The sequence below is a fragment of the Rhinolophus sinicus genome, chromosome 1 (genome assembly GCF_057876585.1).
Source record: "Rhinolophus sinicus isolate RSI-liver-muscle chromosome 1, RSI-T2T, whole genome shotgun sequence".
Classification (NCBI taxonomy): domain Eukaryota; kingdom Metazoa; phylum Chordata; class Mammalia; order Chiroptera; family Rhinolophidae; genus Rhinolophus; species Rhinolophus sinicus.
In genome coordinates, this window is record NC_142501.1 from 122,736,660 (window position 1) to 122,880,838 (window position 144,179).

General features: G+C 38.7%; 3 protein-coding genes and 2 pseudogenes across 9 annotated transcripts; 4 read left to right on the plus strand and 1 right to left on the minus strand.

Annotated features, from left to right (window-relative positions):
* Nucleotides 1–5,881: 5,881 nt before the first annotated feature.
* On the plus strand, nt 5,882–10,110 carry COMMD3 (COMM domain containing 3). 4 transcript variants are annotated; one of them, XM_019756007.3, is made up of 8 exons: nt 5,918–6,380; nt 7,707–7,818; nt 7,923–7,986; nt 8,079–8,113; nt 8,461–8,521; nt 8,611–8,685; nt 8,794–8,853; nt 9,780–10,110. In XM_019756007.3, exons 1-8 carry the CDS (start codon nt 6,242–6,244, stop codon nt 9,837–9,839), a joined length of 606 nt encoding a protein of 201 aa, XP_019611566.1. In that variant the 5' UTR covers nt 5,918–6,241; the 3' UTR covers nt 9,840–10,110. The 4 variants fall into 4 exon arrangements, with proteins under 4 accessions (XP_074180981.1, XP_019611566.1, XP_074180982.1 ...); XM_019756008.3 differs by having other exon boundaries at nt 5,959–6,380; nt 8,611–8,667; XM_074324880.2 differs by lacking the exons at nt 7,923–7,986; nt 8,079–8,113 and having other exon boundaries at nt 5,882–6,380.
* A 1,388-nt stretch (nt 10,111–11,498) lies between these two features.
* On the plus strand, nt 11,499–21,476 carry BMI1 (BMI1 proto-oncogene, polycomb ring finger). 4 transcript variants are annotated; one of them, XM_019756000.3, is made up of 10 exons: nt 11,499–11,637; nt 16,448–16,578; nt 16,895–16,991; nt 17,573–17,628; nt 17,722–17,772; nt 17,939–18,047; nt 18,130–18,175; nt 18,586–18,684; nt 19,047–19,127; nt 19,217–21,476. In XM_019756000.3, the coding sequence occupies exons 2-10, from the start codon at nt 16,467–16,469 to the stop codon at nt 19,544–19,546; spliced, it is 981 nt and encodes a 326-aa protein (XP_019611559.1). In that variant the 5' UTR covers nt 11,499–11,637; nt 16,448–16,466; the 3' UTR covers nt 19,547–21,476. The 4 variants fall into 4 exon arrangements, with proteins under 4 accessions (XP_019611559.1, XP_019611565.1, XP_019611560.1 ...); XM_019756006.3 differs by lacking the exon at nt 11,499–11,637 and adding an exon at nt 11,914–12,123; XM_019756001.3 differs by lacking the exon at nt 11,499–11,637 and adding an exon at nt 12,152–15,702.
* Nucleotides 21,477–34,936: 13,460 nt separating this feature from the next.
* LOC109439355 (sperm-associated antigen 6-like) lies at nt 34,937–95,349 on the plus strand. The gene is given in 13 exon segments (XM_088793870.1): nt 34,937–35,699; nt 35,785–35,880; nt 51,234–51,400; nt 53,348–53,525; nt 55,329–55,478; nt 69,967–70,172; nt 71,041–71,214; nt 72,618–72,770; nt 75,594–75,660; nt 75,663–75,790; nt 81,459–81,575; nt 85,856–86,001; nt 95,280–95,349. Coding segments are annotated over 13 exon segments (1,677 nt in total). The 5' UTR covers nt 34,937–35,674.
* LOC148759248 (large ribosomal subunit protein uL1 pseudogene) lies at nt 54,769–55,447 on the minus strand (annotated as a pseudogene).
* Nucleotides 82,012–84,073, plus strand: LOC148759249 (myosin regulatory light polypeptide 9 pseudogene; annotated as a pseudogene).
* Nucleotides 95,350–144,179: the final 48,830 nt, after the last annotated feature.

Below are 144,179 nucleotides of genomic sequence, written 5' to 3' on the forward strand. Positions count from 1 at the left end.
ACTTACATTAGCCTACAGTTGGGCAAAACTTATCTAACATAAAGCCTATCTTATAATGCCTAGCATCACAAGAGAGTATGGTACTGCATGCATATTGTTAGCCCGGGAAAAGATAGAAATTCAAATTTTGAAATTTGGTATCTATTGAATGCATATCATTTTCACACTATTGTAAAGTCAAAAAATTGTAAGTCAAACCATCGAAAGTCAGAAATTGTCTGTATTTTCTTGGTATTTTATGACATTAAAAAGATTTTTAAAAATTTGCACCCAATCCCTTCCCATAAAATATAGATTAAAATGCTTACACAAAGGAATGTAATTTTGAAAATAATGTTTGAGTTAGGACAACTGTATTTATGTTTTAACCTTAATAAAACAATCAAACAAAAGCTTAGGGAGAAAAAAACTGAGTCTATGGGGGAGAAATAGAAAAGTTTCATCTATTTCATAAGTGTTAGTTTTCACAAGTCTATAAAATTAATTTCTGAGCACTTATCATGGTGTAAAACTCAGTTATATATAAACTAAAGTATGTTCCAAATAGTTATTTCTATGCAAAAAATACAAGTGAGATAGTTAAGCACAATTATTCTACTAAAGTTTTTAAACAGTATTTTTAGACTGAATTTTGCATAAAATTTTTCAAGTCTGTTTTATTTGACAAGGGAGATACAATATGTATCCTTTTCAAAATAACAGATTCAAAACAGCCATAATTAATGTCAAATTGTTAACTAGTATTACTTAAAATATCATACATATTTCAAAATATTAAAACACTCTTACATAGGCCTTTCTTTGCCAGATAAGCTCTTTTAAAATATTAATTTTAGTCAGATAAAATAAACAGTAAATAAGCTTTCTGTGATATTTTCCTCATAAAGGGAAAAACTATCCTTCCTCCCTACTTCTGTTTTAAAAAATATTCTCTCTCTCTCTCTCTCTCTCTCTCTCTCTCTCTCTCTCTCTCTCTCTCTCTCTCAAAATATGCTAACAATTTAAAGGACAGTCTGTATACAAATGAAAGAATTAATTGGATATATTCATCAAAGTAAACTTGTTTCAATGTGTCCATGCTTCACTTTCACTCTCTTATAGCTAAGGCATGGGTCATTCTGGCTAATACCAGATCATGAGGTGGGAAAGGGAAATGGCAATCTTTATAGTTTACGCAGAGAAAAAACATCAACCTGCTGTTGAGGGGAAAATGTGCTTAGTATCTAAATTGTCTATTTGACAGAATTTATTGGATGATTGGTCAGCTCTTAATTTTCATATCACTTAACAGGTGAAGTAAATATAAATTATGTGTTTAAAGAGTAAACTTGCTTTTTATAATCCATACAAAAAAGAAAATTGTAATTATTTAAATCACTTATTGAATTGAAAGATAAATTGCTAGTTTTTATTTGTCTACATAGAGAAATTCTAAGATACATAATTCAACCTGTTTTATTCTCATTAAATGTAATATGGAGTATGTTTTCTTTATTCTAATTTCCTAGCCTTTAAATTAACATTTTCCTTCATTCCTTGTCAAATTGCATTTATTTTAATTTCCTTTAAAAAATCAATTCCTCATTTCTTCCTATCTGAAGACTTAAGAATTTTAGTCTGTAAGTCTCAGATATTCCCATGTGATATTAGTTGCCTTGCTTCAAAATAAGGCATCAAACTTCCTAAAGGAAGCCCTATAGAGCAGACGTGACCTTTCTAATATGCACAAAATCTTTTCAAAACTCTAGACTGGTTAGATACAAAGATTTTATATTAAAAATTATAATTTGATTCTTATGTACATATCTTTAATAATAGAGTCATCTTTTTAAATTAAATTTACTGGGTGGCATTGGTTAATAAGATTATATAGGTTTCAAGTATACAATTCTATAACACATCATCTGTATGTTGCATTGTGTGTTCACCACCCAAAGTCGCATGTCCTCTGTCACCATGTATTTGACCCCATTTACCCTATTATACCTCCCACCCCATGGCCCTTTCCCTTTGGTAACCACTATACTGTTGTCTGTGTCTATGAGTTTTTGTTAATAGAGTCATCTTATTCTGACCCAAGCAGCTAACAGAATCATAGCATGACACTTGATGATAGCTCCCAAATTTCAATTAAAAAATTTAAGCTTTTTTCCTTTTTTGACAATATCTTGAGTATAGAATTTCCTATTTGTCAAATTTAACAAAATTAAAGTTTCCTAACTTCAGGAAATGTTTTGAGATTTTTTTTAAGAAACTCAATTTCTTAGTGGTGTGATAATTTAACCTGTTAAAACTTAGATTCAAAATATTTAATTTTGCTTATTGTTGTATCACATTTTGAAGTTTTTTATTTGATGTTTCCCTGATACAACTTTCTAAAAAATGAAAATTTTAAATGATACTAAATTATGAAAATATTATTTAAATAGAAATTGTACTATATAATCTAACTGTTTTGAATAAAAGTTCTTGGACGAAAATCCAAAACACTCGTGCAAAACCATAGCATAAATTTTCTAAGTGTTTTAGAAAACATCACATCATTGATTTTTCATTCCTGTGGTTTCAATTTCTTTAATGTAACCAGTATTTCACTTTAAGGCACTAATTCCACGGAAATAAACTTCATCTAAAAGTCCATGTGTACAAGATGGGACATACTATGTGAGGGGGAAAAAGGCTATATTTGCCTATATTAATTATTGTATCACTGACTATTTAGAAATTATCAGGGATTGGATTATAAATTTAATTTGAAAATAAATGCTTTGTTGCCCCTCTGAATACTCAGTGTGGTCTGTTCAACAACATACGTGATACAAGACTCAATTTGAAACCACTGAACTCTGTAATTCCAATTCCATTCAAATTCCAAGTCCCAACCTTTGCCTTACCAATTTAAGATATTTAATAAAAGAATGTACATAGATTTTATGAACATCACTGAAATAATTCTAGCTTATACTCTCAAATGTCATGTATAACTCAGTTAAGTATTCCTCCCAACTGTCTGTGGTTAAAACAGCTTTCAAACGGTAAATTCATTTTCATTAATATTCATCTGAAAATAAGAATCAGTGTTAGGGGCAGAGAGAACATGGTTTCTTGTGTATAGGTAATTTTAAAAAGGTTTTTAACTTTCTTTTCTCTAGAAAATTAGCAGGTATTCCATGGGCAGTGATAAAATAGAACCCCAGTAGAACACATACCGTGCTTCCTCGAAACTAAGACCTAACCAGAAAATAAATCCCAGCATGACTCTTTCAAGAGGACATTCCCTGAACATAAGCCCTAATGTGTCTTTTGGAGCAAAACTTAATATAAGACCCAGTCTTATTTTCAGGGAAACACAATAGATTATATGCCAGTTAAAACTTCTGGATATCTCATGGGCACTTAAGCATATTGGCTTTTCTTTCTCCCCATGGATGTTCAACAAACTCTTCAATCTAAAGGAATACTTTCCTTCAGTTTTCTTTGCACAAAAGCAAAATTACATATACAAATTAAAAAAAGAATACTAGAAAATATTTTACTTCATAAAATTAAAAAACCCAATGAGGCCTTTGGTAAAAGCTGACCTCATAGATCCTATAAATTCCCTAGTACATTTTAATAGTAGTCACAATACAGAAGCCAATATTAATGGGTTTCTAAAAAAATTAACTAACCAGTTTAAAGGATACAATGTATTTTTAAAATACTCTAAAATGTTTAAAATGATACTTTCTAGTGTTTGAATAATTTCTAGATTCTCAAAAACAAATTTATCAACATTGTCTACCTTAATATTTGAAGGTTAGAAGGAAAAATATATTATTAACAGGAAGATTTTTAAATATTTTGTTATTTTCAGTGGCACATAATTATTTTTAAAAGTTCTGTGAAGCCAAATTTAGTCTATTGGCTTTAGCCTGCAGAAATTTGTAAATTCTAGTGAGAGCTCCAATACTGTTTTCAGTGATCAAAGCAAACATTTTAAATAGTTTTTTTTCACACTTTCAAATGTGTTCATACATGGTTTTTCTACTAATATAAAATACATAGATTTTGTTGCTGCAACCAAGAGTCTACATCTGGATAATCATGCCATTTTAATGATCATATTTCAATGTATTTCAATGGCTTACTTGTCAAAGACCCACATATTCTATCTGCACTGAAACAAGTATTTAATCCTGTGCCTACTTCAAGGGGAATTGAAATAAATGTACCCACAGTAGAAAAATTCAGTTTTTCTAGCATCAGAAAACATTATGGTTAAAATTTTGTGTGAGATGGAAATGTACCCATCACTTGGGCCTAACACATAAATATATTTAGGCAGAAGAGGACAAATGCCCTATAAGAAAAAGTAATTATATATGTACAAGAGAGGAACATAACCACTGTTATGGAAGCAATCCTTGTTAATTTTTTAACTTTCATGCCCACAAACTCACAACCATTTAATTGCATCTACTTTTCTCTTTAAAAATAACATTTTAAAATCTATGCTCAAGCATTAATGCTTTCTTTTTCAACACCAGATTGAGTATGACTACAATTATCAACTCAAATTCTGTTGAGTATTAACAATCAATGTTATATATTTATAAGGTCATAAAATATGTGTGTAATAAACATAATGAGCTTGGGTGTTAGTATTGTTTAACTTTTACATAACTCTGCCCTGTAAAATATCCCCCTTTTTAAATCAGATATGTGGAAATTTGTCCACTGGCATTTTACTACTGATGAGAAATAAGTTTAGAAAGAAAATGAGATGGGAAGAAAAGATGAACATGATGAATAGGTGTTTGTTTCATAAACACTCTAGAGAGACTCTTAAATCCCACTGCTCCTATCCTACACGCTCACGGAAGTGAGGAGCTAATTCACATGCCTTTCAAAGCCTTCAAAGAAGAACTGAGTAGTTACTAAGTCTGTGCCTGATGCTAAATTATTCCCCTTGCGTCCTGTTGTGGTATCAGATATGATACCATATGTATTGGTGCAAAGTTAAATATTGAGTGTATTCATTAGGAACAATTTCTTTCAAATAAGCACCTAAATTATGCCCGAGAGTCTTTCACGTTGAGTCTGTTTCAAATAAACTCTCCTGAAGACTAAAACACCTTTCTTGTTCCTAATCCCTCCCATCCACCCGTAAAGAACTTGCATTTTGACTTTTCCTTTTAATTTTTATCAAAAATGCATAATCCACTTTGCTTTGAGGTTTTTTCTTTTTAAAGAACCTTGTTCTCCAACTCCGTAGAACTAACTATAAAGGGGAAGTTAAACTTTATACATTATTTAAATCTTTTAAGTTATGGGTATCCAAAACAGTAATTTACTTCTAATAAAATTCTGCCATTCCTATTTTACTAAGATAACTGTCTGATATATGAGGATTCTTTAAGTAATTAAAACTGGACCCATACATGTACTGAGAACATTAGAACAAAATTTGTATCAGTTTGCTTTTGAAAGGTATTTGCAGCGACATACCCAAATTTTAACAATTCTGTGAAATATCTTCGTGTATAATTTATTACTCCGTCAACTGCTGAAGTACACTACGTACACAAGCGCGCTATATGAATATTATATGTGTACACACACCACACACACACACACACACACACACACGCAGGAAGGAATCAATTGCCGTATCCCAGAAATGACAACAAAAAAGGAAAATTAACCAGAATTATACAACTGGATGTCTACAGTCTCACTCACAAAAGGGCAGTGCTGGGCGGTTAAGCTGTTCAATAAAAGAAACGCCACAGACTGAAAAACAACCAGTTGCCTTAAGTTGGAGCTTCCCGCAGGCTGCCGCGCTGAGCGGTGGGCGGGGAAGGCGTATTTTCGCGGGAAGTGGGACCGTGATCCCGACACCATCCACCACCTTCTAAGGGGGTTTTTCAGGGGACGCGGCTGCGGAACCCCCACAGCCGGTGACAGTCCTAGGTGAGCACCGAGGGGAAGAGAAAGCTCCGAGCGCGTCCACAAGGCGCCCCTCTCACTCGGGCTTGGCCGCTCCTGCGGCCGACGCAAAAGGAATCGGCGTCGGGCGGCGGCGGGCAGCTGGGGGCACGGGCGACGGCGCGGACAGGACAGTCGGCGGCAGAGGCCCGGGGCGGGGAGGCCGGCAGCCCGCGTTGCTGCTCCGAGCCGCGTGCGCGCGCGGCCGCATCAGCTGAGCGCGCGGTGCGTATCACGTGGTGCGCGTGTCGAAGGTCACAGCGCGCTCACAATGGAGCTCTCGGAGTTTGTGCAGAAAGGCTTCCAGTTACTAGCGGATCCCGGTTCCTTCGACTCCAACGCCTTCACGCTTCTCCTCCGGGCGGCTTTCCAGAGCCTGCTGGACGCCCAGGCGGACGAGGCCGTGTTAGGTAAGCCGCTCGGCTCTGAGGTGGATCGGCCTGGGTGGAGGGGCGCTCGGAGGAGAGCAGTGAGACCCAGCGAGAGGGGAAAGCCCCGGGAAGAGGAAGTCTCCGGGCTTTGCCCTTCGCTCCGGACGGAGTGTGGGGATGTGGCTGCCAGAACCCAGAGCGGACCCTGAGCATTGTTTTGTCCCCACATAGCCAGCTACAGGTTCCTAGCCTGATATCCCCAACCAGGCTCTTTGTTCCTTTGTAAAGCCCGTGTTTAAGTCTTGTTTGTGGCCTAAACATCTAAGGTTGCCAGCCTCGTTTGAGGCAAAGGCTGTTTGACACTTGCACTTGGGGAAAGCACCCTGGCAATTCAAGTTTTCAGTGCTAGGCTAGCAAAGGTTTTAAAGACTCTGCTTCCAAAGTAATTACTAGGTTAAATAGTGTTGACATTTTCCAATTTAGAGACTACCTGAAGTTCCTATGACCACTCCAACACTCTAGTTCCATGTGTTTTGCATAGGTTTCACGCCTACAACGTTAAAATACGGTACATTATGTTTTGTTCCGCACCAGTTATCAGGGGGCGAGTCTCTTTTAAGTGATGCGGTCAGTGATTGCGGAGTGCAGTGTTTGCATGGATTGAAGGCATATTTTAAGACAGATCGCTTTTAGATAAATTTCTTAAGTATAAATACCCTAACAATTGAAATTCTTGTGTGATTTTTCTGTAGTGTCATGAACTAAACACTTGTACAAAAGGTATGAAAGTGGAAGTTCTTTCAACGAAAATAGTAACCACCACCTGGGTTAATCTCAAAAAAACAAAAGGAGGGTGTCAAAACCTGAAAATATTTTGAAAATTATATTTAATATTCTGAACTCATGCCCACCCCTCCCTTGATGTAGTCATGTCCATGGAGCTGTTTACCCTGAAATTAATCAATCTTTAAGGAATGTTTTTTCATTCTTAAATTTATGCCCTGGAAAATATTTATTTTCTTATTTTCCTCTGAATTTACTCTATCCAGTGTTAGAAACCTCTGTATAGTTAGTAATTTTTTCTTTGGGACTATAATTTTTAAAAAACAGTAAAAATATTAAGGCAAAATAAAGGAAGATAATTGAGACCAGAAAACGGCAGAATTATTGATGTGTGCTCTTTATTATTTTGCCATTGACCTTGTTGCTCATCTCATTTACTTTTAATTGCCAGTCCTTATAGTGGAATTCTTGTTATCTTGTTAAAGGGGTTTTTTTACCCAAATTAAAATACCCTTTTTAAAAAGAAACCTGACTATAAAGAATTTATTATCACAGGCATCCCTGGCAATTGATTTATTTTAGATCACCCAGACTTGAAACATATCGACCCTGTGGTGTTAAAACATTGTCATGCAGCAGCTGCAACTTACATACTGGAAGCAGGAAAGCAAAGAGCTGACAAGTCAACTCTAAGGTACAGGATTTATTTAAATTCCATTTATTATCAAATAGTACTTTTTTGATTCCAATTTCAGTTTTTTTAATGGGAACTAAACGTTGGCTTCTTTTTTCCTTTAGCACTTATCTAGAAGACTGTAAATTTGATAGAGAGCGAATAGAACTGTTTTGCACGGAATATCAGGTTACTTCAAATTTTTTAAATTAACAATTACTATTATTCTTCTACTGTGTTTGCAAAGATGTGTTTTCTTTCTTTCTTTTTTCATCCCCCAGAATAATAAGAATTCTCTAGAAATCCTACTGGGAAGGTAGGTACTATTACAAGGTGTCAAGTTGAGCCACTTTTCACTTGCAGGTATGAATGGAGAGTGTTAGTGTGAAACAAAACGGCAAAAAATAGGGATCTTGACCAAAAGAAAGGGGCCAAAGGGCAAGTGAAACAATTGAAGTTAAGCTAATGTTTTTAAAGATAAAGTTTATTGAGATGATTTTTAAAACGCTCTTTTATTATTCAGAACTTGAAAATAAAGTTTAACAGTGTTTTAGATTCAGAATGGATTAAAATTTTGTGGGGGGTAGGCACCATTTTTAGTAAAGAAAAATACTGAAAGTTTTCTGTACATATTAAGTACAAAATTATCATTGTATCTTTCAGTATAGGAAGATCTCTCCCTCATATAATTGATGTTTCTTGGCGTTTGGAATATCAAATAAAGGTAAAGTTTAACTGTTCTCTAAGGGTATTTAGGAAACTTAAAATAAATAAAGAGTTAAAGACTGAAATGTATGTGTTGTGTTGTTTTAGACCAGTCAACTTCATAAGATGTACAGACCTGCGTATTTGGTGACCTTAAATATAGAGGTATTTATACATGTACAGGTATTTATACATGTACAGGTATTTAAGATTTAAGCCCTGTCTAAAAATTAAATGTGAAATGGACTTTAAATCTCCCTGATTTAAGTAAACAATTTTTTTCTTCCCTAGAACACTGATTCCCAATCCCACCCAGAGATTAGCTTTAGTTGCAACATGGAACAATTGCAGGTACAGTATTAGGGTCTGTGAATATGCCTATCTTTTAATAGATGTTTAATTGAGAATTATGCTTTTGGAAAGTTCAAAAGAAAAATGATTTAACCATCTGTCAGTAGATAATGAAGGCTGGTTAAGGATTTAATGGGCAGGGGACTTCAAAAGCAATATTTTAATGTAGGCTTCACTTTTGAAATTAAGATGTTACTAATAGAGAATTGATCTACATTTGCTGTCCTCTCCAATTAAAATAAACTTCTGAAGTGTAGGGTTGAATGTAAATACCTTCTATTTGTGATGAGTTTGATTCAAAAGGACAAAGCAAAATTAAGAGCGTGGCTTTCAGAAATCTTCTTTGCTTTCAGACATTGAATTAAACTTTCAAAACAGGATTTTTAAACAGTGGTTTTAAATGACTTTTGATAAAGGGGGAAGTATACATAAAATTCTAAAACTGTTTATATTGCCAATGTAAGACTGGGGAAATTCAAAACTATATTGATTAGTGGACATGAGAACGAATTTATTTCTTACCACTTAAAAAAATGAAGATTATTGCTTGAAATGTTGATTAAATTGAATTTTCCAAAAGGAATCTCCTGCAGAGTTGTTTTAATGTAACCATTAAGCTAACTTTAAACTTTCAGAAAATGTGCATACAGCATAATCTTTGTTAGATAACTAGATACTCCTTCTTGTTAAAAAGAGTTGGTTAGAAATCATATTTCAAGTCTGAGGGCAAGTAGCCAACTTGAAGATGAGCTATTTTAAAGGAAAACCTTCTTTTGAAGGATACTGGTTTGTCAAAGGTTAATATCCTTGTGTATTTTAAATTTGTTTAGAAAGTGTCTCCCGACTTTTTTCTTGCATCTTTCTCAAAGTTGGATATTTCTTTCCTGTTTTATCCTAAAAAACGTGGCATTATATATGTCTTCTAGGACTTAGTGGGGAAACTTAAAGATGCTTCAAAAAGCCTAGAAAGAGCAACTCAGTTGTAACTCGGGGAAGTTAGCGATCTGCCCGGGTCTAGAAGACCAGGAACGCCTTGCCGTCGGCCGAACCATCATTTGAGCGAGCTTGGATGTCCTCCTTTTCAACTCATCAATTTTGACACTCATTTTTTTTACACTTGTGAGAGTTCAGAGGGAAATTCTGCCTAAGTATTTGAATCGTTAGTATGAACTGTACATTGATACCATTGTGATCTTTTTTCAAGTCTTACAAAAGAAAATAGTATTTACACTCCGAATAAATAAGATTCCACCAAAAGTGGTGAGCGTTTGTTTGGATTTGAGTTTGTGTGTCAATTATTACTCTGAAGACAGAACGATTAGCGTTAACTTTCAACGATCTCTTTTTCTCTGGATGAAAGTTAAGCACAGTGGGAAAGGATGCGATCTCCGGGGTTTATTGAAGACCCCAGTTTCGGGATTTGGGGAGCTGGCGCGGTCTCTCCGTGGCGGGAAGCCCGCCCGTCCCGTTACCTGCGCGGGAGGGCTCGCCTGCAGGCGGACCCTCGCCCGCGGGGTTCCCGAAGCCAGGCCCGGCCAGCCCTCGCGGGGAGCCCTTGCCCGGAGCTACCGGCTGCCCGCGCGCGCCCTGCCTCGGCTGTGGCGGGCGGGGTAGGGGGCCGGCGCGGCCGCGGGAAGGCAGGGGCGGGCGCTGTTGTTTCCGCGAGCCCAACTCGGGCGCAGGTTCTGCGCCGCGGCGCCAGAGTCTGGGCCACAGCCCATGGGGACAGCAGGGCCGAGCGGGGGGGCAGTGACCGGTGGCCCGCTCTCCTTGGCGGGAGCCCGTGGACGTGTGCGCCGCAGGCGGAGGCGGACGGCAGAAAGAAAGAAATAACGGGGGGTGGGGTGGGCTGAGCTGCGTGCGGGGCCGAAGCGACGCCCTCGCCGAGAGCAGGGTGGCGCGTGTGGCATTGTGGAGAAATGTCTCTGCAGCCGCGCCAGCGCCGCTGCACCCGCGCAGAGCGAGGGGGAGGGGGCCGTGTCGCGCTCCTCGGATGGGAGGGGGCGGCCGCGGGCCCGACTACACCGACACTAATTCCCAGGCCGCCCTTAAGGAATGAGGGGAGCACGTGACCCGGTGGGGGGGCTGCGGGGGGAGGGGGCGGGCAGACTGAGCCATTTTGGAGCCGGTGTCAGTTTCCACTCTGCCTTCAGCGGTGCATTTTTTTCCACCCTCCCCTCCCCCCTCTCATCCTTCCTCCCCTCCCCCAGCCTCTCGCACGCACACACACGGCGCCCCCCACCCTCCCTCCTCCCCCCCTAGCAACTATGAAATAATCGTAGTATTAAAGGCAGAGATCGGGGCGAGACAATGGGGATGTTGGCGAGGGAGCCCCGATCCGGATTAGAAACACCTCCCAGCCCCGCAGAATAATACTGATCGCGCCCCCTCCGCGCGCTCCCTCCCCCGAGTGCGGAGCGGGAGGAGGCGGCGGCGGCCGAGGAGGAGGAGGAGGAGGAGGAGGAGGAGGAGGAGGAGGAGGAGGAGGAGGAGGAGGAGGAGGCCCAGGAGGAGGAGGTGTTGGAGGCCGAGGAGGAGGAGGAGGCCGAGGCGGAGAAGGAGGCCGAGGCGAAGGAGGAGGAGGAGGCCGGGCTGGGGAGGCAGCATGAGCCGAGCGCAGCGGCCGCGGCTCCTCTCGGCTGCGCTCGTTGCCCATTGACAGCGGCGTCTGCAGCTCGCTTCAAGATGGCCGCTTGGCTCACATTCATTTTCTGCTGAACGACTTTTAACTTTCATTGTCTTTTCCGCCCGCTTCGATCGCCTCTCGCCAGCTGCTTTTTCTGGGTACGTAGGAGGCGAGGCGCACCCGGGCCGGGGCCGGGGGCCGGCGGGGGCCGTGCGGGGCTCGGGCCGGCCGCGGGTGGACGGGGAACGGCCCCCCCGCGCCTCGCCCCGCCGGCCGGGAGGGCGCTGACAGCGTGGGCGCCGAGCCCCGCGCCGCCGCCCGCCGCCGCCACCCGCCGGCCCCGCGCGCCGCCCGGCCCCGCGCGCCACCCGCGCCCGCGAGCGCGCGCCCGCGCCGCCCGCCGACTCCCGCGGCGCCGAGACCGACCCGCAGCCCGCGCCGCGCCGCCGCCGCCGCCAGCCCGGCTCGGCGCGGCTCCAGCCGCCGCCCGCTCAGCTCCGGACGCGCCGCGCGCGGCCCCACGTTTTAGTTCCTTTCTCCCCCCAGCGCCCCTCTACACCCTTGCGACGCACATGGCCCCCGAGAAGAACACTTGTGTTTGCAGCCTCTGCAGCTCTCGCGGCCACGGCGCCCTTTGTTGAGAGGTAGATTTTGATGAAACGGGGACGGGTTCCTGAAATCGGGAGCTGCTTGGGTCAAGTGGCTTCCCTCCTCTCCCGAAGAAAGGGCTTTGGAGGGGTTTAAACAGCCAGAGAACTCCCCCATTTTATAGGGACGGGTTACGTGGGGGGTAGCGGTCCCGCCAAGGTGGATGTTAGACTGGAGAGAGACGAAACAAAAATGTTATTAACTTAAGTTGGAGGGACACTTGTGTGAAATTGGATGGCTTGTAAGATGGCGGTTCCCAGTTGTTTCCAAGGTCTCCTGCATTTGTGTTTAAAATGGTAAAGTTTAAAGGTGTTATTTGTTGGTAGCCTTGAATAAGTTATCTAAACATCACTTGGGACGTGCTCACTGGGAAGTGGGCATTTCAAATTTGGAGCTTTTTTTGGAGTGATGATGGTGACTGGATGTTAGTCTTGCAGGAGGTTTCCTTTCTTTCGAGCTTCTTTTTCCTCTTTTTCTTTTTTTCTTTTTTTTTTTTTTTTCCCCCTTTTGGACACTACAGTTTTTCTCTCAACCTCTACTATGGGAACCATGACTGAAGTCCACTACGTTTTATAGATTTTGCTAAATGTCAGGATAGGTCATGTGGTAAAGAGATGCTTGGAAAAGAGGCACTGAAAACTTACTTGAATGTGTTTACGCAGTCTTTTGGGTTTGACAGCGATATAGCATGATCTTTTCCCCAGAGATTTACAGTTAATAATTGGAAGTAAACAAGTAGAGAAACTTTGATCATTCCCAATTGCAATGAAAGGATTTAGTGGGCTTAGTGGTCACGGTTCAATATTTGAAAGAGAAGCATGCATTAACCCCTCCCCTTAAAGTAGGCAAAATTCTGGGCATATTTATCCAAATCCAAGTGTAGGTTTGTGTTACCTGAAATGTTATGAGTAGTTCAACCTATATTTCATAGGAACCTTAACCTCCAAGTTTTGGAAACACATTATAAGCTACATTAAACACTTGAAACTTAAGGACGCAAATTGTTAACAGTATATACTAATTTATGATATTGTATTAACATTTTAGTTTTAAGTAGATTGATCAGAATCCTTAGAGGTTGATTTTATGGGCAAATGTATATATTAATACTTGAGTTTATTCCCATACTTCTGCCCCAGCGTGCAAAGGTGTTTGAAATAGTCTACCTGTTCAAGTTATACACCTAGTAACAATCTTTAAAGCCATTATTAAAGTAACTGTGTGTGCACGTGTATACACACACATTTTTGTAAGAAAATTGAGCATTTCATTATACTTGATAAATCCATTAATACTCTACCACCAAGTTCTTGGATGTGCATTAAATGCCCAAATAGGCAAAATTCCCCCTAGGACCCAAGGTAACTCCTACTTCACCCATACTTGTATTAGGCTGTGAGCTCCAAGTGGGGTTATGGAGTTCATTTGCATTTCTTAGATTGTAATAGTCAAGCTGATTGTTAACATAAGAAACTTGTTTCTGTTTTCCTTCATTTTGACATTGCTGGTGTTAGGCCTCCAACCAAACTGACAGACCCAACTGAGTATGCTGTAATGGCAAGTTTTAACTATTATTTTTACTATTAAATATTTGGTGCATTTTTGCTTGCCTAACTGGCAGTTACTGTGTTGGAACCTAGAAGGTTTCCATTTCTGAGGTGCAGATGTTTCTTTAACCTTATCAGCATGTCAAACACTTTCAAAGTCTTCATTAAGCTGCCAGTACTTTCAAGTGGCATAAAAAGACAAAGAACTGATTTTTATATAAGTAACAAAGTAGTACTTACTAGCATTGTAAATGATAATAGGGTTGTGGCCAAATTCTTCTGAACTGAGGTAGAGGAGTTCAGGAATTGTGTGAATTAAGACTTAAGATGAATTTTGAAAGGATTTTGGTGAAGTATATGTAACTTAAATATTCAAAGCCAACCAGTAGATAATCCCCCACTAAATCTTGATTGTTCTCTGTGCTCATATTTGTGTTTGTCTGCTGGTGTTGGTTTCCTGTAAGGTAGAGAAGTAAAGGCAGCAATTTTTATTGAAGCTCTTAACCTAAGTTCATGATCTGTGGAGTTAATATGATATGATTTCACAGGCAGATAGAAGTATCACCTTGTTAACGATCTTTCTAGGAAAGATCCTGCGGTGTCACAAGGAGACTTTTAAGAATCAAGAACGCTTGTCTTTAATCATCAAGTACAGTGGATTTAAATACTGCTACTCTTCAGGGACACTGCGCCACCCACAACTCCTCTGCAACCCCACTTAGATTTATATCGACAATATGTTGACAATAGTCTTCTAAACAAATAACCCAGAGATAACAGGAGTCACACATGAAGTTTTCTGGTTGAAGTCTCTGGTTGCCACTGTAGGCACTTTCATGAAAGAGATTTTGTTTTGTTTTCACCGTTTTTTAGACTTTAAAGCTTTTAGTTTCAGTCATGGAGGTATGTTGATTGGTATTTCCCTCTTGTGCATTAAAATTGCCTAAGAATTAAAACCTCAGATACATCTTCAAGTTTCACAAGCTCCTAGATTTCTACTCAAGCTTTGAAAATGTACTTCAGACAGATCTAGCAGCTTAGTCGTATTTCAGGTTCTGAAATGAATGAAGTGGGGGTAAGAATTGTATTTTTCAAGAATACTACCTGAAGTAATTGACTTCCCTGATTGTCCGCTGGTTTGTTGTTGCTGACAGTTCCCCACCATGAGTCTTTATAACATATGATGTCTGTTGGGAATATCATTTCATCGTGTGAGGGTTTGTATGGAGGTTAGGCTGAGAAAATGACATTTGTTTTTCTCTCCTATCGTTGCTCTGGGTTGACAAGGTGTTGATTTAGTGTTGGGAATGAGCTGGTCACATGGTTCTTTACATACTGTCACTATCTTACCGATTAAAGTAGTTTTTCTTGCCTCCAGCATAGCTCAAACAAAACACAGGGTTTTGCTCCCTCCTTGTCTTCTTGTAAAACAGATTTCAGTTTTCAGCCTTTCCAAAACTTTGTATCGCTTATCTAATCTACAGGAGAAGTTCATATTAGAGAAGAAAGCTTTAAAGAGGTTCAGTTCAATAAACATCTCTGCAATTTGAGCCTTGACGGTTTCGGGCTAAGTGCACAGTTGGCAATTCTCAAAAGATCCCTTCGTGAAAATTTTGACCTAGTGATTGCTAACAGGGGAGACCAAAAGAGTCAAGATCTGAAAGCTCTTCGCACGGAGTCAACGTGGAGAGAGGCCCCCAACAGTGTCCGTAATGGCCGGGAGTGCGGATTGCATTTTCATTTACCACTCGCCAGCTCCCGGGTCCCTCAGGCTGCCGGCCGGACTGCCACGGGCAGGGATCCAGCTCCCCAGCGCCGTGGGCCTCGTGGGGTTGCCCCACCCCCGCGCTGCATCGCCCGCACCCCACCCCGCCCCCGCGCCGGCCCCGCCCCCCGCGCCGTGCCGGCCCCTCCCCCGCGCCCTCCTCTGCTGCTACCTCCGCCGGGCTGCCCCGCACACCCGCCGAAGCTCCGGGCTCGGCCAGCTCCGCGCAGAGTTGTAGCGGTGGCCGGATGCCAAGTGTAAGTGTAAGTTGCTATGGAAACCCCGACAGAGGCGAGTTCCGAATCCGGAGCGAGACGGAGCCCCGGGCGCTGCCGCTGCCGGATCCGCCCCTCGCATCCCGGTCCTGGGCGTCCGTGCACTCAGGCCCCAGCCCGAGGCCGACTTGAGGTGTTTCTCCTGCGGCCCCAACACCCAGCTCCGGAAATGCCAGGGATGCAGATAGAGCAGAATTTTTTTCCCCTTTGTATTGCGTAAAAACGTGCCAGGTTCTGGTTGCTGGAAGCGCCTAAAACAACAGGAACCCCTGGAAAATCAGGGCAAGCTCCGGGATTTTCAATTGAAGATCGATAGGAAAGTTTTACAATAAATTTGGAGACCCTGAACACGCTCTAGCGATTGGTAAATATCTGCGGGGACTCTGTGGCGTCTGCAGAAGCCGTGGGGCTGTAAGGCTGGAGGACAAATGGGAGAAAGAGACACGAATACTCTTAGCTCCCAGCCCCCACCTCAGACCTTTTCTTCACCCTGCTAGAATGACCTGAAGGACCGCAAGTTACTTTAGTTGGAACCTTTTTCACCATTTCAGTAGAATTGATTCAAGTCTGATTAGTAAGTTTCTTCTGTAGAAAACGTTTGGACAGTTTAGCTGCTAACAATGTTAAATGAGTTTTATGAGCTCCTCAGCATTTCAGAGTGTATAGTTACTAGGAATGGGAGATAATGTTGATTCTCTTTCCGTGAATTATAGTCAATATTTCTGTCTTGCAGAATCTTTTCTCAAGCAGAAATGCATCGAACAACCAGAATCAAGATTACTGAGCTAAATCCCCACCTAATGTGTGTGCTTTGTGGAGGGTACTTCATTGATGCCACAACCATAATAGAATGTCTACATTCCTGTAAGTACAAGTTTTAGACCTTTTTGTGTCACGTATATTTAATATTTCATCCTGAAATAGGAAAACTTAACAGTTTGCAATCCTTAAGAATGCTAGTACATAGTGATGGAATCGTTTTCTTCTTATGCATTTAGTGACTTTTAATCGTATTTAGTAAAATATAAGTATGCAATGTATAAGTGTTCTCAGGATATTTAGTTTATTTAATAGGAAATGTCTTTTGGCATTTATCATTTTGCTATTCTCCTTTTCTGAGACTAATTTTAATGTTTAGCATATAATTTCTGAATTTAACAAAATGTGTTTCTACTTCTAGTCTGTAAAACGTGTATTGTACGTTACCTGGAGACCAGCAAGTATTGTCCTATCTGTGATGTCCAAGTTCACAAAACCAGACCACTACTGAATATAAGGTAGAAAAATGTTTAAAATCATTGTTTGAAATTATTAGAATTGCATCATTTAGTGAAGGTTACCCTGTTTATTTCTTACAAAAATTTACCAAATCCCCACCTAATGTATGAGCTTTGTGATGGGTAACCTTTAATTTCTTGCCACATTAATACTAACTAGTTTTTAAACAATGTTCAGTGTTATTCAAGTGATTCTAAAATTTTTAAAAACCATCTTTTAAAAACTGAATCAGTTCTCCATTTTTTGCATTGTTTTATTGACTTCATGACAGGCAAATAAATGTGTTTAAAGTGCTTCCATTTTCTTTATTCTCTTTCATGTTAGCTAATTTAGTAACGACTCAGTGAAATGTGAAGAATTTATTAGTGAATATAAAAGTAAAGTATTTTTCTACTGATTTAAAAGAATGCTACTACATAAAGAACTTTTATTTTCATAATTGTTATTGACTTAGTTGTAGACAGTGTCACAATCAAATAACATTTTATAGCAACAAGAAAACAGATTCTATAATTTATGGATATTTTTAGTTTTTGTCATCTTAATTGATAGTTTACTTTTCTAATTTATTATTTTTCAGGTCAGATAAAACTCTTCAAGATATTGTATACAAATTAGTTCCAGGACTTTTCAAAAGTGAGTAACTTGCTTAAAAAAATGAATTTTTAAAAAGTATTTATAGGTTTTAGCCACTATACCAAATATTTAAGTCTTTTTTACTCCCTTTAGATGAAATGAAGAGAAGAAGAGATTTTTATGCAGCTCATCCTTCAGCTGATGGTAAACTCTTTGAAGGGGGGAGGACATTTTATTTGGAGGGAATACTTATTCAGTAACTTACTAAAATTGAATGTAATCTCAAGTACCACTTCTATTTTCCTACATGTATATAATATTTAATTAAGTATTTAATTTTTAAAAATTGAATTTCAACATGTCTTTATAGCTGCCAATGGTTCTAATGAAGACAGAGGAGAAGTTGCAGATGAAGATAAGAGAATTATAACCGATGATGAGATAATAAGTTTATCTATTGAATTCTTTGACCAGAACAGGTAAATTCTTTAAGAAATGTGTTTATTATGTTTATATGTTTATTAGATACATTGTTCCACTAATAAATTATCTGTTTCTTAGATTGGATCGGAAAGTAAACAAAGACAAGGAGAAATCTAAGGAGGAGGTATGTTCCATGTCACAAAAACATGAAACATAGTTTAGATTCTAAATTTTATGAGTGTGTGTTACTCTTTAGAATATTCCAGGGTCAAATGATGCTGTCAGAAGAAAATTGTCATGTTTGGTGTTTAAGAATGATCTATATCTGATAGTTAACATACAGAATTTATTTTATATATTATTGCTATTCTTATAAAATACTTTACATAATTAATGTTTAATACGCTGATATACTTAAAGTTTTTTTTATTATACCAGGAATCTGTTCATTTAGTATTTATAAAAATAGTATAGTTGAGAATTTAGTCACATCCCAGTTTGGGGGATGCCTTTTATCTATTCAGGCAATCTAATTTAAACTTTTTTTAATCTGAAAGTTAAGAATAAAAAAGTTACTTTTCTAAATGTACTTAGGTGAATGATAAAAGATATTTACGATGCCCAGCAGCAATGACTGTGATGCACCTAAGAAAGTTTCTCAGAAGTAAAATGGACATACCTAATACTTTCCAGGTATCTACTTTATAGTCTTCATACATTTTACATAGATTTTTAAAAAATTTAGTCACTTTTTTCTCTTTGGATTCTGAACCCAAAATGCAACAGAAATTTTTAAAATTTAATTTCGCACTTACCTTGAAATATCTCAAAATGTTTAGTATAAATTCTGTTTTATGCTATGAAAATAAATCCCTTAATAACTTCAGGAAATATTTCACCTTATTTGAGGTTTTAAGAGGGATTCTTTCTTTGTCCAAATGTTTGGAGAAGATGTTTTTTAAAGCATTTTTGGATTATGTTTAGATGACCAAAAAAATCTAGATTTACCTTTGTTCTTTGTTATACTTAATAATTGAAATACTGTTTTTCAATAGATTGATGTTATGTATGAAGAGGAACCTTTAAAGGATTATTATACACTAATGGATATTGCCTACATTTATACCTGGAGAAGAGTAAGTAACATGTCTAATACTTGCAGATTATTGTGGTGAACTGCATTTAAAGAATTAAGGCTGATTTTTTTTTCCTTTTAACTTTGTAGAATGGTCCGCTTCCTTTGAAATACAGAGTTCGACCTACTTGTAAAAGAATGAAGATCAGTCACCAGAGAGATGGACTGACAAATACTGGAGAACTGGAAAGTGACTCTGGGAGTGACAAGGCCAACAGCCCAGCAGGAGGTATTCCCTCCACCTCTTCTTGTTTGCCTAGCCCCAGTACTCCAGTTCAGTCTCCTCATCCTCAGTTTCCTCACATTTCCAGTACTATGAATGGAACCAGCAACAGCCCCAGCGGTAACCACCAATCTTCCTTTGCCAATAGACCTCGAAAATCGTCAGTAAATGGGTCATCAGCAACTTCATCTGGTTGATACCTGAGACTGTTAAGGAAAAAAATTTTAAACCCCTGATTTATATAGCTATCTTCATGCCATTACAGCTTTATAGATGCTAATACATGTGACTGTCGTCCAATTTGCTTTCTTTTGTAGTGACATTAAATTTGGCTATAAAAGATGGACTAGATGTGATACTCATATGGACGTTAATTGAAAAGAAAGATTGTTCCTATAAAGAATTGGTTTCTGCAAAGGCAGGCAAGATTTTTTTTTTTCTGTGTGTTAGGAAAGGTATGAAATGGTTTCTGTAACCGCTGTTTGGATTTGAAAATATTCTGCAGTGGATATAAACATTGGGCCATAGTTTGTTAATCTCAACTAACGCCTACATTACATTCTCCTTGATTGTTCTTGTTATTAAGCTGTTTTGTGAACCTGTAGAAAACAAGTGCTTTTTATCTGGAAATTCAACAAACAGAAAGAATATGCATAGAATAATGCATTCTATGTAGCCATGTCACTGTGAATAACGATTTCTTGCATATTTAGCCATTTTGATTCCTATTTGATTTTTACTTCTCTGTTGCTACGCAAAACCGATCAAAGGAAAGTAAACTTCAGTTTTACAATCTGTATGTCTAAAAGCGGGTACTACCGTTTATTTTACTGACTTGTTTAAATGATTCGCTTTTGTAAGAATCAGATGGCATTATGCTTGTTGTACAATGCCATATTGGTATATGACATAACAGGAAACAGTATTGTATGATATATTTATAAATACTATAAAGAAAATATTGTGTTTCATGCATTCAGAAATGGTTGTTAAAATTCTCCCAACTGGTTCGACCTTTGCAGATACCCTACGTTTGAGCCTCATGGGCATAGAATATTTTTAATATGGATATCTAATTCTAAAATCTTTTTCCATTGGAAGCAATTGGCAAATCATAATACTGACTTTCTCTAGTGATACATGTTTACTTTTAAAATATATTGTTGCAGTAAAGAAAAACTTCTAATTTGGAAATAGTGTCTTTATTTCCTGATGCTTATGAGGAAATTAATGTGTTTTTAAAATGCATATTCATCACTATAATCCTAAAACAAATTTTTAAGTAAACCAGCAAATTGCTGGAAGAAGGCATTTTATCTAAAATTATTTTAATATGTGGTATAGCAGTAATATCAAATTTAAGATTTTGCTTTTACAGTTATAAACAATGGCATATGCTGTCTCCCTAATGTCTGGAAATAGAAGCAATTTATTATGAGCTTCTATAGGTATTAATTTTTAAATAGAGTGAGCATGTCGAATTTAAAATACGAATAACCCCAATAACTTTCAGTTTGTATTTTGCTTTGGTCGAACTTGGTGTGTGTTCATCACCCATCAGTTATTTGTGAGGGTGTTTATTCTATATGAATATTGTTTCATGTTTGTATGGGAAAATTGTAGCTAAACATTTCATTGTCCCCAGTCTGCAAAAGAAGCACAATTCTATTGCTTTGTCTTGCTTATAGTCATTAAATCATTACTTTTACATATATTGCTGTTACTTCTGCTTTCTTTAAAAATACAGTAAATGAAGTTTTATGAAACCACAAAATACATATATTTTTATTTTGACCTAAATTTGTACAGTCCCACTGTAAGTGTTTCTAATTATAGATGTAAAATTTCATTTGTATTTGGGGGAAAAAATCCAATGAAAAGGATATTCATTTAGAAAATAGCTGAGATTTTAATAAAAATTTGATATGAAAAGCACAATGTGCAGAAGTTTTAGAAACCCTATTGTGGATAACAACAGGTAAAAGCTAAAGAGAATCCATTGCTGTCTTAAGTAGTGATGTTGCTAAGAAGTATATGATTTGTTGTATAATTGCTTGAAAGCCCAACTGAAAGATGTATGTTTATTTACTCTCTAATCTTTGAAGTAAAAATTCCCCATGTTTGCCAGTTTTGGTGAATTTAACTCATTTTTCTAGGCCTCAAGTTTTTCATGATGTTATCTAAGACAAGAGTTTGTTAATGGAAGTTTCAAGTGGTATTCTTACTTTGGATGGTCATGTGTATAAAAAATGAAAAAATATTTTTCAAAGGCTAAAAACTTCAAATGTTAGTGGACTGTCATTTGACTTAACACAAAGCCAAGTTGTAAGATCAACATGGAACTTAGACTTTACATCTCAACCTTTTTATGATGGACCTTTGCATTTATGGCTTAATACTTAACATACTTGAAAACATGTCCATTTATTTTATTTGAAAGAGGATGTTTTTCCCTACTCAATTTGAAAATTGCTTAAGTATTAAAGGATATTTCAGCTAAAATTTGTCTTAATAAAACAGAAGAAAGATTACAATGTGTCGCATTCTCGCAGAACCAGCCATCACAGTTGTGACAATTAAGATTTAAAACTTTTGCTAAACTACCACTTTAAAAAATTCCAACCAAAAATCCATATCAAAGCTGCTAACTTTGTAACTCTTAGCAGTAAAAGTCGGGTACATGAAAAGTTGGCTTTAAGTTTGGCTTTTGCTTCTCAAAAGTATTCTAGAATTCTATAACGCAAAGTTAGTGCTAACAAAATACTCCACAGAAAATGCCTAAATTGGTTTCACAGATTTTAGCTTAAATGCAGAAAGAATGAGGCTGGTTGCTGTTGTGTAAATAGTGATCCGTCTTGGCTTTACACTTGCATACTACTTTACAAGTACTTTGTGCTTTTAAAATTGCCGGCCGTTAATTGGACTAAGTTGAAAAAAAAAAGTTGCCTACAGTTAGTTGACTTAACCTACCAACCGTTTTGCTTGTTGCCACGTCCGATCGTGTGTGCAAATGTTGGGATCTCTGGAGGTATGCAACAGGCAGAGTAAACTGGTACGGGATTTTCTTCATTTTTTCCTCTTACTCTTTTCCCAATATTTGGAGTTTCAGTTCATTTGTGAAAGTCTTTTTGTTACACTCCTATAGGCCTACCAAGATAAAATTTTGATACGAAATATTAATAGGAATTTAATAGGAACCCATGTAACATACTACTTGCACTGGCCAACAAGATATGAATATGTTTGGTTTTTAAAAAATAGCTTATGGTAATTTTTTGAGGGGATCGGATTTTACTTTTAGAAACAATTTATATAGGTAACCTAGTCTCAGAATCCTGGGGTGATGGAAGTTTTATTTTTCTCATTTTTCTTTATATTTTAAAGGTTTGATAAATATATATATATTTTTCTTTTCATTACTGCTGGAATGACAGTTGGAAATTCTGATTTAGTTTAGTGCTTCCCCCATACAGTCTAACTCACATTTTATCCAAAACCAAAGGTCTAAATTACACTTAAAATGAACATTTAAAAAAAACATATACTTTTAAAGACATTTAATGGTGCAAAAAGCACAGAACGCAGTTCCAGAATAAGACTCTTGGGTTAGATAATGTCATTTCATTTGAGGATGTTTCTTCAAGTATAAAATTAACAGTACAACAGGTGATTCACTCTAAAAAAAAATTCTAACTCCTCCAAGATAAAACCTTCAACTAAACTGGTACCACAGAATTCATATGGACGGGTCCTTTACAAGGAAGAGAAAGTCGCCTATTGGAGCCTCCCAGTAAATCAGACTTGGGAAATACCACGCGAAGACCTTGAGCCTGTAGATTTTCAAGATCGTCCAGTTGTGATTATGAAAGTCTCCGAAAATGTTTACACAGTAGAGTGTTTCCTGTTTCCGTAGTTAATTTTTTTAACGTCTTTTCTTCTTTTGGTTCTTGAAACGGATTTCCTTTATTTGCACCAGTTTCTTTTTCTTAGTGTGCAATTTCTAGAGGTCTCATAAAGACTTCACTATCAACTTTTGTCTTCATCAAGTCGTCGGCATCAAAAGGTATTTATCCCTGGAAGGGCTACTCTAAGATCCTGTGGGTTTTCTGAAGAAGTTCAAGTGCACGTAGAAAACTCATCCCGAAGTCTCTTTTAACCCTTCAAATAAATAGTAGACACTCAATAAAAACTTTCAGTGAACGAGTTAAATTACTCCCATTCTTTTAACTCTTGTCTTAAAATATTCTTCCTTCCAGAGACTATCAAAGGAACTCCCCAAAATAGTAGGTGTTGTTCCCTCAGAATCACCATTTCAGCACAAATACTACTTCTTGTTCTGATTGTTGGATGTCATCACAATATCCAAACTTCACAGAGAACGTAATTTCTAAGTATCGATTCGGCACTCTCCAACGCTCTGTCGTAACTTAGCTAGAACCCAAGTTAAGAGAAGGACTTGTAAGGACCAGGGTACTCGAGAAACACGTCGAAATTGGGATGGAAGGAATGAAAACATTACAGCGATGGATAAAGAGGTCACTGGAGATAAAGAAGTCTGTCCACGGACTAGTCTTAAGTCTCAATACCTCCAAGAGTGAAAGACAAAGCCGAAGACAGGTGCTCACTGCGCGGCTAGGAAGATAAAGCCGGAGTTGGGGGGAGTGGGGGCGTGGAGAGAGGTGGGGGGGCTGGGGCCGAGGCTAACCAGACCAACGGCTTTCAAAAAAAAAAAAAAAAAAAAAAAAGGAGGCTTTTTATGTTCTGGTGCCTGGTGGAAAAAGCACAGGATGCCCGCCTGGAGAAAGTGACCTTCCTTTCCAGAAAGCACTGGCTTCCAAAAGGACACGTTAGGAGGAAAGGACCTTTTCCCCGTCCTTATTTTTAACTAGCAGCTCTCCGGCGAGTGCAAAGAGCCACAGCTCAGACCTCGGTGATCCGATCCTTCACGCCGCGGGGGTTCGGCCTGGCCCTGCGCGAGCCTGGGCAGCCGAGCATCAGGAGGCCATTTTGCGCCTGCGCCGCTCGCCTCGCGCGGCGCTCGGCTCGGTGGATTCGCATCCCGCCAAATTTGAAAGCAAGATTCTCAGACCCTGCGAGGCTTGTCTGGCAGGGAAACGAAATCGTTTCTCCAAAGTCGGAGCCTGTGGCGATCGGCGGCAACAGCGAGGTGCGCGTGGCCTCATAAGGTGGCCCTCCTCTGGCTGAAGGCTTTTCCACCCGGCGAGACACCAGCGGGTCCGCCCTGCTGCCGAGGCGGGGGCGACCGGCCCCCGGGCCTTGTGCTCGACGCCCTCAGAAAACCGACCCCTGCCGGGCAGGCAGCGGCTTCACCTGCAAAGCCCAGAGAACCTCATTCTTGATGGGCCATTCCAGATAATCGCCTCGCTCAAATCCTCTGCCCTTTCCCCTTCAATAACGAAGTGTCCTTGGAGTTGGGGGTTTTGGTGGATAGACTAAACTAAATAACAAAATATAAAACTGCCATGTTGAGGGTTCCCGATGGCTGCACTTCGTGGGCAGTGACTGGAAAGGCCCATGGGAGAAGGTCCTCCAGTTGAGCTTGTTTGAGGGATAGAACAGGCTGTAATCCCCTGCGGAGAAAACTTGACCGGGTGACAGTGTGCAGGAGGGGGTGGCTGAGCGACAGGACCCAAAGGCGGCGCCTAAATGGGTCTCAGGGCAGAGCGAACCTGGGAGGTCCGGCACTCTCACAACCCCGGCGCCCTCACGACCCTGGCGGGGCAGAGGAACGGGAGGTCCAGGGTTGGGATGTCGCTTCCGAAAGCCGCGGGGACACAGCTGGCTTCCTGTAGAGCCCGCGCTTGCCTGATCCCCATGGTATAAACGCCTCTCTGACCCAGGAGTCCCACGTGCACCCAAAAACCAGGAGAGGGAGGAACGACTTGGGGAGGAGGGTCGGGGTAACGGCGGAGAAGTGAAAACGGCCTAAAATGGGCGACGCCGGGCGAGTCCTCTTTATCAGTGCAGCCGACTGCAGGAGCCGCCATTTGGTGGCGGATTTCGGTATTTCAGTAGCACGTTGTGCTGAACGTCACAACTGGCTCGTCTACGTGGCACGATCCTTTTTAAACCGCCGTTTTTAAAACTGTAAATTTCCCCTTAGGTCCCCCCTACCCCCAACGGTGAACCCCTCCCACAATCCCGTAGAAGGCTCCGCGGCTCGGCTCGCCCCTCGACTCGGGTGGGGAGACCTTTCCTCGGGGCGACACCAGCCTCGCGCGGTAGAGCCCAGCACAGACCTAACGGGGTATTTTTCCCCCGTTTCTCCGAGGCTAGGGCGATTCCGAGTCCGCAGATTTCCCCAGTGAGGAGAATCTCATTTCCTTGGGGTCGTGATGGGCATTGTCTCTTCGCCCGCCCGCGTCTCCGCCCGGGTCTCCCGCCTCACACCTCTCAGCTGGGAGGCGGGGAAACCGCGACCTGGGCCTTGCGGGCTGGAGGCACCCCGACGAGAGGCGGCTCCTCTGGGAGCGGCGGGTGGGGATCCCTCACTCGCGCTCCCAGCTTTGCCCGGAGCCCTCCTGAGACTAGGAACGCTAGACAACTCTGTGCAGTGCTAGGTGTCCTACCCCGATCGCTGAGTCTTCGAGGGTATTCATGAAAAGCCCCGGAGGAGTGAGGTGCCTACTGAATGCAGAACAAAGGGCTGAGGGGTGAGGGTGAGGCGGGTTCACGCAAGCGGCTGCCGGGCTCCCAGTCGGGGGTGGGGGGGAGCAGGGCGGACTCTTGGTCTGGAAAGGAGCCGGCGGGCGCTCTGCGGGGTCCACGGCCCTTGCTTCCTCCGCAGACTGAATGAACTCAGTCTTCGAGCCCCAGCTGCCATGTTGCATTCATGGAGGGCTCCAGTAATTTGGCGCTCCGGAGGCAGCGACACCCCCAACCCGGGAGCCCTTTGGCCCTTCGTGTGGCACAACTGCGGTCAAGGCTGGAAGGGACCACAGGGCACGGGCGTGAGTGAGAGCCCCGCGGGCGGCGGAGCCCGCGCGGCCACGGCGCCTCAGCCGCTTTCCCTTGCCACCTTCCTTCCAGGGGCTGCGGGGCTGCGGGGCTGCGCGCTCGGCGGAGGCTCGGTTGCTAGTAGCAACCACACGACGGCGATTTGCAGCCCGGGTCGCCGCCGCCGCCGCAGCTGCCGCCGCCGCCGCCGCCGCCGCCGCCGCCGGTACCAGGATCGAGCATTTACAACTCTGAGGGTGGCCCTTGCTGACATCTCTCGCCCCCGCCCTGGGTGCTCGTCTTCCAGGACCCGACCCTTAGCTCTGCTCAAAAGCCAGCTACTCGGCTTGGCCCTGCCCCCACGCAAACAATAGGGGAGCTGGGAGCGCACACTGCTGCGCGCGCCGCACTGATCAGGCACCTGAGCCCCCGAGAGAGGGGACCTTTCCTTAGTCCCAGCCCCAGGTACCCTCGTCTCCACCTTGAACCGAAATTCTTTGTCAATGGCCAGTCCACTAGAAAGCTTTTCTTGACATCAGAAACAAGGATGGTGGCAAAGAAAGAAGCCAAGCCCCGATGCCCACTCCCTTTCTGATAACATCCACACAAAGAAGAGCTTAAGGTTGTGTCTGCTGTTGGTAATAGTGGCTTTCCTCTGGGTTAGAGCCACAGGCAAACGCTATCTTCCCTCTTCTTTGTCTACCACGAATATTTTGCACAGAGTCCATAACATACCTTTCGTGTTAGCTCAAATATTGCATACAGATACTTATTCTTTTTATACATAAGTGTACGGAGCACTTGCCCCACCCCTTCATTTTATTTGATGAACCACATCACCCCTTGGCAGTGTGGACTGAGTGGTTTGATACACAAAGAAAATGATTGACGTTAACCCTTACGAGTCTCTTTGCCTTTTCTATTCTTTGTGGTTCTAGGACACTGATTTAATTTTTGAGAGAACTCTTGTTAGTGTTTTAAACAGGTTTTTATTTAAGAGAACTCTTCAAGGTACACAGCAAAGTCTTTTATTTAGCGAGTAGGATAACTCCGGAAATATGTGCACTGCCAAATTTATTTGCTCTTAATAATTGTCCATAATTGTCCTGGCTTTGAACAGTTATTTAGTTGAGTGTTCTTCATGGATGGAAATTTCATGTAAGTTACAGATGTGCTGAAATTCCTAAGTTTAAAGCTCCTTGAGGACAAGCACCTGTTTTATTTATCTTTGTATGCTCCGGAGTCCTTTTAACATAGCTCAACAAATATTTGTTGAATTTCCAGAAGATTTCAAAAGTTCAACAACCCTAATTAGAAAAAAAACTTACTACTATCGAGCTTGGATATCTTTAATGAACTCAGTGGAAAGCTAAAGCTTTCCAGGCTAGTGGCAATAATCAGATATCCTTGTTCATGCTTATTTTTACCTCATTTTATTTCAAATGTGGTAGATTATACTAAAAAATATCTGACAGATGTTTCCAGAATTCTAAGAATGATAAATTGTATAAAAGAATTTGTAACTTTGTCATTTTCCCACCAAAAGTGTTTGAAAACTGGTTAATAGCCATAAGTAAGTTGAGATTTAATGTGACTTTCATACTTTCATAGACCACAGACATGGTCTATCTATATACAGTTCAACAGGAATGCTTAAGGGGCTAGTATTGAATATTGCAAATCTAATAAGATGATGCATCTTGAAATATCCCATTTAATTGAAATAAACTTTAAAACATATTGAAAGTAGTTAATATGTCTTAATCATATCTGATGGTAAATTCAAATCAACTGCCTCCTAAAATGACTCTTAAGTATGATGTTTTAAAACGGGTTCAACTTTAAGATTCACAAAAATGTCAAGTTACTACATAAGACAGTTTATTTCAAAGAAGAAAGTTAGCACAACTTGGTTCCTGGAGGCAACATAATGACCTGTAGCTTGCCCCCACACCCCCACCACCACCTTAAAAATAGGAAAGCAAGGCTTTAGTGAAAAGTTCCTTTCTATGGTCTTTCAAGAAAGAAAAGCTCCAACAACTTGCTTTGGACCAAGTTAAAGAGATTATCTTCCTTTTTTCATTACTACTGTCTTTCAATGAATTGAAGGATAAGATCAAAGTGCATTCATATTCATGTGAATTATCGCTATTGACTTGAATAATGATGGATTTCATTGTTTTATTTAAACTGAAACCAGAAATGCTACTGCTTTTGAGTCTACACCCCTAAGGCTGTAGAATTTCTTCTGAGTACTCAAAAGCCAAGCAATTAGGTCTGACAACCACGTCATTTCTATAATGTACTTCCATACAGAGGACTTTTTATTGGAATTGGTTACATTTCTATAGAATCTTACCATGCAATTTTTGACTCCTTTCCAACTTCCTCAACAAAACTCCTGAGTTCAATAAACACACTTCCAAAACACTGAAGTATAAACTGTACTGGCAAGAGAGTAATGTTTAGAAAGCATCTAGCTGTTCATGAATCAGAAAATTAATGTTATCAGTAATTAACTCAGGAGAATGTTTTTGCTTTGAACATGATTCATTAGTTTGTTTTCTAGTGTAACTGAAGAACTCAGAGCTTGCTTGGGAAAATGTGTTTACCAGCTGTTTCTTTCTAAATATGCCTCATGACAATTTTCTTAAAATATTTTAACTTGGGTTCTCTTCAAACTATCCCCTTATTTTCTAAAGAAAAAGAGGTAATGAGATCCGATGGACCCCACTCAATTTTAGCAAATGATCATTCTGCTTAAGTTATTCACCTATTAAAATTTTTGTCCCTTTGGAGAACACTTTTAAGGAAATTCATTACAATAAAGTAAATTTACAATAGAATGATATAAGCAACCTTTAAAAAAAGATTTAAGAAAATGCATTTTCATGAACTTTAATATACACAATTCATATAGGCTCTCTAAACATAAAAAGAGACTCTAGTGCATCACAAGTCTACTATATTATCATGGTCTGCAATGGGTTCTGGGAATACCCTTTCCCAGAAAGATAACTGATACCAGTTACTTGTATCACTTAAATATTTGCCATACATATAGAGTACTGTGCTTAAGCATCACATTAATAAAAATCAATTTTTTAGAATCCAACTGCTACAAGAAGTCTCTATCTTCACTGTCCCCATTTGGTGTACTTGGTATTGCAAGGCACTCTTTAAACCAAAAGTCTGTAAGTTTGCTTTTCTTTAGGATTTGACTATAAACATACCGGCATTATTTGTAAACTTCCAAGACCTTTACCCTTGAGTTATAATTAAAATGATAAGCGATTAGGTATTATTTCACCAGGAAAAAAGCATTCCTAGAAAAGCACTTCTTTATAATTCATTTCCTGTTTTACTAATGGGGAAAGGTATTTCTTCTAACAGGTGGTCATTAATCTTTTTTTTATGTTTTTCATATAAGGAAAAAATTTATTCTTTCATATAAAGTACCTTTATTTTCCACTTTAAAAAATAAATATGGGTTAACGCTGGAGTAGGAGGCAAATTAAAGTAATCCAGCTTTAGCAGTATTCAGTCAGATGTTTCCTCTGAAATATCAAAAAATGACAGGAGTTGGAGTTGCAAACTGTAGTGCAAGTATCTCCTCTTAAAGAAGGAGATGCTGTGCTACCGCGTATTACAGTCTACTCTGCACGTTAGCAGAACTCACTCTCTGCTTTAATCTCTGTGGGGACACGCAGAATGGATAGTTTTGTAAAAGCAGAAATCTTGACAACCTTCTCTCTCTACTTTCGCAGTATTTTCTAGGAGTCAGAGCATACAGTCGATTATTCTTCAGAGTAATCAATAAGCAAGAACTTTTGGCTTGGGACTTGATAAAGCGAAATGACGTAAAAAAATGAAACTCGCACATGCGCAATGAGGTGCAGCTTTTTTTCTTTTTTTTAAATCAGCTTTTGGCTGCTCACCCAGCGTTTGGGATCCGGCCTGTGCTGCTGGGTACAGGGAACTGGCTGATGAGGTGGTGCAGGGTTCCCACACCCCACTCGGGGCAAAGAGCGTCTGGAGTGTGTCTACGCCCCCGTTCCTTCTCACTCAACGGAGCTCTCGCTTTATAAGTCCCGAGAGGAGCAAGTCAGGGGAACCAGGGCCGAACGGAGCGGCCGTGGCTGCTTTTTCTGGCTGCGCCAGCGCTTCGGGGCCTCAGCTCCCGGGTTCCGGTCTCCGCCCGCTCCAGGCGCGCCCCTGCGGGTCAGCCGCACGGCTCCCTGGCCCACGGGTCAGCGGCACCGCGGCCAGGCTCGGGCCAGGACCTCTCCGCGGCGGCCCGCGCGGGGCGAGGTTCCTGCACAGGCCTGGCCGCGAAACCAAAGCGAAAGGACAGAGGCCTCCTTCACCTCGCCCCCGCCCCCACCCCGGCAGACGCCGGCGCTGCGGGAGCCGCGGCCCCGGGCAGCTGCGCGGTAGCCGCAGAGGGACCGCCCCCGCTCGCCCGCACCTCGGGCGCCGCGCCCCCCGCCCGCCCCTGGAGGCCGCCCCCGCGGGAGGGAGGCCGCCGGCCGAGCCTGCGCCGCGCTTCCGCACTCGGGCCCTCGGGCCGCGCGCCCCCGCTCCTCCCTCCCTCCCTCCCTCCCGCGCCGCCGGCCCTGCCTCCCCCGCGCCCTCTTTTCGGCCTGGCCCAGCGACTGGCGGCGGGGGCCTCGTGGGCTTTTAACCCAAACCACAGCCTGACCCCAGGCCCAGCCTATATCCGGCGCCCCTCTCCCGCTAGAAAGTGCGCGGAGAGCGCGGAGGTGCTCCTTGAAGTTCTAGAAACTTCGGGATAAAGGAAAAGCCGTGGACGTCCGGGAGGACGACACCCTTCCCTTCCTCTCGGACCCCAGCCCCTCCCGTGAATGCAGTCGTCTGCCAGGGCCAGCGCCGTGGACCCGGGAATCCCGCGCCCACGACACGCGGGGACCCTCCCTTGTGTCACTTGCGGCGTCGGCGTAGAACCTTCCGTTCGGGGATGGCAGGACTCGCACCTGTGCGGGCCTCGTCCTCCGCGGTCGTGGCCCGGGTGCGGGCTTGGTGGGCTCTAGAGGTCGAAAGTTTCCTCTGTGGCACCTCCCATCTTTGTCTCGTGTCCTGTACTGATGAAAAAGGGAGGAAGGAATAGTACCCACCATCTCGGAGACAAGTCCAACAACGCCAAGATTCTAAAGGGGTGGTGGGTCTGGGCGGTGCTGAGGAGTGACTGACGGACTTCCGTGGCAGGGCGCTTAGAGGTTTCTATCTGGTGATCGGAGAGTTTGGGTACAATTTTTAAGGAATACCCACGTAAGTCTTTAGAAAGAAGATATTCAACACACACACACACACACACACACTCCAAGTAGAAATAATATTTTTTATTAGTGCCCCATTGTCTTAGAAAATGTTATGCTGTATTTCAGACTTCTACTTTAGAAGCATCAATTTTTAGTATCATTCACTTTATGTTGTATGGTTCCTTTGGAGGTGAAATTATTCGTATGCAGAATCCCCCTAATGACAGTTTACTTTGGGAGTGGGAAAGATGCGTTCAATCTCTGCATCCACTGAATTAGTGGAAAAGGAAGCCATGTACAGGTTTACCTTCAGAACTGTGGGGCCAGCTAAATCACTGCCATGTTAACATTTTATTAGCCTTAACACTAAAAGAAACGTAAAAACTTTAAATTGTAAAGAGTTGAACTTAAAAAGGCTTAAAAAGCAAAGAATTGGAAATAAGATACAAACACAACTCAAGCATAGAAATGTTAATCGTTCCTTCCTAGATGGAAGTGTCCGAGTATCTCCTGACCTGTTAATAAACTTCATGAAACAATTTGTATGGTCTGCTCAGACGTTTTTCCCAAAAGAGGGACAATGCAACATTTAAGATGTCATATGTTTGCTTTCCTCATTATAGATACTATTTTGAGTCCAATAACTTGATTATAGGGTATGTAATGCCTTTGTTTTTAATTCAAGTATGTAAATATGGAGTTATTTCAGTAATTTTAGATTTGGTGTTGGCAAAATTTTAGATTGTGTTCTCATAACTTGAACAATTACAAGCAATTGCCAAATGAACGCCTATTTAAATGCTAACACTATGTTTTACTTCTTTGGGGGAGGATGGAAGGAGATTTCACATCTACAAAAAAACTCAGCTAATTTTTCTTAAAACCAAGATTATTTAAGTGATGTTCTAGGTAGTCTCATCTCTTCATATAGGTTACCCTAAGTCCCTCGTCTTTGCTCCCAAAGCACTTTCCGTTCTTAGAGCAATCAAAGCCTTTAAAACAGGGCAGGCTGCAGTATACGCTGGTTGAATGAATACTTTATTTACATGTCTATTTCCCATTAGCTATCATGTGCTAGAAGACAGGCATATTCTGTTATTAGCAAAGTGTCTGGCACATACTGATAATTTAATATGTGTTTCACTTGGAGGAACATGTACACACACACACATTTCACTTTGATTTACATCAAGAACAGATTTTAAAATGTGGATGTTAATATCTCATCACCACATATAAAGCCTTAATTTTTAAAATTCAGCTAGGAGCAAAGGAAAAATCATATGTATGTTAAAATTAACAAAGTTTTTTTTAGGCATGTGTAAAATATATACCCATAATAATGAGATTTTCTGAATTTCCAAAGCTGATTTTTAAAGAGAAACAGAACAGGATTTTAAAATTGGCTTTATACTGACATCATCTTGAGTCTCATTTTCATACATAAAAGGATTGAAGGCAAAGATGATTTTGAAGTTACACATGATTAGCTATTTACAAAAGAGTCAAAGTCTTCCAAACAAATCTTTCCTGGAAACATTTTTACAAGTTGTTCAGATATGTTTCATTCTCAATCAAATGTATAATATGTCAAGTACATTGTATATCTATATTTAAATTCAGCTGGTACTTTAAGAACTTTAAGTATTCTTAAATAGCACTAACAAAACCCTGACATATCCCTTTATATAGTTTTCTTTCTTACTGCTTAACTGTTAGGAGTATAAATGTGATAACTCTGTAAAACATAATGGCATTTTATTTTAAAGTTAGGAAATTGAAAGGTGTGTCAGAAAATATAGATTGGATTTCTTGTCAGTAAAAGTAATCTGTTGCCATATTTTATATTAGAATTACTAACAATTCATTTATATGTATATTATGATCATTCTGTTACATTTATCCATTTAATTTTAAATACTTCTAAAAAGGAAATACAGAATAAAGAGCAAGGATCTAGTTTCTTTAACATGTCCAATTCCAGATATAAATTAGGAATCCTATATTGTGTTTTATCAAGAACAATACAATTTAACCCATAGATGTTGTTAATGATCCTCAGACTCTATAGTTAAAAGTAATTTAGGTAGCATTCAATTTTAAGTTTTCAAACTTTGTAGCATTCCATAAATAGACTTACATTTATAGGTTTAGACCTTTTCCCCCACCAATGAGCTCTTACCTCAACACTTTTAAAGTAGAAAATACATAGTAAAACAATTACTAAAAATGGAAGCTGTTGTAGCTTGGGAGTTTGAATTGTTTAAGGACTGAAACCAATTAGGGAACATTTTAGTTTTAAGGGGATTTTTTTTTCATAATGCAACAAGGAACTGAAAACAAAATTACAATGAAGGTTTATTTGCAATTTTAATTATTTGCTCAATCTGTTTTCCCCCACATCTCTAAAGAAATGGGAACACACAAAAACTTTAATTTTAAAGGACCTGTTACCTTAGGGAAACATGGAGATCATTGAGAAACTTATGCCTTAGAGTTAAGTAAAGGGACTGTAGGTATCACTGGCTTCTGAACTGGATGGAGCAAAAGACAGGCACCTGCTCTCAGGGTAGCAGGGATCCGCCTGAACACACTTACTGCTCTCTCTGATTGCGGGTCCATTCTCCTACTATTTGGGGCTCCACAAAATATCAGGACTTTATTAGAGAGCTCAAGTCAGAGTGAGATCTCCAAGATTATTTCATAGGACTCACCCAGATATGAGAACCAGCTAAGTTTGCATGTTCCCTTCTATTGAAGATGAGATAATCAAGAGGTTTCCTGTCTCGGCACTACTCAGCAGCAGATGTGGCTACTTACACCACACCTGGTGAACTTGTAGTTTCTGATGGAGAAACATTTAACATTGACACCTGTCATTGAAACGTTTGGTATACTGTTTTTAGGGAAGCTAGAAACCAGCGATAGACTGAGTAGTTAATTTTTGTTAAATGAGACTGGGTAGAGTTAAAGGTATATACGCTAGGGAAGTCCGCTTAAGATAATTTGAATTAAGACTTTCCAGGTAAAGATTCTCTCTCCCTTTCTTTTAAAAATGTCATTCAGCAACAAAATGAAGCCTAAATTTAGAAGACAAATATACCCATTGGAGGAATATGTATACACACACACACACACACACACACACACACACATTTCACTTTGATTTACATCAAGAACAGATTTTAAAATGTGGATGTTAATATCTCATTACCACATATAAAGCTTTAATTTTTAAAATTCAGCTAGGAGCAAATTCAGCTAGGAGCAAAATGTTTGAAAATCACATAAAAGTGAGTACACAGCAAACCTAGTAGTAACAGGAGAAAGTCGGTAAAGATAGGACATTAATCATATTGTTTCCTCGTCTGCTTCTCTTGCTGAAGCTCTAGGAGTGCTTATTAAATGCTTTCGATACAATATAACTAAGTGTATGAACATGGTTGTCGTGACGCTCCAGGACTCCCGAAACCCGAAATGCCAGGTCTATAAAAGCTGGACCACAGGGGAAAACATGTGACTCGAAGGTTTCATTGACGGTAATGTATGAGATTGCACAAGGCCACACACAAGATCTCTCCTGACCGTCGAAGCCAACACGACTTCATTGCGCAGTTTCCTTGTCTCGCCGCACTTCCACCGGGTTCTCCCAGCGCGTGGGGCGCCGCGGCCCGGACGGCTTGCGCGCAGTCAGGCAGCTACAAGGGTCTGGGGTCCCTTTGTAAAGAACCTGTCCTGCGGGCGGACGTCCGAACCAGCAGGATAGTGACACCCGACGGTGCAGAACTCGTGCACCGGCTGGGCGCGTTTGGCACGTCGGCGGCGCCCCTGCAGGCGGAGTCCCCCCGGGGCGGTCATCCTAGCGGGCGCGGGGCCCTGAGACCGTGACGTCACGCCCGGACTCACCGTTGCAGCGAGACCGCCGCGTGGCGGTTCCCGTCGGTTGCCTGGGAGACGCAGGTACACAGAGGACAGTTTGCCATTGGAGGCCGAGTGGCCTCCGCAGTCGCCCCTTCCGCGACTCGCTGGCCGGGCGCACAAGAACAGCGTCGCCACGGAGGTCGTGGCCGGCGGAGAGCTGCGGGCGCCATGAGTCAGAGGCAGGTGGTGCAAGGTAGGGCCCGGGGCGGGCGCCCCGACGGCTGGCGGCGGGAGCTGGGGACCGCCGGGCGGCCTCTCCACCGTGTCTCTCCCTGCAGTGTTCGAGCAGTACCAGAAAGCCCGGACCCAGTTCGTGCAGATGGTGGCAGAGCTGGCGACCAGACCCCAAAACATCGAGACCCTGCAGAACGTGGGTGAGCCCTCACCCCGAACTCGCGTCGCCTCTCACACCCGGCACCGTGTGACCTGGTGCCTTCGCCTCGCCCTGCATTTCGAGTCCCTGGTCGCCCCGGGTCCTTGGCCCTGCCTCGCCCCTCACCGGTACCCCTGCCGCCTCATCGCCCAGCGTCCCGGTCCGCCCCTCCACGCTCTCCTTACCCCGCCTCCCTTCCCCGTCTGCGCTCCTCTGTCTGCTGAGCTTTTGGGGAGGAGGAGGATGGGGACTGGAGGACCGCGTCCCTAAATTCTTCCAGTCCTCGGTGAGGGCAGTAGAAGCATTCAGCCTCTTTAGCGGGACTTTAGGGGTGAGGCCGAGAGGGTTAAACTTCCACATGGGTCCCTATTTCCATGTTTATGGCAACCAGAAAAGTGTCGGTTGAAAGTCAAAGCCAAACGAATTGCCTGGAAGTCATTTTACGTGAATGGGAATCTACCCTAATCAGACCTATTTTATCCGGGTGCCTTTGCATGTCATCCTGCCTTTGATCACCTTCGACTTCTTCACACCAAAGGAATTCCAGAGCGGTTGCCACATAATTTCTCGTTTTGCAGTAGTGAAAGAGCAATGATATGCTTGAATATTTTCCAAGAGATTCAGCGTAGGTAAAGACCTAGTTTTGAGATACCCTTCTGGTGTTCTCATTTTACCCTTCAGTCCGAACTCAGCAGACTCTATAGAGAGAGGAAGAGAGTGTGTGTGATTCACTTCTTATCTGTTAACATAAAGAGAGATGATAAGGTCTCTCTCTCTCTCTCTCTCTCTCTCTCTCTCTCTCTCTCTCTCTCTCTCTCAATTCCTCCACCATCTGAACTTAAAGTAAGATAGCATTTTAACACTACTGTGTCTTGAGAAACCTTTAATGATAGGATATGATCTTTAAAACGCATTTGAATTTACATGAAATTAAAAGAAAATTAAGAACATATGGACAGGGCAAGAAGACATAATGGTTACTCTAGTTTTTTGTTTTTTCATTTTTGGAGGGTAATTACTACTGCACCGACATGGTAATATTTTTGTGTGTTTTTATTTGGGGTCAGGGATATTTTCATTTTTGGAGGGTAATTACTACTGCACCGACATGGTAATATTTTTGTGTGGTTTTATTTGGGGTCAGGGTTTTTATTTGGGGTATTTAGAATTGAGAAAGTGTATTTTACAATCATTTTTCAAATCTTTTTATTTTGAGATAACTGTAGATTGACATATATTTGTAAGAAACAATGCAGGACCCCGTGTACTTCCAAACTGTAGTGTGACGTCACAACCAGGGTGTCAGCACTGATAAAATCCATTGATTTAATGTAGGTTTCCCCAGTTTTATTTGTACTTATGTGTGCGTGTGCATGCGTGCTATACAGTTTTATTCTGTGTGTATGTATCACCACCCTAACAAGATACAGAACTCATCACCATGAGCATGCCGTATGTTGCTCTTTCATAACCACACCCACCTCCCTCTAGTCCCTAACACTGGGCAACCACTAATCTGTTCTTTATTTCAAAAATTTTGTTATTTCAAAGTTGATAATATTTTGTTCTGCAATTATTTCACGTGGATTAATTTTCTTCTGTATGTGTGTATGTGCGTGTATGCAGGCAAAGTGTAGTCCTCAAAGTACTCAGAACAGTGTTGGACACACTGTTAGTATATATACTGATTAAAGTTTATTAGAGCAGTGTTACATTTTTAGAATGCACTTAGTGTTTGGATTTTTTTCCCCTCTGAGTTCTACCCAATGGTTTTTGTGAATGGACACTCGCTATTTGCAAATATTTAATTTTTGGAGAATATATAACTAAACTAAAACATTTTTAAAAGGGAAAATGACATTTATTACAAATTTGATACTATAAATAACACTTAAGATACAGAATATCACGTTTTAGTATAATAGTGGCAGGTTTCTCTTCTCATATGTGTACAATGTAGAATATGTTATGGAATTTAATCAATTCAAACTGTTAAGCTAAGTGATCACTAAAGTATTAAATGGCTTAGATATGACATTTTAAATAGCTACCTACTTCCACTTCTGGTCTGTCTTGTGAAGGGACAGAATACAAAAGGAATATAAATTAATGTTTTGAAGTTATCTGCACTTGACTAATAATATCTTGATGGAATACTAAGGTTTTGCTCTTCCTGAGAAATTTACTTTAACATACTTCATGTTATCTAGATTCAGTTTAAGCACTCCTTTAGTTATTTTAAATAGATACATATAATGAATATTCCAATATATTTATTATTTTAAAAATAATAAAAAATATTAAAAAATAACCTGAAGACTTTGTTATGAAAACTTCTTTTAATAGTCAATTAACTATTCAAATTAGTTTATTCTTTTCTAAAACAATCACCATGGGTTTAAAAATGCGTGTGAACGAGCCACCATATGTGTGCATCAATTATATTTCTGATCAAGGTTTTTTTCTTTGTTTTTTTTTTTAGCCAAATGACTTCATTTTGCTAGCTAAGACACCAGTGCATTTTGTTCCTGACTGACATAATCTCTGCATATCTGGGAGGGTTTTGCATCCAAGATAAAGTGAAAAAAATTTCCATATAGGCATCATGATAAGTCAATAGTTCACTGACATAAGAATTTTTGAATTGATTAACTGCAAAAGGAACATTAAAGGTGACAATGATCAATGGAGTTTTATTTTATTTTAAATCTCTGCTCTTTTTCATTGTGTTTTTGATTATGCTAATGAGACAATTTGCCCTATTAAATAAGTTTAAAGTAATTACTAAAGCAAAGTTTTGCAAGATATCTTCTTTAGAGTATTTGGACAAAAATAAGTTTGATTTCTAATGAAAATTATTACTAGAAAGAACTGCACAATGTGTGTATAACCTAGAGTTATTTTTTTTCTCATTGAGATTTTATTCTTCTAAATCAAAAGAGCATACATAAAAACATTAAAAAGTTTAATGTTTGTTATAAAGTCTCTTTATGCACCCTCAAACCTTGTATGTTTGAACCATATCTTGCAGAGATTTAAAAATGAATTTTGATACTTCCCCTCTTTGAATAATTAGTAACACATGACTGTAATAGTAGAAATAATATTTTGTTGCTACCAATTGTAGAATTTCAGTAATTAAAGGTGGTTGTTTAATTATAAAATATAAGAAACATGTTTTATGGCATATTGGAATACCAGGCCCGTGTTGGGTTGTTTGGGAGTTCTTTTGAAATAAGTTAATGAAAGCTCCAAGAAAATTATTTTTAAACTGCTTAGCTAAATAAAATAAGCTTATGAAGCAGCTATTTTTATAAGAAAAGTGGGGATAAAATATAAAATAATCCTTTGTAATATGTTCCGTATAACCTATAGTAAAACAGTAAACATGGCAAACCAGTAGGTATGCACATTTTCAGAAGAGTAGAAATAGAAAAGTTTGCATGACATTTTAAATGTGCATCTATATAAAGCTAACTTGCAAGTTGAGTCAATTTAATGGGTTCAGAATTCAAGAAAATAGTAACGTGTTTACAAAAATGATTTTAAATTACATGTTTCTGGGGCAGTGTAAAAATCTTCAGCTTAATGTTCTGCTACCTCAATTTACTGTGACAAGGAAAAGCCTGTGGTGTTTATAATGTATTTAAAATATATCCTGGTAGGTAAAGGTACCATGATTCTCTTATAAAAACTACTGTTCCATAGGATAAAGAGAATTAGTAGAGCAACTTGAAAAAACTTAGCCAATCATGCTATTCAAATTAATGCACTTTGTTAATATAAAAGGAGTCTTCTATTTGTAAATGTGATAATCAACTTGAAGCACTAATTACTTTTAAAGATGGTTTTTTTTTTAACATATGCTTAAGTGGAAAATATTCTAGGGAACTATGAAAATTCTGAACTTGTAGCACCTAACAGTGTGTCCTAAAACAAGATTATTTAGAATTTTATTCTGTGTTCTAACCCATAGTCCCTACCTGGCTATTATCTGTTTTGTTATCTAAGCTTTGATGCATAAATAGAAAATAATATAATGAGAGCTAGGTTCTCATTGTTTTCTTAGGACAAACTGGACAATTAAAAAAAAAATCCAACCTGTAGATGAGCCTATGAGAGGGGTGCTTAGAAATGGCAAATTGTGTGGGTTAAATTTAAATGTTACACATTAAATATGTTTGAAAAGTTAAATATTTCCTAATTCCACTTTACTTTTGAATGTTTTTTCATGGCCTTTGCTCCTCTGACAAGAACTTCCCTACACTTCTTTGTCTAATTAATTTCTACTCATTCTTTGTAGCTCTTTAGATGTTGATTCCTCAGGGACACCTTCCTTGAGCCTCATAGTAAGTCAAGTCTCCTGATTTATGCTTTTCTTATTCCTAATATTTCTCTTTCATAATACTTATCACAACTGTAATGATTTAGTTTCTGCTTTCTCCACTAACTGTAAATTCCATGCCTAGCATGATGAGAGCAGATGTTCAACATATTTAAATAGAATACAGGAAGGAGTAATTATTTTTCTAAGTGTTTTTACATCTCTTCCAAAATTAGATTCTTATAACAGCTCAGGCAGGTAGAGTAGGTATGTTCTTCAGTGTGGATGCTTAAGCCCATAAAGGTCAGGTAATTGCCCTCGTCACAAAGTGAGTTAGTGGCCAAACTGGGACTGAGACCGGTTTCTTAATTGCTGCAGCCTGACCTTGTGCTCTTTCTGCTTGTAGATATTAGTAAATTATTTCTAAATGGTTCTAGGAGTTCCTAATAAACCTCAATGTTAACTGTTAAAACAAATTGTCTGTTTAGCCCTTTGGGTACCAATGGCTGTCCAGTAATTGTGCATAATTGGTTTTGGGGTCTCCTTGAGGACCATTACGGGAGCTTCAGATGCAGAGGACTAACTTTGATAAATACCTGAAGGTTTGATAGAGTAGGAGTGTATTTAGGGCTTAAACTGGCCTGGGAGCTCTAGAGAACCTTTCAGCTTCCTCTGGTTTCTAAGGAAAAGGCTTATCAAACCTGAAGCTTGTTAAGAGCATCTTGGGAAAAGTGTGTAATCCACTGGAGGTTGTAATCCACAGAGAGTTGTTGGACTGAGACCTTGCCAGGATCAGGGAAAGTGCAGAGGAGACTTCATCAGAGCCCAGGGTGGTCAGCTGGCATGGGATTGACTGCCTGATGTCCTGGGAATTTTGAGAACACACAAGGTAGAGCACAGGGAAGGGGAAGCACTTGATATTTATTGGTTGATTGATGTGAGTGTGTACTTAACACTTCTGTTTGTTTTGCATTTAGTCATACTTTATGTGAAGGACTTTTCTTCCATGTTTTTTGGGGACAGGACTTCGGGATTTCTGTTGAGTAGATGTACTGGCTCTTGGTAAATGTCTGAAGATAGACATATGGAGCACATATGAAGGGTACTTAACTCAAGCTCTGGGAGTGAGGGGCTCTGTTCATGGCAGTCTTTTAGGAGGATTTCCTAGGAGTTAGCCAGATGAAGAAGGGGGAGGGGAAAACTGCATTCAGGAACATTATGTGTAAAGGCACAGAGGCAAGAGAAAACGTGGTGTGTACCTGATAGAAAATGCAAATGTTTAAGTATGGCTGGAGCTTCTTGGGGTAATCTGGCAAGGCAGAGGGAAGCCCGTGGCTAGAGGATGCCAGCCTTAATTATGAAGGACCTCATCTGAAGTTGGGACTCATCCTGAAATTGTCTGAAAGCCATTGAAGAGTTTTAATTAGAGGAATGATGATATCTATTTTGTTTTAGAGAGATGATTTTCATAGTAGTTTGGAGAATAGATCGGAGGACATTAAAACAGGATCAGGAAGCCCAGGCATTCATTTTTGCTCTAGCAATCACACTGGGTAAGAGATCTGCCGGACTTGTGACTTAATAGAAGGGGGTAGGAGCAGGTGAGGAGAGAGTTCCAGATGACCCCAGGCTTCTGGTTGCTTAGGTGCATTAGAGCCATTCATTCGTGCAGAAAGAGGATACTGACGACCTCACTAACAGTGTTGACTGCGGTTATAGTGTGTGGGGACATCTGTGTGCCAGTGACTACATAAGCAGTTTGGGTATGTAGGGCTCTGGAGCGCAGGAGACAGGTCTCAGCTGGTAATAAAGGCTTGGATATGTGGGACTTACATGTTCATTTGAAAAGTATAGTAAAAGCCCATTTATATTTCCTCATGTAATTATAAACATGTAAGTTCCAATTGCTTTATCTAAAGTGAAATGTAAATTGAACTTGCTATAACTTGTATGCTTTACATACTCAGTTCGAATCTCACATATAGGTGGTGATGGCTGTGACCTAGTGGAGAGACAGACAGTTGCCCTGGAAGAGTGAATGGAATTTTGGTTTAGTATAGTAATCACAGAAGACAGCTACAGTAATGTTAATGGTAGAATAATGTGAATTCAGCAGATTGTGCCCTTTGCATTCTAAACCTGGCAATAGGCCAGTTTGCATTGGGAAATGGTAAATGCTATACAGTGCATATTAAATACATACACACATACAGTGTTTCCTTGCCCTCTTAGAAGAGTTGCTACTTTCTCTGAGTCAGTGGTCTCAGTCCCATCTTCCTCTCATCCCTTTCCACTCAAAAATGACGTCAGGGGTGGTAGCCCTTCACTGATAAACAACCGTGTTAACAATGAATCACCAAACAAAATTCAGAAGATATTATAGTTAATGAGAATAAATTTAAAATTTATTCTTGATTATTCTTGATCATAAGAGTTTCTTGAATTATTTACCATTATAATGGAATTCTATGTAAAAACACTCTACATTTTTTGTGATTCATTCTGACTCTTTTAATAAATTGTAAGACTCTTTGTTGTAAATGATATAACATCTAAAATCATAACTGACTTGATAGTTATGACAGTGAAAATGTATTTCATAGAAAACAAAACAGATATGCGGTACCAAAATTTATGGTATCTTAATCAAATGCAGAAATAGTGGCCAGAGGTGTGTAATCATAAAGGCTGCAAGAAAACAAAACAAGGCCTGTAAATTCTTGTTCTGAAAAAAAGGAACAAAAAGGAACACTTACATACTTTCAAGTAAAAAACGACTAGTGAAGGAAAATGAGAACATGTTGTAAAATTTAGTCATGAGACTTGCTTCAGAAAGTTTGTAGTCATGTAAATGTAATATTATAGAAATAAAACTTTTTAAATCTATTAAAATTGTTAAGTGTAATTGGAGCTACTTTGTGATGAGAGAAAATGTAGTGCTGAGAGTAGTAAAAGCTAAGTGAATGGTGGTGTCTAGAGTCAAGACCACAAGTTTTTCAGTAAGAGCCAGTTGTGTATTCAGAAGTATGCTAGATAATTTGAGAAATAGAAAATAAACATAAAACAGAAACTCTGCTCTAGAGATGCTTATTATTTTACTAGAGAGATAAGACATTTGTTCACATAAAACAGAAACTCTGCTCTAGAGATGCTTATTATTTTACTAGAGAGATAAGACATTTGTTCACATAAAACAAAGTAGAAAACCTCATAACATGCTATATCAAGGAAGGCTGCTGTGCTTTGCATAACTTCAGGAGTGCCATTTATATCGTGATCTCTGTGAGTGGCATCCCCTGGATTTGTGCAGTACACAGCCTACCCAGCCATACAGGGTGGACCTGGGATTATTCAGAATCTTCATTTTCATTTACTTCCCTGAGAGTAAGTGGTGTAAACAATAAAGCTCCCCATGGCTTCCCATTTCACTTAGAATAACATCACAAAATCTTAAGTTGACCTATAGCCAAATTTGATCTGGCCCCAGCCAACCTCTCCAGCTTTATCTTTTGTCACTTCTCTGACTTTATGTTTCTGGCCAGTGTGAATTTATCATGGCTTCTTCAACTGTCTGCAACAATCCTGCATCCCTTATCCAAGCCAGAAACCTGGAAGTATGACTGATTCTTCCATCTTCTTCACACTAATCAGTTTGTCTCCTAAACGCCTCCCTGGACCTTTCACTTTTCTCTTTCCCTCTTGCCATTGCTATTCTCCAGGCTAGCTTCACATCTAGTGTAGGTTCCTGTAATAACTTCCTAAGTGGTCTTCCTGCTTCCCGTCTTGTCTCTTTTCATGCTTTCTTCCCAGTGTAATCAGAGTGATCCTTCTTTACAAAGTGAACATTTGAGGGTCACTGCACCAACATTAATGTTAAGATACAATTCAAAGTCCTTAAAATAAGTTATTGGACCCTTCAGGACTTTTTCGCTTTCTTTCTCTAATCTCCTTCCTCCCCTGTTGTACAGTAGTCATACTGTGTTCTCAGTTTTGTCAATATATCAAACTTTGTTTTTGATTCTGAACTTCATTTCTAGAGTTCCTTCTGGTTGGAATACTCTCTGATCCTTCTCTCTGGAGACTCCCTCCATTTTTTCAGCAGGCAATCTACCTGGAAGTCTTCAGATCTCAACTTAGATGTCACTTCCCCTGGTTTGCCTTTCCTGTGTCCTTCAGAATCTGGGTTAGATGCTGTACTGTATGTTTGCAGAGCACACTGTACTTCTCCTTTAGTTGCATGCATCACAGTGTTTTGCGTTTGTTTATCTCTCAGAACCCCTTTATAAGTTCCTTGAGGTCAAGGACAATTGTGTTTTCAACACCTTGTATATTCTTAATAGATATTTCTTGAATGAATGGTGAGTGGATTATTCATTCCGTAGTAATTCTAAAATATATGGTTGAAAAGGCTCAATCTATGGGACCATAGAATCTTAAATATTTCTTCAAAGGAGTGGAAGGTATTGATTAATGAATGAGTCATATACACTAATAATAATAAAATGTTGATGAAAAACATGGACAATATAGGGAATTGATTCCTTTAATTAACACTTTTATTTATCATGTACTTAATGGTGTTCATTTCGTCCCAACTCATCTTCCTAGCACTTTAGAAATTTTAACTCATTGTAACTCTTACAAGAGTTTTATGAGGTAGTCCTAGAATTTGCCACCATTTCACATATGAGGAAACTGAGACACAGAAATGTTAACTAATCTTACTGAGTCCCACCGCTGGGAAGTGGCAGAACCCAAATTTGAAACTAATCATTCTCCTGACAGATACATGCTTTTAATTACCTCATTCTGTTGTCTTTTACAATAGCCAGTCATGTAACAAGCAGGGCAAGTGATTCCTTCTATTTCTAAAGCATGAAGTTTCTTTTATAGTCTCCTTGGACCCCAAACAGAATGCCTGAGTCAGATGATAACACTGACAATCGAAGGTGAATTCTTTGCTGTGTATTGGTTAATTGTATGCAGAAATCACTTCTTCCAAAACTTGAATAAACTATAGTGGCAATTTCATAGTAAATAGTCAGAGAAAGTAGTTTTAGATGAAAATGAAACATATTATTGGAATTTAAATTTTTAAAGCTTTGCAAATTTACAATAATAAATCATCATCATATAAGTCTATGATGATTTTGGATAATTTTGAATAAAATTGGAATGTAAAAAAATATATATGGTAGAAATCACTTCATTTTAAGTCTAAAAAGACAACCAAGGGCATCAAAGGACACTATGAAGAGAGTAAAAAGACAGCTTACAGAACTGCAGAATATATTTGCAAAGCATATATCTCATAAGAGATTAATATCCAGAATGTATAGAGAACTCCTGAAATTCAACCAGCAACAAAAACCAAACGACCTGTTTCAAAAATGGGCAAGTAATTTGAATAGACATTTCTCCAAAGAAGATATACAAGTGTCCAATAAGCACATGGAAAGATGCTCTATATTACAAGTCATTAGGGAAATGCAAATCAAACCACAGTGAGATACCACTTCACACCCATTAGGATGGCAATTATAAAAAACAACAACAAAAAATAAGTGTTGGTAAGAATGAGGAGAAATTGGAACTCTTGTGCTTTGCTAGTGGGGATGTAAAATGTTGTAGCCACTGTGGAAAACAGTTTGGTGGTTCCTGAAAAAGTTAAACATAGAATTACCACTTGATGCAGCAATTCTACTCCTAGGTATATACTCAAAAGAATTTAAAACAGGGACTCAAATTGATACTTGTACACCAGTGTTCACAGCAGCATTATTCATAATAACTGAAACATGGAAACAACCTAAGTGCCTGTCAACAGATGAATGAGCAAACAAAATGTGATATACATGCAATGGAATATAATTCATTTTAAAAAGAAATGAAATTCTGATGCATGCTGCAATAGATGAACGTTGAAAACATGCTAAGTGAAATAAGCCAGGCAAAACAGGACAAATACTATACGATTCCATTTATATGAGGTATCTAGGTTGAAAAAGTAAGAGAGAGAAAAAGTAGAATAGAGGTTACCAGAGGCTGGGGGTAGGGAGAAATGGGAAGTTATTGTTTAATGTGTATAGAGTGTCTTCTAGCAATGAGGAAAAAATTCTGGACTTGATAGTGAGTGATAGTTACACAACATTGGGACTATACTTAATGCCACTGAATTGTACACCTAAAAATGGTTAAAATGATAAGTTATATGTAATATGTGTTTTGTCACAGTAAAAATAAATAAAATGTTTAAAAAATTGAAAAACAAAACAAAGAAGACAAATAACCAGAGAAACCAGAAATATTTACCATGACTTAAATGGGCCCAACGGTCCAGTTTGTAGATATTCATTTTATTTTTTAATTTTATTTATTTTATTATTTTTTTTAACTTACCCACCTAGATACCTTGTTTTTAAAGAAACAAAGTTGAGATGTTAACTATCTTTATAAACAGAAGACTGAGGTAATGTGTATATAAACTATATACATGTAAAATGAGACTTAATGAGTAATATTTTTGTCTTTGGAAATGTTTGCCATTTCCTTCCTGACTTATATATGCAGTTGGCATGCAAAATCAAAGTATTAGGAATACGTTGCATTAAAAGGAATTAAATCAAAGAGTGGTGATTATTTTGTGGCTATTTTATAATCTTCTTTACTAGATTATTAGTTTCTTGAGAGGAGGAGCTGCCTTAATTCATGTGTAGTCCTATTCCTTGCTCCTTGGTAAACCCTGATCTGTGTTTTTGAATGAATGGCTGTGGACAGAATCAGCGAGGTGGTTTCTGTTTGGGGCATAACTGGACTGCAGTGTAGGTATTAGCAGCAATGTCACCAGTATGGCACAGGAACAAGAAAAATAAAAAAGGAACTCAAAATTATAAAGTTGGGGGAGGAAGAGAATTGTAAAGATTCATCCTAGAATTTAAATTTCAGAAATAGTTACACACCATTTTATCAGTTTGTATAGAGTAGACAGAATTGTTTTATAGATATTAAAGTACAATATATGAATTATTATTTTAACATGAGATATTAGTACTTGTTGGCTCCTTCAGTGGAGACTCTAGTGAGGTCATTAGCTGCTCCCTCGAGACCTGGTGTATCAGATACTATCCAGGCTGCTGCAATTTATAGATTCTAAATTTTCATGCATTCGCTCACCAAGGATCATTCACTATGGATTCCTAATGGACAGGCAGGTAAGGAAAATTTTCTTTTTATGTTATATACACTTCTTTTCTCTTCCCTTCCTTCTTTCCTTCTCTCTCTCTCTCTCTCTCTCTCTCTCTCTCTCTCTCTCTCTCTCTCTCTCTCTCATCATTATCTGTATTTTTAGGACAACCCTAAATTAGACCCTAAAATGTAATTAGAATAACAAAATCTCCATGCTTAATCTGTGTAAGAGACAAAAAAAATATGTCCCTGGGGACTAACGATTATGAAGCACTAAGAGGCAATTCAAGGACTAGAAATTAAGGGCAATATTTTCTCTAATAAGATTGATGTTATTCAAACAAAGATATTTTAAATGGAAACTTCAGCTTTTACTTTTATAGGTTCAGAGATTTAATATTTTTCAAAATTCTCATTGTGTTACTGTCTGCACTAAGGAATATAAGAAAAGTACGTAGAGCAGAAGCATCCATGTAGAAACCTAACTTGGATATAGAAGGAAACTGAAGGAAAGGAATTGTGTGTCAATTTATTGGTACTATTTTTCCTGGGCCAGATGCAATAGAAAAATGGAGAAGAAAATATATAAAGCAGAAAATTCCTTTGAGTATATGGACAAATGAAGTACCTTTTTGTGTGTAAAGTATTTTACTACTGAAATTTTCCAAAATCGGGAGTATTTTGGTATATTAGCTAAATACTGTAACTAATAATAAACACTTATAATTTAATTAAATATTATAGACCTAGACAGATGAATTCATTCTTCAAATTCTTAACAAAAAAGTTCAAAGTTCTTGAGATTTTAATTCGAAATATCTACGTTGAATACCTCAGTATGGATTGATTTTGCCAATTACATTTCAAAGGCAATAAGTCACTACCTTCACATAAATTTATCAAGTGAGGGAAAAAACACACAACAGAATCATCAGGAAAAAATAATATGAAATATAATTATGATTCTCTTAAAACTATTCTAAGCATACTTATACTTTATCTTTTGGCTTCATTCTTGTATTTGTTATGAAACTTAAATGGAACTATGTTAACAAATTTAGCTTTTCTTTTAAAAAATGTTAGCTTTAATTAAAATGGTGCATATTGCTTATCAATTATGTCAAGTTATATTCAATAACAGCAGCAAATAACCCAATTTGAAAATGGTCAAAGGACTTGAATAGACACTTCAACAAAGAAGATGTACAAGTGGCCAATAAGCACATAAAAAGACATTCACCACCATTAGTGCTAGGAGAAATGAAAATCAAAACCATAATGAGATACCACTTTACACCTATTATTATTTTTTTTTAAAAAGAAAATAACAAGTGTTGGTTGAAGATGTGGAGAAATTTGAATACTTCTACTTTGCTGGTGGGAATGTAAAATGGTGCAGCCTTTGTAGAAAACAGTCTAACAGTTCTTAGTGGTGATGATTATACATCATTGTAAATGTACTTAATTGAACACTAAAAAATGGTTAAAGTGGTAACTATTATGTGTATTTTGTTGACAACTAAAATCTTTAAAAAAAATCAAGTAATAAAGCAAACTACAAAGAAGAGATTGGCAAATTGTTTTAAATTCAACTTTCTAGAAGGAACCCATGTTAATATTTGGTAATAATTCTAATACCTTATTCTGTGCTTTAAACTTTTTGTTGTGAGATATATCAGAAATTATCTCTATAAAAAGTACAGAAAACAGTATAAGCTACACTTATGAGCAAACACTGGGATTTGTTTCACAGTAGCTATTGCATGGACATGAGTAGGAGGGCTTTGTGGCTGCAAAGTTAGCCAGCTTGAGTGGGATTCAAACTTGCAGCTGTGGCCTAATGTAAGATGATCTAACTAGGTCAAATTAGACATAAAAATAATCAATAAATGAAATTGGAAGTTATGAAAAGCCACAGGTCACATTATTAAATGTATCTGTGATAAGCACCATTATTCTGCTTAGGTTATTTGGTAGTACTATTTATCTTATTTTTGTCTAATCCTAAATGTTACTGTAAATGTTTTCCTTTTATTCTAGTTAATGTTTATGGATATAACATTATGAAAGAATATTAGTAATATTTGCTTTTATAGATCACTGGGGTGTGTTTTTATACAAAAGATGTATAATAACTCAAGTTGAAAAGCCTGATGTAAATGGTATAAAATTTAGAAAGTGAAGCAGCACTTTGTTTGGACTCTGCCATTACCTTTCTTGCAACCTTAGACTAAAACACCATCATTCAAGCACAAATAGCAGTCGACTATTTCACATATTTTATTGTAAGGCAAAATTAATATAAAGAGTGGGAATATCCAGTAAAATGACCAAAATGCAATTATGATGTCTCCCTTTCTCCACATCCTCAATTTTTTTCCCCCCACAGGACTTTATTGGGGAACAGTGTGTACTTCCAGGACTTTTTTCCAAGTCAAGTTGTTGTCCTTTCGATCTTAGTTGTGGAGGGTGCTGTTCAGCTTCAAGTTGTTGTCCTTTCAGTCTCAGTTGTGCAGGGCGCAGCTCAGCTCCAGGTCCAGTTGCGGTTGTTAGTTATAGGGGGCACAGCCCACTATTCCTTACGGGAGTCAAACCCGCAACCTTGTAGTTGAGAGGACGCGCTCCAACCAACTGAGCCTTCCAGGAGCTCAGCGGCAGCTCAGCTCAAGGTGCTATGTTCAATCTTAGTTGCAGGGAGCGCTGCCCACCATCCGTTGCGCGACTCGAGGAATTGTGGTTGAGAGCTCACTGGCCCATGTGGGAATCGAACTGACAGCCTTAGGAGTTAGGAACATGGAGCTCTAACCGCTTGTGCCACCGGGCCGGCCCCACACATCCTCAATTTGTAATACATATTATTTATTTAGCGATTATCAATAAAGAATGTCAGAATTTCTAACCTTGCTCCACCATTTATTAGTGGTATGATGATTTTGTTAACCTCTCTCAGCCTCCATTTCCTCATCTGTAAAATAGGCGTAATAATAGGGCCTACTTCATAGGTTTGTTAGGAGAGTTCGATGAATTAGTATGGAAAACAAGTCCTTAAAACAATGTGTGCATGTAAGTGCTCCATAAATATAAGCTTCTTTTATTACTGTTGTTGTGATGATATACCTACTATGTATTCAAACCTAAAATGAATATTATGAGAGCTAGTAATACGATATACTTCCTTATCTCAAAGAATGTATTTATTTGGAGATAGTGTCAGAAATCTGATTTGCAGCCCTTCATGAATGTGAGGTCCTAGCCAAATGTCCACCTAGCCCCCTGGCTCTGAGATAGATCCTGATACGATTTCTGTAATAAACTCTAAGTTCATTTGGAATGAGAGAAAAGACCCAACAGTTGGTATCAGAGAAAAAAACAAAACAAGCAGAAGACTTCATTGAGAGGAAAGGATCTGAACTGAGCCCTGAAAGATAGGATTTGCAAAGGCTGGGAGTGGGGTGGGGGTGGGAATCTACCACGTCCCGCTCCCCCATGTTGTAGGCTTTATACTCTGTGCTTCACAGCCTTTCTCTGCATTGCTCATGACAGCCCTGTCAGGTCACATAGCCAGTGTTTGCCAAATCAGGGATTTAAACTCTTATCTAATCCCCAAGCCTTTCTTACTTCCATGTTATGCTGCTGCTTTGATAATTACAGGTTGTATTGTTCTTGTCTTGGTCAGCCATATACTTCTAAATATCCCATTAGTTTTTAGTGGATAATTTTTTTTGTTTTTGCTGATTTTCCCCTTAATTTTCTTATCTGCATATATACTGAATTGTATGTTTGTTTTCTAATTTAAATTTTAACTTAAATTTTGCTGATTTCTGTTCTTTCATAATGTAACTCAGGTGTAATATCTTTGCTGAGATCTCTTCTTCTGGATGTGGTCCCAACAATTCAACAGACTGCAGCTTTGGCTCTTGGGAGACTGGCTAATTATAATGATGACCTAGCGGAAGCAGTTGTGAAAGGAGACATTCTTCCACAGCTTGTTTATTTGTTGGCAGAACAGAATGTAAGATTAAAAATAATAAGTTATATGTTTTTGTTGTTACTACCTTTGACTTTTAAAAATTTGAAGTTTGGGTACAGTTGCAAGCTTGTAGGCATTAGAATTATTAAGATGTTAATACACCTTCAATTCTTTGAACTGCACATAATAATATCTTTAGGGTATTTTACTTTGGGTTGATATGAAGCTTTTCTCAATTACTGTTACTATGAGGAGAAAACAGACTAAAAATTTTAATGAAATTATACATAAAGCAGTATTTCTGTGTATTGGGAGAGTAAAGTTATAAGATCAGCCTTAGATTGGTATACACTTGTATGAAGCCCTAGGCAAACAAAAGTTGTTCTCAACAATACTTATGTCACAAGCTTCTATCTTGTTCACCTACTAGTCCTTTGACTCATTTCTCACAGAAGATTTAATCTCTCTTTATGAGGTACAAAGTCCTCTGGGTTTGCTTTGCTTTTTTTTTTAAGGAAATTATTTTGGTGAGGAGTGGGAGACAAGGGAGTAATTTGGGAAAGTGGGAATTAGGTGAAAAGGGGAATGAGATCAGAAAGTGTGAATTATAGGTACTGTAATTAGTAGTGACTATTGATGCCCAATAAATTGTCTGTGAATTTGAAAATTCTGCAATATAAAAAGTCAAATTAGCTTACGTTAATGACAAGAAATGTATCACCATTATTTTTCCACAAATTATTCCAAGAAAATAATTTGGAAAGCTACTTTAAAACTCTATTCTAATTTTTACAATAAATTAATAGATATTTGTTTACTGACATAAAATTAGACTTTACAACAAATATTTTAATATCTATATATGTTATATTTAAGAAGCTAAGGAAATACACAAAATCATAACATTATTACTAACATAACATATTTCTTATATCTTCAATATATACCAGGTTTTGAGATATAATATGTTAAAAATATACTTGATGTATTTTCTCTCTCCTACAATTTTTACTGTACCTTAACATGTTAGACTAAGTAAACAGAATGCTTTCAAAATGAGTGCTGTAGTCACCCAGGGACTTTTAAGTAGTCACTGTAAAGAAATAGATACTTAGAATCTAAAATAGGGGATTAACTGGGTTCTATTAATGAAAAGAGGCAGGAGACCATTACTGTGTTATTATGTGAACCATAAAACCACAGTGGGTGTTATAGCTAAATACTTCCTAAATAATTTTTTTAGTTATATGAAGAAAATTGTTTTAGTTTTCTTAGTCTGATAAATTTATATATACGAAATACTATAAATATGAAGCATTACTTAAAATTCACAAAATGGTAAGTCATTTGTATTTATCTCTTTAAAAAAGCATTTCTAAAAAGGGATAAATAACATATCCCATTGTTTGGACAGTTTATTTGCCAGGTTACATTTTAAAATGTATCAAGAATGTTTATCCAATGATTGGTAAGTGCATCTCAAAACATGGTTGTTATTTCAGGATAATTTAGGACACCAGAAAGATTAGTTGAGGTCATGAAAGGCCTATCATGCTTAGAGACTGAGGGGAAGTAAAAGAAACAAATTTGTCAGTTGACAGTTTAGTTGTATGTGTTAAGAGTCTAAGAGCTTCCATAGGTCAAACAAATACCTTTCAGTGTAATGCAGATACATAAAATCTCATTATTTTATGAATTTGTAGGAAATATAATAAGTAGGCAATATAATATTTTATAAATGCATGTTTTAGAATAAAACAGTTGAAATGTAATATAAGACTTACATTGTTTTAGTTTAGTTACTGAACAAAAGCTATGGGAAACATGAAAAATCAAAATGATTTTGCAGGATGTGTTTCATCCTTTATATTTAAATGCTGTTGAGCTTTATTACAATAATGTCATTCTTACATTGGTTTTGGTCTATGTTAACTTTTGGTTATATAAGTGCTCAACTCACTTTGAGTTTTATCTATTTTATCCTAGTAGTGTTTTTACAAGAAAACAGCTACCATTGTGTTACGAACAGTTGCTAAACATTCTCCTCAACTAGCTCAGGCAATAGTTGATTGCGGAGCACTGGATACGCTGGTGATATGCTTGGAAGATTTTGACCCTGAAGTCCTAAAAACAGCACAGAAGAAAATTCATAAGAAAAAGAAACTGTGTGAAAAAGCAAAAATTGTCACCCCAAATTTTCATGTTATAATATTCAAAGAACTGCATGCACAGAAGCCTCATACACATTGTTAGAAAGAACCATGGGAAAACAGAGGCGGAGAGAAGTGTGATGGGATGACCCCGCCACCACCCCTGTCACAGTCCCACGGAGCAGGCTGCCTCAGTTCCTTCACTCAGTAATGAGCTATTCGTGAGGCCCCAAAAAACTAGGTATTCCTTTACTGAAAACAGCTGACCATCAAATCTGAGGGCTGTGTATTCAATTGTACATATTTGTACAATAGATGGCTTTTGTTATTTATGAATAAGGAAGGTGCTATTAGTTTATTCTCTCTGACAATTTGCAATCTAAGAAATTGTTTAAAAATATAGCCAGTACCATTTAAAAAATGTAATATTTTACCTTAAATGTAAAAAAGGGCATGGATTAAGGCAAGAGGGAAAGTGTTAAAAACTAAATGGATATTTCTAGTGTATATTAGTAATTCTTTAAAGAATAATTATAAACCGTATCCTAATATTTTCTTTAAAGGAGACATACAGTCCCACCATCATGAACACCCTGAGGAAAGGCCCAGAAGTGGGGAGGAATTGAAACCTTCTTCTAACATTGCCATGAGTGTGCTTGGAAGCAGATGCTCTAGACCCATGAAGCCTCAGATACCTACAGCCTCATCCTGCTTGCAGCCTAGTGAGAGGTCACAGCCTGAACCACCCAGCTAAGCTGCTCCCAGATTCCTGACCTACAGAAACTATGAAATAATAAATGTTTCCTGTTTTAAGCAGCTAAGTGTGGTATGATTTATTACACAGCAGTAGATAACTAAACCAATTGTAGACAGCTGGGTTAGACGAAACACTAGACAAATTTGTTCTACTTTGGAAAAGAAGTTCCTAAAATAACACTAGAGTATGGTCAGTGTATAACCAGTTTTGGCAATTGTAACACCATATTTGTTTTGACTATAATTTTACCAAATCATAAAAAATAGGGTTGAATGGGGTGACTGATTATTATAACATAAGATTAACCTAAGTGGTAGCTAAATTTTAAGTATATTTTTAACCTGCTTTAAAAGTTTTGAAGTGATAGCAGCTATGTATTTTACAGCCAGATGCAAAAACCAGAATATCTTTAAACTGATAAATAGGTACACCTGAGTGCAGAGAAATGATGATTCATGACTTTACTTTTCTTTTGGTAGCACTGTGGTTTATTAAGCTCTGCCTTAGTATAGGCGCTGGGGCTTTCCCATGGTGCTCTTGATATATAAAGCCCAGATGTTCTGCCAGTTCTTTGACACCAGCAATGATACCAGGAAATTGACAGCTAAGTTCATGTTGTACACACACGCTCATCATCTGTCATTTTCACGTGGCCAACAGCCACTGCCAGACAAAGCACCTTCTTCATCTGGAACTTGATAGTGGATTTCACTTCATCGACTTTGTCCACCATGTTCTCATTGTGGGTCAGCAAGGAAGGGAACTCGCTGGCCTTATTCAGGCCTGGGCCCAGGATTCATGGGATCTGCTTGATCAGAGACTCTGAAACCAAAAAGGCATCATACTTGTTGACCAGCTTTTTGACCAGTTTCTCATTCTTGTTGAGTTTCTTCAGCACCTCAATATCTATGTGGGGGATATCCACAGCCTGGGCCTCATCACTATCCACTTATCCTTGGGGGCAGTGCTGCTGCTCCCCCAGAACACATACGGAGAACTAGGGGCAGAGAGAGGATTTAAGCCTGACGTGCCCAAGAAGCATTTGTCTTTCTGATGGTCATAGTTCTGCAAGCTGATCTGCAGCTCCACCGCGTCCATAAACTTCCAGTGCTTGTGCTGGTTTTTGTGCAGGACTTCCTACACCACCTCGTACAGGGTGTCGTGGGAGACTTTGCTGCTCATGTTGTCTCACACTGCAAAAGCCGGAAAAGAGGTTTCCTTTCCTTTTTTTAAAAAGATTTTATTGGGGAAGAGAACAGGACTTTATTGGGGAACAGTGTGTACTTCCAGGACTTGTTTTTTTTCTCCAAGTCAAGTTCTTTCAATCTTAGCTGTGGAGGGTGCCTTCAAGTTGTTGTCCTTTCAGTCTTAGTTGTGGAGGGCGCAGCTCAGCTCCAGGTCTAGTTGCCGTTGCTAGTTGCAGGGGGCGCAGCCCACTATCCCTTGTGGGAGTTGAAACCAGCAACCTTTGTGGTTGAGAGGACGCACTCCAACCAACTGAGCCATCCGGGAGCTCAGCGGCAGCTCAGCTCAAGGTGCTGTGTTAAATCTTAGTTGCAGGGGCAGAGCCCACCATCCCTTGCGGAACTCAAGGAATTGAACTGGCAACCTTGTGGTTGAGAGCCCACTGGCTCATGTGGGAATCGAACCGGCAGCCTTCGGAGTTAGGAGCATGGAGCTCTAACCGCCTAAGCCACTGGGCCGACCTCCTTTCCTTTTTAATGGAACAAATAAAATATAACTTTTTGTAGGGCTTAGGAACAGTGAATTAAAGGCAATGTTTGAAAAATAAAGAGCAATAAAGTTAAAAGATATTAGAGCTCCTGAGGTGTTTGATTTGCCTAATTATTTTTGAATTAGTGTGCTAAACACACACACACACACACACACACACACACACGCACGCACATTTTTTTCTTTTATTTCTTTTGGATAGCCTCTTCACTTTGAGTACTTTTTATGAGTTCTCATGATGGATCAGTTAATTTTGCTCAAATTCTCTCCCACATCTCTGCTGTGAGCAGAAAAGTTGAGTATTATATGTTTAGATTAATCCTTTTTTTTGCAGGCCAATGATTAGGTTTTCATTAATTTCTTGGAATTCTACTCTGAATTTTCTTAAATAACTACTAGAGTGGTTCTTCTTTTATGACTCAAAAACATGACTGCAAGAATCAAAGTTAGGAAGAACATCACCTTTCCACATCCAGAAAGCCCCCCATAGGCTGTGTTAGAAGGTGTGAGGTTTAAGCCTATGCTGTAAAATGGCAGTTGTAGGCTGTAGCTGACCCACAGATGGATGTATTTTATTTGGCCTGCACTACGTTGCCTCTCACAGTCTTCTTAATAAAAAAAGAAGAAGAAAATGAAAGAAAGTTGTCAACACTTAAAAACTGAGCAATTTCACATTAAAACTCATTTCTGGCTTCTCTTGAAAAATCAAAAGATCTGATAACATAGGCCTGTATTCCTACATGGCCACACGGCTGAAGCTGAGTAACTGCTGTTCCTTGTAGCTGGTGCCTTACTTTTCCATTTCACTGCTGCTACCGCACTGGGTATTTTTCTGACACCCTCTGGCTTTACTTATTCTAGTTTCTTGCGTGGGCCTCGTGGACGTTTCAGCTTACCACTCCTGATCTAAACAAGCAACTAGCCATAAATAATAGTTAAGAGGAAGGGTGGAGGCGATCATGAGCACTATTGAAGCAAAATTGCTTTCGCCTGATTTGCGTCGTTTTACCTGTTACAGTCATGCCTATTATATGCTGGTGGGCATGCTTGTCTGCTGTCTTCCTTTCTAGTCAGCATGAAGTCATTTCTAATATTCCATTCATCAGTTTTAGATAGTACTAGTTTTATAAATAATGTTGAGCTTAAAAGTCAGCCCTTTTATCTGTGTGTTTTTTTATTTTAAAATTAAATCTGAAGCTACACTGATCTTTTTTTGATTATGCTAAGTTGAAGATTTGCATCCATTTAAATGGTGACACTTCACACCTGTTACTTAGAGAGCACTTCAAGTTCAGTCTTTATTTTGTTATAAAAGAAAACCCCAAAACCAAAAATCCAGGTCCTAAAAACAGCATAGAAGAAAATTCATAAAAAAAGGCAACTGTGTGAAAAACCAAAGATTATCACCCAAAATTTTCATGTTATAATATTCAAAGAACTGCATGCACATAAGCCTCATACATATTATTAGAAAGAACCGTGGAAAAACAGAGGCGGAGAGAACTGTGATGGGATGACCCCGCCACCACCCCTGTCACAGTCCCGCGGAGGAGGCTGCCTCAGTTCCTTCACTCAGTAATGAGCTATTCGTGAGGCCCAAAAAAACTAGGTATTCCTTTACTGAAAACAGTTGACCATCAAATCTGAGGGCTGTGTATTCAATTGTACATAATTGTACAATAGATGGTTTTTGTTATTTATGAATAAGGAAGGTGCTATTGGATAATTCATTCTCTCTGAAAATTTGTATCTAAAAATTGTTTAAAATAAATATAATCCTTAACATTTAAAAAATGTAATATTTTAACTTAACTGTAAAAAAGGTGTGGATTAAGGCAAGAGGGAAAGTGTGAAAAAGTAAATGGATATTTCTAGTGTATAGTAGTAATTCTTTACAGAATAATTATAAACCTTATCCTAATGTTTTCTTTAACACGTTGCCTACCGCAGGGTTTAAATCCCTCGTGAAGATTCTCGTGATCCGTACGCTACGTGTTAAAGGAGACATACAGTCCCGACCTTTTTTTTTTTTTTTTTTTTTTTTACTTCTATTAGCATTTATTTGATGCTGAATTTACTCCTAGGCCATAAGTTTTTGTTCTTCAGTTTCTTCTGGGATAGTTTTTTCTTCTGTGTAACCTCCTCTTCTGGTTTAAAACAATCTACTCTTTCTCACTCAGGAACATTTCAGTGTGGCAGGGAGAGCTCATATATGGGGTTATCCACCCATGAAAGTCTACATCTAAACCCTTAAGTTCAGCATTACTCTCTGCATTTTTAAGCATGTGCTGCAAAAATTCTGCACTCTTTTTGGGCCACCGACCCTGTGTCCCGCCCCACTGTTTGGCCTGGGCACAGTTACCGACTCCACCATTGTAACGACAGAACAGCACACATTGCTTCTGTAACGTGCCATCTTTTAGATACTTGGTGGCTTTTCGGATATGCATGCCCTTGATGGCCTGGGCAGTTTCACGAGTGTTCTTAAAGTGAATATGAAGATTTGAACCTCTTGATTTGCATGATTTTGTGGGGTTCTCTGGGTCAAATAAATAGCAAATCATTTTTAGAGGTCACCTCAGGCCACTTACGGGGAGAGCATTCCCACTACTTTTTTTAAAAAACTTTTATTTATTTAGATGTATTTTTCCAGGACCCAACAGTCCAAGTCAAGCAGTTGTTTCAATGTAGTTGTGGAGGGCGCAGCTCACAGTGGCCCATGTGGGGATCAACCCGGCAACCTTGTTAAGAGCACCGAACTCTAACCAACTGAACTAACCGGCCCCCCCTTCCCCCGTCCCCACTACTTTTTAAAATAAGAAACTTTCTGCCCTATTGAGAAACTAAAATGTTTGTATTTATTTTTCCTTTATAATAGTAATGTTAATATAGTTAGCCCCAGCAGTAGCTATAAGTATGGACAGAAGTCATTTTCATATTTCTTTTGTTTTAAAAAGTATATACAACCACATTGAAGACAATTTGGCAAATAGAGAAGAAAACTATATCGACAATAGTACCATCAACCTAGTACAAATCCTGTTAGTATGTTGGTATAGGATACTATTAGGTTGGTGCAAAAGTAATTGCGGTTTAAAATGTTGAAAATAATTATTAAAACCGCAATTACTTTTGCACCAACCTAATAAGATTTTTTCTCTGCATTTTCTTTGCATAACTACTTCTAATCTTGCTTGTTATTAACAGTATATGATTATGTCATTTGTTATTACACAATAAAAGGTGTGCTTTAAAAAAATTTTTTTTTGAAGATTCACTTAAAATTTAAAACAATGCTAAAACATTTTCAAAGATATGGGGAGATAAATTTCTTGGCTCCCTGATTTTTCTGAGGGGAATCAAACATTTTACGAGCCTCTAAGTCTGTACATGTCAATCTTTGATTTCATAAGCATGATAAAATTAATTGAACCAAAACTCATTTCCAAATTAGAGTTTAAAAATGAGCTCTGTGAAATGTCTCCTATGGGTAGATATTTTTACATGTATCAGAATTTTGTATGTTTTGGTTACTACTGCTTTTTTTTAGAGAAAGTATAGGGAAAAAAGAAAACAGCAAAAAGAAGTAAGGTGGGAAGCACTGCCTGAAATGCACCCCAATACACATTTTCACCAAACACTCCACAGACTTGACTCCTAGCTCTGCTCTATACTTGCAGTGTTGTATTTGTATATTCATCCTGAGCAAAGGCTTCTAGAACAAAACAATGTTTTACTCTATTCTGCTGCCCCAATGTCTAGCCAAATTTCTAGCACATGGTAAGCATTTAATGAACACTCAATGACTGAAGGAAGAGAGGAAAATACACACATACATTGAGCACAAGTGAAGACAGAATTACCTCAGAATGTATTTTGGCTATAAGGTACAGAAAATCAACTACAAGTGGTTTAAACAATAAAGACATTTTATTTCACATGACACAAAATTCAGATCAGAGCATCTCCAAGCTTGGTTATGCAGCTGAACAGTGTCATGGAGGACACAGATGTTTTTCATTTTTGTACTCAGCCATCCTCAGCATATTGGTGATTTTTTCCGTTATAATTGCAAGATGGATGCAGGAGTCCAGATGTCATTGGCAGACACGACCATGCCCAGCAAAGAAGAGGCAGTGTTTCCTCCTGTATATCTCTGTTTATGTCAGAGGAAAACCTCTCACATATGCTTTTAGCTGACTTCTACTCAGGTCCCATTGGTCAGGATTGGTCCACAAGTCCATGCCCTGGCTGAGAAAGGCTATTGGGTAGACACCAACAGTCACTGGCATAGAAATGCCAGAGGAAGCAATAGTAGGGAACAGGAGCAAGATATGCCATAGGAGAAAGAGTAGCGATAGAGGCAGGCTAACGAAAGAGGTAGCTATAGCATGTGTAATATGGTATATTGTGCATTATTTAGGCTTATTGTATTCTTGCCTGTATGTACTACACCATCTTATACCTAATATATGTATGAAGGTAGTAGAACAATGTCATTTTAGGTAACAATGTGTGCCAACAAGGAGCAGATGCCAGTTTTTTCAGTATAGTGTAAATTTGGAGATGTAACCACTACTATGTACACCTGAAATTAACATAAAATAATACTTAATGTCAACTGTAATTGCAAAAGAAAAAAATTGGGTGTAAAGGTGAGGGGGAATAAGAGGTTCAAATTTCCAGATATAAGATAAGTCATGGGGATATACATGCATAGGGAATATAGTCAATAATATTGTTATAGCACAGTATAGTGTCAGCTAGTTGCTGGAATTATCATAGTGATCACTTCTTTAGGTATATAAATGTTGAATAACTGTGGTGTACACCTGAAAATAATATAATATAGCATGTTAACTATATTTTAATACAAATCTTTTTTAAAAATTGGAGATGTAAAGTATATGCAATCTCAAGTACAAAGTTGCTAGGCCCAATCCAAGTCCTTGGAAGCTTCATTACCTTCATGGCGAATCTTCCTCCAGTGCCATTCCCAGCCTTTCCCGCATTTAACATCAGAACTCTAGAGAGAACCAAAAACAGCTTGGGATGGGATTGGGTCTCAAGTCAGAAGAGCAGCAGAGTTTGCTTCATTATTGACATTACATGGTTCAGGGAAAAGAGGATATGGCACTCTGTTATTCAAGGAAAGGATAAAATGTGTGGGGATAACAATGATAATAGGTTTGTTTAAAAAAATGAACCTTAAGTTTTTATTAATAGTACTTTGAAACAGTTGTAGTTTACTGCATATTCTTCACTCTTAGAAACTGTATAAAAATGATAATACCTAGAGGAACTAATCCTTATACTCTCTTGAAACAAAATTTTCAGCCCATTATATATATTCTAGGTACCCTGAAATATGTACATAGAAAGTTGATATTACCATACGAACATCTGTGTACTTTGGACTGGATTGAATAACATGCTCATTAACATAAAATATGAAAATTATATCTAGAAATTTCGTATAATATCACACTTTATCTTTCTTTCCATTTTTCTTGGATGAATGGGGGAGGGGTAAGAGAGATAGTGATCACTTGTTTTACCTGCTGTCTTGATGGTTTTCAGGCAGTTGAGATAGAATCACAGAGATGCTTCTGAGGAAAGTGTTGGTATTCTAGTCTGTTGTTGTCTTTTTTAAAAACTATTTTCCACGTATCTGCTTCTAGTTCTTGAGATTACATATTAATTTACCATTGTATTTCATATTTCACACCACATTTTAAAGATGGAAACTATTTGCTAATCAGTGTAGTGTTAATTTGTAGAAGCCTGTCATCTGCACCAGAGTTGAAAGCGTCTGGCACGTAGTAACCTTCCATTAATACTTGTTTAATCAAAGAATAAATGAATTGTTTATACAATATTGGGACTTCTAAGATAATTATAATAATTTAGGTAAAACAAGTATTGGATGTTAATCTGTATTTTCTAACATTATTTCCTTTTAGAAAATATGATATTACCAGTATTTTGAAAAATTAAACACCATATTTTCTTTAAAGACCTTAAGTAATATGCTGAAGAGATAACTTGGCTGTTAAGACCTAAATTGTCAGGGCACTACAAATCTGGGAAAATAAGGACATAATAGAAATGGGCATATGTGATTCAGTAAGAAAGGCCATGAATACGATAAAAATAGAATCTGTAACTATGTATTGTGTTTTACGCTTCTCAAAAGACATTTTTTACATACATATTACATGGGTCTGCGTGCCTATCTCTCATTATGTGTAATTTAAAATATGTTATTATTTTTGTAGCTGTTCTTCTTGGGCACACAAGTAAATCAACATGTGTACTCAAAAGATGTTTATTTCTGACATGTAAAACGCTTAGGATAAATTTACTCCTTTACCTAAACATTAACATTTACATAAACTATGCTGTTCAGTTGTAGATCTTGTTTTTGAAAGTGTTTTTATATGTACAATAAAAATGCACCTTTTCATTTTGTATAAAGTTTTTTTTTTTTTTAATTAAATTTATTGCGGTGACAATTGTCAGTAAAATTACATAGATTTCAGGTGCACAATTCTGCATCACATCATCTATAAATCCCATTGTGTGTTCTTCACCCAGATTCAGTTCTCCTTCCATCACCATATATTCGATCCCCCCCACCCTCATCTCCCACCCCCCACCCCCCACCCCCGTTACCCTCTGGCAACCACCAAACTATTGTCCGTGTCCACGAGTTTCTGTTTCCCATTTGTTTGTCCTGTTCCCTTGCTGCCTTTGGTTTATATACCACATATCAGTGAAATCACACGGTTCTCTGCTTTTTCTGTTTGACTTGTTTCGCTCAGCATTACTCTCTCAAGATCCATCCATGTTGTCACAAATGTTCCTATATCATCTTTTCTTACCGCCGAATAGTATTCCATTGTGTATATATACCACAACTTCTTTATCCATTCATCTATCAAAGGACATTTTGGTTGTTTCCATGTCTTGGCCACCGTAAACAAAGCTGCAATGAACATTGGAGCACACGTGTCTTTATCTCTAAATGTTTTCAGATTTTTTGGGTAGATACCCAGGAGAGGGATTGCTGGGTCATATGGCAATTCTATTCGTAATTCTGTGAGGAACCTCCACACTGCCTTCCATAACGGCTGCACCAGTCTGCATTCCCACCAACAGTGTATGAGGGTTCCTTTTTCTCCACAGCCTCTCCAACATTTGTTACTATTTGTCTTGTTGATGATAGCCATTCTGACTGGGGTGAGGTGATATCTCATTGTGGTTTTGATTTGCATTTCTCTGATGATTAGTGATGTTGAGCATTTTTTCATATGTCTATTTGCCATTTGTATGTCCTCTTTGGAGAAATGTCTCTTCAAGTCCTCTGCCCATTTTTCAATTGGGTTGTTTGTTTTTTTGTTGTTGAGTTGCATGAGTTCCTTGTATATTCTGGATACTAGCCCCTTATCGGAGGCACTGTTTGCAAAAATCTTCTCCCATTCAGTTGGTGGCCTCTTTATTTTGTCAATGGTTTCTTTTGCTGTGCAGAAGCTTTTAAGTTTCATATAGTCCCATTCGTTTATTTTAGCTTTTACTTCCATTGCCTTTGGAGTCAAGTTCATAAAATGCTCTTTGAACCCAAGGTCCATAAGTTTAGTACCTATGTTTTCTTCTATGCAGTTTATTGTGTCAGGTCTTATGCTTAAGTCTTTGATCCATTTTGAATTAACTTTGGTACATGGTGACAAATAGCAGTCCAGTTTCATTCTTTTGCACGTGGCTATCCAATTCTCCCAGCACCATTTATTGAAGAGGCTGTCTTTGCTCCATTGTATGTTTTTAGCTTCTTTGTCAAAAATTATCTGTCCATATTTATGTGGTTTTATTTCTGGGTTCTCAATTCTATTCCATTGGTCTATGTGTCTGTTTTTCTGCCAATACCATGCTGTTTTGATTATTGTAGCCCTGTAGTACAAGCCAAAGTCAGGAAGTGTGATACCTCCATTATAGTTCTTTTTCCTTAAGATTGCTTTGGCTATTCGGGGTCTTTTGTGGTTCCAAACAAATCTGATGATTTTTTGTTCTATTTCTTTAAAATATGCCATTGGGATTTTGATGGGGATTGCATTGAATCTGTATATTGCTTTGGGTAATATGGCCATTTTAACTATGTTGATTCTTCCAATCCATGAGCACGGAATGTCTTTCCATTTCGTTGTGTCTTCTTCAATTTCTTTCAAAAATGTCTTCTAGTTTTCAGCATATAGGTCTTTCACATCCTTGGTTAAGTTTATTCCTAGGTATTTTATTCTTTTTGCTGCAATTGCAAAAGGAATTGTTTTTTGTATTTCTTTTTCTGAGATTTCATTGTTAGTATATAGGAAGGCAATGGACTTTTGTGCGTTGATTTTGTAGCCGGCAACTTTACTGTATTCGTTGATTGTTTCTAATAGCTTTTTGGTGGAGTCTTTAGGGTTTTCTATATATAGCATCATGTCATCTGCAAAGAGTGATAATTTAACTTCTTCATTCCCAATTTGGATGCCTTTTATTTCTTTCTCTTGCCTGATTGCTCTGGCAAGGACTTCCAACACGATGTTGAAAAGCAGAGGTGATAGGGGACATCCCTGTCGTGTTCCTGAACGTAGAGCAAAGGGCTTCAGTTTTTCTCCATTAATTATGAGATTAGCAGAGGGTTTGTCATATATGGCCTTTATTATGTTAAGGTATTTTCCTTCTATACCCATTTTATTAAGTGTTTTAATCATAAATGGATGTTGTATCTTGTCAAATGCTTTTTCTGCATCAATTGATATAATCATATGATTTTTGTCCTTTATTTTGTTTATGTGATGTATCACATTGATGGATTTGCGTATGTTGAACCATCCTTGTGCCCCGGGGATGAACCCCACTTGGTCGTGATGAATAATCTTTTTAATGCATTGTTGTATTCGATTTGCTAGAATTTTATTTAGGATTTTTGCATTGGTATTCATCAGAGATATTGGTCTGTAGTTTTCTTTTTTTGTGCTGTCCTTACCAGGTTTTGGTATCAGGGTAATGTTGGCCTCATAAAATGAGTTAGGGAGTACTGTCTCTTCTTCAATTTTTTGGAAGAGTTTGTGCAGAATTGGTATTAGATCCTCTTTGAAGGTTTGGTAGAATTCACTAGTGAAGCCATCTGGTCCCGGACTTTTGTTTTTGGGAAGGTTTTGGATGACTGATTCAATTTCGTTACTGGTGATCGGTCTGTTTAGATTTTCCAGTTCCTCATGGTTCAGCCTTGGGAGGCTATATGTTTCTAAGAACTTGTCCATTTCTTCTAGGTTGTTGAATTTGGTGGCATATAGTCCTTCATAGTATTCTTGGATGATCCTTTGTATTTCTGTGGTGTCCGTGATAACTTCCCCTTTTACGTTTCTGATTTTGTTAATCAGTGTCTTCTCTCTTTTTATCTTAGTAAGTCTAGCCAAGGGTTTGTCAATTTTGTTAATCTTTTCAAAGAACCAGCTCTTTGTCACATTAATTTTTTCTATTGTCTTTTTGTTCTCTATTTCATTTAGTTCTGCTCTAATTTTTATTATTTCCTTTCTTCTGCTGACCTTGGGTTTTACTTGTTCTTCTTTTTCTAGTTCTTTAAGGTGTACCATGAGGTTATTTATTTGGGAGTTTTCTTGTTTCTTGAGATAGGCCTGTAATGAGATAAATTTCCCTCTTAAAACTGCTTTCGCTGCATCCCAAAAATTTTGGTAGGATGTATTTTCATTGTCATTTGTTTCTATGTATCTTTTGATCTCTCCTCTAATTTCTTCTTTGACCCAGTCCTTCTTTAAAAGTATGTTGTTTTTTCCCGCTTTCTTTTTACAGTTGATATCCAATTTCAAAGCCTTGTGATCAGAGAATATGCATGGTATGATATCAATCTTCTTAAATTTGTTGAGACTGATTTTATGTCCCAATATATGGTCTATCCTTGAGAATGTTCCGTGTACACTAGAAAAGAATGTATAGTCTGATGTTTTAGGATGAAGTGCTCTATAAATGTCAATTATGTCCATTTCATCTAATGTGTCATTTAGGGCTACTATTTCGTTATTTATTTTCTGTTTGGATGATCTATCCATAGCTGTCAATGATGTATTTAAGTCCCCTAGTATAATTGTGTTTTGGTCAATTTCTCCCTTTAGTTCTGTTAGTAGTTGCTTGGTGTATTTCGGTGCTCCCTGATTGGGGGCATAAATATTGATGACTGTTATGTCTTCTTGTTGTATAGTCCCCTTCACCATTATGAAATGTCCATCTTTGTCTCTTGTTATCTTTTTCACCTTGAAGTCTGTTTCATCTGATATCATTATGGCTACACCTGATTTTCTCTGGGTACCATTTGCTTGGAGTGTCAATTTCCACCCTTTCACTTTGAGTCTATGCTTGTCCTTGTAGCTGAGATGTGTCTCTTGGAGACAGCATATGGTTGGGTTTAGTTTTTTGATCCAATCTGCTACTCTGTGCCTTTTTATTGGTGAGTTCAGTCCATTTACATTTAGGGAGATAATTGATATGTGAGGATTTCCTGTCATTGTATCTTTACTTTTCTGGTAAGGCTGTGTCTCCATTGTTTCTTTGCCTTTTTATTGTTGTCTATTATTTCTGTATGGTGGTATTCTATGATGTTTCCCTCTGTTTCTTCTTTTATTTCAGTATATATTTCAGTTTTGGATTTTTTTTGAGTGGTTACCCTTAAGTTTATGTAAAAGAAAGTTTGATATTTAGAGTATTCCATTTTCTTTAGCACGCTTACTTTCTCCATTCCCATATTCCGGTTCAGGCCTTTACTCTCCCCCTTTTTGAGTTTTGGTTGTCACAAATTGTCTCTGTTGATGGTGGTCGAATCACCTCCTTTAGTATTTCTTGTAGTGCAGGTCGTGTATTAGAAAATTCCCTCAGCTTCTGTATGTCTGGAAAGGTCTTTATTCCTCCTTAATATTTAAAGGATATCTTTGCTGGATATATTATTCTTGGCTCATGATTTCTCTCTTTCAATAGTTTGAATATTTGGTTCCACTCCCTCCTGGCTTGTAGAGTTTCTGCTGAAAAATCTGATGATAATCTAATGGGCTTTCCTTTGTAAGTTACCGTCTTCTTTTCCCTGGCTGCCTTGAGGATTCTTTCTTTTTTTATTTTTTTATTTTTTTTATTTTTTTTAATTTTTTTATTTAATTAGTTTCAGGTGCACAAGACAAAGCAAAACTTAGACATTTATCATTTATATCCCTCACACTGTGTGAACCCCCCTCCCCCCATCCACTATCCCTCTGTACGTTCCCAAAACCTCTCACCTTCCCCTTATCCCCACCCCCCCGCCCCTCTAGCAACCCTCTGTTTTTCCTCCATGTTTCCAAAACTGTTTCTGATTAGTTCATTCACTTATTCTTTTCTTTAGATTCCGCATATAAGTGAGATCATATGGTATTTGTCTTTCTCTTTCTGACTTATTTCACTTAACATAATGTTCTCTAGGTCCATCCATGTTGTTGCAAATGGTAAGATTTCTTTCTTCTTTATGGCTGCGTAATACTCCATTGTATAAATGTACCACAGTTTCTTAATCCAGTCATCTACTGATGGGCTCAACTCAACTCCAAAAAAACAAACAACCCAATTAAAAAATGGGCAGAGGACATGAAGAGGATTCTTTCTTTGTCGTTGATTTTAGACAGCTTCAATACAATGTGCCTTGGAGAAGGCCTGTTGGGATTGAGGTAACTAGGTGTTCTATTTGCTTCTTGGATTCGAGGGTCCAGTTCTGTCCACAAATTTGGGAAGTTCTCATCGACAATTTGTTTGAATATATTCTCTGTTCCCTTCTCTCTTTCTTCTCCTTCTGGTATGCCCATTATTCTTATATTGCTCTTTCTGATGGAGTCAGAAAGTTCTTGTAGAGTTCTTTCATTTCTTTTAAGTCTCAAGTCTCTTTCTTGTTCTATCTGTGTCATTTCCAGGTTTCTATCTTCGATGTCACTGATTCTTTCCTCCATCTGGTCAACTCTACTACCTAAGCTGGTTATTTCATTCTTAATTTCTTCTATTGAGTTCTTAATCTCCAGAAATTCTCTTTGGTTCTTTTTTAAAATTTCAATCTCTTTCGTAAAATGCTCATGCTGTTCTTTGATTGAGTTTCTGAGTTCATTTAACTGTCTATCTGTGTTTTCTTGTATCTCGTTGAGTTTTTTCAGAACTGCAATCTTGAATTCTCTGTCACTTAAGTCACATATTTCTGTATCTTTAAGTGCCTTCTCTGGAGATTTTTCACTTTCTTTCTGAGCTATCTTGTTGCCTTGGTTATTCATGGCGATTACTGGTTTACTATTTCTCTTCCTAGACATCTACAGGAGTGACTTCTGCAACAGGTTGATAGGAAAAGGTCTTTCTTTTGTTTTCCAGTACTTGTTGGTAGAATATCTTATTATTTCTCCAACTGCAATTTATTTTTCTTCTCCCACACGGTAGTGCTGTTTTCTCTGCACTATTCCTGCTTCTCACACAATGGGGGGATTCCCTGGGAGACGGGCTTCTCCTCTGTTAATAGTTCGTCTAGGTCACAGGGCGCAGTGTCCCGGTGGGTATGCGGAGAGCTTTTGATGTTCCAAAGCTCTTCCAGCTCCTGATTCAGAGCCCGTACGTTTCAGCAGTTCTGTTTACTCCTGCAGGGATCCACCCAGATAGGTGGGGCCAGGGGCGGGGTGAGCTGTGAGAGGTGGCCCAGAGCAATGACGGCGACCGCCACCAAAACCGGTTCTGCTTCCACAGCTCTCTCCCCTTTGCTGGAACTAGTTGGGCTGTGAATTTGTGTTTGTGGGCCACAGTTCTCAAATATAGCAAATTTTCTGTTGTTTTGATCTGACACTGCTACTGTTTCGCTTCTAGCACCAGGCAGGTGGGGGCGGGGCGAGCTCTGGGAGGGGAGGGAGGGGGCGGCTCGTCTCAGTGCCTAAGGCTCCGTTCTCTGCTCGGCAGTGCGGGCTTAAACCACCGTTTTCAGCCTTTTTCCCTCAGTCTTTTCTCCGAGGTCTCTGCCGTGAGCGTTGGGTTCAGCCGTGGTATATGCTGCCCCCTCAGCCCTGTGGAGCCCTGGCGGAGCCCTAGCAGTCCGAGTTCTTCCCTCACTCGCAGCTGCGGTAGTTCCGGGAAGCAGCGAGCTCGGAGCACTGAGCGAGGTCTGCGTCCTGCGCCCGCGCGGCTCCGTCTCCGCGCACTTCTCCGTTTCCTCCTCCCCCCACTCGCACGAATCTCCCACCTGTAGGTGGTTTCAGTCGGTAGTGGGCCTCTTCGTCTTGCCTGTCTGCTGTGCAGGGAGTCCTTTGTGGAGTTTTTGTTGTTCGATTCGTTGTAAATTCTAGGGGAGCTTTACAGAGGCTCTCCTCACGCCGCCATTTTTCCGGAAGTCATTTTGTATAAAGTTTTAAAAAATCTTTTAAAAGTACTGTAAGATGAAAGAAATTTAAAAATTGGCATTATTGGCACAAAATTCATATTAATGTTTACTCATATAAATAAACACAAAATACAGCCTAATTAGTGTGGTTGGTAAATTTTGGGGGCTTTAATTTTCTGTTATTGGAAGCCATGCATAAAATGCTTGCCTATTGAGAAGTACAGAATTGTCAGAGCTTTAAACAGCTGACATCTGCTTACTCTCTTAAAAAAAAAAAAAAAAAAAAAGTAAAAGGAAAACAAGCCATTTCAGCCTAATCTACCTCAAATGTGTTCATGTAAATGGAGGTCCATTTATTGACCTGTATTCTTTTCAGCTCAGGATTGGTCCACATAGTTTACGAAACCAGGAAGGCTGATTTGAAATGCAGATGTCGAGACAGTGAAGCACACCCTCCCCTTTTTTCTTTGCTGTATCTGTCAGGGTGAAAAATGGCTTGCACAAGGGTCAGTCACCCATACTCACTTAATTACTTTTCTTGGGCCCACAGAACTGTCACAAGCTGTGGTGGACGCGGGAGCGGTTCCTCTTTTAGTACTCTGTATCCAGGAGCCAGAAATTGCTTTGAAAAGGATTGCTGCTTCGGCTCTCAGCGATATTTCAAAGCACTCCCCAGAGTTGGCACAGACAGTGGTGGATGCAGGAGCGATTGCTCACTTAGCCCAGATGATCCTGAACCCTGATGCTAAACTGAAGGTATTTTTAAAAATAATAAAAGGCAAACCAGTCTTCTGTTAATCTAAGAAAATGGAAATGTGTATAGATTAATATTATACATTTAAAATAATTCATAAATGATCACTGAAAACAGATGTGATTATATTGTGTATTTGGCCTTGTAATATGTGAAAGTCATGCTGTAAAGATTAGACAATAAACACATGACTGAGAAAGGTATGTGCAAGGCTTAAAATTAGAAGTAGCATCAGTATTAACATTAATCACTAAAATAAGGAATCACATAATGATTGAATTTCAGGGTGGGAAGGGACCTAAAGGTTTTCTAGCCCACCACTATTTAAATTTCTTAAGAACATTGTCATATTTATATATATTTTTATAGCTTTCTAAAATAGTCACCGATTATATTTTTATATTGTAATAGTTATATCCTATAAGGTTTTTAAATTGTTAATATGAACTAAGCAATGCAAAGTTCTTTCAAATGTTATCAGCATCATGCCAAAAATAAAATGTCAGTTCTGCTTGATCTTTTTCTATTACCTTACCACATGTATCGTAAACTAACAATTTAAGTATTACATAATTAAGAAATAGTGTTCATCCGAAGGTCATATTCTTAGATCATCTGCGATAGAGATTAAAATAGTCCACAGAAAACTAAGACACTTAATTTGGAAATTAGGGACTTGAAGAAATTGAGTATTTAGGTATAAGACTAGGATGTGAATGTCTTGAGACTCAGAAATCAGGTTGTTAGATATGCAGTTGTTTTATCTTTTTATAAAGGAATTTGACTATGTAAAAAGGTGTTTAAACTGTGTCTGAACTCTGCAGTGGACTCTACATAATGTTTTGTTTTATTTCGGTTTTTGCTCAACAGTGTCAGTTCCTTTCAGCTTTCAGTCAGGTTGGAAAACATTCTGTGGATCTGGCAGAAACGGTGGTTGAAGCAGAGATTTTCCCAACTGTACTTACCTGTGTGAAGGACAAAGATGAATACGTGAAGAAAAATGCTTCTACTTTAATTAGAGAGATTGCAAAACATACATCTGAGGTTAAATAAAAAAAGCTTTAAATGCAATACCATGAGTTAGTTTTCGTGTTGAAGTAAAACATCAGTTTGTACACAGGGCCCAAGTGCTGTGCCACATGATCTGGTTAGGTCAGGGTTTCTCATCCTGAGCACTATGGACATTTCGGACTAGATAACTGTTATGGGGGGGAGGGGTCCTGTGTACTGTCAGATGGATATTTTGCAGCATCCTTGGCCTCTGCCCATTAGATGCCAGTAGTGCCTCTCCCTACGTCATGACAATCAAAAGTGTCTCCATATATTGCCAAATGTTTTCCAAGGGAAAAAAGTGCCCCCACCCTGACCCCACTGAGAACCACTGGGTTATATCCACGGAGTTTGAGACTGAAATTTTAGTTTTTAATCATTTCCTGATTTCCATGTCTGGATTGTGGGGACCATGGACCTTGGTGATCCTTGTCATTTTAGGTCAGTGGGGAGTAGTGATAGGTTGTACAGTTCCAGGTTGGGAGAGACCACCAGGTCCCCAGGCTAATGTAACCACTCAAGTAGCTGCTCTTATATGCTGGTTTCCATTCTGAGTTCTTAGATGCCAACGGAATAGTGACGAAGCAAGCCTGGGTGGATTCTAAAGTTGTGTATTTTTCTATGGATACTTTGAGTAATCAATTTCATTTCACTAAAGTTTAAAGTCCTCATTCTCTATTTTACCTAACATCTTCATTTGATTGAGATTTTTCATGATTGAAGTGTAATTAGCTAGTGATCATTGCTCGCAAATGAGAGATAATTAGGCTAGAATATTTCAAGTCTGACACTGTCTTTCAGCATTCAATGATTAATCTGCTTCATATTCACACATTGTGATTGGACTTTCAGTAGTTAGCTAGTTATGAACTAGCCCTACATGCTGTGTCTAGGTGAGGAGTTTTAACATCCATTATAATAGGTATTAAAGCTGTGTCATCAGTGCATGAAAAATTGAAGCACAGAGTAAAGCTACGCATGGTGAGTATATTTGCACATTTGAAATAGCAGGATTATTATGCTTGTATATTTCTTTTTTTTTTTTTTTTGCTTTTCATTCTCTTTTTTTAATTAGTTTCAAGTGTACAAAACAATGTAATAGACATTTATCATTTATATCCCTCAAACAGTGATAACCGCCCTCCCCCATCTACTACGCCTCTGACATCACATACAGCTATTATAGTTCCACTGTCTCCATTCCTACTGCTGAACTCCACTTCTTGTAACTATATGTATATTTCATTATAAGTATAGTAATTTTATGAAATCATATTTCAAATTTTACCAGATATTTTTAGGTCCTTAGTTAAAAAGTTTGGGATACTAAAGTAATATTTAAAGATCATCTTGTGCTTTACCATCATAACTACCTAAGTTTCCTTCTTTTCTCTCAGCTCTCACAGTTGATAGTTAACACAGGGGGAGTTGCTGCTGTGATCGATTGCATTGGGTCCTGCAAAGGCAACATAAGGCTGCCTGGCATCGTGATGCTTGGTTATGTTGCGGCTCATTCTGAGAACCTGGAGATGGCGGTGATCATTTCCAAGGTTTGTTCTTGCTTGATTTTCTCAGAGTTATTGCAGTGAGATATTCTAAGACAGAACCACAAATTAATACTCTCCCATAGAATATAAAATATAACTGACATGAATGAAAGAAACCTGAAGACTTTTACGGCTTGTTTTCATGGCTTGTCAGTATGTTTCTGAAAGCAGTGCTCGAAGTAAGGTTTACTTTGCATGCAGTTTAAAGTTTTACTCAGTATTTAATATTGACAAAATATCAATACCTCTGCATATTAGTATCATCTGTATTGAAATATTCAGTGTATTTGTATCTTGAAGGATTGACTGTACATATTTACTAACATGCAGAGAATACTTTGATTAAAGACAACTTATAAATGAAATGCTGGGACTTGTTTTCATTATTCTCAGAGGTCTCTACATTCTTTCCCCTTTCCTGTCTCTTGGGTAGGAGATGACAATGACATCCCTTTTTATCCACTTTCTCTCCTTCAGCTTTCATGAACTAATTTCTCTTTTTAGATGTAAACAATTCAGAGCACACATCAGGCAGCGAGGTTTTGTGTCCTTGCTCTTGGGATTTTGCCTCCTCTCAATTTACAGCTTGGTATCAACCCTCCCTACAGTGCAGCCCTGGCACACAGTAGGTGATCCAAAACTATTGGTTGAATGAGTAAATATTGATAACCTGAAGAACGCTTCAGAAGCTGTGTGCTTACAGTGTCTCTAGAGACCTTCTAGGGTGTGGGTTTCTTATCAGCATGGAAAAGCTGCTGCTATATGTTAAACAGTGCGGATTTGTTTTTTTATTCCTTGCTAATCCTCAGAACGAAAAGGAGCCGCAGATCTTTATTTCTACCTATTCCTTGGTAATTCTTTGCTCCACTCGCATTTTATCCTGTGCTTTTCCTTTTGTTCTTGTATTACAAAAACTATGATGGTGACTAGAGTAGTACTGCTGCTTTCTGAAGGGTCACCAAGGGGATGTTACTGGGATTTTTTCTCTTTTTTAAAGATTTTTTTTATTGGGGAAGGGGAACAGGACTTTATTGGGAACAGTGTGTACTTCCAGGACTTTTTTCCAAGTCAAGTTATTTGTCCTTTCAATCTTAGTTGTAGGGGGCGCCCTTCAGCTTCAAGGTGTCCTTTCAGTCTTAGCTGTGGAGGGTGCAGCTCAGCTCCAGGTCCAGTTGCCCATTGCTAGTTGCAGGGAGCGCAGTCCACCATCCCTTGCGGGAGTCGAACTGGCAACCTTGTGGTTGAGAGCCCACTGGCCCATGTGGGAATTGAACCAGCAGCCTTCAGAGTTAGGAGCACGGAGCTCCAACCACCTGAGCCACCAGGCCGGCTCCCATTACCGGGATTTTTGATTCTTGGTTCTTTTGTGGATCGTCAGAAAACTTGCACGTAGGAAGAATGATGAAAGAAGCAGCAATTGCTTTTGCTTCCTACAATTGCTCCCCAAACTAACCAGAAAGCAGTCTCTTCTTTGGCCCAGGATTGCTTCTGGCCTCTCCCACCTCATTGTCCCTCAGTTAGTTGAAGATCAAGGTGATGGCAGTAGTTTGAGGCAAACCGCACAATACTGCGTCATTCTTTCTTTATCCTACATAGTGCTGTAAGAGCTAATAAAATACTTCACAGGTAAATAAAACTTTATGATTTTCAAAGCACACTCATGTTCCTTATCTCATTTGCTATTCATAACAACTGAGGCCAGTAAGTCAGAGTTTGGAGGATGCAGTGGAATAGGCTGCTTTTCCTCCTGCTTCTTCAATCTTGGTATGTCCCGGAGTATGGACTTTCTGGAAATTTGTCTCATTCTGAAGAAAAGTCTGACCTTTTGTATTGCAGACACACATTTTTAGTTGTAAAAAAGAAGCCAACGAAGAAATATGGCAGGTCTCTTCAGGAAATTGGTTTTAATAACCAAATTTAAAGGTAGAGGGTAAAAGAAGTGTATATGATCATTTGGCCTTTGCTATGGTAGCATGACGATGTGACGTTGACTTTTGTGGCACTAAATTTAAGGTGATTATTATAGTTTCAAATTAGTTAGAAAATTATACAGAATCTGGAATTATAATTTGATTTGGCTATTTGATTCTTCCTTGGATGCATAAACTGTGATGTATATGAGGCCCTTGATTTAATTATGGTTTGATTATTTAGATAGATAAGCCTAAAGTACAAAATATAAGCACATGGTATCTGTGTTACAAAAGTAATCATTTCTACTTGGACATTCAATCATGTTAAAATGGGCAAAACTATCATTTAAAAGTTGGCCAAAATTAATGGAAATTTTTTTACTATGTCAGGAAAGGTTTCAGTGAATATATTTCATCTAAAAGCTACTTAAATAGAATTTTTGCTCATATTATTAATTTGATCTCAGATCTATAGTAGTTATTTTGTTCTCAGTCTGTTATACTTAGTGAAAAGGTGATTCTAAAAGGATTCTAAATTACCTTTCTTAACAAAGGAAAATAAAAGGTTTTAAAATCCTACGCTTTTTAAATTTTAAATCCAGTGGAATCTGGTTTTGCTTAGATACTAGTCTGTGGCATCTGTTGTTTGGTTAACTGCCTCTGTATTTGGGGAGTAAAGGCTAGCAGAGAGAGTCTTAGTTTAGTTGGATTGTTACAGATAATTGAGGTAAATTAGTTCTAGTCATTTTATTGACTTGAAAAATGACAGCCCCTGTGTTGTGCTCGTTTATTGAACCGTTTAGGGAGAAAAGGATCAAGGCCAAAATGACTTCTTCTAATGTTTGAGAGACATGGAAGACGCTTTAATCCTGGTCTAGCGTCATAACACTTGCCCTTTTGATCAACACTGCAGGGTGTGCCCCAGTTGTCAGTCTGCTTGTCAGAAGAACCGGAAGATCATATTAAGGCTGCTGCTGCTTGGGCCTTGGACAGATTGGGAGACACTCTCCAGAGCATGCGTGGGCTGTGGCAGTCACAAATACTTTGCCAGTTCTGCTTTCTTTGTACATGTCAACAGAAAGCTCAGAGGATCTTCAAGGAAGATTACCTGTTTTTATGAAGCTTTGTTAGATTTTGACTTATTCTTAAAAATATGTAATTTATAATGTTCTGATTTTTTTTTGGACAATATTCCTTTTATGAGTTAAGAAATACAAATTTATCAGAAGGACTGAGGTGACGTCTTTGAAAACAGATTACGCTTGTCTCTAAAAATCAGTGATATATTTTAAAGAAAGTTCTGTGCAAGTGCAAAGTTGTTTGAAAAATAATGTCTGGTTATTGTCTTCTACACTGGTATTGACTTTTCTTAAAGAATAGGAACTGAAGAGTAATAGAATTTTGGAGTTGGAATTGGCTGGAGAGAACTTTAATCCATTTTACATTAAAAAATTGAGTCCAAAAGAATTGAAGATGCTTTCAAATGTACAATGTAACTGGTAGAGGGTATTCTGGAAGCCATGATCTAACTTTCCTAACTCCAAGTGCCTGGTCTTTTAATTATATGTCTTATATTTGTTCTTTAAAACAAAAATTTCTATAAGATTTACTAAATCAAACATTTTTAAATATACATTTTTTTAAACCAAGTTTTCTGAAAAAATATTACTAGCTACTAAAATGATTCACAAAACAGGAATATAAAGTATGATGTGTTGTTTAATAATTATAGGATTTCAAAGAAAGAAAAACATGTTTCCCAGCATACTGCCTTATTAGGGAACATGTAACTTTTTGAAAGCTGCTTTTAGAATTGACTTGGATTGAAAGAAGTGCACAGGAAAGCCAATAATTCAAGATAAAATAAACAACAGTAAGTTAAATTATATTTAAATTTTAATTAAAACAATAAATTAACAAATAAGAAAACACAGTTGCTGAAACTTTAGATGTAATGAGGCAGGAAGTTTATTAGAACTATATAGTTCAGGAACTCTGCAAGTTATACATAGTGAATAATTTATTGTCAAATTATATGTTTACAAATTTTAAATTTTATAAAAGTGAATTTATGTATATTTGGTTATGTTTATGTGTTATTTCTCTACAAATTATTTCTATATCAAAGTAATGGTTTGATAGATTTAGGGCTTCCCTTATATTTCTCCAATGTTGAATGCATTCCTTGGCAATGCTTGGTAGGGAGAGTGAAATTGACAATGTGCTAAGGCCTTTCCCCATTTAACAATTCTGTGATTCTTTGACTTTCTGGTTGAGAAACCACAAGCCCATTTGCAGTTTTGAATTGTCTAGTACAGCTGATTTACATATACATAATTTTAACCTTTATGTGTAGTTCTTTTTTGGTCTCAAATTTCTTTAACCCATTATTGTTACTGTCTTTTCTTCTACCCTCTTCTATCCCCTCCCCGCTAAATTCCTCTTCTTTCCTCTTCCCTCCTTACTTCTCATCCTCCCTTGCCCCTTACCTCTAGTGATCCAATGACTATGGCCTCCTCTGTAGGGTCTCTACAGGTGTAAACTGTGCTGCCCAGGCTATAATAGTAATTATGTTCAACTTCTAGATTATCAACAGATAAATTGTTAATATCCTAAAAAAAGTCTCTATCGCTTTTAGGTTCCTGCACTTAACAACTGTTATTTTCCTTTAAGTTTTGGAAATAAAGGAATACATGAGCTAGAGCACAAATAACTAATAGTGGAGTCAATAGTAGTTATAACTGAGAAACCCTTGCAAATAGTCTCAATTAGCACTATATACATTATATACTACCAAGTTCATATAACTTGTTTTTTAATGAATTATTATGATGTTAAGAAATAACATCACTGCAGTAAAGTAAGTTTGAAAACGTCTTAAAGTAAGATCATTTTTGTTTTATTTTAACGAAGGTGGTTTTACTAAAAACCACCTAAAGATCCCACTTTTTTAGGTTTACTAACATAGAAGTTAAGGTTCATTCTGACTACATTTGATACAATATTTACTTTTAGGAAATAACACTGAGTATTAAATTAAAAAGTGAGATCTTTATCAATCATTGTCTTGTTAGCAATCTTTCCAAGGCTTTACATCCATACAAATATTTTCTTATTGTAGGGACTTGATCATTTTTTTTTCTTTCCCAAGAGCTCTTGGATTTTATCAGTTGTTGTTTTAAAAGCTTTAGGATGAAAGTCCAAGTCTGTTTGATCTGACACAATCTCAGTAGGGAAAATGCATCCAAGAGATTCAGGAACTGTCTAATGTATTTTATCATTTGTTACTCTGTGGCAGCTTTCACATTATAAGGCCATGTTGAAGTCCATTTTGTCCCAAAGGCGTGTCAGCTTCTATAAGCATTCCCTAATTGGTTCTGATCCAGCAGAACCAATGAGCAGCCCCTTGGAATTTCTTGCATATTTTCACATAGCCTTCCTATCTGCCTGTGTCCATGTTATATCAAATACCTTATTAAAAACTGAACGAATAAATCTTTTATCTAATAAGCTCACCTATTTATATTTTGAAAATATTCAGGCCTTTACATTTTCATTTGTTTTGATTTAGAGGCATCATATTGAAATGTTCCATGTTAGTTTTGGCATTCAAATAAGTTTATTCTATCACCTTAGCTAGAAAACGGCTTCTAAGTTAATTATTTTATTTAATTACTGTATTCCTATCACCATGGTTGTTCCCTTTAATTTTTTAGTGGCTTTATTGAAATATAATTCACAGACCATGTAATTTACCCATTTAAAGTGTACAGTTCACTGGCTTTTAGTATATTCACAGAGTTGTACAACAATCACTATAATTCTAGAAATGTTTCATTCCCCCATTAGCTATATCTTCCCTGACTAGCCAAGGCAACCATTAATTTACTTTCTGTCTCTGTGTATTTGTCTCTTTTGAACATTTAAATGGAATTATACAACATATGTGGCCTTTGTGCCTGGCTTCTTTCACTTAGTAGAAGTTTCAAAGCATAGTATCAATATTTTGTTCCTTTTTATTGCCAAGTAATATTCTATTGTATTGATATACCACATTTTGCCTATTCACCAGTTCATGGACATTTGGGTTGCTTCTACTCTTCTATTATTATGAATAATGCTGTTATGAACATTATTGTACAAGTTTTTGCGTGGATGTATGTTTTCATTTCTCTTGGATAAATACTTATGAGTATAATTGCTAGCTCCTATGATAACTGTATTTAACATTTTGAGGAACTGCCAAACTGATTTACGATGTGAGCACCATTTTATATTCCCACCAGTAATGTGTTGAGGGTTCCAATTTTCCACATCCTTGCAACACTTACTATCTTGGTTTTTTGTTATAGCCACTCTAATGGGTTTGAATTGGTATCTCATTGTGGTTTTGATTTGTAGTTCCCTGATGGTTGATGATATTGAAAATCTTTTCATGTGCACATTGGCCATTCATATATCTTCTTTGGAGAAATGTCTAATAGACCCTTTGCCCATTTAAAAATTCATCTTTTTAATATGGAGTTGTAAGTGTTCTTTATATATTCAAGTACTTATCAGATATATGGTTTACAAGTATTTTCTCCCAATCTGTGAATTGTCTTATCGTTTTCTTGATGGTAATGTTTGCAGCCAAATACTTTTAAATTTTAATGAGATTCAATTTATATATTCTTCCTTTTGTTGCTTGTGCTGTTGGAGCCATATCTAAGAAGACTTTGCCTAACCCAAGGTCACAAAATTTATCCCTATGTTCCCCCTTCATTTTAAAAACTATAACTCTTTGGGCCATAATGCTTTCAAAACAAAATTAACTTTTGAATTGTCCAGAAAAGTCTAATTTATTTACAGAAAGTTCACTAGTAGCTGCCTGTGAATTGTGGAAAAAGTGGGGCAAGGGATTAGGGAATGACTGTAAATGGGCATGAAGTTTCCTTCTGGGATGATGAAAATGTTCTAAAATTAGAATGTGTTGATGTTTGCACAACTCTATAAATGTACTAAATATCCATTGAATTGTGCACTTTAAATGAATGAATTTATGGTATGTTAATTGTATCTCAGTAAAGTTGTTAAAAAATATTAAGCCCAGAAATTGACAAGTAACAAAATCTTAATTAATTAATACTAATATTCCTTTCATGCTGGACAATACAGAGATTATTAATCATGACACACATTCCTACCTAGGAGTATGCAGTAGTAAATCTAGTATATTTCTTAACAAAGGATAGAGTAAAGCTCAGTGAATTTCTAGTGTCATTCATTAGACTTTCTGATCCTCTAGACTTCTTGATGAATAACTTGACAACTTGGAATACATCACCAACTTGGAATTGTTAGAATTAGAGTAAGGCTGTCTGTATGGTATGGTGAATGTGATCTCTGCTATACTGTTAGTAGACCTTGTCACCAACAGCAGTTAAGTTAAATTTGTTGGCCTGTTAAGGTCACCACGATCCTAAGTTTGTTCACAAAGGTTTAACTAGGTGTGTTGGGGATGGAGAGTTTAATTCCTGCTTAGGCTATACAACTTGTGGAAAAACTTTGGGCTGCATTTCTTAGTTCCTTGTTCTATTTAATTTGGTTTATAGAACAATATTTGAAGACAAATGTGTCAAGAGATAAGAGATTATACAAGACTGCTTAGCCTGGGTCTCTGGGAACCCACAAATTTAAGAGTTCCTTTACAGAGAGCCCAAATGTGATGAAAGTTTTTGCAGAATCCACTTACAAACTGTAAAATTCATGATGTGAAAATCAATATGCTCCGTGACATTCAAGAGCATTGCTAAACGTTCAATGCAAGATCCCAGAAGAACGAGTCAGCTACGGCCTCAGAGAGAGAATAGGTAGGTGATCAGAGGAAAGGCTGTAAGGATGCACTAAAGCACAAAACCACATACATACAAACGGATGTGGATTTCTAGTGGAAAACAGCTGTAGATAAACCCAATTGTGAAGTCTTCCAAAGTGAAGGGGGCAGACTTTAATACAAAGAAACAGAATCACAACCCAGCCATGGCCTTAGAGCTGGGTGCAGGGATGTGCTGCAGTCACATCAGCCCTTCTGCAGCCATTCTGGCAGCACCACATGGTGTCACCATAAAATACAGAGTGCTGGGGGAGAGTGGGAAAGGTACGAGTGGATATCGGTTCTTTCGCTTGTGGGTGATACACTCCCTATTGTCGAGCTTTTGTCTACATTTGAGTAGATTCTGTTTTGCTTCTATGTGTGAATGGGGCAATTTCTACCTGTGATCTACAGCAGCATATCTGCAAGTGTACATTGAATAATGCACATAGACTATTTCTGAGTATATACATATAAGCCATGAAATCTTTTGGAGAACACAGAATGCCTGATAATGGTTTTCCATTGTAAACTAAGTATTTTCTCATAGGAGGAATAGGACCTTAGTTTCATACATATCTCATAGTTTCATACATATGAATTTTTACGCTAATAAAATATAACCCATATTAATTTACAGTCTATAGCTTTATGATTTATAATCTTAATTTCCTCACAGGTATTTTAAGATCTCAGTAATACACTATATATTTTTAAATTTGACATGAAGACAACTGGCAGGGTGTTCTATGATAAAACCAATGAAAGGAGTTTTTCTGACAACTGTTTTAAAAAATGAAACAACTGCAGCTTAGACCAGGAAATTGATTTCATTTTCAAATTCCAGGAACATGAGACATGAATTTTTGTCAAACTTTCATGATTACTTATTTTGGTATGTATTTTGCTTTTGTATTTCAATAGAGTAAAAAAGCCATAAAGACTATCCTACAAAAATGCACCTATTTACCAGCCCTTGAGTCATTTCTATATTATGCCCCTCCCAATATTCTGAAGCATGTGGTTGGACAGTTCAGTAAGGTGAGAAGTGCTCTTAGTCTGGAAATGGGGGAAGAAAATAAAAATGAGTTAACTTGTTTTTTCTATTGGGTCAATGTTTTCTTCTGTAATTGGGGGGTGGGCAGTTAAGTTTGTTACTTAACTCTCACTGATTGTATTGACAGGAACAATAACGTAGGTTCATAAAATTAACACAGGTTAATGAAATTCATACATATATAATTCACACTTTCTTCTTCCGCACAATCTCTGTACTGTCTTTTTTAGTGTTCTTGGGAGTAAATAGTAGGTGAACACATAAAAACCTCATAAAAATATTTATGTTGATAAGTAACTTTTAGTAAATTTCCCACTGTCCGTTAGGCTCACTCATCTGGGAACACTGCAAAGATCTTATAAAGAAAAAGGTCTCTGAACCACTGAAATATTTTCCACAAAGTCCATGCATTTACTGGACATGCTCCCAGACAATGATGTAAAGTTTGTTGACTTACTTTATGAATGGTTTAGCCAATGTAGCTGTTATATTTCTTAGATTATTGCAGATTGAAAGTAGTAAGGCAGGAAGTCAAGCTGCTAGCAGTGGGCAGCAGCCACCAGGACTGACTACTGATAGCAAAGCCTGAGAGAGAGTGGCTGTGTTGCCACGGCCATTGATGGTGACCCTAAGTATCAAGAACTGGTTAAATTGTGCTCAGGAGATTTGATTGAAGAAATGGAGTCTGTGGAAATAGTATTCCAGAGTGGCTCTGAGCTCAGGCTGTGGAGTTGGGGTACCTGGATTTACATTTACCAGTGCTAATATTTTTAGCAAAATCTTGAGCTCTCTAAACCTTAGTATGATTACCCATAAAATAGGGATCATAAGAGTACCTATTCCATAAGGTCATTGTAAAGTTAAATGAGATGTTGTATGTAAAGAGTTTAGCTCAATCCCAGGAACATAGTAAACACGCACGCGCAGACATGCGCGCGCGCACACACACACACGGTTGTTTTTAAGATATTAAACATGGAAGTGGTTAAGTCTGATTAAAAAATTAATGAAAATGAATGGGGGACCAATATTATTTGAATAGTCAGTTATAATACTGTATAAAGGAGGTACCACATTCTGTATACTACATATATTTCTACAAACAATAAATAAAATTACATACTGTTATAACTTACACTCTAAGCCCTACAGTTAAGTAGGCCTAGTTTTAGGTCCTCCACGGAAAGATACTCTACTGATAGCCATCGCTTCTCTGAACTCTTTCCATGATCTCCAACACTTGGCTGACCCTCAAGCACCATAGCCACTGGACAGTAGGTTTTACATTGCTGAAACCGCCTAAGGATACAGTTCTGTGTGTCAAACACCTCCTTCTAAGAAAATACTTAAACAATTATTTTTCTTTCTTTCTGGGAGCTAAGTAAGAAAAGGACCCCCTAAGAGAGTGGGGGAGTAAGGAGCTGAGTGGATCATCTACAGAGTCATCAGCTCTTGAAAATAAGTTGACATTATTTCTGAAAGTTTCATTAAAAAAATCTAATCTCTTCGGCTACTGGGATATTCTAGTTTTATTGAGCTTGCTGTAAAAATGAACACTAACCTGAATTAGGAGTTGGCAATCAGTTATTAAAGTAAATAAAAATAAATCAATGGTCTTTATGGAAGGTTAGATAGCTAAGATAAAATAAAGACAATACCTCATATTATGTACTGTTATAAATGTGCCTTTGGGAATATTTGCTTCAGGCAGAATTTTGTGTTTTCTTAATCTAAGTATACCAGAGCGGTAGAAAAAATGGGAAAACAAGGCAGAAGGTAAAAAGATAGTTTAGCGTGGCTGGGGACAGACATAGGAGGTATGAAAACTCTCCATGCCAAAAATATATTTAAAACTGATATATCTGGGTAGTGGGGTTGTAAGAACTGCAGCAAGTGCAGAGAGAAGGTCACCGAAGTACGCGAATTCTCGCGGCTGTGCAGGGGTCTAAATGCCACCATTTGGAGCAAAAGGGCAAAGGCAAAGACCAAGACCACCAAGAAGAGCCCCCAGCACGCAACATCCAATGTGTTCGCCGTGTTTGACCAGTCACAGATTCAGTAGTTCAAAGAGGCCTTTAACATGATTGATCAGAACAGAGATGGCTTCACTGACAAGGAAGATTTGTATGATATGCTTGTCTCCCTGGGGAAAAATCCAACCAATGAGTATCTAGATGCCACGATGAATGAAGCTCTGGGTCCCATAAATTTCCTCATGTTCCTCACGATGTTTGGTGAGAAGTTAAATTGCACAGATCCAGAAGATGTCATCAGAAATGCTTTTGCTTGCTTTGATGAAGAAGCAACTGGCCCCATTCAGGAAGATTACCTGAGAGAGCTGCTGACAACAGTGGGAGATCTGTTTACAGAGGAGGAAGTGGATGAGCTGTACAGAGAAGCATCTATTGACAAAAAGGGAAATTTCAATTACACTGAGTTCACGTGCATCCTTAAACCTGGAGCAAAAGACAAAGATGACTGAAAAGAACTCCAAATTCCTTCCAAACTTTCCTATTAGCCCCTTTGGGTATTTCTGAGAGTTTCTCTTAGAGCTTATAGCATGCTCTAAGCTTTACAGCTTTTGCCTTTTTTGTATTTATTCTCAGCCATTTTGGGCACATGCATCTCTGTAATCAGACTGGAAATGGGACTTTTTTGTCATTTTCAAAATAGAAAATAGGGTAATTTAACTTACCTCCCCCCAAATAACTGCAGTCTACACAGAGTCAATGCATGTTTTCAGAGAAAGTTATTTACTCAATTTTTTCTGAACCATAATTAAACTTTATGATAAAAATAACCTGATAGATCTGTAGACCACTCCATTTTTTATAAGTACATACTAGTGTAATCTTTTATAGACCAGTTGATATATGTTAACATTCTATTAGCCAGATCCTTTTGTAGTTTTAAATACTTATTAAATGTCTACATGTACCCTTTTGAGAATAGATGAGTAAGACAAAGTTCTTTTTAAAGGAACATTACACTCTAGCTGGGGAGACCAGAGAAAAACAATTAGAAGAATCAGGGCAGTAAGAGATCAACAAATCCAAAATAAGTTTTTAAGAAGCAGCCAATGAGAACTAAAGAAAGTCACTGGATTTGACAGTGGATGTTTGTGTGTCAAGAGAAAAGAGCCAGTGGAGATGAAATTAATTATGCAAGACAGCAACAACTATCCAGACTTGGAAAGTTCTGGAGGGGTGGTCCGCAATGTGGGAATTCCCCCTCTCTTCCTTGGTCATTGCCACTATTCCCTCTGACACAAACACCTTTTCTTTGCCCCACCATTCTTACTCTTTCTTCAAAACCAGCTTTTTCCAATCATACTTCCTCTCTGAATTACCGTAGACTGCATTCATTTATTCCTTCCTTTTTAAAAAAAAGTTTATTATGAAGTCTAGTACATTGAAGTATTTTCTACCTCTTTAACATCTCAATTTCCTTTCTCTGCCTACTCCTTCATATGTTCATTCATTTGTTAAACATTTATTGAGCATCTATTAGGCACCAGGCAGTAGAGAAATAAATGAATGATTGAATGTACAGTTTCTGCTGTCATGACATTTATGTGTGATAGACATACAAACTGATAATTAAAATATTACATGGCAAGTACACTGATGTGGTTTAACAGAATGCTATGAGAGAAGAAAAGTACCTAACTCATCCTGGTATAAAGAGTAGGGATGTCTTAGATAAGTTTCTTAAAGTAAGTAACTCCGCAGCTAAATCTTAAAAGATGAGCGAGAGTTAGCCAAGCAGGTGTGGGGAAGGAAGAAGGGCATTCCAGGAATGGCAACAGCATGGCAAAGGCAAGAAATGGCCTGGCATGCACCGTTTGGGATGGAGATTGGTGGGAAAGGAAGTTGGAGAAGTACTTAGTACTTAGTTGCTGGGTCACAGAAAGCTTTCTGGGCTTTGTTAGGAGTTTGCCTTTAATTTTGTAGGTAATGGGAAGGTTTTGAATGGGTATCAGCAAAGAGGGACACCACTTTACATTTTATATATAAGAGTGGATCTCCATTACCTTTGCTTATGTTCATTTGCCTATATTCCATCTCCACAACAGAAAAAGGTCATACATTTCTAAAGAGACTGCATTTTACTTCCACTCATCAGCAAATTGAGGCTCATTATGTTACAGGTATATTGGACATAAATCCTCTTTTACAGTTCCTCAGATATATTGTTACTTTTCAGTAATGATAATCCAATTTGGAAAAGAAAACTGACATTTTCATGTGCTTCATTTTTCAAGGTGCTGCCACGTGATAGCAAAGCTCGATGACTTTTTGTAACAAGTGGTGGACTTAAAAAGGTTCAAGAGATAAAAGCAGAACCTGGCTCTCTCCTTCAAGAATACATTAACAGTATTAACAACTGTTATCGAGAGGAAATAGTGAGGTGGGAAAAACAGCTTTGAAAAGTTCAAAATTATGTAATTTTTTTGTTTTCAGATCTAGATTTTATATGCACTGTGTCAAAATGTGGACTCTGAAATACTACATGAAACCAATGTATACCTTTGTCGCATCCAGCTCAACACAGGCAGTGAGTGAACGAGAAGGAGAGGCGAAGGGTTAAGAAAGAAACAGAAATCAAGAAAGTTATGAAACAGGGGGCCAAGGGTCTCACAGACTTAAAGGACTGAGAGCCCCAAATCGGGCCGCCTTGTGGCTTTTATTGATGTACACACAAGGAAGTAGCATTGTTTTCTCCACGTTCTGTGAGTCTCATACATCATACCAGAAAACTGATTCAAACCAATCACCCTTGCCTGCAAACAGCCGGAATTGAAAAGTCCCATGATGACTTAACAATTATGGTATGTGCCTCCCCAGGGACAAAACCTTTACACTGAAACTTATTGATAAGTTTGGAAGGAGAACTGATGTTATCACATAATTGACTCACTTCTCAAGCAGGCTGTGGGAAGGAATATAGCCACGTAGGGAAAAGCTCTCCTTAGCCAGGGGAAGGTGGGGTCTGTACCCACCTCTGTTGACCCTGTGAGTTCTCCTGGTGGTCCCCACTCGCCTGCACCTAGCTTGGGTTTTTCCTTCCGTGGGGAATCTTACCCGTCATTGACTGACCAGCCATCTTTTGGGGGCCAAACAGAGAGACATGAGGTGTAAGTACAAAGGTGAAGCAAAGTCCCTGAAAGGATCAGTCTCACAGACTCTTTCTTTAGGGGTAGGCACGAGGGGACAGACAAGTAGGCTGCTGCATGACAGCATACCTTTACTTCTGCTCTTGATCTCTTTTTTTTCTCAAATAATCTGATTGACACACACATTTCCAAATCAAACTGGAATGTAATTTGAGACATTTCTGTACTAATTTAACACATGCTTTATTAAAGAGTGCCCAAATACAGAGTTCAAATTAAATTAATCTTTAATGTGAACCTGATTCAGAAAGGGCCTATAGATTCTGATTTTCATAGTTCCCTGCATATTATTTTTCTGCCTTAAGCTCACATTTATATTAATGGGAGTATTAAACTAGAAAAGAAATGTTGAATGACAAAAAGAAAGTTACAATCTATATTTGAAAAAAATGATGTTGCTTATGATATGCAGGTGCTGCATAGTAATATAGCAGGAAGCTATTTTCAAGGTTAATTTTTTTAAAATGAGGTTGAGTTGCAGAGCATTAAAACTAAGCCTCAGTTTTTGTCAGCCTAATGGAGAACTATACCACTAAACCCAAAATAAATAAAAGGAAAGTTACCAAGAAAAGACAGAATGATTTAAATAACTGAATCTTGAAAAATGCCCACAGCACATGCAGAATTAAAGGCCATATTTTTCTAATCCTACACTCATTTCTTATTTTTCTGTAATTAATATTAGAGAATATAAATTTCAATGTTTAAAACTTACATGTTATATAAACCATTCTTCCTACTTGATATCAGTGATTTTTAATACATATGGTAACATTGATTTTAAAAATACAAAAACAATTTTCTTTAAGATGAAAATTTATTTTCTGTTCACATATATTCTGCAATTAATTCTTTCCAAGGATACAAGTTTATGCACTTTTGGGAGGCTTATGAGACTTCCTTGACCAAAAGAGTTCCAATAAGTTCCAACTGCTTACATTTGCAGTTGATACCCAATTTCAAAGCCTTGTGATCAGAGAATATGCTTGGTATGATTTCAATCTTCTTAAATTTGTTGAGGTTAGTTTTATGTCCCAATATATGGTCCATACTTGAGAGTGTTCCACGTACACTAGAAAAGAATGTATAGTCTGATGTTCTAGGATGAAGTGCTCTATAAATGTCAATTATGTCCATTTCATCTAATGTGTCATTTAGGGCTGCTATTTCTTTATTTATTTTCTGTTTGGATAATCTACTCATAGCTGTCAATGATGTATTTGGGTTCCCTACTATAATTGTGTTTTGGTTAGTTTCTCCCTTTAGTTCTGGTGGTAGTTGCTTGGTATATTTTGGTGCTCCCTGATTGGGGGCATAAATATTGATGACTGTTATGTCTTCTTGTTGTATATTCCCCTTTATCATTATGAAATATCCTTCTTTGTCTCTTGTTACCTTTTTTATCCTGAAGTCTGTTTCATCTGATAACAGTATGGCTACACCTGATTTTCTCTGGATACCATTTGCTTGGAGTGTCAAATTTCCACCCTTTTTCTTTGAGTCTATGTTTGTTCTTCTAATTGAGATGTGTCTCATGGAGGCAGCATATGGTTGGGTTTAGTTTTTTGATCCAATCTGCTACTCTGTGCCTTTTTATTGGTGAGTTCAGTCCATTTATATTTAGGGTGATTATTGCTATGTCAGGATCTCCTATCATTCTATCTTTGGTTTTCTGGTAAGACTGTGTCTCCATTGTTTCTTTGCCTTTTTGTTGTTGTCTATTATTTCAGTGTGGTGGTATTCTATGATTTTCCCCTCTGTTTCTTCTTTTATTATGTTACATATTTCAGTTCTGGATTTTTTTTTTTTGAGTGGTTACCATTAAGTTTATGTAAAAGAAAGTTTCATTTTTAGAGTATTCCCTTTTCTTCAGCATGCTTACTTTCTCTATTCCCATATTTCGGTTCAGGCATTTACTCTCCTCCCTTTTATGTATGGTTGTCACAAATTATTCCTATTAATGCTGGTGGAATAGCTTCCTTCAGTATTTCTTATAGTGCAAGTCATGTGTTAAAAAATTCCCTCAGCTTCTGTATGTCTGGAAAGGTCTTTATTCTTTCTTCATACCTAAAGGATATCTTTGCTGGATATATTATTCTTGGCTCATAATGTCTCTCTCTCAATAGTTTGAATATTTGGTTCCACTCCCTCCTGACTTGTAGAGTTTCTGCTGAAAAATCTGATAATATAATGGGCTTTCTTTGTAGGTTACTGTCTTCTTTTCCCTGGCTGCCTTGAGGATTTTTTTTCTTTGTCATTAATTTTTGATAGCTTCAATACAGTGTGCCTTGGAGAAGGCCTGTTGGGGTTTAGGTAATTAGGTGTTCCATTTGCTTCTTGGATTCGATGATCCAGTTCTTTCCACAAGTTTGGGAAGTTCTCTGTTTCCTGTCTCTTTCTTCTCCTCCTGGTATGCCCATTATTCTTATATTGCTCTTTCTGATGGAGTCAGCAAGTTCTTGTAGAGTTCTGTCATTTCTTTTAAGTCTCAAGTTTCTTTCTTCTTCCATCTGTGTCATTTCCAGGTTTCTATCAAGCTGGTTATTTCAGTCTTGATTTCTTCTATTGAGTTCTTAATCTCCAGAAATTCTGTTTGGTTCTTTTTAAAAAATTCAATCTCTTTGGTAAAATGTTTTGTTCTTTGATTGTGTTTCTGAGTTCATTAAACTGCCTGTCTGTGTTCTTGCATCTTGTTGAGATTTTTAAAAACTTCAATCTTGAATTCTCTGTCACTTAAGTCACATATTTCCATGTCTTTAAGTTCATTTTCTGAAGACTTTTTATTTACTTCCTGAGCTGTCTTGTTACCTTGGTTACTCATGGCAATTAATGATTTATTATTCCTCTTCTAGACATCTACAGGAATGGGTTCTGTAACAGGTTGATAGAAAGAGGTTTTTCTTTTGTTTTCCAGTAGGTGTTGGTAGAATGTTTTGTTTTCTCTCCAACTGCAACCTTTTATTCTTTCACACCGTAGTGTAATATTTTCTCTGCACTATTCCGGCTTCTCACACAATGGGGGGTGTCATGCAGGGAAGCCTGCAGGGTCTCTGCTTCCACTCCCCACACAAGAACGCAGGATATGGTGAGGCCAAAAAGGAACACCCACGGAGCCATAGGTAGGGGAGTCATACCACTATATTCTCTCTGGCGGCACTATACTCTCACTGGAGGCTGGATCCACACTGTCCGCAAACCACCATCCACGCTTGCCAGCCCAGCTGCCATCTTCTTGCTAGCCCCCATTCTTCTTCTCTCTGCTAGCATAGCCACAGCAGTTATATTGGTGGCCAATGGCTCACTGGTTACAGCTGACGGCCAACTAGCCACAGCTGAAGGCCATGCAATCACAGTTGATGGCCATTTACTACCTGAGCCAGCACCTGTCTATGTGAGGCCGAGAGCCTGGAAACTACTTTCTGGGGCTCTGTCCCCACACTCCACCCCTACAGGCTCTCGCTTCACAATCTACGCGACAAGCGTCTTCTGTGAGGGGCCCTGTGCGAGGAGCCTGGAGGTGAATGCAATATCCTAGACACAGCCAGGCTCTCTGGGCACAGCCAGGGTTTCTCAGGGCACCACCAGTACTTCTGGGCACGGCCAGACTTCCTGGACTTCTTAGGGTATCATCTGTCTTCCCGGACACAGCCAGGGTTTCTCAGGGCACCACCAGTGCTTCTGGGCACGGCCAGACTTCCTGGACTTCTTAGGGTACCACTAGTTTCCCCGGGCACAGCTAGGATTTCTCAGGGCACTGCCACTCTCTGTGGGCACAGCCACACTTCCTGGACACAGCCAGGGCTCTCAGGGCACTGCCACTCTCTCTGGGAACAGCCCGACTTCCTGGGCACAGCCAGGGTATCTTCAGGGCTCAGCCAGACTTCCTGGACTCAGCCAGGGCTCTCAGGGCACTGCCACTCTCTCTGTGCCTCTCAGGGTACCCTGCTGGAACAACAGCGACTCACAATCAAGGTGCTTACATATTCTCAATGGTGGCCAGTCAAGACACAAAAGCAAATATCCCCCAGTTCCACTACATGGTGGTATGTTCCCAAACAGTCAAGCTGTCCATTAAATTAGGAATGGAAGGCAATTCCCCATAGTCCATAGTCATTTGCCAGGGCTGTCCTGGGGGTGAGGGACGATCTTGACCTCACCCTCATCTCCCACGGAGGACTCAGCAAGCCTTTCCTCCTGGGACAAGTCCTGCATCCGGGCTGCCTGAGCAGGAACTTCCCGGCCCACAGGGCCGCAACGACCTTCGCTTTCTCCGGCCTGTGCTGGTTGGGGAACCATCCACATCTTTCCACCTCTCCATGGTGCTCCATCTCTCCAGCAGCTGCATGCCTTTTCCTGTGCTGGTGGGAGAACCGTCCACATCCTCCCACCCCTCCACGGGGGTCCAGCTCTCCGGCAGCTGCTCCTCCTGGTCTTCCAGAGACTGAGTATTCATACACACAAACTGCTCCACCGTCCTTTGGAGATCTTTGGCCGGCACCATACCCTGCTCGCTGCGCCATTTGTCATGCGGGAGACCCTGCTCGCTGCGCCATTTGTCGTGCGGGGCAGCCTGCGGGGTATCCAGGGGGATTCCCTGGAAGGCAGGTTTCTCCTCTGTGAACCGTTCATCTGGGTCATAGGGGACCGCCTCTGTGGGGGGATGTGGAGAGCTTCTGAAGTTCCAAAGCTCTTCCTGTACCAGATTCAGAGCCCGTGTGTTTCAGCAACTCTGTTTACTCCTGCAGGGATCTTCCCAGATAGGTGGGGCAGGGGCGTGGTGGGTTGTGAGAGTGGGCCAGAGCAATGGTGACAACCACCACCACAGCAAGTCCTGTTTCTATGTCTCCCTCCCCTTTCCTGGAACTGGTTTGGGCTGCGAGTCCATGTCTGCGATCCACAGTTCTCATAACTGCAAATATTCTGTTCTTTTGATCTGACATTGCTACTGTTCTGCTTCTAGAACAGGGTAGGTGGGGGCGGGGTGAGCTCTGGGAGGGTAGGGAGAGGGTGGCTAGGCTCAGTGCCTAAGGCTTGTGTTCTCTGCTCAGCAGTGAGGGCTTAAACCACCGTTTTCAGCCTTCTTCCCTCAGTCTTTGTTCTTCCCTCAGTCTATGTTATGTGCTGTCCCTTCAGCCTTGTGGGCCATAAGGGGAACTCTAGCAGTCCAAGTTCTTCCCTTTTCTGCAGCTGAGGTAGTTCTAGAGTGCAGTGAGCTTGGAGCACCGAGCTAGATCTTCGTCCTGCGCCTATGCATCCCTGTCTCCACATTTCTCCCTTTCATCCTCCCCCACTCTCGCTATTTGCCCCCCTTTAGATGATTTCAGTAGTGCACCTCTTAGTCTTGCCTGTCTGCTGTGCAGGAAGTCCTTTATGGAGTAATAGTTGTTCAGTTTGTTGTAAATTCCAGGAGAGATTTCAAGAGGCTCACCTCACACCGCCAGTTTTATGACGTCTGTAAATTTTTAACTTCTAACATTCTGTGAGCAGGGATTTTATTTTTTAAATTTGCTAATTATCATGGAGGGTTTTGGTTAGATGACTTTTTCAAGTTTCTGATATATTTTTAAAGCACTAGGTTCTATAGAATGGTGTCTTATAGAAATCTTTGAAACATTGTCTTTCTATGAAGAAAGACAAATATAATCTTAAAATGGTTTTACCTATTTTTGCAACCGTATAATTCTCAAGAATTACTTGGTAAATATTTTAAAAGTAATTATTCTTTATAGGACAGATTATCAATTGTTACATTCTCTCAGCTGTTATCAGCCTAAAGATTTACTTCATATTGTGCTCCGATTTTATCAATCTTTAAAATTTTCTAGTAAATGTATTTGGTATGATGAGACAATAGGTGCCCAGGACTAGATGTTAGAAAACCCAAGTTCTAGTCCTGGTCCACTCCACAGCCAGAGGTATTTTTGGAACTCTTTCATCTTCTGGATCTCAGCCTAAACTGGGAGGGATGGGGTCGGGTAGGGTAGGGGAGGAAAGATGCTTTAAGGAAACATCTACTTTGGGGAGGAAGGCATGCATACATTCTTCCATTCAGCATATCTGATATGGTAACTGTATAATAACCCAAATTCTACGTGGGTGTAGGACAGCAGTAGTGGGGTGTAAGTACTAAGCACATTTCCTTCCCCTTGGAGAATCCTGGAGATTGTGGAGTCTCTGAGGTCCTTGAGGAGAGAGGTACAACAATGGCAGTTAGCTTGGCAATTAGCCAGTAAAGCCTCGAGAATTATTGGTAGATCCTAATTTATTTGATGGGGATCTAATGTTAAGGCAATACAATTTAACAGAAGTATAAAATGAGTCACATGGTTAATTTTAAATTTTCTTATAGCCCCATTAAAAAAAGTAAAAAAAAATAGGATAAATTTTCATTATATATATATATATATATATATATATATATATATATATATATATTTAAATGTATACACATCACTTATACTTTTTTTTTTTTAAGATTTTATTGGGGAAGGGGAACAGGACTGTGTTGGGGAACAGTGTGTACTTCCAAGACGTTTTTCCAAATCAAATTGTTGTCCTTTCAATCTTAGTTGTGGAGGGTGCTGTTCAGCTTCAAGTTGTTTTCCTTTCAGTCTTAGTTGCGGAGGGCGCAGCTCAGCTCCAGGTCCAGTTGCCGTTGCTAGTTGCAGGGAACGGAGCCCATCATCCCTTGAGGGACTTGAGGAGTTGAACCGGCAACCTTGTGGTTGAGAGCCCACTGGCCCATGTGGGAATCGAACCAGCAGCCTTTGGAGTTAAGAGCATGGAACTCTAACCGCCTGAGCCACCAGGCCGGCCTTCATAATATATTTTTGTTACATCAACATATCAAAGCATTAACATTTCAACTTGTGATAAATATAAAAATTATTAATGAGCAATTTTATATGTTTTATACTAAGTTTTTGAAATATGGTGGGTATTTTATCACTTCCTGCACACCTTAATTCAGATGCTAAATTTCATCAGAAATACTTTATTTCTATTTAGATTATATAAAGTTTACAGATGAAAAAATAGATTCACGAGTTTTCCAAACACACCTAAAGTAGTTCTAGCTGAATTTGGTATAAATTTTTATTAAGATTAAATATGAAAAATTTAGTTCCTCAGACATACTAGCCATAATTCTAGTGCTGCATAGCCACATGTGGTTAGTAGCTACCATATTAAACAAAACAATTTTTAAAGTTTAGATTTTTAAAAAATGTTTCTTGTCATTTACATAAAAAATACCTATTTTGTACCTGGCATATTTATAATGCCTACAGCCTAGGAAGGTAAGGCCTACTTTAAAATTTGTTGAGTAACTCAGACAGAAAGAGAAATAGTTGTGAATTCCTCAGTGTATGAATACTTTGAAGAGACCCACTGTTGCGGGCGATTTTTTCCAGAGTAGGAGGCCTGTAGAAGAAAAACATTCTTTCAGGTAGCTTTGTGTGTGTGTGTGTGTGTGTGTGTGTGTGTGTGTGTGTGTGTATCTGCTTATGTATGACTGCCTATAAAAGCACACTATTGAGAAAATACAGTTCTGTTTTATCCGCTGTAACATGACTAATTGTGAAATAAATTAGTATACTATAAATTAAGAGTTTTTAAGTCAAGCATCTGAGCAGATAAAGATAACAAACAAAGGACAAAGCAAGTCTCAAACATCAGATTTTATCTGGAGAAAACACCGTAGGAGGCTTAATTATTTTAAGTGTTTTGGAAAAATTTTAATTATACTTACTTAGATTTTTTATTCATTTTTATATTCTGGAATCTCTGCCAAATTTTATTTGACGTATTTTTATATGTATGTTAATTATTTCCATGGTATACGAAGCATGCCACGATATATTAATAGATTTAATCCTTTTATACTAAATCTTTCATAAAATGTTCAATTTATAAATATAAATTTGTAGTACTATAGATGCTTAAGAACAAATGAAAATGATTAATTTCCTAGGATTGTAAGATGGAATATTTGTAAACTATGAGGAATATACTTCTTTAATATGAATTATGCTCCCAGAAATTTCATTTTTATGGGTGACCAGATCTGATTAAAACATACATTGAGAATAATCTCTAAGGCAATCAGAATGCAGAAGTTGATTAGTAATGATAGACTGTGTTGTTTAACTTACAAAAAAAAATCTATTAGCTATGATCATGAAAGCAACATCAGTCACTTGGCATAATAAAAACAAAGTTTTTGTAATAAAATGCTACCACTGGACCTTGCTTTCAAAATACCCTTTCTTTGCCACTGCATTGACATCCCTTAAATGTTTTGCTATTTATCTAGCTCAGTCTTGTGAGTTGGTGTGCTCTTTCTTGATAGTCTCTATCCTTTTGCACAAAGAATTACTGGAGTATAATTATTCATGGTGTATATGAAATTTCTTTCATAAAATTATTTCAGATAAATACCTTATATTGAATCTTTTGTGCCTACTGTGCTAAATCTTTGCACAAGCATCTAATAGAAATTTTTCTTTTTCAGGTATTATTCTTGTGGATATTCAGATACACTTCTGCAGAGAGTGGACAGCTACCAACTACTTACTAACTAAGCAAAGTTATATTTTTATACTCAAATTCACAGCAGAGTATTTATGAATACCAGTTGTTAAAGCTCTTTCTGAATATTTGAACTAAGTGTATCCTAGATTTATTCAATGTGAAATACCTTTGGATAATATTTTCTAAATTTATGTAATACTTTAAAAATTAGTGGCTGTGTAAATGACCATGAATATGAGAAACTGTTCATGGTCATTTACACAGGATTTACTCAAAAGATAGAATTTTAAAAAGACATTAAAGCATTTTAAGGCATTTGTTATTGTTCTGTTAAAAACCATATATACACACACGTACACCCCTCCAACTAGATATAGATGAAAGATGGTATTCAAAAACTCATAGTATTTTGACCACTTCCTCATAAGCGTAGGCAAGGAAAGCTAGCCTTGCAAATTCCACAGTAGAATATAGAAGGGAAATAGTTGAAAGGGGAAACTGATAACAGAAGCAGAGGGCACTTGAAAGAGACTCTGTTGCTGGTTACATAAATGCATTAACTGAACACACAGAGTCTATGGATAACCTGTCAGATTTTCTTAGGAACTTAGGAAACTCTTCCCTTCGTCCCAAATTTTCTAGGCTCTTTTCTTACCCTACCTAAACTGTTCCTTACCTTTCAAGGGGTTGGAGAGGATAGAAGTCAGCATTAAGCATTATATTACTGCAGACATGCTTTCCATTTTCACTGAAAGTTTTCTTATTCTATTCTAGGTCTGATCATGAATAAACAAGGAAGTAGGCATATAAAATGGGTCCTCAGTATTCCTTTGTCCTAGCTTCACTTTTCCCAAGTTTCAAAAGTCACATTTTCAGAGATTTAAGATATAATTGGAAAAGAATACCATCAGGCTCAGACTTGACATGCATTTTTACTTAGGGAGCTAAAAAGGTGTGAGAGGGGGTTTCAATAAAATTTTAAATAAAAACAGCATTAGAATTGTCCTTTTCATTTTCCTGTCGAGTATGTTTCCGACCCTGAGGAATATGTCATTAGATTTAGGAATCTTGGATAGTTGGCATGCGTGTCTTTTAATCTAAAGGGAGATCTTTACAGTGATATCCCTGGAAGGTTAATGATAGGAGAGGAGGTGAATGATAACCAGGGAGCCCCTAGGCCACAATGTTTCCAATCTGGCCAACTTTCAGGTTTCCTTCTCAAAAGGATCCCACCCATTTATTTTTGGTATTTTCTGGATTCTTCTCTGTCATCATTTCCTAACAGTGCATACATAACTTTGTTACACCTTTTTAAATGTTATTATACCCAAGATTGTCCCATTTCTTTTTGTCTCATAGAAGACTAGGATTGCTTGCAGTTTGACTTTTTAATACTTCCTTGTGCCTATTTTGTTTCCTTGCAGTAATTTTTTGACTCACTGCGTAAGAAAATAATTTTTATTCCCAGTGTTGTAACTTTCCTTCCTCTCCGCCCTGCCTGCTCACTTGTCTTATGAACTTTTAACAATCTGAAAAAATAAAGGTAGTTTTCATCTTTCTTTATTAAAACCTTTTTCTTAGATGACCATGTTGGTAATAAAGAAACTGGTCTATCTAGGATAAAACCTCCTCGTATGTTATAGGAATAATAAATTTCCTGTTATGTATTTCTTGCCATTGTATGTTGAACTTGAAGGTTTTCACTTCATACATCATTTCATACTTATCAAATAGTATTAAACTAAGAAAGTAATAAATGGGTGCTACAATTAGATGGGTGCTACAATTTGATCACATGCAATTTGGAAAATTTAGGCTATGAAACGTTTCTTGACATAAAATATTTAAAACAAAATTAAGTTTTATTTTTTTGAAAAGTTTATTATGAATATTTTTGAAACATAAAAAAATATTTTGTGCTAGGGCAAAAATAGTGTCTCTCATTGGTGGTACTCTTTGGTATTTTCACCCTGGTTTTATTTTTGTCAATTCCAGTTCTCTAGGCAGACCAACCCCTGTCCCACTGCTCCCCCTAAACCCCTGCAGTATATGTAAAATTCAGTTATCATTAGGATAGCTCATTTAGCTGAACAATTTATTTTTAGAACTTCAGTTCAGGAGTAGAATTGGTTGAATCTTATTATTGGTTGACCCTTATTATTATTCATTCATTTCACCTGTTGTGGAAATAGGTGCATATGAGTGGTGCTTGAAACAGATGTTGAAAATCTGGGTTCTAGTCATATCTGTTAAGTAGTAAGGGTGATAATACTTGCTCAGCTAACTAATAAGATGCTTGTGAAAATAACCTGCAATGATGCGTGTAACAGTTTTGTAATTTGTCCCATTCTGCGTAAACCAACATGTGATTTATGGGCAATGACTGTCACAGACAGATTATATGTTTGGGTCAAAAATCAAGCATTGGGCAGACCAGGCCCCATACTCTTAGATAAGTAGATTTATAGCAGATGATTTATGATAAAGAAAAGCTGCATTTCCTACCCTCATGGAGTTTTCTAATATAAACACATTCACCCAAACACAGGGAGTAAAATTGTCACAAGACATGAACGCAAAACAGGCATACTTCATTTAGTATATAAGACAAATGACAACCTCATATTTACAGGAAGTTGACTTGTTTTTCTAAACTTCTCTCAAACTATCTCTTTAAAGAAAGGATTAAACAATTACTTGTTTCTAATTTGATTTGAGGTCTTGCTTAACATAAACCCTGACTTTAAATTCTTGGGTGAGTCCCTCTCCAATCCAAGATGTCAAGTTTAAAAACTAACCTTGAAAGAATGAAGGATTTGTCTGCTGTGTTTTCAAATTGTCAACCTCCCCCCCTTTTTTTAAATTAAAGTTTATTGGGGTGACAATTGTTAGTAAACCCTTTTGTTAAATTCATAAACCCTGACCTGAAATTTCTGGGTGAGGCCCTCTCCGATCCAAGATGTCAAGTTTAGAAACTGACCTTGAAGAATGAAGGATCTGTCTGTTGTGTTTTCAAATTGCCAACCCTTTAAGTCAGGTGCTAGCAAATGTTGAGTCTTGTGTTTACTCTGGCTTAGCTTGCCACAAAATTCATTGTCTAGAAAATATTGATTTGTAGTTATTCTGTTTCAGAGATTAAAAAGATCAAGACAGTCTTCACTATAACTATTCCATCCACCAGTTGTTTAAGGGACTTTAGACTTTTAACACTTGATTTGTCTATAAAGTTATTTTTCTAAAGGCCATAAAATTAGACACATATTCAGTGATACTAGCTTTAAAGCATGGTGAGTTTTATTGTGTTTATGAAAATCAGTAAGTTTTTTAAAAATTTAGGCACTATATTAAGGATAAAGAAAAAAACATTACTCCAAATCTCACAACCCAGAAAATAATTGTTATTAAGAAGTAAACATAATTCCAAGTTCCTCTCTGAACATTTGTACAGATAGAAAAAAGTTTTGAAAAGTGTATTCATGCGAAACATGCTATTTTAAAATAAAAAGCAAAAGTGTATAGCAGTTTGCTTGTTTCACAGAAGATGGAATTTTCACTTTTTGGTTTGTTTATTTTAGTGGGTTTAGGTAAGAGGTAAATATTTATAAATGGCCGTCATATATTAATTAAAAGAAGGTCATTTATAAATATTTTATATTGATCCCTATATTTATTAATGATTGACCAGTATTTGTTATAGAGATTTTAACCTGAGTGCTATTTATGACTTATGAGTTTTACAACATTGGATCAAGAATACTGTACTAATAATATATCATTTTGCGAGGTAAGTTTTGATAAAGATATTTATGCATTTCAAAAAGTTTTCCCCATGTATATAGAATTAATGCAGACTTTAGTATAGTGGTAATGCAGTCTTGCTAATATTTATACTAAAATATAAAATTTATGCATTACTGATGGTGTTTATTCAATATATTTTTCACATAAAGAATTCCAACTCTTTGAGAAATATTGTAACCTATATTGTGTTCTCTGGTTTTTTGAATTCCTGTAGCATGTATAGTTTAAATCATATGAATGTAATTAAAATACCAAAGAGAATGTCATCATCCTCCCATTTTTTTCTTTACTAACTCAGAATGACCATTTTCTTGGATGAATGTTACCTACCCTGCTTGCTTCAGCCCCCAGTAGCATCCAGCGCTGCTGTGGTCAGCACACATAGAACAGGTGGCAGTCTGGATGAGTGGCAGGGCAGCAAGATTCTCTGGTCAAGTCTCTTTAAATCCCCAGGCCATAGCTTTCTGAAATATCATCGCTCAGTGCAGAAGAGGACAGGCTCTAGAGTTAGAGCCCCACATTACACTCTTGAAATTACTACACCCTGACTCAGTGGCCTTAGGCAAGTTACTAACAACACCCATTTCCTAGGCTCCTGAGGATTAAACAAGGGTAGGTGAGTGTAAGCCCGGGAGTGTAGAAAGCAGTGCCATGGGGAGTCTATGTGAGATCTTTACGTGACTAGAAGGTGTACAGTCTTTAAGACACTTTACTTCCATTTGGCAGAAATTGTAATATTCTGATTTTGTTCGAGCAAGATTTTACTGCCATCTACTGGAAAATTTTCTTAATAAATATGCAAATAATGATGTCTACAATGTCAACCACACCCCTTAGATGTGCTGGTACCCTTGTGCAATACACAACCTGTACAACTGTGCACGTAAGTGCTCAATAGATCGCATTTGCTATTCTTCTTTTCACTTTTGTAAATGGGCTTTGGAGGAGAATTCCAGATAAACAGTGCTGTTGTAGGAAGCAATTCATTTTAAAAAACCAAGGAGTCGAAGTTAATCTCTTTAAAAAGAGTCAGCATTTTGTTACAAAACCTGGAAACATTTGGGTTTACTGCTTCCCTCACTTCCCATTTCTCTACAGAAAGTAATTTCTACAATAAAACCTGCAATTTAAGTTAGCAGAGACACTAATTAAGCCATTACTCTTGCATTTATAAACACTGAATGTAAGACGAAATCAGGGGTCATTTTATTTATGCAAAAGCCAAGCACATTTTGGAATATACATCCATATAGCCTCTTAATCTTGATTTTTAAAAGTGAATCAAGAAAATTATATCATTATTGCAAAATGGCAGATTTTTGGAAAGCAATGCTGCTGGGGTTCCATCCACCTTTCTTCATCTTGGAAGCTGGGCTGAGATAGTCCTGATTGAGAGACCATCGTAGTACCTTTTTGCACACAAAAGGGAAAAATTTGTCTCAAAACCTAGCAGTACAATCATGAAGAAGATTGACTAGAGTTAGATTAGGGAGAATTTATTGATAATAGGAACACTCTCCCAAGGTGCAGGATTTATCACCTGAACAAGGACCCCTGGTACGAGGATGGCTCTTGCAACTTTGGAGAAATTAACAGCTCCCACTAAATAAAGTGGAAATTCCACAACTACCATAGCCGAGTGGATGAAGAAATCAAATGGCTCATAGGGGTGGGCATGCTGAAGTGCATACCCTATGTAGGGATGGAAGACCCTGCTGACTCTATTATAAGAGAAGTTCCAGACAACATACCATTTACCAAAGTGATAAATAATGCATTGTTAAGAGGAATGATCACTGAGAATCTCAGGGTGACACTCTTCTGTATGCCAGGGTTGACTGGAGGAGACAATGTTACAGAACTGGCCTCCTGAATAGGGATGATAGGATCCTGACACAATAGAGGCCAAGTGACAGTACTTAACTGTCAGAAGCAAGGTGTGTGCAATTACTGCAATGAGTTGCAAAATCAGTGTGGCATCCAGGGACACAATTCATAGAGAGCTATAAAGATGGTTAATAGAACTCAAAGATCCTGAAGGCAAGATAGGTAGGCAGTCAACAGGGTATCAATTTATAAAGTAAAATCAAGAATTGATGGTCAGGAGACGAAGGGCAGCTATGCCAATAAAAAGTCACAGTCACTTGCCTAGTTTCCATACCTGAGTCAATTTTCAGATCTGGAACCCATTGACTGAAGGAGAGACTGGTCCCTATGAGAATGAAGACTGAAAGACCTCCATTAGACGTATTCAGTAGTTATTTCCTATGCACTTCATATGCACTTGAATATTACTTCAACACTTTTACCAGATGACAGAGCTTATAAAAGACAGCAGGTCTAGGCACCTGTGCAAGAAGCCCTGCCATATCACTCAGCCAATCTTATGGTATTAAAGGCATCTGTGGTGGGGAAACATGTCATGTAGAGAGTTACCCATGATCCCAATAGGAAAACCACAGCATAGATCCTAGGATTCTGGAGCAAGGTCGTACCATCTATAGGGACGGAGTCCCAGAGAGCAGTTTCCAGGCTCTCAACCTCACGTGGAAAGTTGCTGGCTCGGGTAGTAGATGGCCATCAACTGTGATCAGATGGCCATCAGCTGTAACCAGTTAGCCATTAGCCACTGATATAACTGCCGTGGTTAAGCTAGCAAGCACGGATTGCTGTTGGCAGAGAAGCAGTCTGTAAATTGTGGCTAGCAAGTGTGGTTAGCAAGCGGATTGTGGATTGCGGATTGTGTTGATCTTACTTCCTGTGTCTTGCCTGACCACCAGCGAGACTGGGGTGCAGGAAGACCCCTTGTTGGGGTACTGGTGGATGTTTGCTTTTGTCTTGACCAGCCGCCATTGAGAATATAGTGGTATGACTCCCCTATCTATGGTTCCGTTGTTGTTCCTTTTTGGCCTCACCACATCCTGCGTTGTTGTGCGGGGAACGGGAACTGAGTCCCTGCATGACACTATCGCTAGTAAAGATCTATACACCATTTGAACAGAAGTTTTTACAGACTGATAGGCCTTGATTGAGATGGGGTATGTGACCATGAGACACCAAGTAAACCTGCAGCCAGAGATCGTCATCATGAGCTGGGTTCTGTCTGATCCAGCAAGTGATAAGTTGGGTGGGCTCAGCAGCAATCCAAAATAGATTCCAAAATGGAAGTGGCAGATATAAGATTGGGCATGAGCAGGGCCAGAGGACAAAATAAAGTTGTACCAGCTGGTGGCCCAGATCCCCATGTCATCTGCCACTATTGTGCTGGTGTTCACAACTATGGTGTGATTTGCCTCGACCAGCATGGTTGCTTGTTGATGCTGTGCTTAATTTAGAATGGGTGATGGAGAATGGAACAAAATGTCAGTTACTTTAGCCTTGAGATCTATTACAGCTGCAGCAACTATAGTTTTCCCACTAACCTTTTTGTGTTTCCTCAGCAATAAAGGCTAACCAGAGTCCTAGAGTTGCTGGTTACCAGGTGGGAGAAGTTAGTATAAGAAGCAAATGCATCTGAGCAGCACAAGGGTGAACTACACTCTACTGCTCCACCCAAATCTCCTCTTCAGGGCCAACGGCCAATGCACCCATCCTTCAGCTGCTCCTATGTTCTAGTCACATTTTTTATAGCCTTCCCACACATATGAACTGAATTAAATCCTCAACCGACAACCAGAATGAACCTTAATATTTGCAAAAACTTAAAATTAACACCTTAAGTTGAACGGAAAAAAAAAATTAAGAACACTTAGGGAACTAGTTCAAACTGGAATCAAACCAAACCAGAAGAGCAAATTTTCTCAGATCTAAACCCAAACCAAACTTCCAAATACTTTGCACGTATAGCTGTGGGTAGATGATCCGTGACCTTAGCAGCTCTTGCTTATTAGAAGCACCTGACTTTCCTCTGGCAGTTTAGCTGATAAATGTCTTTCAAATTGTGGTCCCACCTGAGATTAGGGGAAATGGATAGAATTTTTAAAAAATTAACTTGCACTCAGTTATTTGTTTGTTCAGATGGGGAAGAAAACAGTTATTTTTCAAAAAGTAATTCCATACCCACCCAACATCATACCCTCCCACATCATAAAAATAAGTGACACCTGACTGTGGTTAATTGTGAAGCAATCTCAGTTCTCATCTGATGTAGCCTAATTCTCTGAATACAGAGAGCAAAATCTTAACCTCATTAACAATGAGATTGTATCACAGCTCAGGCAAAATCCTTTGGGTTTTTCTTCAAAGAGGGTGAGGCAGGGAGTTAAAAAACCAGTATGTATGTAAAAAATTATTCTTAGAAGCCTTTACATTGTTGCTCACACAAGAGATACAGGTAAGTGCCATGAGGGCAGGAACCATGCATGCATCTTTGCAGCCAGCATATCATTTGAGCATAGTTGCCTGGCAATCAGTGGGCAATCAATAAATAATGACTGAATGAATGAATGCTGCTGCAGAGTTCCAAAAGCCAGCCTGGTTGTTGGCACACTTTGAGGGGACTTTGGCAAACACATTTTGAAAGTGTAGCTCACCCAAGCAAGAACAGGCTCTTTTCAAGCTCTGTTCTGTCAGGACTACTGCCACTTTGTCTGGTCACATTCGGCATCGAAATCTGGCTGTGCTGTCAGCCACATCCACTCAACTCAAGTTAGCGCCTGAAGTATTAATAGATCTTCTTCTTAGGATTTTAAAATGGTAGCAAAAAGGACCAGTTTCAGAGGAATGAATCCACAGTAGGATGATTTTCAGAGTTCATTAAGCAGCATGAGCTTGAATACATACATAAGTGTGTGTGTGTGTGTGTGTGTGTGTGTGTGTGTGTGTGTGTGTGTGTATGTGTATCAGATTGTCCTGGGAATTTTGGATTTAACATAGAGTCAGTGATTGGGAATTGGTAGCTAAGTTAATGGCAGCTCTTTGGAGGAATTAGTGGATTTCAGCCTCTGAGGTCCTGGGTGCTGCCCTGGGCCAGCTCTCCCTGAGGAAGGCTTAGTGGTTCAACTCTTCCTTGGGTTCCATGAGATACCCAAGTATTTGTCCAGCACGTTTAGTTTTACTTAAGTTCTCTCCAGTTAGTTTCCATTATTTGCAAAGAGAAGGAAAGCATTTCAGAGGAAACCAGTGTATCTAAGTTGGATGCTGGTGTTGCTGAAGAAAGTGGTGAGATGTGGCAAGGAAAGCTGAATGGAGAGCTGGGATGAAGGCCCTAAAAACAATCACCTTTCTGCTCAGAATAAGTTATGGACAAGAGGCTGCTAACTGTTGACTGCAGCTCAGCAAAAGTCTTCCAGGGGACACATTGAGTAAAATTGGTTTTTAAATACTCGTTTCAAAAACTGAATGCATTCTCTTTGTCCTCTTCTCTGTTTGGGAATCTCTCCTGCAGTTCTTGCCTCCAACTACTTGTTTTGAGTCTCCCTATATCAGCCTTTCTTTACTTTCCAAGGTGCTAAAATTGCCAGCAAGAAGGCCACATGGTCTTCTCTTTGATTCCAGTATATCTCTCTGAATTATTTGCCTTTTTACTGAGCCCAAGGTAGGAACTCAAATAGTGACTTAATCCTTCCCTCTTTTCTCCATCTTCCCAAGTATTTCATTGTGAAAATGTGGAAAGCAAATCCTGCCTCTGGTTCAAGCCACCTATTTAGATGAATTTATTGGATGCTACTGGGAAGGAAAGGCTAAATTAGGAAGAAAGTAATAAATTTAAGAAAACTATACCAAATCTGTGTGGGAGGAGAGAAGGAAAAGAGGAGGAATTTGGATCATCTATTTGCAGCATGTGTTGCTGACAGTTAAACACAGTGGTTTGTTCTGTTTTCTGCCACTTGAAGGTTATTTAATTAAATTCATGACCTAAGATGCTAACCAGCTCCACATCTAAAATAATTGCTTCTCTGTTGGTGAGATGTAAAGCTGAGATAGATTCCCCCCACCGGCCTGGCTGATAGCTCTCCTTTCTGAGTCATGAATGTCATCTCCACTCTCCTCCCCATGTAATTTGATCTCTGTATTTGATCCCTATTTAGTAATGCACTTCGCTAAACAGATGTCTCAGTAATTAAAATCCCAAGTGGGCACACTCGTCAGTGAGTTACATCAATTTAATAGTCAAGTTAGAAAACTTTTCACCCTGGGCTCTTCTCCCATCCTGGTGTCATATGTCACTGGCCTTCACTGGCCTTTAGCAAGCTTCAAGTATGAGAGTTCAAACCTGTTATGTTTGTTTTCCTGCATTCAGAGAACATCTCTTTTCATTTTCTGACTGCATTTTTCTTACAAGCCCTTGATCTCTCTCCTTCAAGTCACCTGGATTTTCTATACAGTTTTCCCCAGCATTCAAATTTTCATTGGGTGACTCACCCTATATTTCATTCATGCCAGCACCAGCAATAAAAAACAAAACAAAACAAAACAAAACAGAACAATGTTGTTAGAACCAGGATTAAGAGTGTCTTTTATATTTTTCCCCTGAGGCATAGCCAAATATTTCAATCTGAACCATCACCCAATTTTTTCTTTTTAACTATTTGAGATCAAATATTGGAAATGTGTTCTGTTGCTACAGGTCACTGAAGGATGTCAATGACAAAGAATTATAGAAGGAAAAAATGCACGTTTGGAGCAGGAAAGGGAAATTAGGAAAGGCTTAATGCATGGAATTTACTCACTTCTAAGAGAGGATTTAGATGGAAATTTATGAAAATGTTTATACCTAAAGAGATAAAGTTCTTATGATAAATTTTATGAGACTGATATGACATTACATGAAATTTGAGGTTAATGCTGTAATTTACAGTAGGTAAAAGAATTTCCCTTGCAGTTGACAATGCATATTAACTTTAAGAACATTTTGAAATCAGTAGAGAATATATATATATATATATATATATATATATATATATATATATAATTTTTTTTGATACTTACCAATTAAGACTTGAACAAAATCAGATAAATGAGTGGACAACAGTCATAATGCAAAAGAATTATTTTTCTACTTTTAAATAGGTGGAGGTCCAGTGCATTTAACAGAGATCATTTTATAAAAGTAAATTTCTTAGAACATGTATGTTTCTTGTGAAGTTCCTTTGAATTCACAATATTGTGAAATAAAAAATAATGAAATAAAAAAGCAGGCAACAAGTTCAGAAGTTAATTAATACTCTTTTAGTTCTATGTAAGCAAATTCTAAAAGTATTTGTATAAACTTTACTATCATGATTCTATTTAAAAACTGGGTGAAAATCCTAGTGTGCAATGGGAGCGTCAGTGGGGGTTTAGACACAACCTCTAGCCTTATTAGCTAAACTAACAAAGGCTAGGTAAATCAACAGAGACATAAGTTTAATGACAGAATTCTTAGACAAACAATGACCTGGAATGGGAGCTAATATTTCAGGACAGTGGCCGAGTTCAACATGATGGGAATGCTGTGGATGCTTTCTTTCACTGATTGTCATCCAGCTTCATTAGAACTCATGGCTCATGAGCTGAAATGATTTTCATTCTCACTGTGCTCAGGAGTGTCCCTTCTTCCCGTTCCCAGGTCCCTTCTTTTCCATGCAGCTTGTATTAAATCCACTTAAAGTCTAGGGCATTTCTTCCTCTGATCCAAGCCCTTAAGCCTTGTTTTCTCTCCAGTCATTCCTTATCATGTGTCCATCCATGCTCTGCTGTCAGCTTCTTTCAGATTATTAAAAAAAGAAGAAAAAAAAAAGATTACTAATTCCAATAACCCATTTCTGGCTTCCCACTTACTTAAGTGTAAATTGGGGAGAATATTTCCTTACCACCTCACAAAGATGTGAGGGTCAAATGAGCTCTTGTGGCTGAAAGGGCTTTGTAGATGGTTAAAAGTGGCCAAGGACCTTGGGCTCTAGCTCCAACTACCTGGCTCAAATCTAGCTTGTAGCATTTTCTAGTTGTGTGAACTTCAGCAAACTATTTAACTTTTCTGTGGTTCAGTTTCCTAATGTGGAAAATGTAGACCATAAAAGCACCTGAATCCTGGGGTTGTTTGATGGTTACCTGAGACAATTCATGCATATTATGAAGTCAGAACATGCTTAGAACAGTCTCTGTTTTAAACTCCATTAAGTGCTAGCACCAGCGCAGGCATCAGATGGTGTTTCCCATCCAGGTCGGCCAGCTTCCTCACAATCTTATATCTCTCCAGCCCGAGGCCTCTGGGACCTGTTCTCATTTGGACACTATGGAAAGCTGGGCTATAACCCCTGGTGTGGACTGTGACAGCTAAGAATTGGGGCCAGGTGTAAGAATCCTGGCTGAGCATGCGTACTGTATTTGAAGATTGGTTGGCAGGTACTTTTAACAGTTGCCTCTCTTTCTCTAACTCATGTTCACTCAGCTTAGCTTCTCCTCTGATGACTTCATTTCAAATGACTTTTTATGTTAATATTTCAGTTTGCTGCCCGTTTGTACTTAAAGCCGCAAAGATACAACTTTCCTAATCTGGAAAATGGAGATAGTAAGAGTATCTACCCCTGAGCTTATAATGAGATACATCTAGTGAAGCTCTTCCAGAGGATCTAGAGAACAATATTTTAGGGTTGTTTTTGAAAAAGAAATTGGAGAAAAAAGCATTTGTAATCCAAATATCACCTTGTACATCATGAAACAAGATGGAAACAAACAAAACAAAACATAAAAAGAAGCAACAAAACACTGGCATTCTAAAAATGAGACTAATGATTCTTCCAAATGAACTCTCTTCTTCAAAGTGGTTCCCTATATCGTGTTTCCCTGAAAATAAGACCTAGCCAGACCATCAGCTCTAATGCATCTTTTGGAGCAAAAATTAATATAAGACCCGGTGTTATGTTATGTTATGTTATATTATATTATATTAAATTATATTTCATTACATTAAAGACCCGGTCTTATATTATAGTAAAATAAGACTGGGTCTTATATTAATTTTTGCTCCAAAGGACGCATCAGAGCTGATGGTCTGGCTAGGTCTTATTTTTGGGGAAACACAGTAAGTTTATGTCCACCATAGGATGCTGTTGTTGAACAAAAAGTGTTAGGATTTATTCTCTGAAAAGGCTTTTAAGGACATTCATGCAAATACTAAGTCTGCCATTTTATGATATTTTTGACAAATATCTTTCTACTTTGCAACTTATTATTCAATATTGTTTATAATTTTTTGACATACAGATGCTTATACAGATACATCTATGTGGTTTCTTCCACTGTTTTGTGGTTAGTTCTTTCTCATCCAAGAATCACTTAAATATTCACTTAAATTTTTTGTTTTACAGTTTCATTTTCACATATGCCTCTTTAATCCATCTAGGATATATTTCAGTACATACTATGAAGTGAGCATATAATCTGATTTTTTTTCTTCCCAATGATTGGCTGTTTTTCCTAGTATCAGTTATTGAATAATCCATGTTCTCCTCATTGGTGATGCTCCAATTTATTGTTATATTGAATTTTCTTTCAAGTCTATCTATTTTGAAATATTGACCTATTTACTAATCTTTTCTCAGGTCAAAATCATTGTAGTTATTGTGGGTTTATAATAGGTATTAACATCTGGTATAGTATATCTCCTGTTATTATTCTTCCTTGTTAAATGTATTCCGGCTACCCTCCTGTTTTTTTCCTCCAAACAGAAATTAGTTTTTTTCAACTTCAAAAAAAAAAAAAAAAAAAAAAAAGCCCACTGGAATTTTGGTTAAAATCACAAATAAAAAATTGATAAATTTATCTCAGAGCATAACAGATTTCTCAATTTATTAAAATCTTTTTCTTTTGTATTTTTTTCTTTTTGTATAGATTCCTTCCAGTTTTTGCCAATATTATTTATATGTGACCACATATATGTCCTAACAGGTTATTGTTGGGTCACCCAAAAAAATTATTGAGTTTTAGGTAGTTATTTCATAATAGCTTCTCAATCAAATCTCTTGAGATTTTTAGGCAAAAGTATCATCTGCAAATAATGGCAATTTTTCTTCTGCTTTTTGATATTTTAACTACTATTTTTGTTTCTTGTCTTATTACAGAATTATTTCAGCATAATTTTAAAGAATAGCAGGCATCTTTATACCTTATTTTAATAAGGCCTCTACTGTTATATCACTAAGTATGGAAATTTAAAGATAAACCCAAATAGTAAAACAAATTGTCATGTACCCATCACCTAGCCTTAATAATTATCAAAATTATTTGCATAGACTTTTAGTGAGTTATAAGTTAATCCAGCCTTTTTGGATGCTAATTTGGAAAAAATATCTATCCAAAAATAGATCTGGCAATTCCACTGTTAGGCGTTAATCCTACAAGTATGCCAGCACCAATGGGCAAATACATTCAAGGATGCTCACTGTAACTGTATATAATTGCAGAAAACTGAAAAATAGCTTAAATGCTCCCTATAGGAGAGTGAAAAATCATGGTGTGTTCATATAATAATACTCAGCTGTTACAAAAAATTTGGGTAGATCTGTGTGCTGAAGTGGGAAGATGTCCAGGGTACACTGGAAAAGTGCAGAACACTATATATAGTATGATTCTATTTTTTTCCCCACAGGAAATAATCATATGCTTTTATGTGCATGGAAACTTTCTGGAAGGATATGTAAGAAACTATTAATAGAGGTTACCTCTGGGAGGGAGAATGCGGAGTGGTGACGGGAGGTTGAGGAAATAACTTTATACTTTCTCCTTTTCCTTATAGTTTGGTTGTCTTACCAATAGCATTATTATTTTTATAAAATCTTACTAAAAGATATGATGTTGGCTATTGGTTTAATATTTACTAAGAGTTTTTTTTCTTTTTAAATTCAGTCGTTTTAATCAGGATGAGGTGTTAGATTTTTATTGTCTATTGAGATGATGGTGTTTTTTTCCTATATGACCTAAATGTCTGATTTGTTATTTCAGTTATTTTCCTATTATAAAAATATCCTGGCATTTGTAGAATAAAATCTACCTGATCATATTAACAATGACTTTCTTTGTTGCATTTAATTTGCTGGAATTTCAAGGGGGAATTCTGGCATTGGATTGGATTTCTTATGTGAGTTTATATTTTTGAGTGTTCTTTGTGTACCACTTTTGATAGATTTTATAATAATTACATTTGCTTCATAAAAAATTAAATTCGAAGATCTATGCATTTAGAAAAGGATTTATATGTCCTTCAAAATTTACAAGAACTTGCCTGTATAATACTAGAGGTTTTCCTTTGTTGAATTATTCTCTGGTTTTGATCTTTTCTTTCTTTCTTTCTTTCTTTCTTTCTTTCTTTCTTTCTTTCTTTCTTTCTTTCTTTCTTTCTTTCTTTCTTTCTTTCTTTCTTTCTTTCTTTCTTTTTTTTTTACTTCTTGATTCAATTCGGATGATTTATATTTTTCCAGAAAAAAAAAGTATTAGCACATAGTTAACTACATATAGCATTCTCACATAATTTTTTTAAAAAACCCTACTTCCCCGTATCTGTTATGTCTCCTTTCTTCTTTACAATTTTATTTATATTCTGTATCTCTTTTTTATTAAATATATTTGCCAGACATTTCTCTACTTTCTTCCTATTTTTTCCAAGGAATTACTTTCAGAATTGATCAACAATTGTGCTTTTTGTTTAGTTTCTAATTCATTAATTTTTGCTTCAATCTTTCCTTGATTCTCCTTTTCTCAGAGTTTAATTTTTTTAAAAGTACTACTCAGTTCACTGTTTTTTATTCTTTCTTATTCAATTTTTCCCTGCTAAACAATGTTACTAAGTTTAGTCTGGTTTCAATTGACTTTGGGGTATTTCTAAAAATTAAATCTACTCTGAGAGGAGAAAGATTTGCTATTACTGATGATGTCCATCTGAAAGAATGTGACTTCGTCTATTGTGGCAAAATTCTAAAGAATTCTAAAAATGTTTGAGTAATAGCAGTATAATTGCAGCTAGCTACCTATTCAGAAGGGGTCAACACCTACTTGTATATATAAATCCTGTACATTTGCCAGAACATTACCTGCCCTCTTATATTTGGAAAAAATCAAGTGCTAGCATTTAAAGAGAAGTTCTCATGTTTGCTTAATGGGATGTCCTCTGATACTGCATGTTTGTAACACAAGATATTTTAAAATGTTTTTTCTTTTTGTGAAAAGGTATTTAAATACAATATGCATACAGCCTGGTTTCATGGTTTGCTTGTGATTGGAATTACCCCAGAAAAAACATTTTTGAAATGCAAAGATTAAAAATTATTCACATGATAGGATGACATAATTTTTTCTGCAAAAACCAATTCACTATGAAGATATAGATGAGGGCAGAACATGCTTCTAAACACAAATTTTTCATGCTCTGATAGGCCAGATTATAAACAATAAAATTAAGTCTCTAATAAAAAATGTGCCAATAGAAAGATAGACTTGCAGGCGTGACCTTTGCAAAAATGTCTCAGAAAACCATCAGATCCATGTGTTTGTACATTATGTAACACTGTTTAAGTAGCCAGGAAAGGGAGGATTTTGTGGTCAAGAAAGTGGAAATGTCTTATTTAACATATGACCCTGACCAGTCCCATCTCAAATTACTGTTGATCAAGTTACATACAGATGGTTAGCAAACCAGGTGGGAGGGAAGAAAAAGAAAAGTCTGACAAACTTGGCAATGAACAGGAGGCCACAAAGCCAGTGGCTATCATTAAAAATGTGACCTTACTGAAGTCTTCAAATATTTAGGATAACACAAAGAAAAATTGTTTTGCAAAGCATTCTGGACCAGAAGAAATCACTTTAAAATAATCTCCCTTGATAATAAGATTTTTAGGAAAGGTAGAACACGTTTTTATGAATAAATCAAAAACATATAACTTGACCCCCCAACCTAACAGCTTTATGATCATGATTTAAATGCATTTTCTTTGTTTTGCACCCACATGTACTTCAAGTTTTTCAAGCTTCCAAATGTTTAAAACATGTTAAGTGTCTGTGCTCTAGGAATTTATTCTTGAGCGGAAGCACTGCTAAACACCAATAAATGGAAAATCAAACTTTAATCTCTACCAACTTCAAACAGAGGCACGTATCTATAAATTCACGTATTTAGCTATGATCTCAACTAATCGACTTTTAAAGTAGCAGTTTAGGGCTAATAGAACAGTAAGCCAGAGCCAAAAATAATCTTAATTTTGTTATTGTGGCTGTGAAATTTTCAGTAAAGCACAGACCTAAAGCCCAAATGCTGCTAAAGGATTACCTAGAAAGCAGCGCCTGAGGCCAAGTTTAAGTGCTAAGATTTTATTAGTAAGGGCAATCCCAGGGCGGCAAGGGTGAGCGGAAATGCAAAGGAGGTTCAGCGTTGAACTGAAAACCACTTCACAAGAAAGTACATCGGATTGCTCAGTCCCAAAGGACAGCTTCTAGACAAGCCATGCTGCATCATCATGCCTTGAGACCCTCTGTCCATGGAGAAGGAGAGGAGTTTATATGTTGGCCACTTCTTGCTTTCTGAACTCTTGGATGCAAGTTTGCCTCCTGGGGCTCTAATGTCCCTACTCTTCCGGGTGTGGCAACTGACTCCTCCTGGCAATTGCCAGGGAGGCTAAAGCATGTTAACCCCAACGTTTCTCACGAGTCTAGAAATGGTGGGAGAAGCCAGACCATCCATTACAGCCATGGTGTGAGAGAGGCAGTGCTGAAGCCTGACCCTCACCCGGGCTGGGGGAGACTGTCCTGAAAGAAGTCACAGCAGCAGAGGCCAAACCTCTGCACTGAGCAAGAGGCTAAAACGAGAGTGGTAGGGGTGGGACTGAGAAAATCTGGGGAGGTGCATAAACGGGGTGTGGTGTTGTGTATCCTTCTTGGACCTGAGTTCTTTCTGTGCTGGTCACTGATTCTCAGGAAACAAGAAGCCACTCAGTTCAGAGACAGCACTCATTTAGTGCTAGGATTTTGTAACTCCTAATTTTTTCCCACCAACGTCTTCCTTAATATTTAACTACCCCGCAGCCACTACTTTAACTCTTACCCCCTCACCCCGCACTTTGCATTCCATCCTCCCCAGGCAACTGCTTTCTGTAACTACAGTTTTGCCTCTTCTAGAATTTCACAGAAACGGAATGAGATTATGATCTTTTGCGTTACTTTTTCCACATAGCATTGTTTTGGGATACATCCCTGTTGCTGCATGTGTTAAGACTGTGTCCCTTTCAATTCCTCACTATTTTGGAGAAATTACTGGGTATGCTGAATGTCGGGCATGTAAACCTGCATCCTCACAACCATCTTGTTTCACAGCAGAGGGCCCGAAGTTCGGCGCCCAGCGGGGGAGTTTGGTTGGGGCGGGGACACCCGCCGACTCCTGCTAGTCAGTCAGCCTAGCTGCCGCGCGGCTGTCAGGCTTCCAGGGAGAGAAGGCGCCCGGCGGTGTGCAGGCTCGGGCCAAACATGCCGGAGCCGCTGCCCGCTCGGCCGCCCCCGGCCCAGCCGCAGGCCTCTTGCGTCTCCTGCTTCCGCTGAGCGGCCCGCGGCGGCTACTTCCCAGTGCGGACGCCCGGCCGCTGCCAAGCTCCTGACCAGAAGGCGGGACGAGAGCCGCCGCAGCCGCTTTCCGCGGACGCATCTCCTCGCGGGCACTAAAGTCAGTCGCGCAACCGGCGTTTCACCCCGCGCCGCCCGGGCGTTTCCCTCCGCGCGCGGACGGCGCTACTTCCAGAGGAGCAGAGTCAGCGGCCTGGGCGCTCCGTCCTCAGTCTGAGGAAAGAGTGCGAAGCGCGGGCGGCGATGTGCGGAGCTCCGCCCTTTCCAGAGGTGGCCGCCGGTCCCTGCCGGTCCGGAAGGAAAGAGCGAGAAACGTGGTTCGGAGTCGTTGTCTCCTCCACGCGTCTTCCTCGTTATGATAATATTGGGAAACCTAATTTTAAGGTCGCGGTGGAAGCAAAGATGAGGGCGTTTTGCCCTCTGGCGTGGAGCGGCCTGCCTGCCGCTTTTGTCTGGCTGCCTGACGGGCAGCAGCAGCTCCATTTTTCTTATTCCGAACGTAGTTGTTTGGCGAAGCGGAGGGACTTACAAGGAGGCTTTGTCTGAGGAAAAAGCTGTTGCGAAATGGCCTCTCCTGAATGGCCGCCGGTCGCCTTCTGCGGGGAGCGCGCCGGGAACCGTTGACGATTTTTTCCATATCAATTAAAGAAAGGGAAAATCTGCATTTTTCCCTCCCACGACATTTTCATTCAGATTTGAGTCTTAGTGTCTGTAGTAGGCAGCTACCATGCGCCTCAACTTACTCCGTCTCCTTTAATACCGTATTCCTTAGCTACCCTAAAATTTTATAGGTAACCAAGTTCTCTTAGTACCCTTCTAACTTCTTTTTCTCTCTGAGAAATAGTAGAATTTCACAAAAACTGGAGCTGGGCGATGCTCACAAGGACTCTTGGTGCCTCAGATACAGTCCCTGAGGGAAACAGCCAGCCTGAGGGGAGGAGAGAGCACTGAACGGAGGGTAGGGCTGTGGGGGGTGAAAGTTGTTTTGGGATCCCATGATTCTATGATTTTTAGGAATTTCTGAGAAAAGTGCCTGATCAGAAAAGGTGGGAGGCCACTGAACCTAACGAAGGGGCTTCGACTGAGAGCGCATCTATTAGATTACACAACAACCTGCTTGTGACTGACTGCTTATCTCCTATACTCTTCTTTGTTTATCTTCATAGCATGTATAACCACCTGATACTGGTGCATATTTTACGTATTTATTTATTGGCTTCTCTCCCCACTTGATAAAAACACATGAGAGCTGGGAGTTGTTTGTGCACTGTTGTTCCCTGGAGCCTAGCACAGGACCTGGCAAAGTACCTGGGGCTTTGTAAATACTCAGTTAATAAAAAACAAATACTTAAAGGCATTGTGAGAGAAGCACAAAACCAAAAGCCAGATATACAAGGAAAATTCCTCTCTTCAACCCCGGAGCAATAATTGAAAAAATAGCCAAGAAATACAGTCACACCACCATTCCATTTTCTGAAGAGGAATAATGAAAGAAATGAACTGTCAGCTCTAGGATGCTTCCCACTTCATTCTAGGGATGGTGGGGTGGTAGTGGTGGTGGTGATGGGGATGTGGGGGGTGGAGGGGAATCAAAAGGTTCAACCTTCCAGTTACAAAGTAAGTCATAGGGATGTAATGTACAGCATTGTGACTATAGTTACTACTGTACTGCATGTTTGAAAGTTGCTAAGATCTGAAAAGTTCTCATCACAAGAAAAAATTCTGTAACTCTGGTGATGGATGTTAATTAGACTTGTGATTATTTCATAATGTATATAAACATCAAATCATGTTGTGTACTAATATATGTCAATTATACCTCAATTTTAAAAAAGAAAAAAGAAGTAGAAAAGATGTAAGGTAAAACATTTATATAGTTTGCTGTTTTAGGGCATGACAGAAAGTCTGTTGGACCTTAAAAGAAGACAGGGCAAGAAGGGTCATCGTTTTAGTTAACGATTGCTGTGTTATAAGCCACCCCCAAATTTAGTGATTTAGTGGCTTGAATAAAGACCATTTTGTTTGCTCACAGTTCTTTGGGTTAGGAATTCGGGCAGATCTCAGTGAGGATGGCTGTTCTTTGCTCCATGTAGACTTGACTGGGGTGCCTCAACTGGGACTGGTGGGTGGCCTTGTGCCTGGGTGCTGAGGCACTTTGGTTCTCCTTTACATTCTCTCTCTCTCTCTCTCTCTCTCCCCCCCCCCCCCCCCCCCGTCCCCCTCTCACATAATTCAATAGTGTAGCTCAAGCATTTTTACATGGTGGCTGTCTCCAAGGGTGTGAAAGGGATTACACAGCATCCCTTTTATCATATTGTGTTGGTCAAAGCAAATCAGAGGGCTAGCATGGATTGAAGAGATTGGGAAATAGATCCCACTCTTATTGGGAGAATGGTACAGGCACATTGTGAAAAGGATGTGGTTATACTGAATGAAAGACGCCAGACACAAAAGAATACATTATGTATGATCCTATTTATATGAAATTCTAGAAAAGGCAAACTAATCTAGAGTGACAGGAAGCAGATCATTGGTTGCTTGGGGCAGGAGGGTGGGGATTGACACCAAAAGGGTGTGAGGAAACTTTCTGTGATGACAGAAATGTTCTATGATTGTGGTGGTGTATGCACAGGTGTATACATTTGTCAAAATGTGTAAATTATTGTAATTATTAGGCCAATTACACAAAAGGGAAGAAAAGAGAAAGTAGGAGGAACTGTTGTGACCATCTTTAGAGATAATGTACTGTACCTAAAAACTTAGACCTGACAGAACCCCGGAAGATCATTTGGTCCAGTGCCTTCATTTTACAGATAAGGAGAGGGAAGCTCAGGAAGAGGAATTTGTGAAAGGACACTCTACTAATTAGTGACAAAACCAGAATTGGAACCTAGACTCTGATCACAGTCTTCCTGTCGCTTCTCCCACAGCCTCTAAGAAGATTGGGGAAGAGGATGCCCTGGGCCTGAGTCCCACTGAGACTCGCTTAGATATCAGCATGTCTGGGATTGAGGGCTGGACCATGATAGCTGTCAATATCTCTTTGTATTTAGAAGTATCCAGGGGTCTCCAGTGGTCAATATGAAAAGTCAAGAGCAATGTTTTTGTGCTCTGTTGCTAGTTCTGAGAGACTATGGACAAGTTCCTGTAACTACTCCATAAGTTGGCATCTATAATAAAGGTAAATGGAGCAATATTTATACATAGAATTAAGCCCTGTGAAGAAAAAAAATGAACAGCTATGCCATAGCCATCTGTTGTCTACAATGCTATTTTTTTGGGTTTTCTAAGAGGGTATTGGTGGGAAAGAAAAAAGAGTGCTATAGGACTATTGAAACATTATTTACTTAGGTTTTACTAAATTAACAAACATTTTTCAGGCTTGTAAGGTAAGAATTGTTGCTAGCTTTTGTAAAGCGTCCCATACCGTAAGATAGTTGAAATAACAATAGTATTGCAACCCACAAATAGCAATATGAAAATGTTAGAACATATTTAGGGAATTTGAAAAGGTGACTATAGTCCATTCCCTATCTTTAGTACAATGTCTTTTCTCAGGAAAAAAAATGACTGGACCTTGTCTCAGACATTTATCAGATGTTTTTAATGCCTCTGGATGCCAAAGAATCTTTTGAAAAAAATAATCTGTGAACGATGGCAGAATGCTGTGGGCTAAAATGACTTGGGTCTAGTATATCAGAGAGTAATACCCTGCTGATTTTGGGCAACTACCCAGAGAACTATGGACTTGAACTGTGGATGGAATTGGAACTGTTTACTAGCACAAAGTAACTTTTGAAAGTAGTTATCAAAACACAGAAAAATGAATGATTTAGCAAGAAGAGTTTTTTCAAGAGAATAGCATACTTGATAGATTTCTGAAGCTTGGGTTTTTCTTCATTTTAGTTTTGGGCTGTGATTTCCCCATTTTTCTAGTATCTGTATCTTAAACCTTATGCATTATATAGTAAGCATTTTATTACATGCAGGGACTAATTTGCATCTTGAAGTTGTGGTCTCTGTCTCAGAGCTGCTGATTGGGGGGAACCTGTTCTTTCACAAACTTGCAATATAGTTGCAGAAAACTCTACTGGCCTAATACTAGTGCCAGGTGGAAAGTGATTCATTTATGGAACTAATTCAAGCCCAAAACATTCTACTCTTTGCATTACCCCAGCTGGGCAGTGCCTTGGTCCTGAATGGATTCCCCTTGGTTTAAGTTGGGTTAAAGAGGACAAAATAATATGACATGTAAGGAAATCAGCCCATGGCTCTCTTAGAGTTTAACCTCAGCAATTCTACAAAACTTAGCTTGGGTTAGGCTAGACATTCTCAACAAAAGACCTAAAAGTTATATTCCCACTCCATGGCTGTCATGTTTTGAAATATCTGGACTACCCAACATGTAGTAGTATTCATAACCCTTGTAGCCTTTATTCAGGTACACATTTTGTAAGGTTTTTTTCAATAGCATTGGGAACCATGTACAGATCACCAGTACTACCTTAGGAACTCAGGATTCCAGCACGACATGAAACTCATGGAGGAGATGAGCCAAAACTTCTACGTCTTGTACATTCCTGCAACCTTGTTTCCACTTCCCACATCATTGCCATTCCTGTGGAATGGATGGTTTTTTAATCACCTCCTATTCTTGCCATTGGCGAGGGAGGGATTTCTGCCCTAGAGTCATGGGGATGGTCAGAAACAACACACCTGAAAGGAGACAGATGAGGTTAATAGCAGTTTATTAGTCACCTGTACTCACAGCCAGGAGGAGGAGGACGCTGCACACCGGGCCACATGGAGGTTGCACTCTGGAACAGAACTAACAACCAGGAGCTGAGGGGGGCAGACTTCTTTGTAGTATCAGAAGGGTGGGGTACCCCTTGGTTCCCACAGGAGGATGTGACTGGCTTGTTTGAATTCCTCGGGCTGGCAGGGAGCTGAAACCCACTACTCAGGGATAAGCAGGAGTGATGCCTGGTCTATTTGAGAAGGAAGGTTGTTTGGCTAGGGGACCTTTCCCCTGGAGAAAAGGGAGGAAGGGAACGTGTGGTTAGGCCATTTGAGGTCTCCCAGTTTTCCTCAGATGTCAAGGCATACATAACATCGGATCTTATTTTTAGGCCTTATGCCACAATGACAAGGTCAGGACATTATTTCTAGACCACCATATAAAATACTGTCATAACTGGGAGGATAAAAAAGGTTGAGTGAGGTAAAGGGTGCAGACCAATTCTTTCTACTTTCTACTTTCAAATACATAGTCACAAAGCAAATGTTGACTGAATATCTTTGTGTGCCAGCACTAGGCTAGGCACAGAGATTCAAGGGTGAATGGAACATAGTTCCTACTTTGAGTCAAATGGAGGAGAAGTGGAGCACATAAGCAGATGGTCACAATACAGAGTGATGGAAGCAGGAACAAAGATCTGTGCATGTGCTGTGAGAACACAGTGATGGGGAGGGGTTCATCCCACCAGGGCACAGTGAAAGGCTCCACAGGTACAAGGGACAGTTGCCCCTGAGCTGGCCTTGAAGGATGACTGGGAATTTGCCAGTTAGAGAAGGGAGATTGGGGCATCATATCAGAGCGACCAGCATGACCAAAAGTGGAAATGATCAGGACATGTTACAAATAGGTGACAAATACTTCGAGGGTTGTTGTTCGATAGGGATGGGGCAAAGGGTTTGACACTGTCTCAGAGAGGGCAGCCTGGGATAGTTGGAAGTATTGTGCCAGGAGGGCTGCCCAGGGAACTTTCTGCTTCTTCCACTCCTCCCCTCCACATTTCCCTCTAGTCCTTTATCCCCCAGACATCTTTTCATATTTGCAGAATCAGCTGCTACCCTTATATTAATGGCAGGGGTGATGGGGAAGAAGCGGGGAGAGATGAGAAGAAAGGAAAGCAGAGAAGAGGAGAGCAGAGGACAGGAGAGAGGAACACAGGAAAGGAGAGAGGAGGAGAGGGGAAAAGGGAGGGAAAGGGAAAGGAGGGAAGGAGTGTGTAAAGGGGCTGAGGATAAACTTCACTTGCCTGTCTTACCAAAGGCTGCCTCTGAATACATGTAAAATATTGTGCCAATCACTTAATGTGCCCAAGGGCCCTGCCCAAAGCTTTGTCACAAGTGCTAAGATCCCCTGATGCTCATCCCCTTTTATTCCTTCTCTGCTGCTCTTGGACTCTTCTCCATACTCTGCTCCTGCTCCCCTTGGCCAAGATGGTCAACTCTGTAAAAGTCACACACTTCTCTAGAGACTGACAAGGCAGGAACTAAGCAACTAATTTTCCTGGAGTAGAAAAAGGGAATGGGACTTAAAGATATTTTTATCCAGTTCAGGAACACTGTCATCAATAGTCCTACTTAAGATGTGTAGCTCTTTGAGCTGTATTTATTCTCTTATATAGTTTTCTGTTTCACATGTGCTGATCCCTTGGATTGGAAATTGCCTGCCTTTTCTCTCTCCTTTTATTCTAGTCTGGAAAAAATCCTCCTGTTCTTTCAAACTCAGTTCAACAGTGACCTCTTTAAGGAGGCCAATTGCTACCTTAGCAGCTATTTAAACTTTGTTTTAACACTGAATATATTGATTATAATTCTGTTTGCATACATTTTCTTAGCTCTTTTCTAAATTCCTGAGGCACCTTAGTTTCCATAGCAACCAGCAGTAACAGACACATAGTAGGTATTCAGTAAAAGTTGAATGAATAAAAGGGAATGAAAGCCAAAGAAAACACTTAAAAATCACACATATGGATCAAACTTCCAACTACCGATTTACAGAAAATAGAGTACAGAAAAAATGTTAGATGTTACCCGAAGCATAGATATAATCAACAAAATCCTGAGTGGGAAAACTCTTTAGGAAAAACAACCCAGTTTTTTGAAAAATGACTTGCAGGGGGGGAAAGAGAGAAATGGAGGAGGACCAATAATTTAAATGAGACCTAAACCTATTAATCAATTGCAAATCATGGACTTTATTTGGATCTTGATTTTTAAAAAATAATAAAGCATGATATATCTGTGACTTTGGAAATTTGAACATTGACAGGGTATTTGACGGCTTTAAAGATTAGTTGTTAATTGTTTTAGAAGTGATAATGGTGTTAGTTTCATTTCGGGAAGAGAGTAGTCATTATATTTTAGAGATAAGTACTGAACTGTTTATCAGTGAAATTATATGTCTGGAAAGTTTAATGTATGCATATGTATTTGTGCTAGAATATTTTCCAAAGGGACATCTTTATTTAAAAGAAAATAAGTAAAGTCAATTAGAAATTAGAGTCTTTATATTTAGAAATTCAATTTCTTAGCCAATTTTTAGGAACACATCTGTTTTTTCAAAGGGATATCTATATTGATGTGTAGGTTAATCTATCAATTAGTAAGCTATAGTATTTTAATATTACCAGTTACAAACAATTCTTAGGTGCAAAGCGAATTTGGAAAAATGGTTTCTAAGCACAATCACCACATTAATAATAAGTAGATTTTGAAGTTTGTTCACTCCCACAAAGTCCAAAGTTCTATAAGTTAAACAGTGAGTTTCCAAAGGTGCTTATCAGTGTGGTTAAACAAGGTGTGGTGATACCAACATGGGCATGCTCTTGGGAATAAAAGAACTTCATTGAATCAGTTTGCACAATATTTGTTACTTAGAATATTTTATTATCTGTAGCCTCAACTTGATTTTTTTATGATAAATATCTTCTAAAACTTAAAGATTATTTATCAAAACTTGTATTTTCTTTTCAGATTTGCCCAACATAATCTGAGGTTGAGGGGTCATTATCCTGCATCCCCCACCCCTGAACTCTCACCCTACAATTTATGGACACTGAATCAATCAGTCCTTGGGAATAATGGTTGCTAAGTGTGTGCATTTAATTAATATAGCAATGTTACATGTAAAATTTATTAAAAATATTTCTCAGTTTTACATGCACACTTAGATTTTTTTAAAGGTGTGTGTGAGTGTTGCTGTATGACTGGGAAGTAGAAATAGAGGGTAAGAACAAACCTTTAAATCTTGTAGCATTTAAATATACAAACATCATAACGCTTTATATGTTATTAGAAATGAGTAGTCTAAAATTTTCTCATAAAATAGTAGTTTTCTATTTAGAAAGAAGCCCATTTGCTAACATTTTTGTAAGAAGCATTTCGTGAGAAGCATGTGAGTTTCATATAGCCTGAAACTGCTTTTACATTATGTCTGATTGCCACTTTGTTAAGGAACAGTAAATAAGTCAATTTCTGAAGGCAAGTAGCTGATAATTTTTAATCCATAAGTTTGCTAATAAAATATAATGGGAAAGGAAAGAATTCCTGGCATCAGAGTGAAATTATAATACAAAACTTCTTAAAACCACAAGTAAACTGATATTACTGCCACTGTGGGCCTATGGAACCAAAAAACATTTTGACATTCATCCAACGTAAGGTGCATCACAGCTGCACAAAGGGAGCTGTGACTATAATGTAATATAGGATTAGTAATGCTTTAAATTCAACTTTGATAATATACTGTCACATGATTAAAATCAATAAAGTAAGTGTTAAGTGAACAATGGTCAAATGCTCTCGTAATAGCCCTGAAATCCAACCCATGAAAATGCTCCTCCTTTCCTACCAAGTTGAATGGTGAATCTGTTTTCAGGAGCTGATGTATTTCTCCCCAGCCCCGACACTGACATTCCCCCCACCTGGATATTTTGTTGAGTAGAGAAATCAACTTAAATGTCAAAGTCCCAAGACAACTTTTCAAAAGGGGTCCGTGTTTAGTCCAATGTTTCCAGAAGTACCCTCACCATGTTCCTTGTTCTATAAGGTCTCAGATGATAGTAGTAGTGGTAGTGGTAGTAACAACAATAATAACAACAGCCAACATCTATGTGATGTTTTCTGTGTACTACGAACATGTTTTAGTCAGTTCAGGGCGCTAAAACAATACCATTGACTGGGTGGCCTAAACAAATAAACATTATTGCTTACAATTCTGGAGGCTGAGAAGTTCAAGACCACAGTGCTGGCAGATCCTGGGTCTGGTGAAAGCCCACTTCCTGGTTGTAGATGGTGACTTCTCATTGTAACCTCACCTGGCAGAGAGCAGAGAGAGAGAAAGCAAGCTCTCTCGTGTCTCTTCTTCTAAGGACACTGATACCAGTCCCAAAGGCCCCACCTCCCATTACCATCATATTGGAGGTTAGGATTTCAGCATATGAATTTGGGAGGGAGGATATAAACATTCAGTTCATAACAGAACTGTTGTCAATGTTTTCTATATATTAAACTATTTAATCCAGCCAATAACTCAGTAAGGCAACTCTTAAGCTATCATCCTCATTGTTCCATTTTATAGGAGAGAAAATTGAGGCACAGAGGTGTGAGGGGATTTGTTCGAGGTTTTGTAGCTTGTTAGGGAGAGGAGTCAGGATTCTGGCTCTGGGCAGTGATTCTCAACCATGATGGCACTTTGGATTCACCTGGAGAGTTTTTATCACACTGATGCCTGGGTCTTACCTGCAATACCCCCACCCCACCCCCAGTCCCAATTCCAGATTCTAATTTAATTGGTCAGGAATTTTTTTTTAATGTTTCTTGGGCAATTCTAATGAGCTGCCAGGGTTGGGGCCTCCAGTCTGGGGCATCTTAGCATCATACTATGCAGTCCTTGAGAAACTCTTGAGCAGACACTATATGTTGGTTCTTATGACTTTCCCCATTGGGCACAATTGGTTAAAGGAACAGTCAATGGAAGGACAAGTGTTATGAATGAAATAATGACAAACCCATGGGCTAGCCGCAAGGTTTTAGTCAAGTGCCTCAGGAGTTAGATTTTTCATCTGCCAAGCAAAGGGTTGGAAATGATTTCCTGGATCCTTCCTGTGTTATGAGTCTATAAAATCAATATTTTAAAACCCTTGAATACCCATGAGTGGATGATCCACAGAAAATATTTAATCTGAGGACTGGCTTCCTGCAGTCAACCTTATCAATTGGTATACGCCCAAGGAATGCACATCAATTTCATTTTTGGTCTAAGCAGAACATAATGAGGAAAGAAAGAATCATGTGTGTCTGCATGTGTGTACATGTGAAAACTATTCCAAAGATAAATGGTCTGGAGGGCTTATCTGCTGTTTTGGATTATCTACATCACTGCCCCCTCCAATAGTGTTGATAATTGAAAGTTGCCTGTAGTCTGATTGCTGACAGCTGAAGGATCCATGTTGCCAAAGAAGCTATGGCTGTATGCCAAGTAATGACCTGGTTAATTATCCTCCTTTTTGTGCTGCCCCAGCTCTCCCTATTCCCCTCACCAGAGGGGTGTCCAGTTTCAGGAGCATGGGAGAGAACAGGAAGTCCCCAAAATGAACAGCCCCTATTTCCCGAGGCAGAAAATATATCAGAGCAACTTTCCATAACCCTCAGGTCCTTTGCTAACTTCCCCACTTGTTGACTGTGACAAAGACAATAATTAAATCAAGGAGGGTCTGTCTAGTGACAGTGGCTTTCCACATGGAAGAGTTTGGCAACATGCTCTCTCTTCTTCAATCTGATGCATATGGAGGTCACCCAAAAATAGTACATGAGAGGCTCCAAGATAAGAACAAAATACCACGCATGGCCAAGAGGCTAACTCTTAATTCTGTTGGCTTTTCACTGATTGGGCTAAAATGAATAATTATCCTCAGTATTTTGGTTTGAAATGTCATATAGAATTCTGACAGCCTTTTCTAAAATCAGTTTTAAACGATTTCACAAGGGTATTAAAAGGGCATTGAATTTTTGATTGCAGAGCAGATGCATTGCTGGTGGAGGGTGTGTTCTCTGGACTAACTGAAGTGCCCTAGCAAAGGAGAAGAGCCCACCACGCATGTTTCTCCATGGCCTGGGCTAATATGGCCTGGGGTACTTCATGCCATGACAATTTGTGGACTCCGAAGGCTTTTCCTGTCCCACGACTCAGTCAGTAGCCTCAGCACAGTTCCTGAGAAGCCACATCTTGATTTTTACTGGGTATGCCCACCAGATGCCAGCTCTCCACTGGTCTGCTGAGGCTTTCAGTGCTGGTGCTCCAGGGCTGGCCTCTGGGATGTGTCACCTTAACTCTGGGAAACAACCCCTAGGAAGTGGGTGGTTCTACTCACCACCAGAACCGTTCTCCACCAACAAGGTTCTACTTTCCGTGTGGTAGAGTCAGCCAGACATCAAGCATCTGACCATCTGAGGCTTGGCGTCGGCTCAGTGGTGGTGTTTATGTCACAGAGAACCAGTCTGATTTTACATACATTTCAAACATATTTTTAAGAGTGGGGTCCTTTCCTGGAGGCAGCTGGAGGAGGAGAGATTTCCCTCTTAGAATTTGGCTTTTGAAGTGGGTTCCACCAGCTATCTTGCTCTGAGCTTTTAACGAATCCAGTTGGAAATTGATTTGAGAGTTTGACCTGATGAGCTGGAAATCAGCTTTCCTGTGTAGGGTGGCTCAGTGAAACCACTATTTTGAAACCATTGCAGCTCTGTGCAGTGCCCCCTGCAATGAGATTGTTCCAGACACTTCCTGAGGTCAGTAAAATGAAGTTGAACCTGTGTTTTTATTAGTAGATTAGGCGAGTTCTCAGATACTTGGACACTGGTTTAGGCATAGCTTTGTGCCTTATCTCCATAAACAGATTACTCTGGTGTCTAAACCATGTGGATACTTGATTTCACTATCTATACATACATGTCCATAGTTATAATTTATTTGCTTATCTTAATGCCTTTCTTACAAAGAACAATCTAGCCTTTAAAAACCACACTGATTTTTAAATAATAATATAGCTTTAAAAAAGAACTTTAGTCTAAAATTGTTTTCCTAGTTTGCACAGATTTACTGGGGTATAACATACCAAATTGATGTTATTTTATCTGTTCATTAAATTATTTTATGACTTTACCTGTTGCCCTAAGAATTCTTGTTGAAAAATATGGAGACCTATTACCTTTTCCTAGTCTCAAAGGAATGTAAACTGAAACTAGAAGATAATGATTTTTCACTCACCAAATAGTCATCTTAGCAAGGAAATTATTTTGCCACATATTGCCAGTGTGACGTCTAGGACTATATCCTGGCACAGGATTACTTTTAAATAGGGGGAAAAAGTTTTATGTATGTTTTACTCAGCAGTATTGAAATTTATAATATTAAAAACAGTTGAAAAAAATCTGTCTGATTACAAGGAAATAGTTGAATGACTAGCCATGTTGCAGTTAAAAATGGATCTAATGAAGAACATTGAAAATGTTTATGACATACAGCTAAGTAAAACTGCAGGTTGAAACACAGAATATGGACTACAACAACTTTTAAAAAAAAAAACACGTATAAAATATGTTTTTGGAGACAACCTCTACCCTCTCCTTCAGTAGCTGCTCAGTGCCTTAAAACAAAGCTCTGAAATTTAAGGCAATTTCCAGTGAGGCCCAGCCTCCCCTCACTCCCACACTGCTCTGCTTCCGTTAGACCAGCCGGCTCTCTAATGCACCCTGCCTCTAAGTCTTTGTATATGCTGGTCTCTTCCTCAGAAAATGCTTCTCTTTTCCACATTTCAGTGCAGCCTTCACAAGTGTTTTCTGTGCTTTGTATAGTTGATCATTTAAGGTCTTGCATTCTCATCTAATTTTTCATGGACTTTCATTTTTTTCATATTCATACAGGGCAGATTTCAGGTACCCAAGAAGATGCAAGATCCCAGGAGGCATATGATTATCATGTTTACTAAACATTCCCTGAAATGTATTTTATGAGCAAACCAGAGTTAAAGGTACCCAGATCCCTTGCTTCAGATCTCAGGGAAACTGCAGTCAGTGCTTCATAATCCAGCCAAGTGTGGAATAAGTTTTGCTCGAAAAATCTAACATGTTGCATGACAAACTAATATTTGTGACTAAGATGCAAGATCGCTGGCCCTGGAAGTAGCAGAACCAGTGATCTTGTGAGAGAAAGAACCTGAAAGTGATGCAGCTGCCTCATGAGCCTGCACTTGGGACACTGCCCTGTTCTCCCCGGGTTTGGTGCTGTCCCAGGCTCGGTGCTGAGTGTTTATCTCCAAACTGGACCCTGGCTCATATTAGACAAACCCAAGGCTGGTGGGAAGCAAAGTATAGCAAGTGTCTATCAGGGAATCATGATAACACATAATGAAAATAAAAATGCTATATCAATTTTCCATGATTAGAAACATACGGGTCCAGAGCTGGGGCAAGATGCAAGAGACTGACTACAGAATGCCCCTTGATATTATTTCGGACAATATAAAAACAACTTATATTTAATACATTTTAAAACAAACAACCCACCCATATTATTTGATATGACTAATGGGAGCTGAAATTGAATCTTAATGTGGTTCACGAGCATATTCAGCAGAAGTTTATTATTTCTTTTTTTTTGTTTTGTTTTTTTTGTTTTTTTGTTTTTTAATTAAATTTATTGGGGTGACAACCGTTAGTAAAATTACATAGATTTCAGGTGTACAATTCTGTACCACATCATCTACAAATCCCCTTGTGTGTTCATCACCCAGAGTCAGTTCTCCTTCCATCACCATATATTCGATCCCCCTTACCCTTATCTCCCACCCCCCACCCCCCACCCCCGTTACCCTCTGGCAACCACTAAACCATTGTCTGTGTCTATGAGTTTCTGTTTCTCATTTGTTTGTCTTGTTCTTTTGTTGTTTTTGGTTTATATACCACATACCAGTGAAATCACATGGTTCTCTGCTTTTTCTGTCTGACTTGTTTCGCTGAGCATTACTCTCTCAAGATCCATCCATGTTGTCACAAATGTTCCTATATCATCTTTTCTTACCGCCGAATAGTATTCCATTGTGTATATATACCACAACTTCTTTATCCATTCATCTATCGAAGGACATTTTGGTTGTTTCCATGTCTTGGCCACCGTAAACAAAGCTGCAATGAACATTGGAGCACACGTGTCTTTATCTCTAAATGTTTTCAGATTTTTTGGGTAGATACCCAGAAGAGGGATTGCTGGGTCATATGGCAATTCTATTCGTAATTCTTTGAGAAACCTCCACACTGCCTTCCATAACGGCTGTACCAGTCTGCATTCCCACCAACAGTGTATGAGGGTTCCTTTTTCTCCACAGCCTCTCCAACATTTGTTATTATTTGTCTTGTTGATGATAGCCATTCTGACTGGGGTGAGGTGATATCTCATTGTGGTTTTGATTTGCATTTCTCTGATGATTAGTGATGTTGAGCATTTTTTCATATGTCTATTTGCCATTTGTATGTCCTCTTTGGAGAAATGTCTCTTCAAGTCCTCTGCCCATTTTTCAATTGGGTTGTTTGTTTTTTTGTTGTTGAGTTGCATGAGTTCCTTGTATATTCTGGATACTAGCCCCTTATCGGAGGCACTGTTTGCAAAAATCTTCTCCCATTCAGTTGGTGGCCTCTTTATTTTGTCAATGGTTTCTTTTGCTGTGCAGAAGCTTTTAAGTTTCATATAGTCCCATTCGTTTATTTTAGCTTTTACTTCCATTGCCTTTGGAGTCAAGTTCATAAAATGCTCTTTGAACCCAAGGTCCATAAGTTTAGTACCTATGTTTTCTTCTATGCAGTTTATTGTGTCAGGTCTTATGCTTAAGTCTTTGATCCATTTTGAATTAACTTTGGTACATGGTGACAAATAGCAGTCCAGTTTCATTCTTTTGCACGTGGCTATCCAATTCTCCCAGCACCATTTATTGAAGAGGCTGTCTTTGCTCCATTGTATGTTTTTAGCTTCTTTGTCAAAAATTATCTGTCCATATTTATGTGGTTTTATTTCTGGGTTCTCAATTCTATTCCATTGGTCTATGTGTCTGTTTTTCTGCCAATACCATGCTGTTTTCATTATTGTAGCCCTGTAGTACAAGCCAAAGTCAGGAAGTGTGATACCTCCATTATTGTTCTTTTTCCTTAAGATTGCTTTGGCTATTCGGGGTCTTTTGTGGTTCCAAACAAATCTGATGATTTTTTGTTCTATTTCTTTAAAATATGCCATTGGGATTTTGATGGGGATTGCATTGAATCTGTATATTGCTTTGGGTAATATGGCCATTTTAACTATGTTGATTCTTCCAATCCATGAGCACAGAATGTCTTTCCATTTCTTTGTGTCTTCTTCAATTTCTTTCAAAAATGTCTTCTAGTTTTCAGCATATAGGTCTTTCACATCCTTGGTTAAGTTTATTCCTAGGTATTTTATTCTTTTTGCTGCAATTGCAAAAGGAATTGGTTTTTGGATTTCTTTTTCTGAGATTTCATTGTTAGTATATAGGAAGGCAATGGACTTTTGTGCGTTGATTTTGTAGCCGGCAACTTTACTGTATTCGTTGATTGTTTCTAATAGCTTTTTGGTGGAGTCTTTAGGGTTTTCTATATATAGCATCATGTCATCTGCAAAGAGTGATAATTTAACTTCTTCATTCCCAATTTGGATGCCTTTTATTTCTTTCTCTTGCCTGATTGCTCTGGCAAGGACTTCCAACACTATGTTGAAAAGCAGAGGTGATAGGGGACATCCCTGTCGTGTTCCTGAACGTAGAGCAAAGGGCTTCAGTTTTTCTCCATTAATTATGAGATTAGCAGAGGGTTTGTCATATATGGCCTTTATTATGTTAAGGTATTTTCCTTCTATACCCATTTTATTAAGTGTTTTAATCATAAATGGATGTTGTATCTTGTCAAATGCTTTTTCTGCATCAATTGATATAATCATATGATTTTTGTCCTTTATTTTGTTTATGTGATGTATCACATTGATGGATTTGCGTATGTTGAACCATCCTTGTGCCCCGGGGATGAACCCCACTTGGTCGTGATGTATAATCTTTTTAATGCATTGTTGTATTCGATTTGCTAGAATTTTATTTAGGATTTTTGCATCGGTATTCATCAGAGATATTGGTCTGTAGTTTTCTTTTTTTGTGCTGTCCTTACCAGGTTTTGGTATCAGGGTAATGTTGGCCTCATAGAATGAGTTAGGGAGTACTGTCTCTTCTTCAATTTTTTGGAAGAGTTTGTGCAGAATTGGTATTAGATCCTCTTTGAAGGTTTGGTAGAATTCACTAGTGAAGCCATCTGGTCCCGGACTTTTGCTTTTGGGAAGGTTTTGGATGACTGATTCAATTTCGTTACTGGTGATCGGTCTGTTTAGATTTTCCAGTTCTTCATGGTTCAGCCTTGGAAGGCTATATGTTTCTAAGAACTTGTCCATTTCTTCTAGGTTGTTGAATTTGGTGGCATATAGTCCTTCGTAGTATTCTTGGATGATCCTTTGTATTTCTGTGGTGTCCGTGATAACTTCCCCTTTTACGTTTCTGATTTTGTTAATCAGTGTCTTCTCTCTTTTTATCTTAGTAAGTCTAGCCAAGGGTTTGTCAATTTTGTTAATCTTTTCAAAGAACCAGCTCTTTGTCATATTAATTTTTTCTATTGTCTTTTTGTTCTCTATTTCATTTAGTTCTGCTCTAATTTTTGTTATTTCCTTTCTTCTGCTGACCTTGGGTTTTACTTGTTCTTCTTTTTCTAGTTCTTTAAGGTGTAACATGAGGTTATTTATTTGGGAGTTTTCTTGTTTCTTGAGATAGGCCTGTAATGAGATAAATTTCCCTCTTAAAACTGCTTTCGCTGCATCCCAAAAATTTTAGTAGGATGTATTTTCATTATCATTTGTTTCTATGTATTTTTTGATCTCTCCTCTAATTTCTTCTTTGACCCAGTCCTTCTTTAAAAGTATGTTGTTTAGTCTCCATGTATTTGTGTTTTTTCCCGCTTTCTTTTTATAGTTGATATCCAATTTCAAAGCCTTGTGATCAGAGAATATGCATGGTATGATATCAATCTTCTTAAATTTGTTGAGACTGATTTTATGTCCCAATATATGGTCTATGCTTGAGAATGTTCCATGTACACTAGAAAAGAATGTATAGTCTGATGTTTTAGGATGAAGTGCTCTATAAATGTCAATTATGTCCATTTCATCTAATGTGTCATTTAGGGCTACTATTTCGTTATTTATTTTCTGTTTGGATGATCTATCCATAGCTGTCAATGATGTATTTAAGTCCCCTAGTATAATTGTGTTTTGGTCAATTTCTCCCTTTAGTTCTGTTAGTAGTTGCTTGGTGTATTTCGGTGCTCCCTGATTGGGGGCATAAATATTGATGACTGTTATGTCTTCTTGTTGTACAGTCCCCTTCACCATTATGAAATGTCCATCTTTGTCTCTTGTTATCTTTTTCACCTTGAAGTCTGTTTCATCTGATATCATTATGGCTACACCTCATTTTCTCTGGGTACCATTTGCTTGGAGTGTCAATTTCCACCCTTTCACTTTGAGTCTATGCTTGTCCTTGTAGCTGAGATGTGTCTCTTGGAGACAGCATATGGTTGGGTTTAGTTTTTTGCTCCAATCTGCTACTCTGTGCCTTTTTATTGGTGAGTTCAGTCCATTTACATTTAGGGTGATTATTGATATGTGAGGATTTCCTGTCATTCTATCCTTAGTTTTCTGGTAAGGTTGTGTCTCCATTGTTTCTTTGCCTTTTTGTTGTTGTCTATTATTTCTGTGTGGTGGTATTCTATGATGTTTCCCTCTGTTTCTTTTTTTATTTCAGTATATATTTTAATTCTGGATTTATTTTGAGTGGTTACCCTTAAGTTTATGTAAAAGAAAGTTTGATATTTAGAGTATTCCATTTTCTTCAGCACGCTTACTTTCTCCATTCCCATATTCCGGTTCAGGCCTTTACTCTCCCCCTTTTTGAGTTGTGGTTGCCACAAATTGTCCCTGTTGATGGTGGTCGAATAGCCTCCTTTAGTATTTCTTGTAGTGCAGGTCGTGTATTAGAAAATTCCCTCAGCTTCTGTATGTCTGGAAAGGTCTTTATTCCTCCTTCATATCTAAAGGATATCTTCGCTGGATATATTATTCTTGGCTCATGGTTTCTCTCTTTCAATAGTTTGAATATTTGGTTCCACTCCCTCCTGGCTTGTAGAGTTTCTGCTGAAAAATCTGATGATAATCTAATGGGCTTTCCTTTGTAAGTTACAGTCTTTTCCCTGGCTGCCTTGAGGATTCTTTCTTTGTCGTTGATTTTAGACAGCTTCAATACAATGTGCCTTGGAGAAGGTCTGTTGGGATTGAGGTAACTAGGTGTTCTGTTTGCTTCTTGGATTCGAGGGTCCAGTTCTGTCCACAAATTTGGGAAGTTCTCATCGACAATTTGTTTGAATATATTCTCTGTTCCCTTCTCTCTTTCTTCTCCTTCTGGTATGCCCATTATTCTTATATTGCTCTTTCTGATGGAGTCAGAAAGTTCTTGTAGAGTTCTTTCATTTCTTTTAAGTCTCAAGTCTCTTCCTTCTTCAATTTGTGTCATTTCCAGGTTTCTATCTTCGATGTCACTGATTCTTTGCTCCATCTGGTCAACTCTACTACCTAAGATGGTTATTTCATTCTTAATTTCTTCTATTGAGTTCTTAATCTCCAGAAATTCTACTTGGTTCTTTTTTAAGATTTCAATCTCTTTCGTAAAATGCTCATGCTGTTCTTTGATTGAGTTTCTGAGTTCCTTTAACTGCCTATCTGTGTTTTCTTGTATCTCATTGAGTTTTTTCAGAACTGCAATTTTGAATTCTCTGTCATTTAAGTCACATATTTCTGTATCTTTAAGTGCCTTCTCTGGAGATTTTTCACTTTCTTTCTGAGCTATCTTGTTGCCTTGGTTATTCATGGTGATTACTGGTTTACTATTTCTCTTCCTAGACATCTACAGGAGTGACTTCTGCAACAGGTTGATAGAAAGCGGTCTTTCTTTTGTTTGCCAGTACTTGTTGGTAGAATGTTTTATTATTTCTCCAACTGCAACTTATTTTTCTTCTCCCACACAGTAATGCTATGTTTTCTCTGCACTATTCCAACTTCTCATGCAAAGGGGGGATTCCCTGGGAGACGGGCTTCTCCTCTGTTAATAGTTCGTCTAGGTCACAGGGCGCAGTGTCCCGGTGGGTATGCGGAGAGCTTTAGATGTTCAAAAGCTCTTCCAGCTGCTGATTCAGAGCCCCTATATTTCAGCAGTTCTGTTTACTCCTGCAGGGATCCGCCCAGATAGGTGGGGTCAGGGGCGGGGTGAGTGTGAGAGGTGGCCCAGAGCAATGGCGGTGACCACCACCACAGCCGGTCCTGCTTCCACAGCTCCCTCCCCTTTGCCGGAACTAGTTGGGCTGTGAATTTGTGTTTGCGGTCCACAGATCTCAAAACAGCAAATTTTCTGTTGTTTTGATCTGACACTGCTACTGTTCTGCTTCTAGCACCGGGCAGGTGGGGGCGGGGCGAGCTCTGGGAGGGTAGGGAGGGGGCGGCTAGTCTCAGTGCCTAAGGCTCCGTTCTCTGCTCGGCAGTGCGGGCTTAAACCACCGTTTTCAGCCTTTTTCCCTCAGTCTTTTCTCCGAGGTCTCTGCCGTGAGCGTTGGGTTCAGCCGTGTTATATGCTGTCCCCTCAGCCCTGTGGGCCATAAGCGGAGCCCTAGCAGTCCGAGTTCTTCCCTCTCCCGCAGCTGCGGTAGCTCCGGGAAGCAGCGAGCTCGGTGCACTGAGCGAGGTCTGCGTCCTGCGCCCTCGCGGCTCCGTCTCCGCGCTTCTCCCTTTCCTCCTCCCTCCACTCGCGCGAATCTCCCACCTGTAGGTGATTTCAGTCGGTAGTGGGCCTCTTCATGTTGCCTGTCTGCTGTGCAGGGAGTCCTTTGTGGAGTTTTTGTTGTTCGATTTGTTGTAAATTCCAGGGGAGCTTTACAGAGGCTCACCTCACGCCGCCATTTTTCCGGAAGTCCCCTAGAAGTTTATTATTTCTAAAAATGCTTGGTATAATCATAGTAGCTTATCATTGAAATTGCCAGGTTTTGTAATACAAATATATTAGATTCATAATTAAAATTCTGTTGTCTATCAATGCTACCATGGCATTTTCCCAAAGACACTTAAAAAAATCCTGTACACTTTCAAGGATGAGTGAGCTCCTCTTTTAGGAAAGATTCTTCCCTACACATGCTTTTTTATTAATATGGTCAATCCAGAGAAGAATAAAGTATCATACGAATTAGCGCTAATGAGGCCTAAGATCACAAAATTGGAAATAGTCATCCCCTTGTCCAAACTGTGAAATAGTCCCTCTAGAGTACCTACATCTGCTGTGGTTTTAAGTGGAATCAACTCCTAAGGTTCATCAAACAATGTGGTCAGAGTCATCATAGAAAAAAATTTAAAGATATAATGAAAGCTTTTTGAAGAGAAAGTTCCAGTATGGTCGGAATAGCTCCTCCTATGCTCTACTCTATAGTTTAGGAAGGAATGAGGAGTCTGGCCCCACCCGCTACCCACAGGGCTCTGTGGCAGGAAAAGATTTCCATTTGTTTGCCATAACAGGCAAAGAGTGAGGTAGGAGTGGACCTGAGTTGGAAGGGCAGTGGCAAAGGGGCCAGGGAATGTTCCACAGGACTGTCTGTCCTCCACCCGTTAAGGTGGTCTAAAATCTAAAACTGTTTGGATATTCTGACTTTGGAAAGCGGCAGTGTATTCCTCCCACCTAAGCATTTGCCTAGGTGCTTCCAGCCTAAAAGCAACCAGACTTTTGGGCTTTGGGAATACAAGGCATTGGCCATTAAAGGCTTATAATATCTTCAAATTCCTGTATAACTTGTCTTACCTTCTTTTGTTGAATTTTAATGAAAATCTGCATTGAAGAATGGAATTGATTAGAGCAGAGGCATCCAACCTTTTACCACCAAGAACTCTTATTAATATCCTCCATCATGGAAAAAAATAAGTAATCATTAATTGATTTTCCACTTTTTCAGCTTTAGGGCACCTGATCAGGAGGAGGGACAAGCTGATGGACTTCCAGCCAAATGCCACGGCTCATACCATTTTAATCAGGTCCATGTATGATAGTTGATATACTTTTGGAAATACTTAAAATAGCCTGAGGACACTTTTCATTGTCATGAAGACTTTTGACAAGCTGAAGCTTGGTGTTGAGCAGACAGAATCTGAGGAGGAATAGGCTGGAGCAGGCCGGTGTAAATGCTGTGGGGGCTGAGCACTTCCCACACTTCCTGTAACAGTGGTGTAGATGGAAGGTGGAACTCCCATGGTGCTGAGCGGATTGGTTTCCAGGAATGGAAGCAGTTCTCAAAGAGATGGAAAGGGAAATAATTCATCAAGCTAGGTGTTGCAGAGAACACAAAGGTTAAAAACAACAATGACAACAACACAAAGATCTTTTTAGAGCTTTCCAAAAAGCTTAAAAATGGTAAAAAGAAAACCCAAGTGTGCCCATTGAACCACAGGTGAGAGACAGGTGTTTAAAGAAGGGAAGGACGATTTCAACAGGGGAAATCAGCATTATTGAGCAGATGCCACGTGCCACGCATTGCGTTTGCTGCTTGATTGACTGGGTTTTCTTACAATAGTATAGTGTGGATCATGCACATTGTTCTCTTGTCTTGTCCCCATGGACTCATGGCTGAATGCCAGCAGGAAAGAGACAGTAGTCAGAACAACAGCAACAATAACATCAACTACTGCAGCGTGAATAGAAACAGGTTGTGTTTACTGAGAACCTGACGAAGATCAGGTACCAGTCCTGGGGACACCCTAATACACAGGTAGTATTACAGCTGGAAAAACTGAGGCTCAGTGACTTGCGCTAGGTCACAAAGCTAGATAGAAGAGTGTCTAGGAACCAAATCCCAGAATAAGAATCCTTACTTATACTTATAGAATTAGAGTGGCTAATAGGAAGGGTAAAATATAAGAGCTGCTTCCCTAGAATTTCCACAGAACACAAGAGCAAAAAAGGAAGGCAGTGTCAGTTGCCGTGGAGGTGGAGACATACTTAATTAACATGGAGGTTCAGAGAACCCTGTGTGGACTGAGGCAGGCTCTGCAGTAACCCCCATTCCCAGCCACACAGGACAGCCTGCCGTGAGTTGGGGCAGAAGAGAAGAAAAAGTGCACAACTGACCTGGGAGCCAAGAGAGACAACTCCCACTTTCCCCAAGCATCCCCTACCTGGAAGTCCTGGAAGTGTGGGGGAGGAATCTGGGAATCTCAGGGGAGGGCTGGAGCTCCTGCTCTGAGTGCTACTGTGTTCTGGGAAGTATGAAACGGCGACTATTGATTGGACACTGTTTTTAATCCCAAACTGGTGGGCTTGGGACAAATGGCTTACATTTACAGTATGTGAATAGTCTATCTGCTTGGCTGATGGGTCTTGCATATTTTTTTGAGTTGGAGTTCAAGCTTCTTTTATGCAAAAACTTCACTTGCTTCTTCATATAGGAGTTTGCAAAGTGTTGCATGAAATTCATCTTTCTATCTGTATATATATATATTTTTAATGATGGCAAATATTACTAAGAGGTAGGGATCTCCTTCATAAACCTCTTTAATTCTAGGGGCCTTCCCCTCAACAAATCCTTGGTATACTTTTAGAAATAAGGAAGCTGTTCCACTGCTATTTTTAAATCATTGGGTTGCATTAGTTCAGTGTGTTAGTGCCTTTATTTAATACTGTCGCATCTTAGATTGAGTGGGTTTGAGCCCCATATAGACCATTATTTGTCATTTGATTGCTCAGCCATCAAGTAGATTGCTTTATGATCTGATCTGATTGTTACAGACCACCAAAGCCACCAGAAGGGACCACAAGATGGGTGGTTCTTAACTGGCTCTCATCGTGTCCCTGCTCTAAGACTTTCAGTGGCTCCGCTTTGCCCTTTGGATGCACCCGGGAGTCCGGTCCACACTATACCTCTCCCTCACGCTGCACTTCATGCTGCGGCCCCTGCCTGCTCAGGAGCCTCCATGCCATGCGGATCTCGAGGAAAAATGTGCTTCACTTCCCATAGCCAGCAAGTTGTGGTAACTAAATGAAAACATGCTCAATCAATTTACAATTAACATCTCATGCAATGGCCTGACAAGCATCAAGCATTCTGAAAACCAAAGACAGGATTTGATATTACTGCTTTCAGTGGTGAAAAAACTAAAATAAAAGCATTATGTAAGGACTGTTTACACTTGTCAGCATTTCTACCTGAAATAATAAAAGAGAACCCAAAGCAGCCTCATGAAAAACAGCCTGTTTCAAATCACTGAGATATATTAAAACACACACCAGCATAGATATGTTGTCATTTTAAAATATTTTGGACCCCTGATGTGAAGCAGGATGCAGGGGGATTCTTGCAGCCAGCACCACGTGTTGGGGAAACATTAACACACAAAATTCCCTCCATGTTGACCAAGCCAAAATAAACACTTATTACTCCCCTAGTAAAGACAACTTCTTGATTGAGTAGATGAAATTCCAGGTAGCCAGATTTCCAGGTTGTACTGTGTAGGCAATTTTCAGAGACACTTAATAATAGTGTGCATGACAGTGTTGAATTCGATTGGCTAAAGGGAGATTGAAGGAGAGACAGCCCAGTGCGTTAGTATAATAGGCGCTATCAGGGAATTTGATGGGTGATTGAGCCCAAGGACTAGTGTGCAATGTACTAGGTGCTTACTGACAAAGCCAAGAAACTTAAAAATAATAAACTAATTGTCGAAAATATTGTCAAATTGTCAAATTATTGAGGACATTTTCTCTAGGGAATGTGCTAAAAAACAATCTCAGGCTGGGTTATAGGACTTTTTTAAAAAAGAAGGAAGAAAGAAGAAAGGAAGGAAGGAAGAGAGAGAGAGAGAGAAAGAGAGAGAGAGAGAGAGAGAGAGAGAGAGAGAGAGAGAGAGAGAGAAGAAGAAGAAGGAGGAGGAGGAAGAGGAGGAGGAGGAGGAGGAGGAGGAGGAGGAAGAAGGAAAAGGGAATAAAAGCAGTAACTTCACTGGCTTTGTGACTTTCTCCCCTATACACATGAGGTGCAATCACCCATACATTCTTCTTCAGGGCGTTTCCTCATATTTTGTCTAGTTTTATTCTGATAACAACCTTGAGGGAACCATTTTTTAAGCGATGAAATGAACACACAGCAGTTAAATGACTTTCCCAGGGTGACACAGCAAAACAGGTCCAGTCCCTCCAGCGAGCAAAGCTGAGAGGGTCTGTTCTGTATGTGGAATGAAACTCACACCTCTTGCCTAGGGTCCCTCTTCCCTCATGTTGCTGTTGAACTCACCATATGGAATGATTTAGAGAATGTCTCTCTGAAAGCAGGGACATGGACTTAATGATGCCCAGAGGTCCCTGACCATATGATGGTTTTCTTATAAGTCTAAAAACACATAGTGGACCTCTAGGAAACAGAGTACCATGTGCAGGAAGTCGGGGATAGGCTCCATTTCTTGTCATTGATCAGTTTCCTATGTTGAGAAAGAGCATAAAAAGAGAGAAAGAGATGTTCATTGATGGTCTGTCTTCCTAAAGAGATCTTGTTGCTTATCAACCAGTGGCCCTTACCTGGGCTATGAAGACTCCACATCAAGTCCAGTAGAAAGAGTGAGAACTCTGAATTAGGTGGCTTCCTCCAGGGGTCTGCACCAGAGGCTCCCCATCCCCTAGTCTCCTGGGATCAAAATTCTGTCAGAGTCTACACCCCTCAGTCCCCCATGGTAGGCAGGGTATGCAGGCTCTTTTAGGGTGTGGGGGAGGCTGGGAGGTATCTTTGAGATGCATTTCTCTCTCTGGTACTCAGATCATAAACAGAAAACCTGCTGCCATTTTGATGCTACAATTATTTAATATGGTGAAGAGTTGCTGTAGCAACATGATTTCTGTATCAGTTTGACATAAATTAACGCTTGCCTGGTTTGAAAAGAAAAATGGGACATTTAATCCTCACCAGAGAATTTGTGTATATAGGAGCAGGGAATACCTATAAATCCTGACTTCATTATTATTTTCTAACTTTTTAGTATGCGTTCAAACTAGACAAAAGTAGGTAGTCTAATGAAGCTTCATGTGTCAGCACCTTCAGCAATTATCAATATATGGCCAATCTTATTTCATTTCTACACTCATTCCTCCTCTAGATCGCACCCACTGTATTATTTTTAAACAAATCCAAGCTATGAAATCATTTCCTACACAAATACTTCAGTATGAATCTCTGAAAGATAAGGACTCTATTTTTAATAAATAATAAATAAAAGATAAAAATAGAGGAAGACTTCAAACTACAAATTCTGAGAAACCAATTATTTAAACTTCTATTTTCTTTATTAAGCTGTCTACTCTAGACACAATTTTGTTTAGGTTTAAAATATAATAATATCAAAATGGCGGCATGAGGTGAGCCTCTGTAAAGCTCCCCTGGAATTTAAAACTAATCGAACAACAATAACTCCACAAAGGGCTCCCTGCACAGCAGACAAGATGAAGAGGCCCACTACTGAATTCACCTAAAGGTGGGCGAATATCGTGAGCAGGGGAAGAGGTAAAGGAGAAGTGCAGTGACGGAGCCCCACAGGCGCACGACGCAGACCTAGCTCAGTGCTCCGAGCTCGCTGCTTCCCGGAACTACCTCAGCTACGGGAGAGGGAAGAACTCAGACTGCTAGGGCTCCGTTTTTGGCCCACAGGGCTGAGGGGGCAGCATATAACACGGCTGAACCCAATGCTCACGGCAGAGACCTCAGAGAAAAGACTGAGGGAAGAAGGCTGAGAACAGTGGTTTAAGCCCTCACTGCTGAGCAGAGAACAGAAGCCTTAGGCACTGAGACTAGCCGCCCCCTCCCTACCCTCCCAGAGCTCGCCCCGCCCCCACCTGCCTGATGCTAGAGGCAGAAAAGTAGCAGTGTCAGATCAAAAGAACAGAATATTTGCTGTTCTGAGAAATGTGGACCGCAGACACAGATTCGCAGCCCAACTAGTTCCGGCAAAGGGGAGGGAGCTGTGGAAGCAGGACCGGCTGTGGTGGTGGTCGCTGCCATGGCTCTGGGCCACCTCTCACAACTCACCCCACCCCTGGCCCCACCTATCTGGACAGATCCCTGAAGGAGTAAACAGAACTGCTGAACCATACTGGCTCTGAATCTGGTGTAGGAAGAGCTTTGGAACTTCAAAAGCTCTCCGCATACCCACACGGACACTGCGCCCTGTGACCCAGGCGAACTATTAACAGAGGAGAAGCCTGTGTCCCAGGGAATCCCCCCATTGTGTGAGAAGCTGGAATAGTACCGAGAAAACATAGCACTACCGTGTGAGAGAGAGAAAAAAGGCTGCAGTTGGAGAGAAAATAAAACATTCTACCAACAAGTACTGGAAAACAAAAGAAAGACCTCTTCCTATCAACCTGTTGCAGAAGCTACTCCTGTAGATGTCTAGGAAGAGAAATAATAAATCAGAAATTGCCATGAATAGCCAAGGCAACAGGACAGCTCAGAAAGAAAGTGAAAAGTCTCCAGAAAAGGAACTTAAAGATATGGAAATATGTGACTTAAATGACAGAGAATTCAAGATTGCAATTCTGAAAAAACTCAACGAGATGCAAGAAAACACAGAAAGGCAGTTTAATGAACTCAGAAACAAGATCAAAGAACAACATGAGCATTTTACGAATGAGATTGAAATTTTAAAAAAGAACCAAACAGAATTTCTGGAGATTAAGAACTCAATAGAAGAAATCAAGAATGAAATAACCAGCTTATGTAGTAGAGTTGACCAGATGGAGGAAAGAATCTGTGACATAGAAGATAGAAACCTGGAAATTACACAGATGGAAGAAGAAAGAGACTTGTGACTTAAAAGAAATGAAAGAACTCTACAAGAACTTTCTGACTCCACCAGAAAGAGCAATATAAGAATAATGGGCATACCAGAAGGAGAAGAAAGAGAGAAGGGAACAGAGAATATATTCAAACCTATCGTTGATGAGAACTTCCGAAACTTGTGGACAGAACTGGATCCTCGAATCCAAGAAGCAAATAGAACACCTAATTACCTCAATCCCAAGGCACATTGTATTGAAGCTGTCTAAAATCAATGACAAAGAAAGAATCCTCAAGACAGCCAGGGAAAAGAAGACGGTAACCTACAAAGGAAAGCCCATTAGATTATCATCAGATTTTTCAAAAGAAACTCTACAGGCCAGGAGGGAGTGGAACCAAATATTCCAACTATTGCAAGAGAGAAATTATGAGCCAAGAATAATATATCCAGCAAAGATATCCTTTAGATATGAAGAATAATAAAGACCTTTCCAGACATACAGAAGCTGAGGGAATTTTCTAATATACGACCTGCACTACAAGAAATACTAAAGGAGGCTATTCGACCATCATCAACAGGGACAATTTGTGGCAACCAAAACATAAAAAGGGGGAGAGTGAAGGCCTGAACCGGAATATGGGAATGGAGAAAGTAAGCGTGCTGAAGAAAATGGAATATTCTAAATATCAAACTTTCTTTTACATAAACTTAAGGGTAACCACGCAAAAAAAAATCCAGAACTGAAATATATACTGTAATAAAAGAAGAAACAGAGGGAAACATCATAGTATACCACCACACGGAAATAATAGACAACAACAAAAAGGCAAAGAAACAATGGAGACACAGCCTTACCAGAAAACTAAAGATAGAATGACAGGAAATCCTCACATATCAATAATCACCCTAAATGTAAATGGACTGAACTCACCAATAAAAAGGCACAAGTAGCAGATTGGATCAAAAAACTAAACCCAACTATATGCTGTCTCCAAGAGACACATCTCAGCTACAAGGACAAGCATAGACTCAAAGAAAAAGGATGGAAATTGACACTCCAAGCAAATGGTACCCAGAGAAAATCAGGTGTAGCCATAATGATATCAGATGAAACAGACTTCAGGGTGAAAAACATAAGAAGAGACAAAGATGGACATTTCATAATGGTAAAGGGGACTATACAACAAGAAGACATAACAGTCATCAATATTTATGCCCCCAATCAGGGAGCACCGAAATATACCAAGCAACTACTAACAGAACTAAAGGGAGAAATTGACCAAAACACAATTATACTAGGGGACTTAAATACATCATTGACAGCTATGGATAGATCATCCAAACAGAAAATAAATAATGAAATAGCAGCTCTAAATGACACATTAGATGAAATGGACATAATTGACATATATAGAGTAGTTCATCCTATAACATCAGACTATGCATTCCTTTCTAGTGTACATGGAACAGTCTCAAGGATAGACCATATATTGGGACATAAAATCAGCCTCAGCAAATTTAAGAAGATTGAAATCATACCAAGCATAATCTCTGATCACAAGACTTTAAAATTGGATATCAACTGCAAAAAGAAAGCAGGAAAAAACACAAATACATGGAGATTAAACAACATACTTTTAAAGAACGACTGGGTCAAAGAAGAAATTAGAGGAGAGATCAAATGATACATAGAAACAAATGACAATGAAAATACATCCCACCAAAATTTTTGGGATGCAGCGAAAGCAGTTTTAAGAGGGAAATTTATATCATTACGAGCCTATCTCAAGAAACAAGAAAAATCCCAAATAAATAACCTCATGTTACACCTTAAAGAACTAGAAAAAGAAGAACAAGTGAAACCCAAGGTCAGTAGAAGAAAGGAAATAACAAAAATCAGAGCAGAACTAAATGAAATAGAGAACACAAAGTCAATATAAAAACTTAATGTGACAAAAAGCTGGTTCTTTGAAAAGATTAACAAAATTGACAAACCCTTGGCTAGACTCACTAAGATAAAAAGAGAGAAGACAGTAATTATCAAAATCAGAAATGAAAAAGGGGAAGTTATCACGGACACCACAGAAATACAAAGGATCATCCAAAAATACTATGAAGGACTATATGCCACCAAATTCAATAACCTAGAAGAAATGGACAAGTGCATAAAAAACATATAGCGTTCCAAGGCTGAACCATGAAGAACTGGAAAATCTAAACAGACCAATCACCAGTAACGAAATTGAATCAGTCATCCAAAACCTTCCCAAAAGCAAAAGTCCGAGACCAGATGGCTTCACCAGTGAATTCTACCAAACCTTCAAAGAGGATCTAATACCAATCCTGCTCAAACTCTTCCAAAAAATTGAAGAAGAGACAGTACTCCCTAACTCATTTTATGAGGCCAAAATTACCCTGATACCAAAACCTGGTAAGGACAACACAAAAAAAGAAAACTGCAGACCAATATCTCTGATGAATACAGATGCAAAAATCCTAAACAAAATTCTAGCAAATAGAATACAACAATGCATTAAAAAGATTATTCATCACGACCAAGGGGGATTCATCCCCGGGGCACAAGGATGGTTCAACATCCGCAAATCCATCAATGTGATACATCACATAAACAAAATAAAGGACAAAAATCATATGATTATATCAATTGATGCAGAAAAAGCATTTGACAAGATACAACATCCATTTACGATTAAAACACTTAATAAAATAGGTGTAGAAGGAAAATACCTTAACATAATAAAGGCCGTATATGACAAGCCCTCAGCTAATCTCATAATTAATGGTGAAAAACTGAAGCCCTTTGCTCTACGTTCAGGAACACGACAGGGCTGTCCCCTATCACCTCTGCTTTTCAACATCGTGTTGGAAGTCCTTGCCAGAGCAATCAGGCAAGAGAAAGAAATAAAAGGCATCCAAATTGGGAATGAAGAAGTTAAATTATCACTCTTTGCAGATGACATGATGCTATATATAGAAAACCCTAAAGACTCCACCAAAAAGCTATTAGAAACAATCAACGAATACAGTAAAGTTGCTGGCTACAAAATCAACGTACAAAAGTCCGTTGCCTTCCTATATACTAACAATGAAATCTCAGAAAAAAAATTACAAAAAACAATTCCTTTTGCAATTGCAGCAAAAAGGATAAAATACCTAGGAATAAACTTAACCAAGGATGTGAAGGACCTATATGCTAAAAACTATAAGGCATTTTTGAAAGAAATTGAAGAAGACAAAAAGAAATGGAAAGACATTCCGTGCTCATGGATTGGAAGAATCAACATAGTTAAAATGGCCATATAACCCAAAGCAATATACAGATTTAATGAAATCCCCATCAAAGTCCCAATGGCATTTTTTAAAGAAAAAGAACAAAAAATCATCAGATTGGTATGGAACCACAAAAGTCCCCGAATAGCCAAAGCAATCCTAAGAAAAAAGAACCCAATGCTGGAGGTATCACACTCCCTGACTTTAGCTTGTACTACAGGGCAACAATAATCAAAACAGCATGGTATTGGCAGAAAAACAGACACATATTTAATGGAATAGAATTGAGAACCCAGAAATAAAACCACATAAATATGGACAGATAATATTTGACAAAGAAGCAAAAAACATACAATGGTGAAGAGACAGCCTCCTCAATAAATGGTGCTAGGAGACTTGGAAAGCCATGTGCAAAAGAATGAAACTGGACTGCTTTCTGTCACCATGTACCCAAATTAATTCAAAATGGATCAAAGACTTAAG

Bases quoted from the DNA above. Each gene is read 5' to 3' on its own strand.
- BMI1 (XM_019756000.3), top strand. From the start codon at position 16,467: ATGCATCGAACAACCAGAATCAAGATTACTGAGCTAAATCCCCACCTA. The intron at 16,579-16,894 runs GTAAGTACAAGT...TTCTACTTCTAG, and splicing joins AATAGAATGTCTACATTCCT to TCTGTAAAACGTGTATTGTA. The intron at 18,048-18,129 runs GTAAATTCTTTA...TCTGTTTCTTAG, and splicing joins GAATTCTTTGACCAGAACAG to ATTGGATCGGAAAGTAAACA.
- COMMD3 (XM_019756007.3), top strand. From the start codon at position 6,242: ATGGAGCTCTCGGAGTTTGTGCAGAAAGGCTTCCAGTTACTAGCGGAT. The intron at 6,381-7,706 runs GTAAGCCGCTCG...GATTTATTTTAG, and splicing joins GGCGGACGAGGCCGTGTTAG to ATCACCCAGACTTGAAACAT. The intron at 8,522-8,610 runs GTAAAGTTTAAC...GTGTTGTTTTAG, and splicing joins GTTTGGAATATCAAATAAAG to ACCAGTCAACTTCATAAGAT.